This window comes from Lineus longissimus, chromosome 13, assembly GCF_910592395.1.
Source record: "Lineus longissimus chromosome 13, tnLinLong1.2, whole genome shotgun sequence".
Taxonomy (NCBI): Eukaryota; Metazoa; Nemertea; class Pilidiophora; order Heteronemertea; family Lineidae; genus Lineus; species Lineus longissimus.
In genome coordinates, this window is record NC_088320.1 from 12,508,689 (window position 1) to 12,652,867 (window position 144,179).

General features: G+C 40.8%; 2 protein-coding genes and 4 long non-coding RNA genes across 6 annotated transcripts; 3 read left to right on the forward strand and 3 right to left on the reverse strand.

Annotated features, from left to right (window-relative positions):
* Positions 1-6,241: 6,241 nt before the first annotated feature.
* On the reverse strand, positions 6,242-12,579 carry LOC135498453 (uncharacterized). Its single transcript, XR_010449061.1, has 4 exons — positions 12,491-12,579; positions 10,587-10,680; positions 9,830-9,887; positions 6,242-6,480 (listed from the first exon to the last, which is right to left on the reverse strand). It is a non-coding gene; the product is annotated as an uncharacterized LOC135498453 (long non-coding RNA).
* Positions 12,580-21,493: 8,914 nt separating this feature from the next.
* Positions 21,494-27,674, forward strand: LOC135498451 (uncharacterized). Its single transcript, XR_010449059.1, has 4 exons — positions 21,494-21,573; positions 23,276-23,369; positions 24,069-24,126; positions 27,436-27,674. It is a non-coding gene; the product is annotated as an uncharacterized LOC135498451 (long non-coding RNA).
* A 14,386-nt stretch (positions 27,675-42,060) lies between these two features.
* LOC135498480 (uncharacterized) lies at positions 42,061-43,499 on the forward strand. The gene is made up of 3 exons (XR_010449066.1): positions 42,061-42,160; positions 42,503-42,791; positions 43,130-43,499. It is a non-coding gene; the product is annotated as an uncharacterized LOC135498480 (long non-coding RNA).
* A 4,819-nt stretch (positions 43,500-48,318) lies between these two features.
* LOC135498312 (uncharacterized) lies at positions 48,319-51,416 on the reverse strand. The gene is made up of 3 exons (XM_064788565.1): positions 51,285-51,416; positions 50,156-50,491; positions 48,319-49,554 (listed from the first exon to the last, which is right to left on the reverse strand). The coding sequence occupies exons 1-3, from the start codon at positions 51,414-51,416 to the stop codon at positions 49,318-49,320; spliced, it is 705 nt and encodes a 234-aa protein (XP_064644635.1). The 3' UTR covers positions 48,319-49,317.
* Positions 51,417-87,650: 36,234 nt separating this feature from the next.
* Positions 87,651-92,663, forward strand: LOC135498110 (uncharacterized). Its single transcript, XR_010449003.1, has 5 exons — positions 87,651-87,675; positions 90,610-90,683; positions 91,480-91,554; positions 91,696-91,776; positions 92,315-92,663. It is a non-coding gene; the product is annotated as an uncharacterized LOC135498110 (long non-coding RNA).
* Positions 92,664-123,813: 31,150 nt separating this feature from the next.
* LOC135497885 (macrophage-expressed gene 1 protein-like) lies at positions 123,814-130,693 on the reverse strand. The gene is made up of 2 exons (XM_064787874.1): positions 129,118-130,693; positions 123,814-125,918 (listed from the first exon to the last, which is right to left on the reverse strand). The coding sequence occupies exons 1-2, from the start codon at positions 130,573-130,575 to the stop codon at positions 125,313-125,315; spliced, it is 2,064 nt and encodes a 687-aa protein (XP_064643944.1). The 5' UTR covers positions 130,576-130,693; the 3' UTR covers positions 123,814-125,312.
* Positions 130,694-144,179: the final 13,486 nt, after the last annotated feature.

Genomic DNA, 144,179 nt, shown 5'->3' on the forward strand with positions numbered 1-144,179 from the left:
GTATTTACGTTTTTACAGCTAGCGTTAGTTCATTTTTGAAGATATATACTAATTCTCTCTCACGAAAGAAACTGATCAGTCGCTTGGCATCTTGATCTCCGTGCTTAAAGGGTTAAATGTCCACGTAACGAAAGGAAAATAATACAATTTGTCAAAAAACACCTCAAATATTTTCTAAGATGGGGTATGAGGAAATATTATTGGGAGGGCCGTAAGTGTAGGTTATCTGGACACGCTGTTCGTTTTAACATCGTTTGTTCATTTTGATTATCTCTCACAAAAGAAACTGATCATTCGCTTGGCGGCTAGATCTCCGGCTTAAAGTGTTATTATGTCAATGTTCGAAAGATAAATCCAATGTATATCTGTCAAAAACACTACAAAGATTTTCTAAGATGAGGCATCAGTGGCCACTCTACCCTACGCTCACTTGCACAAGGGCCACGGAGAGACTGTCATTGTGTGGAATGATTTTTATATCCAAGTGGTAGCGATATTTATTTGTGAACCAAGAAATTTGTTTTGCTCTCTTCCCAATCACTGCGTATGACGACGGGCACTCTATCGATTCCTTTCTTGAATTCAAAGTATAGTACATCAAAATCGTATTCTCTATCTACACTAGCAGACAAAAATTATCTAAACATTTCACAAAGTTCGTTGTTGTGCCTTTGCCTGCTCTGAAACCTAATTAGTTTTTGGATAAAAGGTTTTTAGATGCTGAAGAGCTCATAACGTGGTCTCGGATGACTGACCCCATGACTTTACATAAAATACATGTTAAGCTCACCGGTCTGTAGTTCTGGGGCTGGTCCTTGTCCCCTTTCTTAAATATGGGGCAGACGTATGCCATTTTCCAATCCTCGGGGATTTTACCGGTATCCTATGACTTTTTGAATAGCATAGAGCACGCCTCGGGAATTTTATACTTAATGGCTGGGTTGTTCAAAGCCCCGCTAACTCTTAGCGACTGGCTAGGTACATGATAAACCCATGCTAACTTTAGGGAGTCGCTAATTGGGTTGTTCAATTTTTTTTTGCTTAGCGGGTCATTATCTCCCTGCTAAATCTGGTCATATTTAGCGGGCCCAGGGGGCACCGATATCTCCTTGCTAAGCCATCGCTAGCATTTGTCGTCTGCTCTATCATCCAAGATGGCTGCGCACAGGATGCTGCTCCTGGACTTTCCAGCTCAAAATCGCAGATTTCAGCGTAATTTCCGCCACAGACCATTGCCGTTGGAGGAATTCAGTGAGATAAAATTGCAGAAAAAGTACAGATTCAATTCTGAAGGCATATATTTCATCTGTGACTTGGTGAGGGATGATTTGATGAGGGACACGGACAGAAATCACAGCCTGAATGTGGAAACACAGGTGTTGGTCGCCCTCAAATTGTATTGTTTATTCAAGTTCATAAGTCTTGCTTACTTCCTCTACCTTGAAAACTATATCATTAATTTCCCCCAGGTTGTGCGGTTTGGACATTGGCGTGCTGGACAATTCTTCCTTCGTGAAAACACTAATTGTTCATTATTGTAATTCCATTAAATTTTAGCACCGGATTTTAGGACGTAGCCTGGTTTTTCTTTTAACATGTACCAATAATTTCGTTTGGCTCCTCCTAGCGTCGAAGGAGAATTGGCATTCTTGCAGTCTTCTAGCACTTCTAACCTCTCTCCTCGTAAAACAGGCCTGATCTCAGGATGAATTTCATGCGGTATCAAAATCAAAGTTGATTGGTTTAAAAGTTTGTAATGTCCGAAGAAAAAGTGTAATACAAATGATTCGATTATGCGTTTTTAATCTCTTAGATCCAGAGGAGATTAACCAAAATCTTAACAGGAATGAGGGATCTTACGTACTCAGTGAAAGGCTAGAGTCACTAGATCTCTTCAGCCACAGACATAGGAGAGAGGTGATTTGATAAGCTTGTTCCAAATATTACACGAAACGGATTTGGCGAACCATCTGTGTGGCGGCGACGCATTACTCTCCGTATATAGGATCATGAATTTAAAAACAGACGACGTATCTGAACTCTGATATTTCCTTTAATTAATAATGCATTGCGTGAAAGATATTGTAAAACATCAGCAGCTTCAGGGTAGGGTTCATATCATTCAGCGGTTTCACAACGAAGCTAGACTCCCTGACCGGGGCAATCCATTGCGTCATCATAATTTGGTCTGCTTGTGGACTGCCACAAATAGCGGGAATTCGTGCAACTGGACGATTAGCCAATGGACATTGCTTTAACGAAACTGTAAGGGCACTTTCTGTCACCGAATCAGAATATTCGACGTATACCGCTCTGGCATTAATAGCGTAGCTGATATTTATACACTTCTTTCCAATACTGCATATCTCCCATGGTTTAGATGGTACACGCACGCACAGCGCTGTATTGTTAGTTGACGTACAATGTACCTGTGAATAAACATCAAACAACACGATTAAATGCAAACATCTTTGTACTATAAAATCTCAGGTTACATAAGCTGACTTGGAATAAGACTACTTTAAACTTTATTTGTGCTAATTAGCGAAAATTGATCACAAAATGTTATTCCTACTACAGCGCTCCTTACAGCCAATTGATAAACTATCAGCACCTCATTCACTCGCCAATTCGTTGTGGTCGTCGGTGCAAAACTTGCAGAAAGCTCAGCACTTGTCGCAGTGGTTAGGTGAGGAACAAGGCCGGTGTAGAAGTTTAAAATGTCCTAGGATAGAATGCCCGGGAAACAAAGGATTATATCATGCGCTTCGATCTCTGAGCTATTGACGGTCAGGGTCTCTATAGAACAATATTGCAGAATACAATAGGGCCGGACACTTTTTCCAGGGGGGCATTTGTTACTGTTACACCGGCCAACAGCGTCCGCAGTGTACCAAATTCCTGCATGAGTCATTACTATGGAATTCTACTGTTCATGTTCAAACTCTGGGCACAAGTTGATCAGTGAGTGATGAATGGATCGATCACATTGAGCAGAAATGATGCATGTCGACTAACACTGCGCTTTTGAGGCAGAATATATACAATGAAATAGCTTGATTGATTCCCGATCAACCCAAAGTGTATCGGCACTTCCTGTTGCCATAATATTGTGAGAGAACAGGTCAAGTCCTATTTACACTGTGTACAAATATTCCATGTCTCGTGAATGAACGTAGTTAGCTAGAAATGCATTCAACGTATACGAAGGCCCAGAATGCTTATTCAAAATTCAAAATTTGAAACTCCCACCAAATTTATCTAGTCTCTACAATATATGACCACGGCGTGCATTAGCTGCGTATTGTGTACACAATTCAGGGGCGGTGGTGTCAGCGGAAAGATAGTCCATCGAATCATAGAGACCTTCCCAAATACCTGTGAGGAATTCTAGTCCTAAATCCATGCCAGTTATTCCAGATTACAAATCCTGGCTTCTCAAATCCGGGCCCTGTCACCGTGAGTGTATACCTATCCTTACAATTTGAAAGATGTCAAGTGAGTAGGAGTAACAGGTTGAAGTTGAAGACGAGTGTCATTAGAATTTTGCAGATATTGCAGTGACGAAGCAGAATTCCCAAGCATTCACGACAGCTTTGTGCTAAACAACCCGACGCACATCCAGAATAAGCCCTGCCGGGCATGGCTACAAATACTAAACCTTGCCCGAACCAACACCCATTTCAGTGTTTGGACTCCAAGCGTAGTGCGGTAGCATCTTTTCAAAAGGTAAGTGTATTCTGCCAAAAATTCTCTCATTGCCATCAGCAGAGGGTAACAACGTAGGAAGGAGGTTCTCCCTGACCAAGGTGTCACCATAAAGCTATTTTTCCATACTGGTCCTTTTTTTTATTCTTCATTCGACATGTTATTTTGTACGTCAAAAAGAGGTGGTTTTGTCCTTTTTTCATCTTATCCATGCTCTATGCTTTATACCACGCTCTACGATGCATGAAAAGCCAATCACCAGGGCAAGCAGAGAAGGCATGACTGCTTTGGAGAATGGTTGAGGTATGATAGCCGGTTTGACAAAACATTAGAGAGCAGTTAGAAACACGAGCCATCATTTGGGAGGACTATAGAACTGCATGTTCGCGCATTCGAAGTTCTTCAGCTTCTCGGAATTCATCATGTGACTTTATATTGGTTGATCAGGCGTAAACACACCACAGACTGCTAAGGATCCCCTGTTTATTGTGGCGATGAAAGCAAACTGGTTTAGTATACGTGTGAATTTCAACGTTTTGAGATTTTGGATTTGTTTTAGAGCAGTACAGTGTGGCGTAAATTGAAAAAGCATTGCATGCGTTGTCGTTTTCTGTCCGTTCGGTTTGTTTAAGGGGGCGCAAAAAGACGATGCCAAGAGTCATTTGCATTCATTGAGGTTTCCACTACATGAAATTACGATTGCGGCAACGCACGCAATTCATACGGCTTTGTTATTTTACGCTCCACTGCTCGCCCAAACACCCAGACAAACGATTCAAGCAAATTCGCGTTCGGCGACAATATATATATATCTAACTCCTACACCTTTATATGGTAGGTAACCACTGAATGAAATTGCGAGAACGCACGTGCCCGCCTTTGCTCTATCATGCTTCAGTTCACCGAAACCGAACCATCAAAAGCTTTTGCTTTGCGCCATTGGAAGTGGATAAATGCGATTCCGACATCGCAAGTGGCAGTGCACCATATACAGTGCAGAAATAGTTATTGTATTGGCATTTTTCGCAACATCGCGTATGTTGGCATTCTTTCAGTTAAAACCCACCTCATCCCTGGACTTCGACAGATACATGAAAATAAAAACTCCTTTGCTCTATTATGCTTCACTTCACCCAAACCGAACCAGCACTTCAGATTATATTGGATGGAGAAATAATAGAAATTGCCAAGTGATGCACGCGGCATAGAAGTTAAGATAAAACCTTTCAGTTAATGCATGTATGTTCATTGGAAAATTGTATATAAATTGTATAAAAAATGTATTTTAGGGAGATATTCTATAAATCGAGTATTTTAAATCGGAAGAATAGTCGAAATATGATTATGGAAGTTTTTTAAGTAACTTACCTTGAAATGACAAGATCGGTAAATTGAAATAAGATTGGAAATTGGTAGTCTTCGTTGTGATCTTGTCGGCTGAAAGTTCCCTGGGTATCTGCATGCTCTCGGGAGAACTGGTTTTATAACACGAATATCAGGTAGCAGGGCGGCAGAAGATTTATGACGGTTCCTTCCATTGACAGGTCACCTGAGCTAGTACAATTTAAAAACCAGAGTCAGGCTACTAGACATGACTCCTTTCGTGAGCATGTCAGCCCTGGCTTATTTTTTGAGGAACTTTCGTGTTTTGTAGCCGAGCCCGAGTAGGAAATAGTTCAAAATACTCAATAGTAAATAAACTGAATACAATACTTCTTCTTCATCATCATCATCATGTCCCGCAGCCATGCGGCCATTGGGGCGACAATAAGCTGTTAAAGATGCGACACCACGCGGTTCTGTCCTCGGCGAGGGGTCTTTCATTCCAGTGCGTCACGTTATCCACCCGCTCTTTGGAAGGCCGCGATGGCGGCTATCTCTACTGAGCCCTGCAAGATGGCATATGCTAGTGTTCCCTTGGCTCTCGTGGCATATGGACGAACCGCCTCAGCTTACATACTTATACAGGCGAAAATGACAATAATTTAAGACAACTCTCGTTCGGGAACGAATGCAATTCTTCTGTATTGGGATATGCCGACTGTTCTAGTCAGGCCTAAGCCAAGTGGAGCTCAGGCATGAAACATCTCTGTGTTTCCCGTATTTCAGTGTTAACCTTTTTGTTCCCCTATTCACGACAACCATTCGATGTCTGATATATCATAGGGGAAATTTTCACTCACAGAAACACAGAAATTATACCGAGTTTGGTCTCGAGAAGTAGGAAACAAGAAATAATGACCTGAGAATCTTCTTTTGAATAAAACCAGTTACTGCGTCTCCAGTATCCCTTGCCACTCCACGTCAAGAGAACAAAATTAGGACGAGATCATAAAATGTGGACTGAACAGTCGAACTTCGGTTCTATTGGACTGAAGAACGTTTTCGCAGCCTGGTAAAACACGAGCCTCCTTGCGAGATCTCATGACGAGGCAACAATCCAACCTTCTATGAGGAATTGGCGCAGGCGCATATAATGACCTGGGACGAGGCTGTATATTGTTAACCATGATAAAAAGAAGAAGAGGACATGACCATGGACTAACACACAGAACACTTTATTGCTCCAAAGATGTCTTCATTCGTACAGACAAATGATATCAATAGTTTGATAATATATGGAACCCTGTACGCAGATGGATTGGAGAACACAACTACTTTCCCGGTGCACAGGTCCAAAAAACACAATCTCCTCCGGGTCCACCATTTGACTTATCGCAGTCGCTATGTTTACTGCAGGCATAACGCTTGCGGACTTTCAGGAACTCTTTGCTGAAAAAGGTAAAATCAACGTTTTAGTCACAGGCTTCCCCAAGCGGTAGTATGTAAATGTTAAAACGAGCCAAATGAAACAAGCCAATCTTGACTAAACGAACCACATACACATTCTAAATATAAAATTAAAGATTACGTTTCGATGTAATATGATTGCAAAGCGTTAGGTTGATAATTGCATGAAATGAAACTTAGATCCTCGAAAGTTCATAGTTTGCTAAAAGAAAAAGTGGAAAAGTAAGTTGTATGTAGCCCTTTCAAGTTTATTGTTGGTTAGATAAAAAAGAAAACCTGTAGGGGCGATTGTATTTTTAGCTCCAAAGGAACATTTCTATAGACACACATTAAAGGCATTACACGCATTACCTGACATCAGGGAGTTGTGGTCATTCAGTGTTGTTCGTATAAGTCTTATTATGTTGAATGATCCAAAAAAGAAATGAGTAGTTTGGTGTGATAATCCGATGTGGTATTTGCGAGATAATCACCGACGAATTAGGGTCTTTGACAGTAATAGCTAAATGATAATGTGATTGACAGCTATTTTGCCGTTTTGTTGCCTAATGCACCACCCGAGCAACAAATATCATGAACCATTTGTTGATACTGCGGTTTTATTTCACATGTGTATAAAAAGGTCGTGGCATTCGGTGGTTTTAAGATGTTGTCTGTTCAGAGGCTGCAGTAGTGACAGACTGACGTTTTTACTGGTAATTTCTGCAGCACAGCGCTACTAATACAAAACGCTATGTCGACGCGCCAGTCTATCACCGCCTTGCCAACGTGAAGCGCGGAAAAAAGTGTACAATATACTGACGCGAGGAATCGGTCTCCCATCGCCTGTCCTACATATGAACTTTGCTAAACTCGAATCACACTGAATAGCGACCGTCAACGGTGTGATATGGACCCACTCATGCCATGCATTGCGACCAAATATCAATTTTTGTTTTTCAATAACACTCTTTATCAGGTTAATGTTTATTTCTTAATGTTTATTTGGAATCATCAAAGGCCAACACGTTAAGTAACCGCATCGATTGTCATCAACATAATTATGAACAACATATGAGAAGAGCCCGCCCAGGAAGGACACTCAATAAATGAATTGCTTATAATATTATACTATTAGAGGATTTATATAGCGCTCGGCTATGCAAGGTATATTATCGAGCGCCCCCCCCCCCCCTAAAAATGACGCTTAAGGAGTGATTTGAACTGGCCGATGTTTCCTGCCAACCTAATACTCCTGGGAAGATTGTTCCAAAGCTTGGGGGCAGCCGAGCAAAAAGCCCGGTCCCCAAAAGTTACGCAACGCGTAACCGGCACCACAAGCAAAAGCTCAGAGTCAGCACGCAATCTATGATGAGACAATGGTTGCCTGACCTTGAGACAAAAAGCCCGGTCCCCAAAAGTTACGCAACGCGTAACCGGCACCACAAGCAATAGCTCAGAGTCACCACGCAATCAATGATGAGACAATGGTTGCCTGACCTTGACTATATCAACCAGGTACTGAGGAGCATTACCCTGGAGGGCCTTAAACATTAGAAGTTAGACCTTGAAAATTATCCTGTACTTAACAGGTAGCCAGTGTAGATGTACAAGTACCGGAGTGATATGGTCAAAGTGAGGCACAAGACATACAACCCATGCAGCAGAATTCAAAACCTTCTGCATCCGACTACACTGCTTGTCAGTAATGCCATATAGAACAGCATTACAGTAGTCGAGATGGGCAGTTGCGAAAGCATGAACAAGAATATTGGTGGTGTCCTCAGTAAGAAATTTCCGAATTTGTCTGATGTTATAAAATCCGCGAAAGGCCTTTGAGCACACTTTGCGTACGTGGGGTTCCATATTCATATTAGAATCAAACCATACGCCGAGATTTCTCACACATTTGACAGGGCTCACATCAGTCACACCAACTTTAATTGAGTCAATGTTTACTTTGAGCAATTGTTGGCAACCAATTGTGGGAACCAATGATGATAAATTCAGTTTTCACATCGTTAATCAACAGCTGGTTGGTGATAAGCCAAGCCCTTACATCACGAACGCAGTTCTCAGCCTCCTTCACCGCATCGCATTCAACAGAAGTCGGAAGTGGGCGAAAAGACAGATATAACTGATTATCATCAGAATATCCATGAGCGTCAGGTAGATGTCGGGATATCACGTGATAGAGGCGCGAAACGTAGAACAAGAATGAAATTGGCCCTAGGCAGCTGCCCTGAGGAACACCACATTTGAGGACAAATTTAGTTGAGACTGAGTCATTAATAACAATCCGCTGATTCCGACTGTTGAGATACGACTCCAGCCATTTGAGGCAAGATCCAGATATTCCGAAATCCATGTTCATGGTTTCAAGGAGAACAGTGGTATCAACAGTATCAAAAGCCACACTAAGGTCAAGCATCACAAGCAAACACACTTCTTGCTTATTCATCCTCATCAGAATGTCACTCTGCACTTTAACTAACGCTGTCTCAGTTGCTTGTGGTGCACGTAGATATTTTTTTTTACAAAATATAGGCAACGGCAAAACTTATCCGCCACCTATGTTTCATTGTGGATCTGACAACTATCATAAATATTGAGCCCGCTGATCATAATGGTCGGACTTATCCCGCCCCCTGCAAACCAACATGACAATAACCGTTTAATAAATTATACTGTCGAAAGGTATCGAAAAACTTACGAAAGGTCACGGAATTCAAGAACTCGAGACTCTACGAGAGGGATCGCCACTGGGCGTGTAATCCTATTAAGCGTCCCTGCACTTTACGAGTGTTTTACGAGAGATTTCGTGACCGATGCAGATTTCGAGAGTTTTCCGAGAGAATAACGAGAGTTGGTGTTCGTAGTAATAGTTCCCGATCTCGAAATAGCGGCCGAGATACAGCGCTTTTTTCACGGAGACCGACTCGAGATCGGGGAATATTTCACGAAAACTGATGACGTCATAGGCAGGAATGGGTTCTTTTTTTGGTGATTTTTTCGGCGGTACCGGATAGCGAAAATTCCTTATTAGCGTGGATAAGAGGAGGCGAGGTCCATATATACGCATATATACATATATAATACGCACTTGCGTATATATATATATATATCAAGGATGCATTGATCAAGCTGTAACAGTCATGACTACCGTAGTTTGATTGGTAGCAGGGGGGGGGGGGCAAATAGCTAATACTGGTTCAAGGTAGGAGGAACCTTCGTGGACAGATTACGGAGGATGCTGTTTGAAATCTCTTTGTGTATGACCAAAAGCCATTTTCACTCTGACGCCACCAATAGAACAAGCGAGAGAGAGGAACCCAAAGGCTGTGTAACCTACCCTTTTTCCAGATCCATTTCTTCATTCAATCCTTCCTCGACATTATCTCCTGCATGTGCTAGATAGACGGGATATGATAATTCAGGTGTTCGGTAAGGGATGTAAATTTGGGGTAAGGTAATTGCGATTGCGACCGGGCATACACTGCTTTGTCATTTTGCGCCGCACTGCACCGAGGCAATGCGAAAAATCGAATGAGTTGTGAAATACATGGGAGCTGAATCGCGTCACCAAATGTATTTAGACTTGGTCCCATGAATTTCAACACGCATGCGGTTTTTGCATTGTTTGAATACAGTGTCAGCTGAAAAAGCCCTGTGAAATAACAAATGCACTGTCGCATGCCTTGTCACAATCGCATGCCAAGTAATTTATCAAACCTATACCCCGCCCAAAAGCACTGTCTCTCGCCTCCCGGTAAATAAAGTCAGCGCGCAATTTCGGTCCACCTTTCGACGAGCCTGAGCCGATATTGGAGGAAGAATTCGCCCCGAGCAGGCTAGGGGGCATTATTAGAAAAACCCCTGATCTCCGCAGGATAAGGCAGTTATGATGTTGGGCTCTAAGATCACAAAGATTAAAATATGTACTCTTTCATGAAATTGATATCATGATGAAGAAAATTATCTCAAACCCAGCGATTCAGTAGCCGTTTTACCCGCAGGCGTGAGATCTTTTTGTCGCACATATAGCAGCGATTATAATCATAGGTACAACGATTAAATCGCTCATTGCGGGGCGTTCTATGTATACCTACCAAGGACCAAGGAGAAGATTACCACCAGAACGAACAGGACACAAATGGTCTTCATCTTTTCAGTCAGAAATCTTTGCTAGAGAGACGTAACTTCCTGGAATGTAGCAAAAAGAGGAAACTGAGATTTTTGAGCTTCTTGCAGGCCAACACTCGACACTAACAACCGAATGTGTGCGAGGGTAGGATGATACGAATGAGTCTGGTTTTTCGTTGATGTCTATAACAAGGTATCTCCCTTCTTTAACTGTCGACACAATGTACCAGTATACACCATAGGCACGTAATTATAAGAGCTCAATAACTCCCCCGCCCCTCGACTGAAAAACACACCCTCAATGACAGCACACATAAAACTGTACGAGTGTTGACACTGTTGTCAGTTGGGCTGGAGCCTTTATCGTCATATACCTGTCGATGTCCAGAGATAAGGTAGGTGTTACAAAATATACCAATGAAATAACTATTTCTGAATTGTATATGGTGCATTGCCACTTGCGATGTCGCAAAGCAAAAGCTTTTGCTGGTCTCGGTTTGGGTGCATAGAAGCATGATAGAGCAAAGGCGTGAACGTGCGTTCTCGCAATCGTATTCAGTGGTAAACTACCATATCAGGGTGTAGGTTAAGGTCGGTCCCCGCCGAACGCGAGTTTGCTTGAATCGCAGAACAAACTCGTTTGTCTGGGTGTATTGGCGAGCGGTGGGGTGTAAAATAGCATGAATTGCGTGCGTTATTGCAATCGTAATAACATGTGGTGGAAATCTCAATGAATGCAAATGCCTCTGGGCTTGGTCATTCTACGCCCCCTGCAAAAAAAACGAACGAACAAAAGCTCTTGCGCGGATTACGACAAAGAATGGAACGCTTTTTCATTTCACGCCATACTGCACTGCCCTAAAACAAATCCAAAATCTCAATACGTAAAAATTAATACATGTATACTAGACCAGTTTGCTTCAATCGCCGTAGCAAACAGGAGATCTTAAGCAGTATGTGGTGTGTTTACGAGCGATCAACGAATATAGAGTCACATGAAGAATTCCGCAAAGCTGAAGAACTTCGAGTGCGCGAACATGAAACTCTATAGTCCTCCCAAAGGATGGATGGTGTTTCGAGCTATTCTCGAAGGTTTGGTTAAACCAGCGATCATACCTCAACCATTCTCCAAAACAGACATACCTTCTCTCCTTGCCTTTGTGATTGACTTTTCACGCATCGTAGAGTGTGGCAAAAAAGTGACCAAAAAATAGGAAGAACAAAGACACCTCTTTTCGACGTATAAAACAACATGTCGAATGAGGAATGGAAAGAGCACACATATGGAAAAGAAGATGTCTGTGGCGTCCATAGTAACAGTAGGTTAACACTGATTGGACAAGGCGTGAGGCGGTGGGTTTTTTTGCTTTTACGCTGCACCCCAATGACTTGCACGAAAACAACCCTAAAATCGCATGCGTTGTGAATTTCATCTGAAACAGCGTCAAATATCATTCACCGATGTCAGGAGGCAATAACTGAGGATTAAGATTATTTTGATATATATAGGGCCCCGGTATATAGAGCCTATATGTAGGTAGTATTAGCAAGGTCGCAATCAGTAACCTCTCCAAAGGTAACGGGTATGAACTCAAATGGAGGCGGTTAAATGCTGATTTTGTGCCTAACATAATCGCATTCTTGACTGTTTGCGCCACAATCACGGCATTGTGGATGTGATGATTTTTAAACCAATTCAGCAATGTAAACCGATTTTGAAGTGGGCGGCCAACCACACCACGACGTACACGTTTGTTAACTTTTTAAGAGAAATGGCTTTATGGCGACAACTTGGTCAGGGAGAACCACCCTCCTACGTTGTTACCCTCTGCTGATGTCAATGAGATAATATTTGGCAGAATTCACTTACCTTTTGAAAAAATGCTACTGCACTACGCTTGGAGTCCAACGACTGAAATGGTTGTTGGTTCGGGCAAGGTTTACTATTTGTAGCCAGGTCTATTAGGGCTTATTCTGGATGTGCGTCGGGTTATTGAGCACAAAGCTCTCATGAATGCTTGGAAATTCTGCTTCGTCACTGCACTAGTTTCAAAATTCCATTGACACTCGACTTCAACTTTAACCTGTCACTCCTACTCACTTGATATTTTTCAAGTGGTAAGGATGGTATGCACTCTAGATGACAGGGCCCGGATTTGAGAAGCCAGGATTTGTATTCTGGATGAACTAGGACTAGAATTCCTCACATGCATTTGTGATGGACTCTATGATTTAGAATAGCATAGTGCACGCCTCTGGAATTTTAGGGATCCTAGGGTTCATTTCGTCAACCGGGATTCTTGTCTGGTTTATTCAAGTTCGTAAGTCTTGCTTACTTCCTCTACCTTGAAAACTGTATCATTAATTTCCCCCAGGTTGTGCGGTTTGGACATTGGCATGTTGGACAATTCTTCCTTCGTGAAAACACGATTATGCGTTTTTAATCTCTTAGGTCCAGAGGAGATTCACCAAATTAATAACAGGAATGAGGGATCTTACGTATACAGTGAAAGGCTAGAGGCACTAGATCTCTTCAGCCTCAGGCATAGGTGAGAGGTGATTTGATAAGCTTGTTCGAAATATTACATGAAACGGATTTGGCGAACCATCTGTGTGGCGGCGACGCATTACTCTCCGTATATAGGATCATGAATTTAAAGACAGACGACGCGTATCTGTACTCTGATATTTCCTTTAATTAATCATGCATTGCGTGAAAGATATTGTAAAATATCAGCAGCTTCAGGGTAGGGTTCATATCATTCAGCGGTTTCACAACGCAGCTAGACTCCCTGACCGGGGCAATCCATTGCGTCATCATATTTTGGTCTCCTTATGGACTGCCACAAATAGCGGGAATTCGTGCAACTGGACGATTAGCCAATGGACAATGCGGCATCTCTCCCATGGTTTAGATGGTACACGCACGCACTGCGCTGTATCGTTAGTTGACGTACAATGTGAATAAACATCAAACAACACGATTAAATGCACAAATATTTGTACTATAAAATCTCGGGTTACATCAGCTAACTGGGAATAAGACTACTTTATTTGTGCTAATGTAAAGCCATAGAATTTAATTGACTCGTGGGTATCATCATCCTTTTTAATAGTAGCAGGAGTAACAACATCAGTAATAGATCTACTGGCAGTACTAGTATTAACATCATTCGGTCTAAAAGCTCCAGTCGCACTTTGTCCTGAGAGCGTAGCCGCAGTAGGGCTTTGTCCTGAGGGCGTAGCTCGAGTAGGAGTTTCAACAGGAGCAGGCCACGAGTCACAATCTGGTAACTCTTTGTCTCACATATAAAGTTTGGCAGTGGTCATGGGTCGGGGTCCCATCATTCCCAGCCGCAAGTCACAATCACGTACTTTTTGTCTCACATATAAAGTTTGGCAGTAATCAGGGGTCGGGGTTCTATCATTCACAGCCACGAGTCACAATCTGGTAACTTTTTGTCTCACGTATGAAGTTTGGCAGTGATCATGGGTCGGGGTCCCATCAATCCCAGCCGTAAGTCACAATCAGGTAACTTTTTGTCTCACATATAAAGTTTGGCAGTGACCAGGGGTCGGGGTCCTATCATTCCCAGCCGTAAGTCACAATCTGATAACTTTTTGTCTCGTATGGCAATGACTCATAGGTAGTGAAAGTCAGGTTATGTCATGTTTAGAACCGGTTTGAGATTTTGTGCGGAAGTACCATTAACTGGGACAATTCTTCCTAATAACAATTACAGAACTGAACAGCCCATGACGGGCGGCAACTCAGGGGTCAATCAAGTGAGAAAATTTCAATATAGGCTAGGCAACGTATAATGAAGCTTGATCATTAATCCAACAAGTCTGACGTAACGCGCGGAAGCACACTTCTCAGGTTGTTGTCGGCGACACTTCCCAGGTGTCTGGTCGTGACGCTTTTTATTAGACTATACCATTTAAATTTTGCAGAGTGACTTTATAGGTGGCCTCAGTTACCTATTTTGACGCTTGGGGAATGGGTAGGCGATGCCGCGAAAGAGTGGAGACGAGGTCAATATTTCACAGTAATACGGGAAATCAACGTCTAAAATTTAAAAAAAAACAACAACGGGGGAAAAACATAAATTGTTGATAACCAAAAAAACAAACTAATGGAAATTAGTGGAGTAGAGTTTGTTAAAACTGTTTGACGTTTAATGAATAATCTGTGAGCGTGTGTGTGTGTGCGCCACCGAACTAAATTGTTCTTAGTAGTCAATATCATACTGGAAAATCAACACATCGAAGTTTAATTTTATTGCGATAATTCTTTTCCAAATTGCCCAAGAAAAATGCGTTGGCAGCTTTAAAAGCTTTAATAATTACTGGTGGCTAAAATGGCAAGACCACTCATTGTTAGTTCAGCAAGCGGATAATAGACGGCGAATGCATCTGGCCAACTGTGAACTGTCTACTGTGTAAGAAAATGGAGACAGTGAAGAGTTCACTGTTTTGTGCGGAGCATGCTCTGAAAGTATAGCCTGGTTCCTTGGCCAATTCAATGCGCAGAATACAACTGCGCAACTATACGTCATAACCCGGGCTTTTGAATCGTCAAAAAAGCAGTCAAATGTGCCTGTAGCGCCAACTGGCGGTGAAAACTAAACTAATTCCATTACAAGTCAAAATGAAAAATTATCAAAAAATATTCGGCCAGATTTGAAAACAATATTTCCTCTGTGGACCGAGGTATAAAGGAAAGAAGTTAAAACTTCCCGATGACCTCATTCGCCGAGTGTAGGTCGAATCGCGCTGATTTTTGGTTTATGAGTTCCCCTTGGGCTACTCCTAATTTAACAGCGCCAACAAAGCGCCTAGGTCTTACGGTTACAAAATGCCCAAAAGTGACACGGACGGAAGGAAGGAAGGACAGACACCATTCCCTTAGTAATATTGCTAGCTTCGCTGACTTTGTCAGCTGAGCTAAAATGAAGCCTGTATGTGCCATAGTATTAGAGACATTTAAAAAAAAACGTAATTATGGCGGCCATCTTGAAATCCAAGATGGCGAACATTTTAAGGGATTTTCAGTGGGTCCACTGGATTCGTCACACCCAAAAACCTAGGGTATGCCACAAAAAGCAAGTCCGTATCACCCATAGTATTTGAGATAGTCAAGAAAAACGCAAATCATGGCGGCCATCTTGGCGGAAATCCAATATGGTGGCCATTTTATGAAATTTTTCGTTGGTTCCATTCAATTCGTCATACCTGAAAACCTAGGGTAAGGCATGAAATTATACCTGCAATAGTGTCAGAGATATTCAGGGAGAAAGCCCAAAATATGGTGGCCATTTTGAAATTCAAGATGGCTGCCACTAATGGGCGTTTCACGTTGGGGTTTTAATCGATCAGTGATCCTTAGGGGTCCAGTCACCTATATGCCAAATTTCATGTCTCCATCGATAACCAGTATGTATATAATATGGGGTGACAAATAATAATATTATAGGCCCTCACGGTGGCGGCCATCTTGGAATCCAGTATGGCGGCCATATTACGGCATTTCCACTGGTTCCGTTGAATTCGCCATACCTGAAAACGTAGGGTGAGCCGTCAAAATTATACCCGTACGTGCAATAGATTCCGAGATATTGCAGGAAACTGGCCAAAAATAGCGGCCATATTGGATTTTAAGATGGCGACCGGCAGATGGCGTAAAAATTTGGGTCTTAATCGATAAAGGGGCTGTTCTACCACCACAGAATTAATGTTGTTCCCTTTCCCTTTCCAATGTCTCAACCTCAAGCCTACGAAAGCCCAGAAGGCTCATTCCAAATTCCAAATTCCAAATGCGAAATTCCAAATCTGATCCGACCAATTTGATCAGGTTTTGCTTTTGACTAATCAGATAGAGTATAATAACAATATTCCAGTTCCGGTTTGCTTCGGCAGATGTGAACAGTTTGGTGATCGGTTGCATATCAGCGTTGGTTAAAGCGGATGGGGCAAAATTCCTCTGTTGCAGTGAGCTACTCTGCTACTCGGTATCCTAGGACTGGCGTTGTCTATTGCTACAGCAGTTGCTAAAAATGACAGGTTAGTGTACTTACGCTGCTAAATGGGTGAATGTCGTCAACGTGGAGGTTACTCTCACTGGTGGCTGTCCCAGATTCCTTGCGGCTGGTGTCTTATGAAAGTTGAGGATCGAATTTAACTCTATGCGCGTTTTGTGACTTGAAATCATGTATATAAATATGACCAGTGTCATTTTGGTTCGTAAAAACATCAACTGCCTATCCGTGGCCTGAATCTGAGTCAGCATTGACAATCATTGAACATAATTTATTCATAGGCCTGAATTTTTTAATTCGTTTTTCTTGCGTTCTTTTTTCAGCAATATGGTGCAGGTTGTTGACATTTGTCATCAGCAGGGCTGGGGTGTATGGCGGAAGGACCATATTGCTGAAAAAAGAACGCAAGAAAAACGAATTAAAAAATTTAGGCCTATAAATAAATTATGTTCAATGATTGTCAATGCTGACTCAGATTCAGACCACGGATAGGCAGTTGATGTTTTTACGAACCAAAATGACACTGGTCATATTTATATACATGATTTCAAGTCACAAAAAGCGCATAGAGTTAAATTCGATCCTCAACTTTCATAAGACACCAGCCGCAAGGAATCTGGGACAGCCACCAGTGAGCGTAACCTCCACGTTGACGACGTTCACCCATTTAGCAGCGTAAGTACACTAACCTGTCATTTTTAGCAACTGCTGTAGCAATAAACAACGCCAGTCCTAGGATACCGAGTAGCAGAGTAGCTCACTGCAACAGAGGAATTTTGCCCCATCCGCTTTAACCAACGCTGATATGCAACCGATCACCAAACTGTTCACATCTGCCGAAGCAAACCGGAACTGGAATATTGTTATTATACTCTATCTGATTAGTCAAAAGCAAAACCTGATCAAATTGGTCGGATCAGATTTGGAATTTCGCATTTGGAATTTGGAATTTGGAATGAGCCTTCTGGGCTTTCGTAGGCTTGAGGTTGAGACATTGGAAAGGGAAAGGGAACAACATTAATTCTGTGGTGGTAGAACAGCCCCTAGGGGTCATTTATCGATTAAGCACCTAATTTTTTACGCCATCTGGCGGTCGCCATCTTAAAATCCAATATGGCCGCCATTTTTGGCCAGTTTCCTGCAATATCTCGGAATCTATTGCACGTACGGGTATAATTTTGACGGCTCACCCTACGTTTTCAGGTATGGCGAATTCAACGGAACCAGTGGAAATGCCGTAGTATGGCCGCCATACTGGATTCCAAGATGGCCGCCACCGTGAGGGCCTATAATATTATTATTTGTCACCCCATATATACATACTGGTTATCGATGGAGACATGAAATTTGGCATATAGGTGACTGGACCCCTAAGGATCACTAATCGATTAAGACCCCAACGTGAAACGCCCCCTAGTGGCAGCCATCTTGAATTTCAAAATGGCCGCCATATTTTGGGCTTTCTCCCTGAATATCTCTGACACTATTGCAGGTATAATTTCATGCCTTACCCTAGGTTTTCAGGTATGACGAATTGAATGGAACCAACGAAAAATTTCATAAAATGGCCACCATATTGGATTTCCGCCAAGATGGCCGCCATGATTTGCGTTTTTCTTGAATATCTCAAATACTATGGGTGATACGGACTTGCTTTTTGTGGCATACCCTAGGTTTTTGGGTGTGACGAATCCAGTGGACCCACTGAAAATTCCGTAAAATGTTCGCCATCTTGGATTTCAAGATGGCCGCCATAATTACGTTTTTTTTTAAATGTCTCTAATACTATGGCACATACAGGCTTCATTTTTAGCTCAGCTGACAAAGTCAGCGAAGCTAGCAATATTACTAAGGGAATGGTGTCTGTCCTTCCTTCCTTCCGTCCGTGTCACTTTTGGGCATTTTGTAACCGTAAAACCTAGGCGCTTTGTTGACGCTGTTAAATTAGGAGTAGCCCAAGGGGAACTCAGAAACCAAAAATCAGCGCGATCCGACCTACACTCGGCGAATGAGGTCATCGGTAAGTTTTAACTTCTTTCCTTTATACCTCGGTCCACAGAGGAAATATTGTTTTCAAATCTGGCCGAATATTTTTTAATAATTTTTCATTTTGACTTGTAATGGAATTAGTTTAGTTTTCACCGCCAGTTGGCGCTACAGGCACATTTGACTGCTTTTTTGACGATTCAAAAGCCCGGGTTATGACGTATAGTTGCGCAGTTGTATTCTACGCATTGAATTGGCCAAGGAACCAGGCTATACTTTCAGAGCATGCTCTGCACAAAACAGTGAACTCTTCAATGTCTCCATTTTCTAGCACTGTAGACAGTTCACAGTTGGCCAGATGCATTCGCCGTCTATTATCTGCTTCCTGAACTAACAATGAGTGGTCTTGCCCTTTTTAGCCACCAGTAATTACTAAAGCTTTTAAAGCTGCCAACGCATTTTTCTTGGGCAATTTGGAAAAGAATTATCGCAATAAAATTAAACTTCGATGTGTTGATTTTCCAGAATGATATTGACTACTAAGAACAATTTAGTTCGGTGGCGCACACACACACACGCTCACAGAGTATTCATTAAACGTCAAACAGTTTTAACAAACTCTACTCCACTAATTTCCATTAGTTTGTTTTTTTTGGTTATCAACAATTTATGTTTTTCCCCCGTTGTTGTTTTTTTTAAATTTTAGACGTTGATTTCCTGTATTACTGTGAAATATTGACCTCGTCTCCACTCTTTCGCGGCATCGCCTACCCATTCCCCAAGCATCAAAATAGGTAACTGAGGTCACCTATAAAATCACTCTGCAAAATTTAAATGGTATAGTCTAATAAAAAGCGTCACGACCAGACACCTGGGAAGTGTCGCCGACAACAACCTGAGAAGTGTGCTTCCGCGCGTTACGTCAGACTTGTTGGATTAATGATCAAGCTTCATAATACGTTGCCTAGCCTATATTGAAATTTTCTCACTTGATTGACCCCTGAGTTGCCGCCCGTCATGGGCTGTTCAGTTCTGTAGTTGTTATTTGGAGGAATTGTCCCAGTTAATGGTACTTCCGCACAAAATCTCAAACCGGTTCTAAACATGAAATAACCTGACTTTCACTGCCTATGAGTCATTGCCATGCGAGACAAAAAGTTACCAGATTGTGACTTACGGCTGGGAATGATAGGACCCCGACCCCTGATCACTGCCAAACTTTATATGTGAGACAAAAAGTTACCTGATTGTGACTTACGGCTGGGAATGATGGGACCCCGACCCATGATCACTGCCAAACTTCATACGTGAGACAAAAAGTTACCAGATTGTGACTCGTGGCTGTGAATGATAGGACCCCGACCCCTGATTACTGCCAAACTTTATATGTGAGACAAAAAGTACCTGATTGTGACTTGCGGCTGGGAATGATGGGACCCCGACCCATGACCACTGCCAAACTTTATATGTGAGACAAAGAGTTACCAGATTGTGACTCGTGGCCTGCTCCTGTTGAAACTCCTACTCGAGCTACGCCCTCAGGACAAAGCCCTACTGCGGCTACGCTCTCAGGACAAAGTGCGACTGGAGCTTTTAGACCGAATGATGTTAATACTAGTACTGCCAGTAGATCTATTACTGATGTTGTTACTCCTGCTACTATTAAAAAGGATGATGATACCAACGAGTCAATTAAATTCTATGGCTTTGCATAAGCACAAATAAAGTAGTCTTATTCCCAGTTAGCTGATGTAACCCGAGATTTTATAGTACAAATATTTGTGCATTTAATCGTGTTGTTTGATGTTTATTCACATTGTACGTCAACTAACGATACAGCGCAGTGCGTGCGTGTACCATCTAAACCATGGGAGATATGCAGCATTGTCCATTGGCTAATCGTCCAGTTGCACGAATTCCCGCTATTTGTGGCAGTCCATAAGGAGACCAAATTATGATGACGCAATGGATTGCCCCGGTCAGGGAGTCTAGCTGCGTTGTGAAACCGCTGAATGATATGAACCCTACCCTGAAGCTGCTGATATTTTACAATATCTTTCACGCAATGCATGATTAATTAAAGGAAATATCAGAGTACAGATACGTCGTCTGTCTTTAAATTCATGATCCTATATACGGAGAGTAATGCGTCGCCGCCACACAGATGGTTCGCCAAATCCGTTTCATGTAATATTTGGAACAAGCTTATCAAATCACCTCTCACCTATGTCTGAGGCTGAAGAGATCTAGTGCCTCTAGCCTTTCACTGTATACGTAAGATCCCTCATTCCTGTTATTAATTTGGTGAATCTCCTCTGGACCTAAGAGATTAAAAACGCATAATCGTGTTTTCACGAAGGAAGTATTGTCCAACATGCCAATGTCCAAACCGCACAACCTGGGGGAAATTAATGATATAGTTTTCAAGGTAGAGGAAGTAAGCAAGACTTACGAACTTGAATAAACCAGACAAGAATCCCGGTTGACGAAATGAACGCTAGGATCCTTAAAGAGATTAAGGATAAAATTCCAGAGGCGTGCACTATGCTATTCTAAATCATAGAGTCCATCACAAATGCATGTGAGGAATTCTAGTCCTAAATCCATGCCAGTTCATCCAGAATACAAATCCTGGCTTCTCAAATCCGGGCCCTGTCATCTAGAGTGCATACCATCCTTACCACTTGAAAAATATCAAGTGAGTAGGAGTGACAGGTTGAAGTTGAAGTCTGGTGTCAATGGAATTTTGAAACTAGTGCAGTGACGAAGCAGAATTTCCAAGCATTCATGAGAGCTTTGTGCTCAATAACCCGACGCACATCCAGAATAAGCCCTAATAGACCTGGCTACAAATAGTAAACCTTGCCCGAACCAACAACCATTTCAGTCGTTGGACTCCAAGCGTAGTGCAGTAGCATTTTTTCAAAAGGTAAGTGAATTCTGCCAAATATTATCTCATTGACATCAGCAGAGGGTAACAACGTAGGAGGGTGGTTCTCCCTGACCAAGTTGTCGCCATAAAGCCATTTCTCTTAAAAAGTTAATAAACGTGTACGTCGTGGTGTGGTTGGCCGCCCAAATCAAAATCGGTTTACATTGCTGAATTGGTTTAAAAATCATCACATCCACAATGCCGTGATTGTGGCGCAAACAGTCAAGAATGCGATTATGTTAGGCACAAAATCAGCATTTAACCGCCTCCATTTGAGTTCATACCCGTTACCTTTGGAGAGGTTACTGATTGCGACCTTGCTAATGCTACCTACATGTAGGCTCTATATACCGGGCCCTATATATATCAAAATAATCTTAATCCTCAGTTATTGCCTCCTGACATCGGTGAATGATATTTGACGCTGTTTCAGATGAAATTCACAACGCATGCGATTTTAGGGTTGTTTTCGTGCAAGTCATTGGGGTGCAGCGTAAAAGCAAACAAAACCCACCGCCTCACGCCTTGTCCAATCAGTGTTAACCTACTGTTACTATGGACGCCACAAACATCTTCTTTTCCATATGTGTGCTCTTTCCATTCCTCATTCGACATGTTGTTTGATACGTCGAAAAGAGGTGTCTTTGTTCTTCCTATTTTTTGGTCACTTTTTGGCCACGCTCTACGATGCGTGAAAAGTCAATCACAAAGGCAAGGAGAGAAGGTATGTCTGTTTTGGAGAATGGTTGAGGTATGATCGCTGGTTTAACCAAACCTTCGAGAATAGCTCGAAACACCATCCATCCTTTGGGAGGACTATAGAGTTTCATGTTCGCGCACTCGAAGTTCTTCAGCTTTGCGGAATTCTTCATGTGACTCTATATTCGTTGATCGCTCGTAAACACACCACATACTGCTTAAGATCTCCTGTTTGCTACGGCGATTGAAGCAAACTGGTCTAGTATACATGTATTAATTTTTACGTATTGAGATTTTGGATTTGTTTAAGGGCAGTGCAGTATGGCGTGAAATGAAAAAGCGTTCCATGCTTTGTCGTAATCCGCGCAAGAGCTTTTGTTCGTTCGTTTTTTTGCAGGGGGCGTAGAATGACCAAGCCCAGAGGCATTTGCATTCATTGAGATTTCCACCACATGTTATTACAATTGCAATAACGCACGCAATTCATGCGACTTTGCTATTTTACACCCCACCGCTCGCCAATACACCAAGACAAACGAGTTTGTTCTGCGATTCAAGCAAACTCGCGTTCGGCGGGGACCAACCTTAACCTACACCCTGATATGGTAATAGTACACCCTGATATCAGAAATAGTTATTGCATTGGTATATTTTGTAACACCTACCTTATCTCTGGACATCGACAGGTATATGACGATAAAGGCTCCAGCCCAACTGACAACAGTGTCAACACTCGTACAGTTTTATGTGTGCTGTCATTGAGGGTGTGTTTTTCAGTCGAGGGGCGGGGGAGTTATTGAGCTCTTATAATTACGTGCCTATGGTGTATACTGGTACATTGTGTCGACAGTTAAAGCAGGGAGATACCTTGTTATAGACATCAACGAAAAACCAGACTCATTCGTATCCTCCTACCCTCGCACACATTCGGTTGTTAGTGTCGAGTGTTGGCCTGCAAGAAGCTCAAAAATCTCAGTTTCCTCTTTTTGCTACATTCCAGGAAGTTACGTCTCTCTAGCAAATATTTCTGACTGAAAAGATGAAGACCATTTGTGTCCTGTTCGTTCTGGTGGTGATCTTCTCCTTGGTCCTTGGTAGGTATACATAGAACGCCCCGCAATGAGCGATTTAATCGTTGTACCTATGATTATAATCGCTGCTATATGTGCGACAAAAAGATCTCACGCCTGCGGGTAAAACGGCTACTGAATCGCTGGGTTTGGGATAATTTTCTTCATCATGATATCAATTTCATGAAAGAGTACATATTTTAATCTTTGTGATCTTAGAGCCCAACATCATAACTGCCTTATCCTGCGGAAATCAGGGGTTTTTCTAATAATGCCCCCTAGCCTGATCGGGGCGAATTCTTCCTCCAATATCGGCTCAGGCTCGTCGAAAGGTGGACCGAAAGTGCGCGCTGACTTTATTTACCGGGAGGCGAGAGACAGTGCTTTTGGGCGGGGTATAGGTTTGATTAATTACTTGGCATGCGATTGTGACAAGGCATGCGACAGTGCATTTGTTATTTCACAGGGCTTTTTCAGCTGACACTGTATTCAAACAATGCAAAAACCGCATGCGTGTTGAAATTCATGGGACCAAGTCTAAATGCATTTGGTGACGCGATTCAGCTCCCATGTATTTCACAACTCATTCGATTTTTCGCATTGCCTCGGTGCAGTGCGGCGCAAAATGACAAAGCAGTGTATGCCCGGTCGCAATCGCAATTACCTTACCCCAAATTTACATCCCTTACCGAACACCTGAATTATCATATCCCGTCTATCTAGCACATGCAGGAGATAATGTCGAGGAAGGATTGAATGAAGAAATGGATCTGGAAAAAGGGTAGGTTACACAGCCTTTGGGTTCCTCTCTCTCGCTTGTTCTATTGGTGGCGTCAGAGTGAAAATGGCTTTTGGTCATACACAAAGAGATTTCAAACAGCATCCTCCGTAATCTGTCCACGAAGGTTCCTCCTACCTTGAACCAGAATTAGCTATTTGCCCCCCCCCCCCCGCTACCAATCAAACTACGGTAGTCATGACTGTTACAGCTTGATCAATGCATCCTTGATATATATATATATATATGCGTATATATGGACCTCGCCTCCTCTTATCCACGCTAATAAGGAATTTTCGCTATCCGGTACCGCCGAAAAAATCACCGAAAAAGAACTCATTCCTGCCTATGACGTCATCAGTTTTCGTGAAATATTCCCCGATCTCGAGTCGGTCTCCGTGAAAAAAGCGCTGTATCTCGGCCGCTATTTCGGGATCGGGAACTATTACTACGAACACCAACTCTCGTTATTCTCTCGGAAAACTCTCGAAATCTGCATCGGTCACGAAATCTCTCGTAAAACACTCGTAAAGTGCAGGGACGCTTAATCAGATTACACGCCCAGTGGCGATCCCTCTCGTAGAGTCTCGAGTTCTTGAATTCCGTGACCTTTCGTAAGTTTTTCGATACCTTTCGACAGTATAATCTATTAAACGGTTACTGTCATGTTGGTTTGCAGGGGGCGCGATAAGTCCGACCATTATGATCAGCGGGCTCGATATTTATGATAGTTGTCAGATCCACAATGAAACATAGGTGGCGGATAAGTTTTGCCGTTGCCTATATTTTGTAAAAAAAAATATCTACGCGCACCTCAAGCAACTGAGGCAGCGTTAGATAAAGTGCAGAGTGACATTCTGATGAGGATGGATAAGCAAGAAGTGTGTTTGCTTGTGATGCTTGACCTTAGTGTGGCTTTTGATACTGTTGATACCACTGTTCTCCTTGAAACCATGAACATGGATTTCGGAATATTTGGATCTTGCCTCAAATGGCTGGAGTCGTATCTCAACAGTCGGAATCAGCGTATTGTTATCAATGACTCAGTCTCAACTAAATTTGTCCTCAAAGGTGGTGTTCCTCAGGGCAGCTGCCTAGGGCCAATTTCATTCTTGTTCTACGTTTCGCGCCTCTATCACGTGATATCCCGACATCTACCTGACGCTCATGGATATTCTGATGATAATCAGTTATATCTGTCTTTTCGCCCACTTCCGACTTCTGTTGAATGCGATGCGGTGAAGGAGGCTGAGAACTGCGTTCGTGATGTAAGGGCTTGGCTTATCACCAACCAGCTGTTGATTAACGATGTGAAAACTGAATTTATCATCATTGGTTCCCGCCAACAATTGCTCAAAGTAAACATTGACTCAATTAAAGTTGGTGTGACTGATGTGAGCCCTGTCAAATGTGCGAGAAATCTCGGCGTATGGTTTGATTCTAATATGAATATGGAAACCCACGTACGCAAAGTGTGCTCAAAGGCCTTTCGCGGATTTTATAACATCAGACAAATTCAGAAATTTCTTACTGAGGACACCTCCAAGATTCTTGTTCATGCTTTCGCAACTGCCCATCTCGACTACTGTAATGCTGTTCTATATGGCATCACTGACAAGCAGTGTAGTCGGATGCAGAAGGTTTTGAATGCTGCTGCATGGGTTGTATGTCTTGTGCCTCGCTTTGACCATATCACTCCGGTACTTGTACATCTACACTGGCTACCTGTTAAGTACAGGATAATTTTCAAGGTCTAACTTCTAATGTTTAAGGCCCTCCAGGGTAATGCTCCTCAGTACCTGGTTGATATAGTCAAGGTCAGGCAACCATTGTCTCATCATTGATTGCGTGGTGACTCTGAGCTATTGCTTGTGGTGCCGGTTACGCGTTGCGTAACTTTTGAGGACCGGGCTTTTTGTCTCAAGGTCAGGCAACCATTGTCTCATCATAGATTGCGTGCTGACTCTGAGCTTTAGCTTGTGGTGCCGGTTACGCGTTGCGTAACTTTTGGGGACCGGGCTTTTTGCTCGGCTGCCCCCAAGCTTTGGAACAATCTCCCCAGGAGTATTAGGTTGGCAGGAAACATCGGCCAGTTCAAATCACTCCTTAAGCGTCATTTTTAGGGGGGGGGGTGCGCTCGAGAATATGCCTTGCATAGCCGAGCGCTATATAAATCCTCTAATAGTATAATATTATAAGCAATTCATTTATTGAGTGTCCTTCCTGGGCGGGCTCTTCTCATATGTTGTTCATAATTATGTTGATGACAATCGATGCGGTTACTTAACGTGTTGGCCTTTGATGATTCCAAATAAACATTAAGAAATAAACATTAACCTGATTAAGAGTGTTATTGAAAAACAAAAATCGATATTTGGTCGCAATGCATGGCATGAGTGGGTCCATATCACACCGTTGACGGTCGCTATTCAGTGTGATTCGAGTTTAGCAAAGTTCATATGTAGGACGGGCGATGGGAGACCGATTCCTCGCGTCAGTATATTGTACACTTTTTTCCGCGCTTCACGTTGGCAAGGCGGTGATAGACTGGCGCGTCGACATAGCGTTTTGTATTAGTAGCGCTGTGCTGCAGAAATTACCAGTAAAAACGTCAGTCTGTCACTACTGCAGCCTCTGAACAGACAACATCTTAAAACCACCGAATGCCACGACCTTTTTATACACATGTGAAATAAAACCGCAGTATCAACAAATGGTTCATGATATTTGTTGCTCGGGTGGTGCATTAGGCAACAAAACGGCAAAATAGCTGTCAATCACATTATCATTTAGCTATTACTGTCAAAGACCCTAATTCGTCGGTGATTATCTCGCAAATACTACATCGGATTATCACACCAAACTACTCATTTCTTTTTTGGATCATTCAACATAATAAGACTTATACGAACAACACTGAATGACCACAACTCCCTGATGTCAGGTAATGCGTGTAATGCCTTTAATGTGTGTCTATAGAAATGTTCCTTTGGAGCTAAAAATACAATCGCCCCTACAGGTTTTCTTTTTCTCTAACCAACAATAAACTTGAAAGGGCTACATACACCTTACTTTTCCACTTTTTCTTTTAGCAAACTATGAACTTTCGAGGATCTAAGTTTCATTTCATGCAATTATCAACCTAACGCTTTGCAATCATATTACATCGAAACGTAATCTTTAATTTTATATTTAGAATGTGTATGTGGTTCGTTTAGTCAAGATTGGCTTGTTTCATTTGGCTCGTTTTAACATTTACATACTACCGCTTGGGGAAGCCTGTGACTAAAACGTTGATTTTACCTTTTTCAGCAAAGAGTTCCTGAAAGTCCGCAAGCGTTATGCCTGCAGTAAACATAGCGACTGCGATAAGTCAAATGGTGGACCCGGAGGAGATTGTGTTTTTTGGACCTGTGCACCGGGAAAGTAGTTGTGTTCTCCAATCCATCTGCGTACAGGGTTCCATATATTATCAAACTATTGATATCATTTGTCTGTACGAATGAAGACATCTTTGGAGCAATAAAGTGTTCTGTGTGTTAGTCCATGGTCATGTCCTCTTCTTCTTTTTATCATGGTTAACAATATACAGCCTCGTCCCAGGTCATTATATGCGCCTGCGCCAATTCCTCATAGAAGGTTGGATTGTTGCCTCGTCATGAGATCTCGCAAGGAGGCTCGTGTTTTACCAGGCTGCGAAAACGTTCTTCAGTCCAATAGAACCGAAGTTCGACTGTTCAGTCCACATTTTATGATCTCGTCCTAATTTTGTTCTCTTGACGTGGAGTGGCAAGGGATACTGGAGACGCAGTAACTGGTTTTATTCAAAAGAAGATTCTCAGGTCATTATTTCTTGTTTCCTACTTCTCGAGACCAAACTCGGTATAATTTCTGTGTTTCTGTGAGTGAAAATTTCCCCTATGATATATCAGACATCGAATGGTTGTCGTGAATAGGGGAACAAAAAGGTTAACACTGAAATACGGGAAACACAGAGATGTTTCATGCCTGAGCTCCACTTGGCTTAGGCCTGACTAGAACAGTCGGCATATCCCAATACAGAAGAATTGCATTCGTTCCCGAACGAGAGTTGTCTTAAATTATTGTCATTTTCGCCTGTATAAGTATGTAAGCTGAGGCGGTTCGTCCATATGCCACGAGAGCCAAGGGAACACTAGCATATGCCATCTTGCAGGGCTCAGTAGAGATAGCCGCCATCGCGGCCTTCCAAAGAGCGGGTGGATAACGTGACGCACTGGAATGAAAGACCCCTCGCCGAGGACAGAACCGCGTGGTGTCGCATCTTTAACAGCTTATTGTCGCCCCAATGGCCGCATGGCTGCGGGACATGATGATGATGATGAAGAAGAAGTATTGTATTCAGTTTATTTACTATTGAGTATTTTGAACTATTTCCTACTCGGGCTCGGCTACAAAACACGAAAGTTCCTCAAAAAATAAGCCAGGGCTGACATGCTCACGAAAGGAGTCATGTCTAGTAGCCTGACTCTGGTTTTTAAATTGTACTAGCTCAGTCGACCTTGTCAATGGAAGGAACCGTCATAAATCTTCTGCCGCCCTGCTACCTGATATTCGTGTTATAAAACCAGTTCTCCCGAGAGCATGCAGATACCCAGGGAACTTTCAGCCGACAAGATCACAACGAAGACTACCAATTTCCAATCTTATTTCAATTTACCGATCTTGTCATTTCAAGGTAAGTTACTTAAAAAACTTCCATAATCATATTTCGACTATTCTTCCGATTTAAAATACTCGATTTATAGAATATCTCCCTAAAATACATTTTTTATACAATTTATATACAATTTTCCAATGAACATACATGCATTAACTGAAAGGTTTTATCTTAACTTCTATGCCGCGTGCATCACTTGGCAATTTCTATTATTTCTCCATCCAATATAATCTGAAGTGCTGGTTCGGTTTGGGTGAAGTGAAGCATAATAGAGCAAAGGAGTTTTTATTTTCATGTATCTGTCGAAGTCCAGGAATGAGGTGGGTTTTAACGGAAAGAATGCCAACATACGCGATGTTGCGAAAAATGCCAATACAATAACTATTTCTGCACTGTATATGGTGCACTGCCACTTGCGATGTCGGAATCGCATTTATCCACTTCCAATGGCGCAAAGCAAAAGCTTTTGATGGTTCGGTTTCGGTGAACTGAGCAAAGGCGGGCACGTGAGTTCTCGCAATTTCATTCAGTGGTAACCTACCATATAAAGGTGTAGGAGTTAGATATATATATTGTCGCCGAACGCGAATTTGCTTGAATCGTTTGTCTGGGTGTTTGGGCGAGCAGTGGAGCGTAAAATAACAAAGCCGTATGAATTGCGTGCGTTGCCGCAATCGTAATTTCATGTAGTGGAAACCTCAATGAATGCAAATGACTCTTGGCATCGTCTTTTTGCGCCCCCTTAAACAAACCGAACGGACAGAAAACGACAACGCATGCAATGCTTTTTCAATTTACGCCACATTGTACTGCCCTAAAACAAATCCAAAATATCAATACGTTGAAATTCACACGTATACTAAACCAGTTTGCTTTCATCGCCACAATAAACAGGGGATCCTTAGCAGTCTGTGGTGTGTTTACGCCTGATCAACCAATATAAAGTCACATGAAGAATTCCGAGAAGCTGAAGAACTTCGAATGCGCGAACATGCAGCTCTATAGTCCCAAATGATGGCTCGTGTTTCTAACTGCTCTCTAAGGTTTTGTCAAAGCAGCCATCATACCTCAACCATTCTCCAAAGCAGTCATGCCTTCTCTCCTTGCCCTGGTGATTGGCTTTTCATGCATCGTAGAGCGTGGTATAAAGCATAGAGCATGGATAAGATGAAAAAAGAACAAAACCACCTCTTTTTGACGTACAGAATAACATGTCGAATGAAGAATAAAAAAAAGGACCAGTATGGAAAAATAGCTTTGTGGTGAAACATTGGTCAGGGAGAACCTCCTTCCTACGTTGTTACCCTCTGCTGATGGCAATGAGAGAATTTTTGGCAGAATACACTTACCTTTTGAAAAGATGCTACCGCACTACGCTTGGAGTCCAACGACTGAAATGGGTGTTGGTTCGGGCAAGGTTTAGTATTTGTAGCCAGGCCCGGCAGGGCTTATTCTGGATGTCCGTCGGGTTGTTTAGCACAAAGCTCTCGTGAATACTTGGTAATTCTGCTTCGTCACCGCAATATCTGCAAAATTCTAATGACACTCGTCTTCAACTTCAACCTGTTACTCCTACTCACTTGACATCTTTCAAATTGTAAGGATAGGTATACACTCACGGTGACAGGGCCCGGATTTGAGAAGCCAGGATTTGTAATCTGGAATAACTGGCATGGATTTAGGACTAGAATTCCTCACAGGTATTTGGGAAGGTCTCTATGATTCGAGGGACTATCTTTCCGCTGACACCACCGCCCCTGAATTATGTACACAATACGCAGCTAATGCACGCCGTGGTCATATATTGTAGAGACTAGATAAATTTGGTGGGAGTTTCTAATTTTGAATTTTGAATGAGCATTCTGGGCCTTCGTATACGTTGAATGCATTTCGAGCTGACTACGTTCATTCACGAGACATGGAATATTTGTACACAGTGTAAATAGGACTTGACCTGTTCTCTCACAATATTATGGCAACAGGAAGTGCCGATACACTTTGGGTTGATCGGGAATCAATCAAGCTATTTCATTGTATATATTCTGCCTCAAAAGCGCAGTGTTAGTCGACATGCATCATTTCTGCTCATTCATCACTCACTGATCAACTTGTGCCCAGAGTTTGAACATGAACAGTAGAATTCCATAGTAATGACTCATGCAGGAATTTGGTACACTGCGGACGCTGTTGGCCGGTGTAACAGTAACAAATGCCCCCCTGGAAAAAGTGTCCGGCCCTATTTTATTCTGCAATATTGTTCTATAGAGACCCTGACCGTCAACAGCTCAGAGATCGAAGCGCATAATATAATCCTTTGTTTCCCGGGCATTCTATCCTAGGACATTTTAAACTCCTACACCGGCCTTGTTCCTCACCTAACCACTGCGACAAGTGCTGAGCTTTCTGGAAATTTTGCACCGACGACCACAACGAATTGGCGAGGGAATGAGGTGCTGATAGTTTATCAACTGGCTGTAAGGAGCGCTGTAGTCGGAATAACATTTTGTGATCAATTTTCGCTAATTAGCACAAATAAAGTTTAAAGTAGTCTTATTCCAAGTCAGCTTATGTAACCTGAGATTTTATAGTACAAAGATGTTCGCATTTAATCGTGTTGTTTGATGTTTATTCACAGGTACATTGTACGTCAACTAACAATACAGCGCTGTGCGTGCGTGTACCATCTAAACCATGGGAGATATGCAGTATGGGAAAGAAGTGTATAAATACTGTAGTTTCATGAAAATAACACCACTTCATTAACAGCCGGTGTCGCCGCCCCTGACTCATAGGGTGGCGAACAGAGCTGTTGAGAAGGCCGATCATTGGCTGGGATTCCTGAGAGGGTTGTCCAGGCCTCATATCCAATATACTTCAGTTTCGAGTCCAATCCTTATTGTTTGGGTTGTTGAAACCGATTCGTAGGTCTCCTTTGAATAGGATAATGGGATCGGGCCTTCGGCCATTGTACTGAGTGTCCAAGAACATTTTCAACTAATCGTCATTGGTAGTGTAAAGGGTGTCCCAGTGCTCATGGCTGATAGTGTACAGGGTGTCCATGAAAAAAGTCAAACTGACATATTGGCTTCTGCTGGTTTTAGGGACTGACCTGCCCTTTCAAAGTGAGGCACTGCTCAGGGAGGTAATGGAGCATGTCTTCGGGTCTTATCATCCCTTACCAGCTTCGGGCTTTCAAAGATACTTTTCAGTGCGAAATTGGTAAGAATGAGAAGTTGTCCGTCACATATCGGGAGAAAAAACCGAACATCCCTCTGAATATACAGTCTTGTCCGAAGTGATCAGTGAAGGAAAAAAAAAGAACGATGCGAATCCCGATTAAATTTTTTTTCAAAGCTAAAGATACACATTATTAGATTGTCCAGCTTTCAGAATCGTACCCACAATCATTCACAACACCCACAGTCAATTCAATTCCATCACAATGTCCTCCTCGACTACATTCACGAACTCTGGTCCATCCACGGCAGTCTCCTCTTCTTCCTCCAAGATAGCATGTGGTCCAGCTTCGATTTGCCTTGGTCGAAACGATGCTTTAAATCAGCTGACGATAACGACCTCATTAACACCATCCCAGGCATATCTGATGATGTTGGTCACGTCTCTCAGGCCGATTTGAGGGCAGTCTCCTCGTTCGTCCGTGTGGTCCATCTTCCACGATTTCCATTGTCGCCGTACGTGACATTTGAAGGACTTCATGACTGCAACGTCTAACGGTTGTACGAGGGATGTGCAACCAGCAGGTACGTAATCCAGGCTGCCCCTCATGTCGCGGACTCTCGCCCGGAAGTTCTCTGCCCGGTGGACCCGATAATGATCAACGATTAACAGGAACTGGTCGATCTCGTTGTCGGTGACGTAGGGTGATAGGACTTCATCTAACCAGTGGTGCGCCGTTTCCTCCCTCATCCAACCAGTTTCCGATTGGGTAATCTTTACATCTGCTGGTGGGTTGTATTGGAGGGCTGCAAACACCCGGACGAAACCTCTTCTGGGGAAAGTGATGTGCGCCGGCAACTTTGCTCCAGCGGCTGCGATGCAGAGGGTGACGGTGTATCCCAGCTTCGTATTGGACCTGGATGATCGGACGTCTATGGCCTTCTCCCCCGTGGTTTTGGCCGTGTACATGGTTCTCATATCAACAGGACAAAGGTTTGGTCCATGTTAAAGAAGAAGAACTGCATCTGTATATCAAGACGATCGATGCTCCCAGTAACCGCATCTCGGAAGGTCTGGATCCCTGCAGCAGCATCAGCGGGGACGGTCGTAGTATTCTTGGTCACCTTCCGTAGGGACACGTGGCGTCTCTTCATCAAGCACTCCACCCAGCCTATGGATGCGTTGAAATATCATAGCTGAGGGCGACAATGCTGAATCCCTTCTCTGACATCTTGGGCTAACTCATTCCACCAGCTTTGCCACACTACCAACGCCTTATCTTGAATATCGAGAACGGAGACTGCGAGGCGACGCTCTCTCATCTGCTGCAGCCATTGGTAAAGCTCGTCCTCAACCTGTGGCCATAACATATCACGGGGCTCCATCACCGTTTTCTTCCAGCCATGCCCTTGTTCTTGCTTCTGCTCGAGGTCCTCGATATTACACCTTCTAAACGTCTCCCGGGGATGTTATAGTGGTGTATAGTGCTGCGCACTGTACCAGTATTTATGGAACAATCTCTTCACGTTGATCATGAACTGCTGTAAATATATTCCTTTCGTTTAAATATTGTTTCATGTCGCGAACGAGTGAGGGCTCCCAATAAGGACTTCCAGTTAAAAGACCTTCGACCTTAGTTGATGATATGGTGTTTGTACGATATGAAAGTTGTTATTGATGTTTGCTTAGAGTCCTTCTCAGACCCCTCGCTTGTTTGCGTGTCATGAAGCAGTATCATGTTGCAATGCTACCATTTAGGCCTTTCGCTTTTCGGGCTTCATTTCATCCAAGTCAAAACATTACTCACCTTAGCAGGTGCATCATTACATAATCAACACATTTCTATTAAAAGAACAAAATCATCGTCACAGCATATTTCTCATCATGCTAAGGAATGTATTCCTAGAAACCATGACTAATTCGTTGAGTAATATCTATGCAAGTTTTTAATTGAGCAATATTTAGAAATACTGATATATGTCAAAAGCAAAATAAAGCTTCGAGAAACAGTTTTATTAAGTGAGATACGTTTAGTAGCATCAACTAGTACTGTATCCAATACCGCTGTATAACTTGTCATAATTTGCCGTTAAGATCGAAATATTTATCTGTTAAGAAATACCATAAATTATGTGGTCAAATTATGTACCAATCATTGTGAAAGACAATGAGTCATGTGATGCAATCCCAGGGAGATCACCTCAAAAAGCCAGTTTAAACCAGAAATAGGTATACATCTGATGAGTAAAAGTGACTAAAATTACACATATAAATTCCTGGAAAAACAGGTAAATTCCTGAACAAAAACGGGTATATAAGGGGCAACAAGTGGCTTAAAAAAAGAGAGTTAAGCTAGTAGGGAGACTACTTTAAGTCAGGAAGAGGCTGACACTTGGACGGATACTCAGAGTTAAACGGACACTGAGATCCGAAACCCCCGATTTCCCGTATTTCTCATATTTCGGATAACTAAAAATCATTCCATTTCACTTGGAGGAAATACACGTAAGTCTGCCGATTTCACCTATTTTTCTACACCATAATTATCATTCTTATGTTGATACCTACCCAATTAGCCACCATCTTGATTACTATTACGCTTTGGCTTTGAAGTGATCTCCCACGGAAAATTACTTATGATAAGAAATAATTACTATTACGTGTACGTATAATTTATACCTGCTGCTTCAACAACTAATAGCGGTATTCAGCCCAGTTGATCTTTAGGCCTTTTTGTTTCATTCCCCACCTACTATTGTAAATTCTCCTCAATAAAATTATAAAACATATTTGAATCTTAGCTTGATAATATCGTGTGCTATACAAACAACCTTTTACATAAATTGATTCCTAGCGAAGAGGTACGATTCTTGAAGGCGCCCCTTTCTGCTACTGTAGAGCTTGTGCTTTACCTTTGAGTTAAGTCCACCCCCCATTTTGAGTACGTTTAGCAGAGCCTCATACCAAGAATTACCTCGTGTTTAGGACTCAGTTTGTCTGTGTCTTCATTAATCTCAAAACAACACCACTGGTACTCTTTGGAAATATTGACTTGTCTCAATACGACCTCCTGCTGTGAATAGATTACTAATCTATCACAGGTACCAATTACACGTGTTGCTGTGTACACAGCTTCCAGTAAGCCACCAGAGCACGCTTACATCTGCTGAACTCAGGACATTGTGTGACTCCTTGAGCAAAACCCTTCTTACCATATCACAAAAGTAAGAATTATTCCCCGATCATTGTCCCTGACTTCTTGCCATTTCACAAGAGTAAGAATATCCCCACGGATCACGGTCCCCACTGCTGGAGCAAATACTTACCATTTCACAAGCGTAATAATTACACACGCCCCAACCATCCAACTGATAAAAGGGACCAAGTCCGCCCCCACTTCCACCCATCTTTTAACCTTCCTTAAAACCCCTCTATCTTTTAACCTTTCTTTTAAACCCCTCTACAGTGGGAGGCGAACTCTCTCATACTGCGCACCGTACCGTTCACCAGTGCCTTCTTCTGGTCTCTCAGGTAGGCAAGTTTTTCTGTCGCGGTGTAGCGCGGGCGTCGTTTTCTCAGCAGCTCTACAGCATCCATTGTCGCACAGGTTGTCTGCAATGTGGGTACCCTCAGTTGGGCTTCATTTATAGGCCTAAGAGGCCCTAGAATTACACAATAAAAACACAAATCCTAGAAACTTCGTTTCTGTTTCCACGTAGGCCTAGGGAGTCTAAATCAAAAAAAGAGAGTTGTAGAAAAACTCGTTTTTCTTCGGAATTTCGCGACTACTATCATTGCCTGAATCTCACTTTGCTTACTAATGCAAGCATTCGTAGATTTTCCTTCAGAGTTTCAATAAGGACTTTTTTTGTTTTGGGGGGTTTGGATCAATCTAAAAGGTGCTTCATTTTATGAGACAACCTGTATAAACGGTCGGCGAGTGGTCTTACCATTGACGTCATTCCACATGCGCACTCATCGACCAGTAGGAAACTAACAACACGACCACGAGTATGAAACTGTGAGGGACTCAGAAACGGAACCTGCAGTGACATCGCCAAGGTGTTGAACGGCATAATCCAACTGTAGGATGCATGTTCTATTCCCAATCTATATGGAATGGCGTACAGGCAGGTAAAAATGCCAGCAGAGCCATCCACAACTGCGAAGTCGAACTTCTCTTTTATCAACTTTTCAATGAGGTCGGGTTGTCAACCATGTTTTCACTATCTGTCTGGAAGATATTGAATATATTTTGCAATTTTGTGGAAGTCCCTTCTTTAGCCAAGCCCTTTTGGAACTCAACAGTGTCCAGTTTTAATTCTTCTTCACTAGTTTTGTATCGTATGATTTTCACGCCCGACTTTAGGATATTACTGGGGACCTTCAGACCTGAGTGGACCACTATGGGGACTTCGTGGCCATTCTTCAGAAGCCCGTCTCCGATTGAACTCAACTGCAAAACGTGGCTCTTGATCATTAGCGGCAGGAAGAGGATTTTCTTACCAAGGGAGGAGGAAGTCACCAACAGAAGGACTAGGACAAAATTCCCTTCATCTTGCAACTGGTGAACCTGCAAAGAACTAAGCAATAATTTTGATGCTATACAATTTTATATCATGTTTTTCAGCACCTCGCACACAAGTTACTGTCAGGTCGTCACTGCATGTTGGTAACGCATTTAAAGGGACAACTTGGTCATGGCATTTAGTATTGGAATAATGTTAAATTTTATCATGATATTGGTAAAGGGTTCTTCTTAACACATATAAAATTTTGTGAGGATTGATCGGCTCTAGGGGTACTTTTTTACAAAAACCAATGAACAGCCATGTACATGTAATGTACACAGTGTTTAATGCAGGGCTCTCGGTGATCAGTGGCAAAGTGGTTAGAGCGCCGGGCTTATAACCAGGAGGTCGTAGGTTCGATACTAAGTCGAATCAACACTGTTTCATCTGTGTGTCCTTGGGTAAGACACTTCACCCTACTTGCTTCTCTCCACCCATTAGTATAAGGGTACCAGGCTGACTTTAACTTTTTAACTTAGCTGGCCATCACGCAGGTAAGGGGAGGAGGGCATTTGTAAATTTGCGCTCAGCTGTGTGATGGGGGGGGGGGGGGGGGGGGGAGTAGAACATTTAATACGTCGTAAGTACCGGTATGAAAAAGAGGCGACGTTCAGGTTAGAATTTATAGGAAGGTATAAATATGAATTATTGCAGGGCATAATTCTAGCTCGGGTGGAGCTCAAATGTTGGTCAAAATCTCGGCTCTGCCTCGGTTTTAGTCTACAATTTAGTGTTATATATAGTTTAGACCCTTCCATGAGGAGCCTCAGCGTTAGGACCCTCCGTCACGTGACCACGTGGAAGGAGGCTGATCTCCAGGTATAAACTGGGTCAAGCGATCAGAAGTGCGCGGACCTCCGTCTCTATAGGTCACGCGTTGCCCTGTCTATTGTCTATTGCTGGTCATCCGACTCTTGCCCTGATGTGGCTTCTTGTCTAGGACATTATAGTGAATAAACTTATAACATGATAAGAGGATATTCTTAGTCTATTCGAATTCTGTTGACGATCCCAACATGACATTGGCTCCACCCTCAAGGTTTTGGTGAGGCAACCAATACCTCCAGTTCGGTATCAATTCCTTAAACTATAAACCGGCGAGAAAATGCGAGTACGTGTACCACATGAACAAAAGACTAACAGACAATATATGTTTAATAAGCGCGCAGCAGAAGGCTTTTCTGCAAAGCGCTACTATGGTTAACGTGCATACGACGTATCCAATGTAAACAATGTTTCTCAAGTCCATGGATTCGATTCAAATGGCTTAAATTTGACTTAAAATGGTAGCCTGGTACCACTGGCCACCGTCAGACGACGCTGTTGTGTTTGACCTATTTTGACTTTTGTATTGACGGGACGGACGGAGGCCAGGTTCCAGCCAATCTTTGCACGACTCGGAATTCTGAGTCACGAAAGTCGTTGATTTCCAACGTCTTTTTATATTATATTGAAATCGTGTTTAATAAACATGAGTAAGTAGTGCTTGCTTGAAATACTCAAATATTGTGTATTAAGTGTAATCATGTTCACAAAAGTTTTTTTTGTAGAATACTTTGTGAGATTACGGGTTGGACGTATAATTGTGAACCGACGGCTCATTATCAATAGACGTATGACAGCTAATACACACGTGTTCGCACTTACCTCGCTTTCCGATTTGTTGACAGGCTTCCCCGCAATGACGTCATTATCTATTTATAGACGGTGGCTGGAACCTGGCCTCCGTCCGTCCCGTCAATACAAAAGTCAAAATAGGTCAAACACAACAGCGTCGTCTGACGGTGGCCAGTGGTACCAGGCTATTAAAATGGCCGCCAAAAGAGATAAACGTGCGAATGAAGCAACTCGACTATTCTGAGCTCCGAGAGAGAACCACACGATTATTCTCACTGTTTTTTTAATCAAACTTCAATTGATGGGGGGTTCGGGGGGGGGTCCCCCCCCCGACATATATTGTTGATTTTTGAGACTTTAGTAATAATATCCAAAAGACACTTAAAATGGATATAATCCCGAATAATCAAGCAAAAACCGGGCAGGCGTTTCGAGAAAAGTTTTTTTTTGAGATTTCAATAAACCTTTTCGAAGGAATTCCTCATGGGCCGTGGTGGGATCCGAAGACACCTTAATGAGGAATAACTGTATGTTTTTATGGGGTACTATTGGTTTTGCAGATCTTCTGTTTTTTTCTAACGAATAATCAATATTTGCTAGCAGGCTTTTTATGCTCCCAGGTATGAAGAGGATTCTATGTTCCTCAGGTTCTTTGTTCATCAGTCTGGTGTTCCTCAAGAGTCAAGTGTCTTCCAGTCTCTTGGCCTGCAAAAACCCTTTCCAACCAATTTTTTATGCATTAACCATTCGGCAACATGTTGGTGCGGGAAAAACCTGATTCCAGACACCTTGAATTGGTTGCTCAGGTACGACCACAAGAAATTGACTCAAGGAAGCCACCAGTACGACCTCTTGGCAGTCTTGCCAATATCATGCCAGTGAAAAGGAAGGGTAATGATGGTTGAGGGTTGGGGTTAGGGTACCATCAAAGGAGTACCTCTTCCTCGCTCTGGGCTAAACGTGTCAAAGGACTGCACCATCATGAAGGTTTGGGGGTTCCACTCGAGCGCCCTGAGGTAAGCAGCTCGGAAGGACTTATTGAGAGGCCAATAGGGGGTTTGAGGGGCCTTCCCCCAATGCACTGGCTAAAACATGTAAGAAGGACGGGGGTTGGGGGGGGGGGGCTCTCCATGTCGACAGTTGCGCGAGTTCAATAGAGCTTGCACTTTACATTAGAATCTGCCAGAGTACCAGACTACGATAGCCCGGACACCTTTCGGGGGGGGGGGAATTTTCCATTTCTTTGCCGGCTGTTATGATGATGGAGTTGAGCTACTGCTAAAGAGATACACGGAGAAAACTGTTTATCAAAACAAAAAATTGGCGGAAGGAACTATAGCAGGTTCCCAACCAGGGGGTTTGGGGGGTTTCCCCCCAACCTAAAGGCGCTGCGCGCTTACTAGGGCACTGCACTGATAATATTATGCGGTATGCAAACGAGCGCGCCGCAATTGTGACAAGGTCGCGCAGGTGGCAAAGTGATTTGCAGAAATAGTTCCAAGTAATCGTAAACTATAAACCGGCGAGAAAATGCGAGTACGTGTACTACATGAACAAAAGACTAACAGACAATATCTGTTTAATTCGCCCTATTAAATTGTTGTCATACCTTGTTTCAGCAGCTCTCTTTCCACTGGTGAAGGTCTGTTCCTATGCGGTTAAGAACAACTTGACTTTTGCGCCGAGAACCAAACATAATACATGCTTTATTCACTCACACAACGTAGTGAGTGTAATGGTTACGTGTGTATAAAGTGTAAACAAAATTCATATATCCATCATGTCCATCGAATCTGAAGAAAAAAAGTGCAGACCCATGACAATTCCGGTTCCGGTACAGTTTGTTGCATTCCATACGGGCCGCGCTTGCCGATCCTGCTTTCACGACGCACCGCAACCACAGTTACCATGATTTCCATTGTTGACGCAATTATTTCATGACGTCATGAGCCATTGACCATTCTCGCAAGTAGATGTATTCACACCGGTGCCACTGTCCTGAAGTGTATCTAAAAATCGTCTGCTAGAACATACATGACAACAACGTCGGCGGAGACAGTTGTGACATTTCATTGCAGACGAAGTAAACGTCCTCTTCTTCTCGATTTACGTACTTTACTTCAAAAAGTCAGTTTTAACACTACTGCACAAATATAGAGTGGTATTAAAGTTCCATTTGGATAGAGATTTGACGGACTGCTTTGGAAATTCATTCCAACCATGCAACTGTTTCAGAAATGTTTCAGAAATGAGAAAAAGCTCCTGGGTGTCATGACATGCATGGTGTGTCTTGCCTCTGCATTTTTGTACTCAGGCATGTCAGAGGGTTTTCAATTTTCATATCATTGAAGAAATAATTCATTCCAATCTACAAGTATATCAATCAAATCATTTATTTAAAAATCGTCTGCTAGGACATACAGGACAACGTCGGTGGAGACAGTTGTGACATTTCAATTTTCATTGCATATAGATTTGACGGACTGATTTGGAAATTCATTCCAACCATGCAACTGTTTCAGAAATGAGAAAAAGCTCCTGGGTGTCATGACATGCATTCAATTATTATTTCACCACAAAGAGCTGCTTCTTCCAGCAGATATGAGACTCTATGGGGCCTTTTTATTGTTCAGCGTCTCCAAGGAATTCTATTTTTAGAGTCCAATGGGGGGGGGGGGGGGTTGGGGGGGGGGCTTCCCCCCAATGTACTGACTAAAACCTGTCACTTTCAGAGAACGGGGAGGGGGTTTGGGGGACTCATCCCCCAATGTACTGGCTATATATGTCAGAAGGACAGTTGTGTGAGTTCACTAGAGATTGCTCTTTACATATTAACTCACACAACGTAGTGATTGTAATGGTTACGTATGTATAAAGTGTAAACAAAATTCATATATCTATCATGTCCATCGAATCTGAAAAAATTTGTGCAGACCCATGACAATTCTGGTTCCGGTACAGTTTGTCGCATTCCATACGGACCGCCCGTTGGCCGATCCTGCATTCACGACGCACCGCACCCACATTTACCACGTCGGACGTGCATCCCATTGTTTCCTTCCTCGTGATGCAATTATTTCATGACGTCATGAGCCATTGACCATTCACTCAAGTAGATTTATTCACACCGGCGCCACTCAAGTCCGGGTGTGGGACATCATGTATTTAAAAATCGTCTGCTAGGGTCTCGTTAGGGAGTTTTTCCCAAATGTACGCGATGATGATGTGTCCCATTAACAGGACGTAACATCTATTTTAAAATGCGTTTCCAAAGTGAATGCATGAGGACAATCCTTTTGTGTCGTATATCACTGGAAACGCCCGATTCCCCTTATTCTGCAGGATGTTAAATCGGGCATCCTAAGCGTCGCATTTGCTCCTAGCTCCCCAGCTAGCAAAACATATGGGAACCACATGGGTTTTACCTGGGCAAGTAGGGTCCCATCTGGCCCACATGTAACCCATGTGGGACCAATATGGTTTATCTCACATGGGATTTCACCATGTGGGGCCCATATGGGAAAGCCCATATGGGTTTTGAGTTATGGGCCCCATGTGGGTTTGCGATGGTTGATATGGGGATCTATTGAGAATTGTAAGCCCAATGTATCCCATATGAACCCCATATCAATCCCACATCCGAGAATTTCCAATTATATGTTTTAAAAATAAAGGGTTTACATGAGGCCCATTCAAGATTATGATAATGAAATATGTTTTATAAAATTTATGAGTAAAGCTGGCATTTTACAAAATTTGTTTGGCGCCAAAGCAAATCAAAATCGTCCCCATTGGCCTCCGAGTGCATCGTGCGTCTCCAATGGAGCTGAAAGAGCTGATGAGGACGAGTATTGTCGCCTCCTTGCACGCCATTGTCAGCCGCCATATTTGATTTTGTTCTTCACGCCAGTACTCAAAAAGCAGAGAAACTTTCCCATAATTTCATTGATTAGAATAGTTTTTTGTTTGCCAGGTTAGTTGTGACCTTGTCTAAAGCACCAATCTTGATGTTTGTGTGCTTTGTATACATTCTTTCAATACAATCCTGCAGATTCTTTGATGTTTTTGTTGTGATATCCCGTTCGTTGTAGGCTCCTATCCTAGTGTACTGTAACTGTACATGCTACACTGTTACTGTACATTTAACTGTGTACATTTATGTACGTGAAAATACACTGTGCAGTGTGTCTTGCCTACCTGTTTTGCTGTTTTATCATGATCATGTATTGTAGGCCTGTGTAGTGGTACTCGTAGCCTTGTCAGAAAACTATTGTGATGTACATAATACTGTTACACTATACGTCTTTGGTTTCAGGAAGTGTTCGCAAACATGCCTATCAGAAGCAGTCAACAGACAAGGCCATCGCAGAGAAAATGTCAACATGGTTCACGAATGCGCGTGATCGAGGACTAGGAGGAAAACGTGCGGCGAGAGGAGTTGAAGTCGTCAATGAACAACAATTGCCAGGTGGAAATGACCCTGCCATGCCAGAGCCACAAAACACTGATAGTGACAATTAAGAATATTATATAACCATAGTGATGAACAGTGACTTGCCAAAACATGGAAATGCAGGACAAAATCTCAGGTTTTTGTTTGCCAGGTTAGTTGTGACCTTGTCTACTAAAGCACCAATCTTGATGTTTGTGTGCTTTATATACATTCTTTCAATACAATCCTGCAGATTCTTTGATGTTTTTGTTGTGATATCCCGTTCGTTGTAGGCGGGCTGCTAGTGTACTGTAACTGTACATGCTACACTGTACATTTAACTGTGTACATTTATGTACGTAAAAATACACTGTGCAGTGTGTCTTGCCTACCTGTTTTGCTGTTTTATCATGATCATGTATTGTAGACCTGTGTGGTGGTACTCGTAGCCTTGTCAGAAAACTATTGTGATGTACATAATACTGTTACACTATACGTCTTTGGTTTCAGGAAGTGTTCGCAAACATGCCTATCAGAAGCAGTCAACAGACAAGGCCATCGCAGAGAAAATGTCAACATGGTTCACGAATGCGCGTGATCGAGGACTAGGAGGAAAACGTGCGGCGAGAGGAGTTGAAGTCGTCAATGAACAACAATTGCCAGGTGGAAATGACCCTGCCCTGCCAGAGCCACAAAATACTGATAGTGACAATTAAGAATATTATATAACCATAGTGATGAACAGTGACTTGCCAAAACATGGAAATGCAGGACAAAATCTCAGGTTTATTCAATGACATTGGTGCTTTGACATTGTTGATACTCAGTATCAACTGCAATTCATTATAGAAATCAAATAAATATTTTCATTTTTTTATCATACATTTTGTTTCGTTTTTCCATTCTCAATGAACTCAACTCAGTGTCCCCATGCAATCCCTTTTTGAGACAACGTGTCTGGGGATGACATAGACTATTCAAAGAAGTGTAGAACACATCAGACCAGGTGGGCACTTACTGGGATTTACAGGGGTTTAAGGTGGTGCTTGCCCATGCAACCCCCACGTCATACCCAGTTACCCCACTTTGCCCAGATGGTACCCACATGGGCGTCCACGGTGCAAAACACATATGGGCCCCACATGGTTGAAGTGGGCCCCATGTTTCCCATCTGGGCCCCATATGGTTTGTTTAGATGGGGCCCATATTGGCAACCCAGATTGCCCATTTGGCACCCATATGGGTCCCATGTAATTTGCTAGCTCTGTTCACCATCCCAAATAGCAATATTGCCAATTGGGCCGGACAATCACGAAAAACCCCAAATATTATACATTTCGTCCTGAATAATTCTTAGACAAAGAAAACGTGCTCTTCTTCTCGATTTACGTACTTTACTTCAAAAAAGTCAGTTTTAACACTACTGCACAAATATAGAGTGGTCTTAAAGTTCCATTTGGATAGAGATTTGACGGACTGACTTGGAAATTCATTCCAACCGTGCAACTGTTTCAGAAATGAGAAAAAGCTCCTGGGTGTCATGACATGCATGATGTGTCTTGCCTCTGCATTTTTGTACTCAGACATGTCAGAGGGTTTTCAACTTTCATATCATTGAAGAAATAATTCATTCCAATCTACAAGTATATCAATCACATCATTTATTTAAAAATCGTCTGCTAGGACATACAGGACAACGTCGGTGGAGACAGTTGTGACATTTCAATTTTCATTGCATAGAGATTTGACGGACTGATTTGGAAATTCATTCCAACCATCCTGGGTGTCATGACATGCATTCAATTATTATTTCACCACAAAGAGCTGCTTCTGTCAGCAGATATGAGACAGCTACCGGGGCGGGGACTATTTCTTTATTGGGCCTTATTGTTGAACGTATCCAAGGAATTCTATTTTTAGAGTCCAATGGGGGGGGGGGGGGCGTCCCCCAATGTACTGTCACTTTCAGAGAACGGGGAGGGGGTTTGGGGGACTCATCCCCCAATGTACTGGCTAAATATGTCAGAAGGACGGGGGTTTGGGGGGCTCCCCCATGTCAAACAGTTGTGTGAGTTCACTAGAGCTTGGTATCACGAAGTTCGTCGTCCAAGACTCGCAGAAGAGTAGCTTTGACGAGATTTGAATCGTATCTTGAACTGTTGAAGCCGAGGATAGGAAACTCCGAACAATAGTCCCTCGATCAGCTCACAGCCGAGAGCGACGACAGTCTTGTGCATGGTGACTTCTAGATCGAAATCTTTCTTTTCAGAGTCATTTTGGCCGATTCTGAGATCGCCCTCGGGGCAGCTGACGCTGCTCCAAACTGTTCAACACCCAGCCATGGGTACCCAGCAAGATAAGTTGGACTCCTTAGAGATGTTTTGCAGGTGACCCACCATCGATTTCACCAACTCTTGTACATGAACATTAACGAAGCAGCACGCATCTGTAAAACCTCGCACGTTTAATTGGAACATATACAAACGCTGATGGGTTTATGTTTCGTAGTCCAGCTGGTTTTCGCCGATGCCTCTATCTGCTTCCGTTAATGGTCGATCACACGGAATCAACGTGGACTCGAAATCAAATGTTGTAAAAAAACGGGTAAAAACGATTCTCATCGGTGATTCCGATGTGATCGAGCTCCTCAAATCTTCCATTTCCCTGGTAATTTCAACTTGATAGCATTACTCCACGTCCCCTGATGCCTCAATAAGTTATGTATACACGTAAACATCTTGTCGCAATTGCGACATCTCAAACGTTTTGAATAATTGCCTAAGTCGGTTATCAAACTGACGTGATCGCGAAAAACATTCAAATCCAATACGCTAGGATATCGGCCTAATTTCTACGACGATTTTTATATTATGATGACACTGGCATCTGGCCCCTGCTATTGAACCCATGCTCCATAGCCTCAACAACCCCCTGCTCCGTAGCTACACCATCCCCTCGATCCCGTTATCCCCAACCACACCCTCCAATTGGTCATCGTTGTCGTCAGTCTGTAGGTCATTGTCCTGAGTCATCGAGTACATATTAATAGCCGTTTGAAAACCTTCCTCGGCTTTAGGAATGTCAATAATGTCAATGCCCCCGTATTGATTAATTTGTTCGTGTCGACGACCAGAGAAATCTATCCATGTTTGTAAAAGTACCTTTGCCTCTTTGGTAAACGGCTTCTTCTTATCTTCGGGCCTTTTGCCGTGTGCTGCACGATGTCGCGAGATACCAAAAGCCTGGAAAAAGCAAAGGTTATGTGAAAAGGATATACCAGTTTTCGGATGATTATCAAGACTAATTATCGAACGGTGATGTTTGATAAACTTTGGAAGCTGGACATTTGAACCGAGAGGGAAGGATGTCCCAACCAAGCCAATATATACACTTATGCACAAGCAATCCGACATGCATACCCTATACTGGGATCAAACACCCAATGGAACCCATCACCCAAAAGTATTAACGTCTGGATCCTACACCAGAATTAACCAATGCTTCCAAACCCAGCACAATCCCACATGTTTTAATTTAAATACAACATCAAGAAATAGGGGGATAAACGATATTAAATTCGAAAAACCGTACCAAACTTGAAGAGCTCAAACACGGGCGCCATCAATCAAATTCTATGCGGTGACGTCACTCATCACGAGGATTGTCACTTGGGGTGCGACAAAATCCAGAATCTGGGGGTGACTTAGTGTGTTTGACCTCTGACCCGTCTAGTTGGCCGTTACGTGTCGCCCCTGTCAGGCCATGGGACGAGTGTGAAAAATGTGAAGTTCCGTTTGACAAATTAGTGGGAAATTGAAAACAGTCGTTTTTGGGTAATATGGGGGTGCTGATTTAAAAAATCAATTTTTCTCCCGCGTCAAGTTGCACATTAAGTCAGAAATGAGACCCTTAATAGGGCCTAATGGTCCCAAAGTAGGGGTCAAAAAGTTGATGTCATCGAAACATGTCAACATGGGTATCAAAATGAAGGTCTATGGGGGTACTTTAACATTGCATAGTTTTTGGCCCCCTTAACGAGCCGTGGGACCCCCAGGGAGGGTCAAAAAGGGCAAAAGTGGAAACTTTGACCGCCTCCCATGAGTTTCATGGGCACCGCATGTGGATAAAAACGTTTTTATTCGACAGTACTCACATAGACCTTTTCATAGATACCCATGACGACACCCTTGGGCAAAAGGTTTTCGAGATCTTAAATTTGGAGCCTAAAAAGGGGTCAAAATTACTATCTCGGCAACCCTTACCCCGAGAGTGTTGTCATGGGTATCATTTTGAAGGTCTATACGATTACTGTCAAATAAAACAGTTTTTATCCATTTATAGTCCCTGAAGATCGTGGGACAGGGTCAAAGTTACCACTTTTGCCCTTTTTGACCCTCCCTGGGGGTCCCACGGCTCGTTAAGGGGGCCAAAAACTATGCAATGTTAAAGTACCCCCATAGACCTTCATTTTGATACCCATGTTGACATGTTTCGATGACATCAACTTTTTGACCCCTACTTTGGGACCATTAGGCCCTATTAAGGGTCTCATTTCTGACTTAATGTGCAACTTTACGGCGGAGAAAAATTGATTTTTGAAATCAGCACCCCCATATTACCCAAAAACGACTGTTTTCAATTTGCCCGCTAATTTGTCAAACGGAATCCTTTTTCTAGACACATTTTTGCCACTCGTCCCATGGCCTATGTTTCTACATGACAACAACATGTTTGTGGCCCACCAGATAAGTTTTGATTTGAGAACACGTCTCATGGTCGTCATAAATAAAGATACCCGACAGGAACATAAGAAAAAACCCTTTGTCGCTAATTGTAATAATAATATTTTGCCACTTGCTTAAAAGTACCACCATATTGTTATGTATAGTTTAGACCCCTCCATGAGGAGCCTCAGCATTAGGACCCTCCGTCACGTGACCACGTGGAAGGATGCTAGGCAAGGTATAAACTGGGTCAAGCCATCAGAAGTGCGCGGACCTCCGTCTGTATAGGCCATGCTTGAGTTTCCCTTGAGTTTCGGAGTTATCTTGCTGGTCATCCAACCTTGCCGTGAAGTGCACCGCTGTTAGGATTCTTGTGGTGAATAAACTATATAAAAGAATGTGATTCGTCAGCTCCATTTATGATGTACGATCCCAACATGACATGGTGGAGAACCGGCTTTTCGACACGGATAGATAATAACTTTTCTTCGATCGGGACTTTCCTCTCGCACGTGCTATTTTCCGACTTTCGGATATTCCATCATTCTAGATGCCTTAGAATTACCCTCTAATGGCAAATATATTCAAGTTGAACATCATAACGGCCTATATATATATATATGAAACCTATCGTAGATATATAATTTTGCGTTATATATTTTTGTTTTATTCATGTACATAAAAATAGGCAGCTTTCTCTATAATACATAGCAATATATAAGGAGATCAGATCATTTTTAAGCCATACATTTGCTGCACATGATCAAACATCATAAAGTGAAAATCCTTAGTGCCCGTGGAATGACAATATGAATGAACAATTTGTGAATACTTACTATACACGAACATGTACGAAAGTACCCAGAGGCTGAACCATCATGGGACTTTAAAGCCGTGTTCACACTAAAGCCGTTTTCCATTAAATCATTCAAAATGCTCCCTCACCAAACGGTAAAAACGCTCCTATGCTATTCACACTGCCCTGTATCATTTTAAAACTCGGGGATAACCATTCATACCGGCATTGTTATATCAATAGGGCAGTTATGAGCGATACATCCTGGCACCAGTGATTTTCAATAAACATAACAGTACTCAAGTTGCCAATGCCATGAAAGGGATGTACGATCAGTTGCGTAAGCCTGGCGGTTAGGGTTCTACCCGTATTGCAGTGCTACACTGTTGGGACTTACATCAATTAAACCAGAACTGTGGGAGGAAAACGCTTAAATTGGCGATTTAGCCCCGAGTATTTTCAATCGTTGTAGGCCTTGTGTATCAATAGCTACATATCGTTATAACTCGCTGGAACGTTCCTATATCGTTTTAAAGCTCTAGTGTGAACACAGCTTAAGACTTGTTTCATTGATGGAACGATGCACTAAAATGTTAACCAGCATAATTTACCTCCGCTCTAGCCAGAAATGAAAGGTCATAACCGGCCCTTTCCTAACATCCTGCTACAAAACTTTGTGTATGTCTGACAAATGGTTCTCGAATTACTGAACATCTTGCCCCACTAATGTATCCAATCACTCAACCAGGCTCTTTCCTCCCCTGCAATAAGTAGATCAAGGTCCTAATCCCCGAAGGGGAAATTCAGAAGGCTCCACTCTATACACTGTGACACTAAATTTCTGCCTTTTCTATTGTGTGTTCATGTGTTCAGCCTTCCACCTCCAAAGTAGGATTTCCATAACTTTCTAAAAGTTAAGAGGCAGAAGCCTTTCAAATTGACTTCAGTGGTGATGGTGTGAAATCATGAAACTGGTTATTCGAACAAGTTTCATATCCAACATATCTGGAATCCCTAATCTAAATGTAAAGGGTGAAGGGAGCACAGTTAAAAGAGCGTAGTGACCTTAGGAAGGATCATTGTGAAGAAAGCAAAAATCAAAAAAGATGATTGCCTGGCCCGCCAAATGGATTTTACACAGAGCAAAAACCAATTTGGTACCTCCCTTAAAATGCTCCCTAATCCCTTAAAAATCCATGCAAAAGCTTGGGCAAGTGGGACTCAGCAGTGTCATTTGATAGGAACAGCAAGTACCGCATGATATATATCAACACACTACGATCACTTCTTGCAAGCATATCATATGCTCTGGTATAATAGAGAGTGGCAATATGAGGAGCATCTTCTCGTGGAGGCTTTTTCTGCACCTCTCTGAAGGCAGCAACATCATTCAACTCCATACAGGTCAATCTCACCTGAAAAAAACGAGAAATGCAAATTGGCAATTTTCTAAATGCGGGACACATACTAAGTAATCAAGGGCAAAGTCGAAATGACCCACCTTCAGTTTACAGTTCAGGTCAGAAATGACCCACCATCAGTTATCTGCAGCCAGTTCAGTTATTTCGCAGCAGGAGTTGCAGAACCAGTGTGCAGTCAGAGCATAATTCCTGCATAAGTCGAACAAATATCTATGCAAAAGCAACCTGAAGGATGAATTATCCGATAAAAGAAATACTTTTTATGCTCATTCAACTTAGCAATTACTCAGATATGGTAGTATTTCATCCCAATCCCTCACCAACACCATAATCTGTCAGAACATGAAATAGTAAGATACTTTTCCCACACTTTTTTGGCATGAACGGACGGACATTCACGGCACGTGATGTAGATTAGATATCATGATACCTCAATATTCAAGGCCCTGCAAACAATGGCAAGGCCTTTTTTCAAACCTTGGTGTAATAACCTTGACAGGAGGAACAACTAAGTCGCTTCAAAGGTATCAGCATCGCCACCGCTGTTGCCCTGCTCTCGCGTTCAGCTGTCTTATGAAAATAGGATGAAACCTACCCACGTTGCCTCAACGGTCAGGCCAAGGATCATGCGCTTGTTGTTAACCTCTTTTAAACAGGAACGATCAATGTCTGCTAGAAGTTCGATTCCGAGCTGTCCACGTAGTCTGCTGCTGAACTCAACCCTATCGTCATCAATAATATCTGAGGGGTTTCTGTCGCCAGTATCACCATCCTCATCATTATCAATATCATCATCATACTCATCATCATCAGCAGCAGCAGCAGCATTAGCTCCTCCAACATTATCTCTTCCTTCGGTTCTTTGTACCTTTGAAATGCGTTGCTTTCTCTTTCGACAGTGAAGTTTCTTCCTTTTTGCTCCTTTTTTCACCTGAAAAATGACTTTATAACCTAAGATGCTTTTACTTTAAAAAACATATCTGACTAAAAGAGTAGTCAGATAAGAAACAGGGAGGGTAGGTGCCTTCCCTATTCAAACATGTCTGAAGGAAGGGAAATTGTCCTTTTGGACCATATGCTCACCTGTAGAGCCAAGACAATAACAGAGCTTGCGTTACTTCATGACACACTTTATTTCGACCTCCATGACTATGAAAAGTAGGACTAATGAACAACAAAGAATCTCAGATTAGACGTCACATTCTTAGTTTGCACCATAAAAATCTCAGCTAATTATGCCACTAAAGCTAAGCGCACACGGGCGACAAAATGATGTTGCCCGTCTGCGGGCAACAAAAACAAATGCTTTTCGAAAACTGTTTCAAAAACAAATGTTTTCTCAAACATGCAATTCATTTTTGACCTAGTCAAAATGTTTTTCATCAAAACGTCGCCCCCCGTTTTGGGGTGACTGCAACATTTTTGCGTCATCGTCGTTGACATCAGCTAATCATGAAGCAATCAGCGTCATGTGATACCATTACCAAGCCAGGTCAATGCGCGGGTGTGACGGATCACGCGCAACCAATGGTTACCCCTTGTTTTTGATGTGACCTGTGACGTGACCATGACATTTTGTCTCCCGTGTGCGGGTGATCGAAACAAACACTACAAAAATGCAAAACAAACAACTGAAAACAAATGCTCTCAGTTTTGCTGTCAGTGTCATTTTGTCGCCTGTGTGCACTTAGCTTTGTGATCATGGATGATAAATGTTCACATACCTCCGCAACTGTGACAACTATTGTTGGGGCATCCTCACACCTGTCATAAGATTCATGATCTTCATAATCATAGCGGAGATCATTAATGGATGTTACCTCCATTCCATCCATCATCAAACTCCGCTTTACCATGGCTGGACTGCAGTGGATTTAAAAGAAAAGGAAGAGGGGATGGTCACTCAGAAAGCCTTTTACAATCATTAGACACATTATAAGAACTTTACATACACCGTCATTCAATATTCTACCGAATAAATAATAGTTATACTGCAAAACCATATAGACAGACTGGAATAAAATGCCAACACAGGCATGACTTCATCACAACAATTTCTCTAATCTTCTGAGCACAAAATATGTCTTTCCATTAACCACATGTTGTAATTTACAGAAGGTATGCACTACTGTAAAACGGGAAATTTTTGCGGCTGGTTATTTTCGCGGATTTGCAAAAATTCATTGAAATAATTAAATTTTACGCTTCTTATTTTTGCGGATCAGACAACATCTTTCAATAATCTCTATCTAAAATTCCTATTTTGCGGTTTTTATTTTTGCGGATCACAGACACCCGCAAATATAGCAAAATGAACAAGCACAGACACTGCACTAACCCACAGCGCCATGGGCAAAGGTGAAGTGCGGGCTGTGAGGGTATTTGTTCTTTGTGATTGGGGATTACGAGAACTTAGGATGGTTCGTAGATTACACTCAAACAAAGCCCTGCTGAAATTGGCCTAACACCACTTTTAGGTAGGAAAATGAAGAAATCCAACATATCATCATGTATTATCATCAATAAAGGCTACAATGAAAATTTGGTGAGGAACCGACCTTAACTGAGAGAGTAATGGCAGATTTTGTTCCATCACAATGCCTCCTGGAGGCTGAACCATGCATTGGGGCGGGGGAATTTCGGAAGGTAACTTTGTAACTTACACCAACACAGACTGTTGACAGAGCACTTAAAACTACAATATGAAAAGGAAATATTGAGGCGTTCTTAAATTATCAGTCGGATTGTGGTCAATAAATGTTTTTCATGTCATACCACCTATTGGACAGAAAAATTGATAAAATCAAGACAATGTACGGTATATCATGTGGTATCACCAGTAATGCCTACCATAAAAATTTGGTGAAACACCGACCTTTACCTAGGGACTTATGGCAAAATTTGTTTTTTCAGAAAGTGCCCCTTAGTGGCTAAACTATGAATCGGATAGCGTTGGATTTCGTTCTTGAGTTATTGATTGGACGTCGCCCAATACAAGTTTTTCATGACACGCCACCTATAGGACAGAAAAATCAATAAAATCAGAAAATCGTACGACATTTAGTGTGGTATCAACAGTAAAGCCTACCATAAAAATTTGGGGGAAAACCGACATTACCTAGGAACCTGTGGCAAATATTGTTTTTACGCAAAGCGCCCCCTGGCTGCTAAACCATGAACCGGATCGGGTCAGATTTCGAAAGGAAACCACGTCTACTGACATAGCATACATGCACAAAAGATGAATCGAAAATATTCAGTCGTTCTTAAGTTATCGATCGGACGTCGCCCAAGACGAGTTTTTCATGACACGCCACCTATGGGGGGCAGAAAAATCAATAAAATCAGAAAATCGTACGTCATACAGTGTGGTATCACCAGTAGAGCCTACCATAAAAATTTGGTGAAAAACCGACATTTACCTAGGGACCTATGGCAAATTTTGTTTTTACACAAAGCGCCCCCTGGCTGCTAAACCATGAACCGGATCGGGTCGGATTTCAAAAGGAAACCACGTCTACTGACACAGCATACATGCACAAAAGATGACTCGAAAATATTCAGTCGTTCTTAAGTTATCGATCGGACTTCGCCCGATACGAGTTTTTCATGACACGCCACCTTTAGGGCAGAAAAATCAATAAAATCAGAAAATTGTACGTCACACAGTGTGGTATCACCAGTAAAGCCTACCATAAAAATTTGGTGAAAAATCGACCTTTACCTAGGGACCTATGGCAAATTTTGTTTTTACACAAAGCGCCCCCTGGCTGCTAAACCATGAACCGGATCGGGTCGGATTTCAAAAGGAAACCACGTCTACTGACATAGCATACATGCACAAAAGATGAATCGAAAATATTCAGTCGTTCTTAAGTTATCGATCGGACAAGCGAAATGTCCCATGATCAAGTGATCAAGTGATCAAGTGATCCAATGACTCCTATACACTGTCACGTCAAGCCCACACCTGCGCTGTAGGAAAAATACCGCGAAAATTTCCAGTTTTACAGTATGCACCTGTATCATTCTTCCACATGACTACACTCTGGGGAAGCGATAGTGCAGTAGAAGCAAGTCATTCTCATGTTCAAGAGGTCTCCCGACTCAGTCACTGATTGGTTCGTCTACTTAGCATTTTCAAGTTAGCGCATTCTGGTTGGCCCCAGTACTGTTTTAAAAACAGATACTATTTTTGCGTGCAGGATATTTTCGCGAATTACGCAGTTGCAAAATCTCTTGCTTTTCATGTTTTTTTTACTAGAATTCCATGTCAATTGTCATTGTTGCCACATTTACACAGAGGCAAACACTGTATCATCCAGCTAGGTTCAGATGCCAGTATCTGTCTCATGCTGTTCATTCTGGCATGTCTGGATCCGAATTGGAAAGGTTTTCCAGAGAGTGCTCTCCCGAATACCACTAAAAATGGGTATGTACACTTTTCAAAACGGCTGCACCACACTTGGCCCAATGCGCATTCGATTCGATTTGAAATTTTCGTACTTAGGACACGCAAGATAGATTTACCCGCCCTCACACAACAGTTTTACTAGCTTTCGTCCAGTCTTAGACTTTTTTTTATACAGAAATGATAAACTAAAAATGGTGTCCGACATTCAAATGAGGACTGCCTAAGAATTTAGATTTGTCAAAACAAGTGCGAATAGCCAATATATCATGTGTAGTCGTTTTTCAGGACTTTATGCAGACAAATGCCCCCGCCCTTTCAAGAAGATCATCAAGACAGAAACTACCTTTTGCGAATTTGCACTGAAAATTGTGAGGGGCTCTGGCAAAACCAGGCGCTTCTCGCTTTTAGAGAAAAGGGAGAAAAAGGGGAAAAGTAAAAAAAAAAAAAAAATTATTTTTTTTTTTCTTTTTGGAAAATATTTGTATGAGTCCTGTGAACCCTCTGAAAGCATGTGTACCATGTCTAGACACCACCTAAAGTGATTTAAACAATGTATAAGGTGTAGCTTCTAATGCTTATCCTACTGAATGAGTTCCCTATAAATGAAGTTTTCTCAAAATAATTGTAACTAAAAACCTTGAACAACAGTGAACTCAATCATTCATATCTCAGTTATTTGTCAACCGATAGTCAAGTATGATACCTTAATTTAAACATGATTTCCTGCAGAAACAGCTCATACCAATAACTCATTTTCAAAATCTGGAGAGAAGTGCCTGGTTTAACCAGAGTGCCTCACAATTGACTGCTCTAATACGTATTAACGCGACACTACAAGTACAAGTATCCATGAAAATCTTTTAATGCAAATTCGTTAAAGTGATCCTTGCACACTAACTAGATTGAGAAATCTGCTTAACAGCAAATTAAATGGGCCCCTGAGTATTGGATGGAGGGAGCATTGGTTTTCCTAGCGATAGTAAACTGTTGTATGGATTACATTATCCTAGCCAGAGAATGAGGGTGGAGACAGTTCTTGGTAAGTATAGTTCAGAGTGCATCACTCACTGGGTGAGGTAAAGTCTTGAGTTTGAAAGTGTTGGGGAAAGTGTTTGAGGCTTGTTTCTGTTAAAAACATTGTTGACACCATTCTCAGTTGCTGCTTTGCTGATCTTGGACAGTGTTTTATCAGTTCAGCTACTGAGGTAGGCCTAAAACACTTTCTCCAACACTTTGAAAACAGAAGACTTGATGTTACCCATTGTCTGTGTAAGGGGTGGGTCTGTAAAAAGACATGTTTGAGATGAAATTGAAATAGCATTGAGAATGATAACATGAACTAAAATTTAAAAAATGTAACGTTTATTGTTGATATAAAATTAGCGTCCTGTCCAGCAGGTGATTAGAATTAAGAGTGTAAACTGTACATAGTTTTGATTTTTCATAAATTACATAGTAGATCACATGAAATTACTAATGAACAAAAACAAAGAAATTATCAACCCTGTAAGTAGGAGTAGGGTGAGCAGCAGGTGATGAATGAAAACAAACAAAATTATTCCCCCTGTAAGTAGGAGTAGGGTGAGCAGCAGGTGATCAATGGATACAGAGAAATTATTCACCCTGTAAGTAGGAGTAGGGTGAGCAGCAGGTGATCAATGGAAACAAAGAACTGGGGTGAACAAATGTGAGGTGCTCCCACAAAATGAGACACTTGTTGGAAATTTTGAAAATTGAGATAATGCCATATTTGATTAGGTTACAACACATGCTTTCTTTTGCTGTAAACGAAATAAAAATCGGAGGATGAATAAAAATGGCGTGGCAGATTTGGCCACTCGATTTTAACAGAAATATCATTAATTTGTGTTCCTAAAAGTTGCTTTTTCTCAAAACCTTTTTTGGTAGAAGTGTCTGATTTCGTGGAAGCACCTATTTACATGTTTTGATTTGCTAGAATACAAAAATATGGCTGTTTGCCAGAACGGATTATTGAAGGCTTAAAGGCCATTGCCGAAACTGAGGAATTTACCACCGCCGAGGTGATATGGGGAGACGGAGTTACAGTGGCCTAGTTGGAGGGACCGGTTATCTCCACATCACTGAGGTGTGACACTATAACAAACAATTAGCCAGAGAAATACTCAGTTCATGTCAAGATCAATTATAACAGCTTTGTGCAGCACTAGAAAATTAACCCTTATATCATAAATCAGGGAGGTTTTCAGGGGTATGTATCTCTAAGATAAAATAAGGTCCCCTGCACATTAGCAGAGGAGAGGTGTTTTCAGGCTCCCTGAAAAAGCAGGGGGTTTTCAGGTGACAAAATATGCAAATTGAGCCTTGCATCCCCCCTCCGAATAAGCAGGTATGAAGTAGGGTAGTTTTAAGGGGACCCAGTAGTTAACCCTTCATAATAGAGCCGTGGAAAGACTAAATTCATAATTCAAGATATTCATCAAATTGGCCTATCATTATTTTCTAGTCAAGACCTTATTTCAGCAGCAATTTGAAACTTACCACCACATTTGGTGACAAGTTTATGAAGTTGCTTGGCACATGTTCTGGTCTCAAATAAGAATTCTACAATTCCCCCAGCAAAACTTATTTGCCATTTATTCTTTTCACCGGGGTAACACAGCTAGGCCTCACTAATTGATCTTGACAATAACAAGTAGTGTTGTAAATTCCTTTCTAGGCCAAGACACCGGATATCTGACAGCTGATTGAAGTACAAATTCCTCTGCACCATCGGCAGGGCTAAATATGGCAAAAGAGGAGGAGCTTTAAATTTGTAATTTTGTCAGTTGAGACATAGAAATTGTCTCAAAAGTCATGATTGGCTTATAATTACAAGATTATCATCACACATGACATGGAGGGTGGGTTCATAAACATGAGTGACAATTCTTGGATCTAGATTCCTGGAATTGACAGAGAAACAAGAGAAAAACACTTTCAATCTGTCACAGCTCTGGGGTCAACCGTTACCGTGACGTCACTGGGTAGCATCCATATTGATTGGCCTTTTGTAGTCAGGCTCTGGCCTTTAAAGCTGTGACAACAGAAATATCATTACTTTGTCTTGCTGAAAGTTGCTTTTTTCGTAGAAGTGTCCGATTTCGTGGAAGCACCTATTTACAAGTTTTGATTTGCAAGAATACAAAAATATGGCTGTTTGCCAGAACGGATTATTGAAGGCTTAAAGCTGTGACGTTGTTGTTCTTTGTAGTGACCTGTGCGACGGCTGGGAGGTGGTCATGGGCTTCGTCGATGGTTGCGCAATGTAGAGTGTTGAGGAAGAGTTCCTTAGGTACCATCATGCTTGTTATTTCTTCATTTTGCTGTGGGGGTGAAAACGAGGCTGCTTCAAAATGTTGGCTCGAAAAATTTCGCACGTTTAAATCCACAAAACCACACCTGAGGGCTTGATTTCCTCGGCAAACCAATGTCGAAGTGATGAATAAGTAACCCAAGATCTATGAAATCCACCATTCTTCCCGTTAATTGTACGTATTGTGTGTTTTTTCTGGGATGAATTGGAGTCGTTGAAGAGCCGTAACTCAAACGAGCGAAACGTAAACAAAGATGGCGTCACTGTGGAACACGTTTTTGGGAAGCAGCCCTGCTGCTCGTGGTAAATCGCCCAGTGTTGACTGTACAAATGACAATTCACCCTCTGAAGTTGTTAGTATGAACATTGATATGGACTTAAATGTCTCCGCTCATACATACGTTGATAATGCCCACTCAGTCTCAAGGGCAGACGCCCGGCCGTCGCATGCTGTTGATGAGGAGGCGGATCTGTCTAGGGCTAGGCCTCCGCACCAGGTCCAGGTCCAGGAGCCTGCTGAGGAAAAGCCCAACGGCCTTGATGATGATGTCAAGGACACTATCGACCAAATCGAGAGTGTGAAAAAGGCGGAGTTGATTGCTGATGAACCCGGTATAGCCAGGTCGTACATGGAGGTTGATGTTGATGGTGCTTGTGCAAAGAATGGTGACGACGATGCAAGAGGAGGCTGCGGTATGTTCTGGGGCCCTGCTCACCCTTGGAATGCTGCCACCGTTCTCCCAACTACCGATTTGCAGAAAGCGACAAACCAGCGTGCTGAACTGTTTGCTGCTATTGTTGCCCTTAAACACGCTCTTACATTCCCTATCATTAGACAATTAAAGATACATTCCGATTCTGAGTATCTCAAGAATGGTATGACGAAGCTCATGTCGAACTGGAAAGCGAAGGGTTGGAAAGGGAGCCGGAAAACTCCAATCGCGAACCCAGACCTCTGGATGTCACTTGATTCACTGGTGTCTAAAGATATCAAAGTTCTCTGGGCATGGAAAAAAGGTCACGCAGGAGATTCTGGAAACGAGGGAGCTGATCGTCTTGCTCGCTGTGCAACTGCAGTCAACTTCAATAAGGACAATGATGCTCAGTCGAACGTTGATTCTGTTACCAGTAGTTCCTCTCTTGGTAATCTTGGTGCTCACGTCACTTCCTGTACCCTTACTACTACTAGTGTTAGCACAGATTCATGTAGATCGTGTGGTCGTAACGATATTTCCAATCCGATGATTCGCTGCGCTGAATGTAAACAGTGGACCCATTACTCGTGCTCTGAACTACCTCGATATATGCTCTTCTCTCTGCAGTCATCGCGCCGACAATTCATATGCTTGTCCTGTTCAAAAATGCCGCCTGAATTTGGTGTTGAGTTTATCACCAAGCATATTTCATCAGTCCAAACTGCTGAATGTCAGACAGACACCATCACCAATTCACTCAACCCGAACCTTTCGGGGATCCGCGACATATTTAAAGACGAGCTACATAAACTAGAATCTGCAATTGTGGCCTCGCTAGACAAACTCTGTACCTCTGCTTCAGGTGGTAATGTTGACAATACATGTACTAGCGTCCATGTCAAAACTTTGGAGACAGCCTGCTCAAATTGCCCCATTGTTTCGAAAAAATGCGACCAGTTACAATGTGAACTAGAAAAATGCAAAGCAGAAGTTTCAAATGCTAAGAAAAAGCTGGCAGAATCCAATTTCCATTCTGAAATGGAATTAGCAAAAGCAAAGGAATCGATCTTCGTCAAACTCAAAGCTGTGCAAAATACCAATGCTAATCTTATGGATACGCATAGACATCTGCAGATGGAGGTGACCACCTTAGGCGAACGAGTCGCAGAAAAAGACAAGCTGATTGATGCTCAAAATCAGAACATTGCGCAAAGTTCCGCTGAGATTGCCGTCGCCAAAGCCGAGATCTTCTCATTCAAACAACACAACCAGAGAGCTGACGAATCCTTACAGCAGTTGGATATGTTGCAGACCCAGTTGAAAACTGTCCAAGATGACACTTCTGAACTGCTTGCCTGCTGGGGCGATTATGGTAGCCCCAGGGTGATCGAAACCCTTCAAGACCAGTTGAAAAGTTCTCAAGACGCTAATTCGCAGCTACTGACCAGCCTGAGGGAGAAGGACAAACTGATTGAATCTCTAAGTGTGTCAATAAACGAGATAAAATCAAGCGCAGTTTCTCACCCTCCAACCCCTGCAAAGAAAAAAACTGTCCTGTTACTTGGCTCTTCTCAAACGAAGAGTATCAACCCGGATTGGATATCGAAGGACTTTCTAACAAAAAAGCCCGAACCCGCTTACACCATTGAGGATGCCACTCGTATCCTAAATGAAACCGAATCTGCACCAGACGCTCTGTTATTACACATAATCACAAATGATGTGAAAAAGAAATCCGGTAGCGATGTGGCAAATGATGTGAAAACTTTTGTTAACGCAGTCCGCACAAAATTTCCCCCCGCCAAAGTCATCATTTCACTGGCTCCCCCTCGTTCAGACAACTCAACCCATGAGTTACGAGGACAGGTGACAAATGCAATTCTAGCTGAACATTACGAAACGGATACAAATGTCATCACGAGTTGCAATAAGAACCTGGGTGATTCAGAAGGCCCAATTGAGCATTTCTACGCCAGTGATCATCTTCACCTCTCTGAGGAGGGCACCAAAGTGTTGGTGTCCAACATGAAAAAATCGATCATGAAAGCACTCAATATTCGGTCTGCACCTCCGTCCTCCCCCAAGCAAACTGAGCAATCGAAGGGCAAGAGCAAGTCAGCCGAAAAATTTCTAGGCTCTCCAAAACGGCAGGAGAAACGGGAAAAGCGTAGGAAATCTGTGGTGGCAATGGTCAAGCTTGACCAAAACAAGAACACGAATGGTTCAAATAGCAGGAACTATCCCAATGAAAATGCGAACAGTTCTAGTGGTAAGAACTATGCTTATGACAATCCATACTATCCCACCACAAGTGCCAATCATTACCGCTATAATAGTGACAGTGACAATAACAATCGTTCCCAATCGCAGTATAGCCAGTATGCCAATCAATCTGTCAGTTTCAAGCAAAACAGGAACCGTGATCACATGTACAACTACGGTCGCAATGGTAACTGGTAGTGCAGTATGACTCGCTTTTACCTGATACTACATGTATTTGGTGGTAGACTTCAGTATATCTAAACCAAGTAGTGGGTTTTGTATGCAAGCTACTCGATTGATGCATTTTATTATTAATACTTGGTATTACTTTTATGTACACATTTATTAGTAGTTTTATCAAATTTTTACCCTGTCAATTTGTAGTATACAGGCCTCCTCTCCTGACTTAGCTGATAGCATAGTTGTAGAACTATACATCAATCAACCCCACAGAGTTCATAAACTACATGTATGTAGCAGTTCAACTATCAAGGCCTTACTGTTGATGTCACCTTGGTGCCCTGTATACTACCATGTTCATGTACTTAAAATATTTTTAGGCATGTGTTTATTTGTATTTCATAACTCGGGGATCATATTATATATGTGAGTGTTTTTATTCAAGCCCTCGGGCGGTGTGTTTAGAAAAACAACAGCACAAAATTGGTGCTCAAGCCCTCAGGCGGTGTGGTTTTCTTTTAAAAATTTTAATTGGTATTTTAAGTAGTGCTTCTTGTGTTTATATTCGGATACCTTGAAATACATGTAACTTATGGTTTTAAACCAGAAATCGATCTCTAAAGTCTCTACTAAACGGGGTCTTTCCATTGGATGCTGGAATGTCAATGGCCTACAATCTAAGAATTATGATAAATTGAAGGACCCCTCATTCTTAAAAACCTTTACTAGCGTTGACATCTGTGGTCTTCTCGAGACTCACACAAACTCTGAATCAGCTGTTGACTTGCCTGGCTATATTCACCAGCATGTCTTTAGGAAAAGGGCTGCAAAAGCCACCAGAGATCATGGTGGAATAATTGTTTATGTTAGGAATGGATGTCAAAACGGTGTCACCTTTTTGAAAAACACGAATCCAAACTTTCAATGGGTCCTCCTTGACAAAAGGTTTTTCAATTTGGGAGAGGACACTTTTGTCTGCTTCATTCATAACCCTCCTGCATCAACTTCATACTCACTTGGGTTAAATTACGATATATTACAGCTCATTCAAAACGATTGCTGTAGTTTTTCCAAAAGAGGACACATTCTGTTGAAAGGTGATATCAATGCACGAACAAATATTGAACTTGATTTTATATTGGATGATGATCTGGCTCATGTCCCAGTTGATGATCTAAATTATGTGGCTGACAATGCTGATTTACCAAAACGGTGGTCAGAGGACTTACACAAGTCCTGTAGTAGGGGTAAACTTCTATTGGACTTCTGTATTTCCTCGCAACTTAGGATTCTTAATGGCCGAACTCTTGGAGACTATCAGGGTAAATTCACCTATCATGGCCCCTTGGGCAGTAGTGTTATTGATTATGCCATTTGTTCTGAGGAGTTGCTGCAGTCTGTTCTATATTTTTCAGTAATGGACTTTTCAAGTGTCAATTCTGATCATTGTATGATTGTTTCAAGAATCGTTGCTAACTGGTCAGTGGAGCTCCCTGTAGACTCTGTGAAAACTTATAAATCTGCAAAACCCGGGTTCAAGTTTAGTAATGCTTGTATTGCAAATTACGCATCGCATTTCAATCACCCCTTAATAAAAGACAAAATTCAAAACTTTTTGAGCTCTGATCAGAGTTCTGATTGCTCTGCTGACCAGGTGGAGTCCCTCGCTTCGCAAACTAGTGATATCTTGATAAAAACAGCCGACCTGTGTTTGAAAAGGAAAGGGTCTTCATCTGGTAAAAAGCAAGGTAAATCTTGGTACAATGCTTCTTTAATGGTGCAGAGGGAACGTATTGACGAGCTAAGCTCCGCGTTTGCCCTCTCTCCAAAAAACCATAGGTTGCGCTGCTTATTGTTTAAATCTATGAGAGACTACAAAACAGCTATCAAAAAACAAAAACGGTCTCACTACAATAAACTTATGTCGCAACTTGATAACCTATTTGAAAATAACCCTTCTCAGTATTGGGGTCTTCTTAATAAACTGAAGGGCGAAAGTGAGAATGGCGGGGAAGGCAAAAATAAAATGTCAAAAATTCCTCTAAATGAATGGGAAGATTATCTCCGTAAATTGAATGAAGTACCAGCTGACCTTATTAATCTAAATAAGTCCTTAGCTGACAAACTATCACTTCTCAAGTCGAATCCTGATACTGGAAGTGATATTCTGGACAAGGAAATCGGCACTGATGAAATTCTGTCCTGCCTAAAGTCTCTCAAAAACAATAAAGCTCACGGTCTGGACTGTATCTCCAACGAAATGCTAAAGCATAGCGCGACAAACATGTTACCTTGCTATCAGAAAATCTTTAACTTAGTTTTCTCTAGCTCTCACTACCCAAAACAATGGGGTGAAGGATATATTACTGCAATTCATAAGAGTGGAAGTGTAGTAGACCCCTCTAATTTTAGAGGGATTACTGTTATGAATACCTTAGGAAAAATGTATAACACCATATTAAATAATAGGCTAACAGAATTCTTGTCTGTAAATAGAATTATAAACCCAGCTCAAATTGGCTTCTCCAAGAAGTCGCGTACTTCTGACCATATGTTTGTGTTAAAAACCCTGATTGAGAAGTATACTAATTCTAACAAGGGTAAACTATACACCTGTTTCGTCGATTTTAAACAAGCTTTTGACTCTGTTCTCCATCCGGCACTTTTCTTAAAACTAAAGCAAAGTGGGGTAAATGGTAAATTTTATGATAGCATAAAATCAATGTATAAAAAAGTCAATCTGTGTGCCAAATCCTCAAACAAGTTATCTAACTCTTTCCCTTCTGCTATAGGGGTACACCAAGGAGATGTCCTTAGTCCAAATCTTTTTAAGATTTTCATAAATGACCTAGAAAGTCTACTTGATGACTCTAGTGATCCTGTCTCCTTAAAAGATCTCAAGCTGCACTGCCTTATGTATGCTGACGATATTGTTATACTCTCAGAAACTGCCAGCGGTCTCCAAAAAGCTTTGAATGGCTTGAATAATTTCTGCTCCTCTTGGGGTATGACTATAAATGTTAAGAAGACAAAAGTTCTCATATTTAATAAGGCAGGAAGAATTGATAAATCTGTCTTCATGATTGGTCAACACCAGCTGGAAAATGTTGGTAAATACAAATATCTTGGTATTACTTTTCAAGCCTCCGGCGTTTTTGCTGAGGCAAAGCGTGATCTTCATAACAAAGCCCTTAAAGCTTTTTTTAAATTAAGGCGTATCTTTAGCTCTCAGCTTCCAAATGTCTCAACCTTACTCCATATATTTGACCACACTATACAGCCAATACTTTTATATGGCAGTGATATTTGGGGATGTTTTAACCCTATGTCCTCAAAAGTTAAAAGAGAGAGAGAATTTAAGATTGATAAGGGATTCGAAAATCTCCCCTGTGAGAACCTTCACATGAAGTTCTGTAAATATGTACTGGGTGTTAACACAAATGCCACAAATCTGGCCGTGTATGGCGAGTTGGGCAGACATCCACTGTATTTAATGATAGCCAAATCTATGTTCTCTTTCTGGCTAAGGCTTGAATCCTTGTCTCTCAACACAGTGGATGGGGAAATTAGTTCGAAGTCTATTTTAACCAGTGCCTTACAAGTTAGTAAGGATCTAGACAACAAAGGAAAACAGTCTTGGTTTTCTTGTATAAAATTTATCTGTGGTTGTCTGAATCTGGATGCAAACAATGCTGAAAGTGTTTCAACCTCCAGTCTTGTTCATAAATTAGGTGAAGAATTTTACAGAAAGTGGAAGCTAGAAATTTGGGATGATTCTCGGAATCCAAATGCTAAAAACAAATTACGCACTTATAGGTCCTTCAAAACGCAACTCTGCTGTGAGAAATATCTGACTTCAATTTCAAGTTTTTCTTTAAGAAGATCCCTTTGTTGTTTCCGCATTAGCTGTCACGATCTAGCCATTGAAAGAGGTAGATACAAAAAACTTAAAGTTGAAGAGAGGGTGTGTTCTTGTGATGGGACTTCAATAGAAGACGAGGTTCACTTTCTAACTGCCTGCCCAAAATATGATGCTTCAAGGAACGATTTTTTCTCAGTTATCAATGAGAACAACATCAACTTTTCAGGTCTCTCACCAGGAAATAAGTTTATCTGGCTTCTTTCAAATGAGGACCCTGGAATTTGTCAGAAGCTATCATCATTTTTACAGAAATGCTTTTCTGATCGCATAAAATAAGGACCTCCTCTCTCCCACCTACTAGTATCTACTCCAGGTTTGACCCCGGTAGTAGACTTTATATTGTTACTTTTGTCATGTATCCTTTGTATGTCTTATGTACTTTCAATCAAAATCATTGTATTTCTATTGTACCATGTGTACCTTTGCCCTCCGGGCCTTTTGATTAATAAACTAATTTGAATTTGATTTGAATTTGTACCAGCATCGAAAGTTCATGTTCTAGTTCTGCATTGTCTATTGCAATAATTTCTATTTCCAAGTTTACTGGAGGCTCTTCAATGTGCTGAAAGATCAAAAGGGGTACGGTTTATAAGGTTTATTCAAAAGAGAAGTGGTGCACAAGTCAAAATACAAAACTGGGGTTATAATGGCCATCCTGTAAAGATGGATTAGATGTGTTGTTTTCTGCACAATGCTGGAGTACATTGTTGATTGGGCATCATGGCAGCAGTGAAGGTATTTGGATGGTGATGATGTTCTATGATTTCATTTCCTTGCATTTGAACTGGTTGATGTAGTAGATAGTATTACAATCATGTGTTGCTAAACTGATTTCTATGAAACTGGAGGAGTCAGTCATCTAACTTACCTTGATGGCAGTAGCATCAGTCGAATTCAAGTTTGCCTGAGATTGGAACGAGTTTACATACATGTTGCTAATTTGTATGTAATCACCAGCCTTGAGGTCATTTTCAGCACAATCTCGCCAGAGCGAGCATTTGATCTGTCCTGTACTGTCACGGAGTTGCAAATCTTGGATCTTCACTTTATGTGGTGAATTCTTTAAAGTTACGTTTCTGGAGGCATCAAGCTGAAAGTTGGAATGTATAATGGGTTAGTATGGGGAATAACAGTGCCTGTACATGTATGGGGGTTGAACAGGGAATATTTGACAGGACAGAATTTGTAGATACATGTATGTTGCATGTAATTCCATATGATTCTATAGGATTCCATATCATGGCAATATGGAATGTTGAAGTGAAACTGAGGAGTACAGATACAGAGTGAGCAGTGGGCGACATTCTGATTCAGTGCTGACATTCAGTGCTGTTTATGTAATGTGCATGCGTTGTAACTGATTAGCCAATATCTTGTATAATATTGAGATAGACAGGGTTGTCTTTGCTAGGGCAAGGCAATTAACAATCTCTTTGGTCATTCTCGGCATGCATGGGTTCCAAGCTTCCTCTGAATTATATGGTTATTTTTGAAAAGAAGGGTAATGGCTCCCGTTTCAAAATGTAACAATTTAGAGAGGATTCCTCATTCCATGGTGTTGTAACATACCTGAATGATGGTCCCTGAAACAGTCACCCTAGATTTGATTGGCGAAGATGCTGCATTTGAAATGGACGTAGTAGGAACCGGTTTCGGATCCACAAGTTCCCTGGCTTCCTCCTGGAGGGGTGCTGGTACGAAGAAATCCGCCGTTGGAAAGATCTTAGTGGTACTATTCGTTGTGATATGCGTGGTATGTTTAGGCGTATAAGACGTCATTAGATAGTGATGAGCAGGTTTAAGTTTGGCCAAGAGATGCTTGTCGTAAATGTACAGTTTAGTACAGGCTTCCCTGTCCACAATGGCGACTGGCCACATTTCTGTGTTGTTGCCTTGTTTGTTTTCGAACGTTTTCTTGTTGCCAATGGTTACTAGCTTAAATCTGAGGGGAGCCTTTACGATGGTGCCATGGCCGCCGGCTTTCATAAGTTTTTTGATGTCCATTTTCAATCTGAAAGTATAGAGGTAGGAGATTTTATTAGGTTGGTAGATTTGTGTCTTTTTGCAGGCTATTGTCGCATACAATCTTATACAAATGGGATATAATCTATAAAGTGGAAGGGACTCAACTGCTGTAGGTGTATGTTCTGGAATGGAAAGAAGATGATTTAGTCATTAGTAATCTGAAATCACACAATAGATGGGGTCATGGTAACTGTAGTATGTTGACAGGACACCAAATTGTAGAGGTTTGCTATTTCTTTGAGTTTTGATGTACATGTGGTCGATCAATGTACCTTCTGTGGTGGTGGGATCATCGATGAGTTGTATGAATCCTTTTGACTGTAGGAGGGATTTCACTGGAGTGGATGTGTTGACTTGGAGGTGGTCTTCATTGAAATCTCCAGTGATGACTACATGATCTGTAGAGATCGAGTCAGTTGCCTGTAGCATTCTTTGCAAGACTTGGCAGAATGGAGCAGATTGATATGAAGGTGGGCGGTAAATAACTATCACAAGGAAGGTAGTCTGTTCTTTACATATCTGAAGAGCAAGATATTCAAGATTAGTGACTCCAAGATCAAGTTGCTGTGACAGGAGATTCTCCTTGACATAAACTGCTACGCCACCACGCTGCTTTTGGTAAAATGGTGAGTTTTCTGCATATGATGTTGACCTATTATTGTAGTACAGGATGAGATTTGGCAAGTGCAAGGCATCTGGTGGTTCAGTCTGTAACCATGTTTCAGTCAGGCATAGTACATCTGAATATGGAACGTCATGGTTATATTGCAGGTCATGAAAATGAGGGTTGAGTCCTTCAATGTTATGGTGAATTATTTGGACAGCAGTAGGATAGCTGACACGTAGTGGATGCTGAGAACAGTCTGGTAACCTGGTCATTTCAGCTAGGCCTTCTTTTACGGCAGGGAAGCAATATATAGTTGAGGAATCATAATCAAGGAGGTGGAGGCCAGAAATTGAAGTGACTCTGCTAAGTGCAACATATGCTTGGCCAGCAGTGAAGATGGTTTTTAGAGAGACTACTATTTCTTTCATAGTTCTGCCCTGTGTCTTATGAATGGTGCATGCCCATGCTAATGTTAATGGATACTGAGTTCTGGTGATGTTAGTATTTTCAAGTTTAACCTGAATTGGTTCGATGGGAACTGAGCCAGCAGGGATGGAGCTCTTGTATTTGTTATTGTTCATAGCTTTCTTGCCAACTTTTGGGTCATCAAACTGAATTGCTATTGCTGGCGGGAGTTTGTTGTTATTTGATGATGGTAAAATCGAGGTGACTACTCCAATAGCACCATTTACAAGACCGTCACTGACATCCAAATTTCTTAGCAGCATGACCTTTGCATTGAGGGCAATTTCTATTGACTTGGGAATGTCATCCCCTTTGGCTGATTGACTGGATGCAGTGCCTCTTTCATTTCCTGTCAGTTTATTGTGTCTTGAATCCTCAGCCCGCAGTGTAACAACGGTGGTGTCTTGTAGTTGGTACAGCTTGCTCACATTGTAAGCTTGAACTTCCTTTTTTGTCGAATATACATGTAGTGCTTCTGAAGGATAATCTGGATCTGAAGGTGTACATTGAATCACGCGGGATTTGACAATGGCTTCATCTGTATCTTGAAGTGGGGTTGTCTTTTCTCTGGTTCTTATACGATTGAGGAGATGGGCAAAGTTGGCTTCTTCTCGTTGTCTCATTATTTCAGTAAGTTCAATCAACTGAAAATTTGATGTCCAGATGTTGCGCGTATCTTTTTTATTCATAGTGACGAGACGCGTTGCCCTGACAGGTGGAAGCTGGTAGAAATCACCAAGTGCAAGTACTGAGATTCCCCCAAATAGTTCTTTGTTGCCTGTGATTTGTTTCAGTCGGGAATCCACATAGTACAACATGGTCCAGTCAACCATTGAAATTTCATCAATGATGAGTACTTGTAAGTTGTAGAGGGATGCTCGGAGGGTGTTCATCGTAGTTTCTGCAATACCTCTAACAGGTATCGGGCGTTTGTTTGGTATCGAGAGGGCACTGTTCAATGTTTGTCCATTGATGTTGTACGCAGCAGGACCAGTTGATGCAGTTAGAAGTATGGTAGTGTTGCCAGGGTTGTCAGCAACAGACTGCAGCAGTTTTTTGGCTTCGTAATAAATTGCTTTGATGAGATGACTTTTGCCAACGCCTGCTGATCCAGAGATGAAGCACTGTAGACTAGGAGGATTTGCACCTTGTTTCTTAAGCAGACACCAGCGTCGTACAGTGTTGAAGACTGTAGTTTGCTTTTCATTCAGTGATTGGAGTATGCTTCTGATCTGCTCAGCCGAGTGCTCTTCTGAAGTAGATTCTATACCAACTGCACCAAGGCTACCAGCATCACGTGTAGAATTAGACAGTTCTTGTATATTCTCATTTTCTAGTACTTCATCCTGAGACACATCTTCCTTTTCAGCGTTGGTTTCTGAACGTTCAGTTTCTGTTGATGGTGCAAGCTGTGCCCATGCATCCTCCAGGACTGGATTTTCCCGAAGCTGTTCCATGGCTATGTCTATTGAAGCTGTCGCTAACTCAAACTCTCGTCTGTTTGTTTCCACAATGACCTTGACCCTTTCTGGCACATCAGATCCGGGTAGTTTAACTGCAGCATTGTCATAGAAATCCTCGAATGTTTCAAATGGTTTTGGACCAAGCTGTTTATCTGTAGAGAATGGCAAGTACAATGACAGGAGGTTGTGGATGTATTTCTCAGGATATTTCAGGCGTGGATAGCGAGCTGTCTTTACAATAGCAGGATTGCTCCTGGACCTCTTCTGTATGAACCCTTTTCCATTTTGCAGCGGAATGATTGGTGAGGAATCATGTTGCTGGTGTTCATTGTCAGGAACTTCATTGTCAGCATTCTGTTGAGCGTTTTCTGACTGCTTGGCAGTGAGTGATGTAAGAACTCTATAGTAGGAAACGAAGTATGCAAGACACATATTTGGAAAAGGGGGTTGATCTGGTTTTGCCTTGTATCGGTCGACGACAGAAGTCATCCAGATATCATCTGAGTCGGCCTTAGACTTTGCCTGGATAGTTTTCAAAGGGAGACTCATTTTGGTTGGATTTGGGTCAGTGGGTACAAAGATGACTTGTCTAGAGCAATCTTTCAGTTTCATTCCAGTTACTCGATACACAGCTTCTTGGGCACTGACCTCTCTATTCTGGAGATACACATTGCCGATGTGTCGCATTTCTTTGACAATATCACAATCTCCTGTTTTGGCATCTTCTTGAGCCTGTTTCAGAAGAGCACTCATCTCATGTTCTGCTTTGCTGATGTAACTCAGGATGTACATAACACAGGCCCATGCATCAGTAACATACTGGATGTCCATGTTAGCGCTCCATGCTTTGAGCAAGTCAGGGTTATAATTGTTAACCCATGCATCGTTTGGTTGCCTCTTCGGTTGTATTGAAATTTTTCTGGACAACACAGTTATGCTTTCTGTATATTCCTCCATGCTCAAATCTGCATCAGCAAGAAGTTCTTGAATGGTGGGTACCTCTGTTGCATCAAAAGCAATTTTTTCAAGAAGGTCGCGCACTTTTTGCAGGTTAGCCTTTGCTTTCTTTTCATTTATGCGATTTGTGGCAGAATCAACACTGTCCTCTTGTGAAGGTACATCAGGTGAATGTAATGGAGATGGACTGGAGGACTCATCTGTTACCATAGAATTCTCTGTCTGTTCATGTGGGACATCTGGCTCTTCATGTGTGACATCTGGTTCTTTGGGATTAGGTCTGAAAATGGTTGTATGCAGCATGGGTGGCCTCGGAAAGAGGAATCTGCAAATACGACACTGCCTTGATCCACTACCTTTGAAACATGACTTGGAATGGTTTCTGCTGTGAGTTTGTACTTGTTTGATGATGTGGTGAAGTACTGGATCAGTCTCTTCATCAGGCAGTTCAGTTGAAATGTACCTATCTATGAATGCGCACACTAATTCATCACTATCTTCATCCAACTTTGGGGCATTTTCAATCCAGAGGAGACAGTGTATGTGGGGGGATCCTCGACACTGAAATTCAGTTCTCCAGAAGTAGTCAACTACCTTACCAAGTGGTTCAGCCTTACTCAAGAGCAACTGGTGAAAGAGTACATGCACACGGTGGTCAAACATTCTTGCAGCAAGAACTGGATTCTCTTGAAGGAGTTTGCTTTTCTCTTGGAATGAGAGGTCTTCAATGTTTCGTTTTGGGTCTGACGAGTTCAACATGAGAGCATGGAGCACCTCAGGCCATCTGAGATCTGCTGCAGAAAAGGTAACAAACCATGTTGGTATACCAATTTGTTTGATCATGGCAAACAAATCCTTCAGGGTGCGTTCCCAATATGGAGGTGTTCCTCGAACTGGTTGGAGAAATCGGAAACCCTTGTCAGATTTGAGAATTTCTCGTACAGCATCTTTGTTAGTCAACATCTTGGCAGTTATTTTCGTGCCAGTGCGAGTGTGAGGTGAGCCCTTTCGCATTGCGATGGAAATATTGGAGAGAATTTGGGTCAGTTCACTGATATACTGTGCAAAGAAAATGTATGCACTGTCAGATGAAAACCTTGGGTCAACATTGAAAAGCCTGGCATTAAAGTAAGGGTTAAGGCCAATTTTGACCATTCTCTCTGTGTTGTAGTGATATCTTCCACGTGGGAATTGTTGTGGAAATGAAAGTGCTTCAACATCCTTTACATTCAATATTGAAACAGGACGATTTCCCTCAGCAGGTGCAACACAGTAAATGGTTTGTTGGTCCAAAACCTCCTGTGCTATGTCGACAGGTTGAAGGCATGTGTCCAGAGGCATCATGTACTGAGGATTGCTTTCATTTGGATCTGGGACTTGGTTTGGTACTCCATCAGGTTTTTCTTCACTGGATGAAGGTTTTTTAGTACAGGAGGCAGCAGCATAACTTGTACCGGCATGATTTTCTTCATCATTTGTATTTTCTGTAATGAGATGATCACCGTGATCTGCAGAGTCTTCTGAAATTCCTTGGATATTTGGAGATGCACTGGTATTTGGTGATAAGTCAGAATGAGTTTCAGTATTGCGAGTCATTTCAGAGTCATATGTAGTTTGAATTTCTGACTCTTCATCTGGCAGACATTCCGTTCTCTGAACAAGATTTTCATTTGATGGATAATTGTCTTGCTCCCAGGTGGTATTCAAATGCACATTATGGTAAAGGCTATTGTTGACTACAAGGTATTGCAGTGCCATTTTCAGTTTATTTGGACGAATCAACTGGTATGATACATATCCTCTGTACTCTAATTTCCTTTTCAATTTGACTTGGATGAATGCAGACTGATTCATTTGCCTAGGGAGGGTTTCAATGGTGTTGCTGACATTGGAAGGGACACAAATCACTGGACCAGTGACACCTTTTTGACCACCTCTAGGAAGAGAATACATTTTTGCAAATGGAATATGGAGTGCAAGAAGTTGCCGTTCCAAGAAGTTGAGATCCTGCAACTCATTGGGGATTTCATCAATCTGCAATCCATTCACTGCTGCTAATGTGGGGATTTTATCATTTTTCAATGAGTTGTGACAAGCATGACAAATCCATTCTTTCATACATCTTTTGCAGGGGCTGTTTGAATGTTCTTGATTGGCAGGTTCTGATACTGGAGGACACTGACAGGATTCATGTACGTATTTGCCGGTTAGGCACATGTTAGCATTTGTCTCTTTTTCAGGTGTAGATGAGTAAGTAGTTCTATTACAAGGGACGACTTGGTTCAAGAAAAGTAGTCGATGACACACAGTGCAGACATACTCGGGACCATTTTTCACTGCATCAAGGAACATTTTGATAGCACCATCAATTGTCAATGTCTTTGTCGTATCTTTGTTAGCTTTGGTCTGCTTAGCCTGCTTTTCTTCACGATATGTAGCGTCATTTTGATACAGTCTTTTCTTTGCTACCCTATTCTTTTCTTTGTACTTATCATCTTGACATCTAGTTTTCATTTGCTCCTTCTTCTTTTCCTTGTATTCAAAATTCCCTTGACATCTTGCCCTTATGTACTCTTTCATCTGCTCTTTCTTCCTTTCTTTATATTCAAGATTTCCCTGATATTTTGCCTTCATTTGACGCTTGTTTCTTTCCTTGTATTCAGTGCTGTCACGGTATGACCTCTTCATTTCTGGCTCTTTTTCTTGCGAAAAACTGGTATACTTTCCTGTTGGGTTTGATTTCCTGATTTCACAATGAAGTTTTGAAGAACAAGTATTCAGTCTTTTGGGCAATTTAGCCTCTTTTTTTTGATCCATGAGGTAAGCCTGCATGAGACGATCACTTTGATTTCCAGATGGTAATGATCTATGTGATGTACTGGGGGCAGATTCTGTTGAACTTGACTGTTGAGGTTTATGTATTGGTAGGTAGGATACAATGGCAACAGGGACAACATTAAATTCTGTAGACAAATTTGGAGAGTACAAGCAATGAATATGATGTACAATGTCCTGAATGCTTGGGAACGAAAGCATAACAGCAGTACCATTGTCAGTAACATGACCATCAATATCTCGACTATGTGAGTCAAACAAGATGTACTGATCCAAGTGACGAATCACAGATACTGTGAACCCAGCTGCTATCAACAGACACCCAGCATAAACAGAACTCAGAGCTTTTGACAGAGCAGACTGAAGACAATGAGAGACCATGTCTTGATCAATATCATGAGTATGATTCAGTATGCCATAGAAGATTGGACCAAATTTAGCTTTAATTGACCTATTCAGAGCAGGAATTGAGACCGCCAAGGGAAGTTCAGAATATTCAAGGTAGTCGTGCTGGTGTGGAATTGCCTTATACATGTCATCTCCAAGAGAAAGTATGCTATCAATATCACTTTCTGACAGTGTGGCTGTACCTTTGGCATTGGAGTAGAGTATTGCAACATAGGCCATAGCTGTGCACTGTTTTCCAGCTGAGTCTTCTGAAAAGAACTGAGAACCTTGGTGATGAGATGCCTGAAGCTGAAGTCGAGGTGTGACCGTTGTTTCAAATGCTGATTGTACAGTCTCTCTTGAAGTGGAAGGGCCAGGAAGATCAGCATTTTTGACATTATGAAAATTAGAATGTTGACTTTTCTGCGCTGCACTTTTTGACATTCTGTTTCTATAAGTAATCTGCTTCTCTTTACGAATTTTTTTTTCATTAAACCTTTTTCTTTTCGCCATATTAACTGGATGGTGAAATAGTACAGAGAGAAGTAATCAATGGATTAGATCCTGAAAGGAGATAATGAACTAATGAGATGCGACAATTTCATCACATGAGATCCTGTAGTGAGAAAATGCAATCAGTTCATATAAATGAGGTGAGGTTTGGTCTGATGAGACTGAGGTGTGATATGGTCAGGTGAGAAAGAGGTGAGATTATTTTGGTCTGGTCTGGTGAGATTGAGATGAGATGCAGGTTGATATGATGGAGATTGATGATGTGGTGATGATATGATGGAGATTGATGATGTGGTGATGATATGATAGAGATTGATGATGTGGTGATGATATGATGGAGATTGCTGATGTGGTGATGATATGATAGAGATTGATGATGTGGTGATGATATGATGGAGATTGATGATGTGGTGATGATATGATGGAGATTGCTGATGTGGTGATGATATGATGGAGATTGCTGATGTGGTGATGATATGATAGAGATTGATGATGTGGTGATGATATGATGGAGATTGATGATGTGGTGATGATATGATGGAGATTGCTGATGTGGTGATGATATGATGGAGATTGATGATGTGGTGATGATATGATGGAGATTGCTGATGTGGTGATGATATGATGGAGATTGATGATGTGGTGATGATATGATGGAGATTGCTGATGATATGATGGAGATTGATGATGTGGTGATGATATGATGGAGATTGATGATGTGGTGATGATATGATGGAGATTGCTGATGTGGTGATGATATGATGGAGATTGATGATGTGGTGATGATATGATGGAGATTGCTGATGATATGATGGAGATTGATGATGTGGTGATGATATGATGGAGATTGATTGACTGATGATATTATGGTGATGATATGATGGAGATTGATGATAGTGATATAAGATAGTAATAACCTTTTTGGTTATTACTATATCTCTGATTACTGACAGAATGACAATCAGTAATCTTGTACCTGAAAGGAGAAAGAGGAAAAGTTAAATACATTTGTACATGGAACATATCATTGTCATATGGACATCATGATGTGTACGTATGGAAAAGGTCAATAAAAAGACAATGCATCATGAGATTCTATCATTTAGGATGACCGTCCTAGTTTCATAGTAGTTTTACAATTACAATGTAAATGTACCGAAAAGGCTTGTACTGTAGCAACGTTTTGCTGAAAATGTGCAACTGGGTGGTGGGGGGGGGGGGATGTGCAAGCGCCACAGGCACAAAGTGACAATGATGAGGTGTGGTCCGGGCTTGTGTGGACTGATCAATATTCATTGATAATAGTGTACGCTCTCTCACTTTAGCCGAGATCACTTTGAGTGGTCTGTTATGTAGTCATATAGGCCTACTGGTAGATGATGGCATACTAGGCTGGATGCAATTCTAGTAGAACATGAAAAAGGGTCAACTGCATAGGCCAGGCATGCTAAGAGGCAGCTCAAACTGCAGTCACTGTAACAATGGCAGGCCATGAACTTAGTTATAATACATACCTCTTCCTGAAGAAATATTGTGCACCGATGTTGAAACTTGACTAATGTCAATGGACGTGAGAGTTGCACGACGTCAATGAACTAAATGAAGAAGAAAACATGATTACAGGTTATATTCAATGAAGAATGAAGAGATGTATGGTATTCTATTCATAACTCACAAACTGAAAATGATAGCTGAATTTGAAATAGAATATAATGAAATCAATAACATAATAATAGTCCCTTGATTACTTCCAGAACCTTGCATGCTAGTTGCTACCTTCCACAATCTTGAAACACTGCCAACACACAGTCAATGCATGGGCAGGCACAAAGTGACAATGATGAGGTGTGGTCCGGGCTTGTGTGGACTGATCAATATTCATTGATAATAGTGTACGCTCTCTCACTTTAGCCGAGATCACTTTGAGAGGTCTGTTATGTAGACATATAGGCCTACTGGTAGATGATGGCATACTAGGCTGGATGCAATTCTAGTAGAACATGAAAAAGGGTCAACTGCATAGGCCAGGCATGCTAAGAGGCAGCTCAAACTGCAGTCACTGTAACAATGGCAGGCCATGAACTTAGTTATAATACATACCTCTTCCTGAAGAAATATTGTGCACCGATGTTGAAACTTGACTATTGTCAATGGACGTGGGAGTTGCACGACGTCAATGAACTAAATGAAGAAGAAAACATGATTACAGGTTATATTCAATGAAGAATGAAGAGATGTATGGTATTCTATTCATAACTCACAAACTGAAAATGATAGCTGAATTTGAAATAGAATATAATGAAATCAATAACATAATAATAGTCCCTTGATTACTTCCAGAACCTTGCATGCTAGTTGCTACCTTCCACAATCTTGAAACACTGCCAACACACAGTCAATGCATGGGCAGGCACAAAGTGACAATGATGAGGTGTGGTCCGGGCTTGTGTGGACTGATCAATATTCATTGATAATAGTGTACGCTCTCTCACTTTAGCCGAGATCACTTTGAGAGGTCTGTTATGTAGACATATAGGCCTACTGGTAGATGATGGCATACTAGGCTGGATGCAATTCTAGTAGAACATGAAAAAGGGTCAACTGCATAGGCCAGGCATGCTAAGAGGCAGCTCAAACTGCAGTCACTGTAACAATGGCAGGCCATGAACTTAGTTATAATACATACCTCTTCCTGAAGAAATATTGTGCACCGATGTTGAAACTTGACTATTATCAATGGATGTGGGAGTTGCACGAAGTCAATGAACTAAATGAAGAAGAAAACATGATTACAGGTTATATTCAATGAAGAATGAAGAGATGTATGGTATTCTATTCATAACTCACAAACTGAAAATGATAGCTGAATTTGAAATAGAATATAATGAAATCAATAACATAATAATAGTCCCTTGATTACTTCCAGAACCTTGCATGCTAGTTGCTACCTTCCACAATCTTGAAACACTGCCAACACACAGTCAATGCATGGGCTTTATGCCTCTGGTTGGTCCTTGCTAAAAATTAACTCTTTCTGTCTTCATGTACTTAGTACTACACAAGCTGTATTATTGAAGACCTGGTCAGACTCATTTAATAGTGTGGGAGACCAAAATGAACAGAGTCCTACGCAAATACATTGTATGGCGGCGACGGTGTACACTGTGCATTGTCTTGCGGCATACTCTATCAGTCTACTCAGTGCTTGCTTTTACAAGTTGTAATCTGTCGATCGGCCGAATATGCGCAGCCAATCACATTTTTAATCCATTTCCGTAACATGGCACATTGCCAATTTTTGAACACCACAGGTGTACACAAAATGTGATATCAATCAAAAGTTAGTTTAAAACAAGTTTCACTACAAAATCTTCATTGCCCATGCTTAAATACAGCAGGTACTGATGTACAAAATAATGTTGTACCTTACTTTTGAGAGGATTTAGGTTGTCCAGAAATAGATTAACAGTGCATCCGACAATCGAGTGCATTCTGCCATCGATTTTCAGGCATCTGTATTTGCTTCAAAAGTCACCAAATTTTGCGACACAAATTATTTCTCGGCCCTCTATCGCTTCATACACATTCAGAGACATGATTCAGGGCTAACTGCACAGATATCTCCTCAAAATTTGTAAATCCATGAACGTTTTATCGGCATCATCATGATCATCGGTCCGGAATGTGATGCATATCATGCAATGCATGTGTGTATGTACACATGGATGTACAGCACGACAAAAATGCATGAAAATTAGGCTGGTGAAAAAAAGGTTGTTTTTCAAGCATCAGGCGACCAAATACATTGCCCGATGGCCAGTTGCACAAAATAGCATTCATAAGATTGAATCCATGAAATACGAATCCAGAAGTGAATTAGAAGGCGTATTATTCTGTGATTTTGGTTGGTGGAAAATACTTACTGCCAGTGTTTGTAATCCACGTGGTTCGAACTGGGCATGCGCTATCCTCACCGCTGGAGGAGTACCTCCCTCTAGCGTACCTCCATCCTGGTGCGGCTCTGACTTTTTATAAACAGGACATCGAAAGGATGAATAAAATGAGGAACACACGCTATTACATGTTATAAAATACATTTATTTTCATAATTCATCTTAACATACGATTATACAGCTTTATTTACCCAAAGAAATAAGACCTCGCCAGATCTCGGAAAGAAACGTGATCGCTTTGGACCTCACAAGGAGGGTCAAGCTCCAGGCTGGAGAACTCTTCTCTGGGACGAACAATTTTCACCCAATCAGCGACCGCGAGTGATTAGCATAATAATAAGCATTGACGTCATCTTCGTAGGTCATCGGTAATTCTCGGAGACACTCGGCCGTTTGTAAGGAAAAGCATTTTGTTTGGATAGTGAGAATGGCTGGGGAGAATCGGCACCAAAACAGCACATAAAAGCGTCAATAACATCAAAATGAGCCGAAATTTTGAAAAGTCTTTAGTGACGTCCCTTGGATGGGGGTATGCTTGGTGGGTTTGGGGTGAAAGATTTTTGGTTTGTTCAGCTGTTTCAGAGAACACTCACACTAAAGTTTGGTAACAGATAGAATGCAGAATTCCAGCAATATCAATATGGTCCCCAGACTGTGTGGTCTGGGGCCCATAATGATAAGCCACATCAGGTATCAAAGCATCACTGAGTCATACGCAAGTTATTGAATGGAACCAAATGGTCCACACGTTAAGCAGGCCTAATCTGTTAACTACCTAATCTGCGCGAGACTTGTGAATAGGAAGTGAGACGGGTCATTTTCACCGCCCGAGAAAATGCTAAGAATAGGCTGAATCATTAGCGGTTTAAGGCCACTTTAAGCGGTTGCAATTGAATACTACTTTCGTAGTCAGTGGTAGATGGGAAGACCCCCCTGTTCTTTCCAGGTGTCGTCTGCAAATTCATTGTGACATCCTTATTACTGCTTGTTTGATGATATTTTTGTCTGTAAAACTGGAAATTTTCGCTGTATTTTTAATTTTGCTATTTTTGCGGGTGTCTGTAATCCGCCAAAATAAAAACCGCAAAATAAGAATTTTAAATAGAGTTTATTGACAGATGCTGTCTGATCAGCAAAAATAATCGGCGTAAAATTAAATTATTTCAAGGAATTAATGCAAATCCGCGAAAATAACCAGCCGCAAAAATTTCCCGTTTTAGAGTACCTACCACAGAAGTTTTATCGAAAACAAGTCATTGATGAGTGAGATATAACACTTTTCTGATATCCACATTTGGCCCCCTGGTGGCCAAGTTGAGAAGCAGATCGGACCGAAATTCAGCACCAGAGGTTATCTGATACAGACGGTTATATGTACCAAGTTTCAAATTCATAGCTTTGGCGGAGAAACGTGCCATAGTTACACTCAAATGGCCAATTTACGCCACTCTGTCCTCTGCGACCTTGAAAAGTGGGTCAAATTAAAAACTCATCAGACAGTGGAAGAGAAGTTTCAAAATTAGAAACGTTTGCAATTTTGTAAACTGGTTGTCAAAATTGCAAACTCTCCTGAGAGCCATCTATTGGTGCTAGCTCATCTAGCAGTCAGTGCAAATGCCAAAAATCAGCACTCATCTTTTGGCCAAAAAATGAAATTTATAACATGACTAGGTAAATCATTTATGATCAAAATAGAAAGAAATGGGGAGTACATAGTTTATAACATTGATTTGGAATAAATAACATACATATTAGAACACGGAAGGCAATATTATGAAGTGGCTGGATGCCAAAAAAGTACCCCTCTCCCAGGAAGATTGCTGGGGGAGGCTGGATTGTGTTTAAGGAGGTTGGGTGACTATTGGAAACCAAACTAGAATACTATCAGAAACTTTTCGCCGCGTGAATTTTTTTTCTACCGTGGCGATTTTTTTTGATAGAGCATTCAATGGCTTTCGCTTGTGGAAAGAGGTTGGATTTGAATCTTCAATTTTTCTCATTAACTCTTTGGATGCCTGATCCAGATGGTGAATTCATCGTGTTCTTTAAGGACCCATCTTGCCATTTAGTTAGTAACCATGGGAGTAAAATCTGTGTGTGTGAAATTACTTATTTTTGAAGAATCACCTTTTGAATCTTAATATCTTATTATTTTTGAGGAGTTGTCAAATTTTGAAACGTTTTCAAATTTGACAACTATGGAGTTTACAAATTTAACAACTCTCAGAATGGCAAAACTAGCACCAATAGGTGGCCCTGGCAACAGTTTCAAAATTTTAACATGGGTTGTCAATTTTTGAAACGTTTTCAATTTTGAAACCTCTCTCCTACTGTCAGATATATGATGTATCCTTGCTTTGAGTACCTACCACAAAAGTTTTATCGAAAACAAGTCATTAATATGCGAGATATCACACTTTTTAGATATCCACATTCGGCCCCCTGGCAGTGCCTGGTGGCCAATATCTCATTGCGCATGGGCACAGGGTACTTCGTCTTAAGTTATTTTTGCGAGCCAAACTTGTTATTCTTGTTCCCAGGGTATTTTCTTGCTCGATGAGGTTGATGATACCCTGGATTCGATGTTGGGGTTATAATGTGTGATTCGCCGCCAAAAAATTACTCCTAAACTACCTAACACAGTTCAACAAGTAATGTCTTCTCAAGAAAACATTTTTCATCATGAAGATATGTCATTTTTGTCGTTTTTACTTTACCAAAGACATAATAGATCTTCTGAATGTCACTCTAAACGGTTTTAAAACGTACATTGGTGGTTCACTGAATTACTGTACGGTTGAGTGTTGCGCATTTTAAACCGATCTGAATGCGTATTCGGCCCAGTGTGACGCAACCATTCTGAAAGCGGTTTAACCAATTCGTATTCCCGAGAGCACACTACGGAATTCAGTTTCAATTCGCATTCAGTGTGAACACAGAAAATATGACTTAGGACGTTCGATTATTTACACGTACTTACATGAATTCAACTAGAAAGATTCTAGCAAAATGCTGGAAAAGATCTACGAATGTCCCCTCATTCACTTCTAAGTTACTGGGTGATGCCTTTCTCAGGACTTTATTCACTTTGGTCAGGAAGGTGTCAATCATAACAAAGGTGGGATCCCTGAAAAGATTGAAAAAGAAGAGTCACAACTAAACTGCTGAGGATTCATTCCACTATGGCACTATTAAAACAATAACCATCAGACTATGACTAATGTTCGCCTAGTCTGGTTCACTCTGGTTGGAGGTGCTGATTATCAATACGGATTTGCGAGAAGGTGCCAATTGATACGATGCAGTTGTGGTTGATTACAGCAATTAATTAGGCCTCGTGGTTGCGTTAGACTAGAGGGGTTACTTTGCAGTTTGGGACCGACAAAGCTGGTGGTCGCGGTCTGGGTACCGGGGTGGTCGTGTTAGCGAGGGCCAGTTAGGGAATTAGAGAGCTGAAAAACATTCGGGACCGGTGAATTTTGGTCGTGTTCGCAGGGTGGTCGCGTTACTGAGGACAGTGAGGTGGTCGCCGACTGGGGTTCCACTGTATTAAATATATTAAGGCATGAAAGGCTAAAAATGACTTACCAAGACTTACTGACAGCTTTTAATCTTGCGGTCAGAAGTTGTGACTTCCCCCCAGCAATATTCAGCCTAACTTTTTTGTGTATCTCTTTCCATTTTGCTTCTATTTCGCTCGCAGCATATTTGGTCTTCAGATCTCCAGAGCCACGACATGTACCACGCATCTCATTACACATGTTACAAGCATCAATCATTTCAATGAGTTCAATCGAGTTGACATCCAATACGAAAGCATCATTGAAATTCTCCTGAAGCATAGTAGTGTACTCCGTCAGCTTTTGGACAGCAAGGTCATTTAGTGAGATCCGGGTGCCGATTGTGTATGGTTTGATCTTCTCGAAAATGCCGGAAGGCTCTGTGACTGTTATATGATACTGAATTCCAAATTTGTTTAAGTCTTGATCTGTCCAGTTGCTTCCAGATTCTAAGCCCTCATTCAGGCCTGCCATGGTCACAGTGCTGAGGCAACACAAATCCCTGTCGACACCTAAATTGTGAGATAAAAAAAGCCTGTCCTGAGTAAAAAGAATTAATTATCATAATTCCTAACTTATTTCATTCTTCAAGCACAATTTCAAAAGTCTCATTTTATGTCTGTGGATTCTTGACCTACAATGACCTATACTATTACTACATGTACAATGCTAAGGATCTGAAAGCTATGGATGGATACATCATGTACATGTACCATTGTTTATAAAATAAATTATTTTGACGTCATGCATTAAACTAAGATAGCTCGTTTTGTTCCTAACAGACTACAGAGGATGGCGTAATGTCGAAAGTTCGTTGTTGGCTTCAGTTGCCTATCTTGAATCGACTTTTAGAATAAAACCTGAATACAGCTTTGGTACAAAATCATGTACTATTGGCATGATTGGTAAAGCATCAATGCAACATAAGACTTGTTAGGGAAATACATTATCAACACAAGACCGGTTTCTCACAACTTTTCTCAATGAAACCATATTGAAAAGATATTGGATGCGTGCAAGATCGTGAAAAATTTTCATGACGTCGTCAGATATCCATCTTTACATTGTGTCATTGTACATGTAGTTTCCGGGCATGCCGGGCAAAAAAATATGGAAGAAAGAAATTATTGGCAAGAATGTAGCCAAAATGTGCCAAATTTCAAGATAACTTCTTGGTTGGTTGACTAAAGAAGCACGACAAATTTTCAATGCATTTATCATGTTTATAGTTGAATGCAAACGGCGGTAGTAGGGTACACACAAAAAATATGGACTCTCTGGGGAAGGTGTAAACTGCTAATGAATTTGCTGATGAGAAAATGCTGATGGCTACTCTATCGCCTTTAGCCGCCATCTTGGATCAGCAAAATCTAAATATTTGGGCCTGAGCGCGGTCCAGTTATTTTGGCCTGAAACTTGATGATATTGTCATTGTCATTCCAATAAAAAGTTATTTTGCAGAAGAATATGACTTTGACTTGTTAGAAATATCAAATTTGGAACAAATATGTTGATAATCTGCGAGATATGCGACCTAAAGGAAGAGTCTAAAAGCTGATCGGCGCACTTCGAAAACTTCAAAAAAATGCCGTCTACTCTTTGATCAAAAACACCCTTTCATACATATTTTTTTCTCTTTTCCTATTTACCACCTCATTAAATGGTTACAAAGTAGAATATACTAGAATTTGATTGCATAGTATTAAAAAAGAAAGAAATGTCAAGCCACCAAACTTTGAGTTAGCCATCAGCATTTTCATCAGCAATTTCATCAGCAGTTTACACCTTCCCGACTCTGTAGGCATTTATCCGAAAAATCGGGACGCGATCTGTAACTTTCAAAATGTCACTCCATAATGTAGAATGAGGTTTTCCCCAAGATTATTCGGAGGGAAGAAGAAATATTTTGTCGGAGATCTGTGTGGCATACTGATGCTTTGTGTTCATAGATCGTGTAGAGTAGTATGATATATGTGCGAGAAAGTTTGATATTGTGTCCGAAATGGGGTGTTTTTGTGAGGTCGTGTTTTGCGAAAATCTGCTTCGTATACTGTTGTGCATTTTCAAAATGTCCGAAAAAGTGTTGCCATCCTTAGGGCCTCCGGCCTAGGACTTGACTTCACTTGACCTAAAAGAAATGCCAGTCATGTCTTTTCAATGGACCCCTTACAGGCATACCCTTGTTTACACCCACAACCTGGTCTTCAGGTAAAAGTGTAACAACATGTACAATGCGTGGTATGGTGGAATTTCACTTCCTACCTGGACACAAGGCCTGTTTGAAATTGACCAGCAGGTTACATGACCAAGGACATCCAGGACATATGTGGGACACCGAGTCCATAGCAAGGACTCTACTTTAAACTGAATGTTTACCTGGAGACAAGAATTTGTTTATCAACAAGGGGGTCCAACCTCGTATGCAGGGTAATGTGGCTTTCTCATTCGTCGAACGTTAATTTTGTCCACAGCCTTATAAGGCACTTGAGCGCAACGCAGTATTTCTCTGAAGGAGAAAAGCTTGATGGGTTATATCCGGTACGCGCGAGACTACCGCAAAGACTTATGGGTACGTACAGCCAGCTCCCCCGGTCTGTACATCTTGATTGTAGTATAGTACATACCTGTGATAATTTATTTATAAATCAACTGCAGGATGCCCCGATCAAGCGCCCCGATCAATGCCACAAAATGTGCCCTACAGACTAATATGTAATCTCCAAAAGCAGAGTTGATATTCAAATATTATCTCTCTGCCCGAATTGGCTTCCATTACACGTCTATAGCAAAAGTAATAGCATGCATGAATGTACACAATGTACGAGGCAAGATTGCCCGAACAAAATGCGGCAAATGTTGCGATTTACTAAAGATTTTCGAGTCTACTGTAATGTGACCATGTTGAATAACACTTAAGTGAATATTCATTCCCATTTTGAGTCGATAACAACTTTTCAAGGGCCAAAACTCACCTCGCTTCAAATCATCGTCTGCACCAGCCAACGCAGTAAACCTGATCACACAACAGTTTCTCAATACGCTACCGAAATAGTGCGCTAAAACCCCCTCGAAATTACTTTGTTGTAGGAAGAATTTCTTCAAACAAAGACTTGAAATGCAATACGACATATTGTTTTGAATTTGGAATAAAAATATCGACAAACTGTCTTGTGGTTACACATTACTGTCACTGCGGAGGCGCATGTGTTAATACCTGACCATGACACGCGTATAGCATGTGCACCTCCATTGTCCTGAGAAATATCGATTAGGGAAATTACGCCGATCAGGAAGCAATCTCCAAAGCAGCGATCGATTCATTTCCAATCCCATTGCATTGCATGAAAAATGTACAATGAACGTGTCAATATTATTATCCACCAAAATGCAGCAGATTTGGCGAATTACTAAAGATCTTCTAGTCTGCTGTATATACCCTGCTGTTTGATGAAACGATGCTAAGTGTCTACTGATTACCCGGGCTATTACCTTGTCCAGGTCCAAACACGTTCCAAGCTCCAACCATGGAGGTACCTCCATGCTCCTAATAATTCAGCCGACAAAAGGGAATATAGGCCTAGGGTAGGACTAGGAGCAGGGGGTTAATTGAGAGGTGTCCTGATTACTGAGGTGAAATTGAAAGGAAATGCCAAATTGGGAGCAAATGCAGTGTCCTTAATAGAGAGGGTTCCTGCTTAGTAGGAGAGAGTATTAACTGTAAGGCCTTCATGGCTACGTTCATGGACCACCCTGTATATCCCTGGCTTCTGTTTACTTACAGTCTTCGACCAGGTTGTGAATCAAAGGCAGTCAACACTCTTACAGCCAGTGGCTCTTATTCACCTACTCGTCCTTACAACTAGATTGTGACACCAAAACAATATACAACCAACTCGACAAGAAGGTTACAAATTCGAGCACCAAGCTAACAGTCGGGATGTGACTGCCCCCGTTTTCAATATTGTCTTTGCGACGAAGCTGTCACTCGAAAACAATAACTGACGGCCAGGTGTGAGTTAGTATTTATCGATGTCCGAAAATTTATATGCTATGAATTGAAGACGACAGTCACCGTTCTGACAGCCATGCAGGTTGACTGCCTGTTCAACTTATTGTCATTGCAACATGGCTGTGATCGAAGATTCCAGAAAAATCACCTGACTGCCAGGTTTGTGGCTGCCTGTTCATCTTATTGTCATTGCGACAAGACTGTGAATTCAAGACAGCCTGGCAGTCAGGTTGTGACTTCGTATTTACCTGACTGTCCACAAGACAAGCTGTGAATCCACAACAATCACCTAACAGTCAGATTGTGACTTTGTATTCATCTCATTGTCCACACGTCAAGGCTGTCTGCTGAGACCGGTACAGTCACCCCGCAGCCTGGTTGTGACTCCGTATTCACCTTACTGTCCACTCGACAAAGCTGCGAATCATAGGCAATCCAGTGGGCAGTCACCTTGCAGCGATGTTCGTACCCATCTAGTCTAGCGACAAGTCTGTAAATTCAAGACAATTGCCTGACCGCCTGGTTGTGACTTCGTTCATTATGATCGATTTTGAAGGATCCGACAACTTATTCTTACACAATTATGCTGGGCCTTTATTAGTTGGATTTATCTATCAGCCGAATAGGCAGACGAATAGGCAGACGTTACATTTCACTCCTCACGCGTGTCAGTCGCCTCACGCCTCATCTTCACTCCTCACCCCTCACTTTCCCAACGTCACATAGGGTTCATGTTTACTCGTTCACTAGGTGTTGCACGGGTGTGGTCATGAGGTCACGTTGTTGTTGTCATCATGAGCAACGGACGCGCAGGCACTGGCCAAGGTCGGTGTCTGTGCCGGTATGGTAAAGCCTCCACCCAATGGATGACCCCTCCCTCTGTATTGCGTGTCATGAATATAAAGTTATTGGTCTCCAAGTGTCCAGTTAAATAGTGCTGCTTAATCACCCTGTTGTTGGGGCGCATGCTATATCGGGGGGGGGGGGGGGGATACAGCAACCCCTTTGATAACCTATACGAAGAACTGTTTTTAATTGCATAAGGATGTCCTATGCAAGTTCCAATGTACTGAAAATGTTAGCGCTCCCTATGAGATCTAACCCATGGGGGTAATTGGAGGCAACATATTTCAGGGGCTCTGTGTTGGTTTTTAACTTGTTCATCCCCTCATTTTCATGGAAGCACTATCGGATTAATACGGCAAATGGTTGTGTGATGTAGTAGGGTCAAAAAAAAACTCCCACTGTTGCACAAAATACACGCCGATGTTGGAGGAAATTTTCCCTTGAAAGTGCGACTATTCCAAATAAAGTTTAATGATCGCCGTCGTGATAATCAAACTATGGGCGAGACGGACGGATCCTTGGTTGTGACGCTGTCTTTGTCTGTTTTATTGGGATCATTAGTTGGATAAGATTAGTGACAAATCTGCGATGCAAATCTGTGATGATTTGTCTGGCGACATTGCCCTTGACGAGGTAGCGGATGTCGTCAACATATAGTATTTGGATCGGAGTCGCTCCTTGGTTGTGACTTTGTCTTTGTGTTTTATTGGTTACGCCTTACGCTCGACCAGGTTTAAATATGCAAATTTTCCCTTGAAAGTGCGCGACTATTCCAAATAAAGTTTGATGATCGCCGACGTGATAATCAAACTATGGGCGAGACGGACGGAGTCGCTCCTTGGTTGTGACGCTGTCTTTGTCTGTTTTATTGGGATCATTAGTTGGATAAGATTAGTGACAAATCTGCGATGCAAATCTGTGGTGATTTGTCTGGTGACATTGCCCTTGACGAGGTAGCTGATGTCGTCAACATATAGTATTTGGATCGGAGTCGCTCCTTGGTTGTGACATTGTCTTTGTCTGTTTTATTGGTTACGCCTTACGCTCGACCAGGTTTAAATATGCAACTCAGTGTACTTTATCACTGTCATCCTATCAGAAGGAAATTGTGTGTGGCACGACACGGTGACCCACATATTGTGTATGACTGGCTCTTTCACGTCTGTTAGGGCACTAACATTGGAATGGCCAAGACGGGGTCAGTCGTTCTCCCCGAGAGGGCGTACTTTACAAATTAACGACGATTTCCCTTGCGTTTGGACACTGTCTTGTCGCTGCTTTTCGTGCTTTTGCCGCGGTTATACTAGCATGAGTAGTTTGTTCCGAAATACTAGCGTTAGGATTGCTGTTCGCCATCATGTAATCGGTAAATATTATTGCTTTACGGTCTGGATGATTTAGGGAAAAGTATTGTAGAAGACGAACAAGTTTTTTTCGTTGATTCTGTGAGAAAAAGACGCTTACTCGTAGGCCTACCGCCCGGTACCACAGAGTACAGACCATCATTCATGCAATCGATGCATGGCTCGTGCATCCTCGGCACCCAGTGGTTTTCCATATGCTCCAGCTCTCGCTCGTAGGAGTATCAAAAACCTCAGGATGGGCGTGTGTGTCATTGACACTGTCGAGTGTGTGCAGACTTAAGACTGCAGTCTAGGTGTTCAGGCTACAGGCTTCATCATGTCTGTGTATGTGTAAGCCTAGTGTCACTCTCAGCTCAGTCTTACTCTCTGTGGAGTGTGCGTCCATCGAGTGTTGCTAATATGCAAGTTGCAAGTTGCAAGTAGGAAATGCAAGTTGCAAGTAGGAAATGCAAGTTGCAAGTAGGAAATGCAAGTTGCAAGTTGGAAATGCAAGTTGCAAGTTCGAAATGCAAGTTGCAAGTAGGAAATGCAAGTTGCAAGTTGCGCAAGTTACAAATATATTTTCATCAAAATTACAAAGATCCCTTCACAAAGTTCAACCAGCTAAAGCCCACAACAAATAAAGGTTTGTTTTTTTATGTAAACAGTTTCTCAACCAAGTGATGAAGAACCTTGTCAATGAACAACATTCTAATTGTTTATATCGGCCAGTGGGTTATTTTGATCTTGGCAATTAAATGCTTACATTATGTAACCATACTGTGGTATCCATTCTAGAATTAAACCCTTGTATAAACAGATCTGAATTTCTTAGTACCTTGGGGATGGGGGTCAAATGGATATTTGGGTCATTTCTCTGAGAATATATTTGTAACTTGCGCAACTTGCAACTTGCATTTTCAACTTGCAACTTGCATTTTCAACTTGCAACTTGCATTTTCAACTTGCAACTTGCATTTTCAACTTGCAACTTGCATTTTCAACTTGCGACTTGCATTTTTAACTTGCAACTTGCAACTTGCAGAAAAGAAACCCTCGCGTCCATCATGATATTGTATTGCCAACACGTCATGGAGTGCATACTATATATCGGTACTATCCATGCACTTCATTGGGACCAACGTTTACGAAAACGTCGCGTCTCGTCACGTTACAGTAATGTAAAATGCATGGTGACGTGACGACAGCCAACACTACGTCATGTAAACGTTGTTCCCAATCTAGTGCATGAATCTATAGGCCTAGGTCTATATTATATATAACCACTTAGGAAATAGACGAATTCGAAGAAGACGGAATCGGTGCCAAAACAAATCGAATGCGCACACTCGGAATACGTCAGAAGGCCTAGTGAGCCGACTTCGGACAGTGCCTAGAGAGACACGGCGATCCTTTGTTCAAGGGTCAGTGCAAACTTCTTCGAATTCGTCTATCAACGTAATGACGTAACTGGTGAAATAACGAGGCGTAGGCCTAGTGGTGAAACAATATTGCGCAATGTTATTTTGGTAGAAGGTTGTGGTAGTGAAGGGACTGTGTGCATGCACTTGAGGGAGTGTGTTCATCCAGATAGGCCTGTTTGAAGAAGAGGAATCGGCTCCAAAACAATTTAAACAATGAGTGCGCACACCCAGAACATGTCACTCGTCAGAAGGCCTTAGCTGACTTTGGACAATGCCTAGGTCAGCACCAAAACAAACTTCTTCGAATTCGTCTATTTATAGGACCTTTGCAGGATTGCCAGATACGCCGGCACCACCTAGGGTCGCCAAAACAAACCATGTTTACAATAGATCTTCACAGAAAAGGATGCACATTGGCTCGAGACGACATTCGAAAGTCGGTCAGCGGGTAGCACGTGTGCACAGCATGATGCACTGTCAAGATTTTTTACAATTTGTAATACAATTTTTTAAAGGATATTTGATTGACGGGGTGCAATAGCATCGGCCAGCATCACCATGGCAATGACGGCATGAAAGAGGCTTGGCATCTCCAGCACATATCGTTTAAGATATGTTTCAAATCAGTTGCAAAAAATTTTTTCTACCACTTACATGTATTTCTTTTTGTTTTGTAAATATGATTGCATCGAGATACCAAATCTTGGTAACTCATGTTTTTAGCTCACCTCTTAGCAGAGGTGAGCTTATCCCATACCGTGGCGTCCGTCGTCCGTCGTCGTCGTCGTCGTCGTCGTCCGTCGTCCGTTAGCAGGGCACGTTTCGTAACTGTTAGAGCTATTGAATTGAAACTTGGTACACATGTACCCTTATGTAATGACACCTTGGAGACCAAGTTTCGGTCCGATTCGTTTCATGGTTTGGCCACCAGGGGGCCAAACGTTAAAAGTGAAAATATGCAATATCTCCCTTAATAGTAGTCGGGAAATTTTGAAAAAAATATGGTAGGTACTTCTAGCAAAGGTGCATCATATATCCTCCGGGTTTTTGATTTGACCTCCTTTTCAAGGTCACAGAGGTCAAATGGTGTAAATTGGCCGTTAGGATGTAACGATGGCACGTTTCTAAACTGCAATGACTATTGATACCAAATTTGGTACACATTTACCCCTTAGTCAGGTGATCTCAGGGACCGAAGTTTGGTCCAATATGATTCACCACTTGACCACCAGGGAGCAAAATCCAAAAACCTTAAAAATGTGATTATTCCTTAACTTCTTGCCCGATTGCCACCAATTTGATATCATGGGTACATCTAACCACCATACAGTATATGTCACACAGGTTTTTAATTTGACCTTCTTGTCAAGGTCACAGAGGTCAAATGGCGTAAATTCGCCGTCAGGCCGTAACTATGGCACGTTTCTTAACTGCAATGACTATTGATCACAAATTAAGTACACATGTACCCCTTGGTCAGGTGATCTCAGGTACCGAAGTTTGGTGCAATCTGATTTGCCGTTTGGCCTCCAGGGAGGGGGCCAAATCCTAAATTCTTCAAAATGCCATTATTCCTAGTAATGACTTGCCCTATTGGCACCAATTTTATATCATAGGTACATCTAATTCTAACAACCATTCAATGTGTCACCTGGGTCTTCTTTGATTTGACCTACTTTTCAAGGTCACAGAGGTCGAATGTACTGTAAATTGGCCATTTTGGGGAAATTGTAATTGCTTGGACCTACTTCAAACCTAACACTACATGACACAATACCATGCTCTTTATCCATCTTTCCTCCACATGAGGTGAGCACAATGGCCCTAGCCATTTCATTTAAATGTGGCATTGCAGGCCCTCCGTGCCACCCCTGGGGTTTTTAATGCCACTCGTGCCCACACTCAAGTGTTTTGAAGAATGTAAAATCCGTAAGTATTTACTAAAATTTTAATACAGCCTTTTATTTTACAATAAAATACTGTTACTACTGTTGTCCATTCATGATAAATTATTTGTCCGCATCGTTTTTGGGCTATGGATGATGGAGTGTAAACGCGTGGACTGGATGGTCAAACTTTTTCAATACAAATTTTTGATTTAATTGATCTGTCATCGCTTGGAATTGAAAGTCATAGCATCGGTCGTTTTTTTAAAAAAACTGCTTGTCATTTTTTGGCATGTGATATTTGACCCTTTATGTCCTAACTGGCCGATATCCGGCCACTGATTTTCGTCTAGTTTCCTAGCCTAGCTGCCTGCCAGTACGTACCTAATCTCAAGCAACACCATCGCCATCATGAAACTTAGGCTGGTTTTCGGGCGGTTTAGGGATATGCAATATACTTGTTTTCATCCGTTTGATGAAATAATACTAGTGAAATTAATTAGCTGTCTTGTACATGGGGGGGGGGGGGGGGGGGGGCATTTGGAGGTCGTTTGGGGTGAAAATTGCTGAAATACTGGGAAACACTAAAAAAATTCAAGGATTTAAAGAGTTAAAACAGAATAAAAATCTTTTTTTCATCTGACTCATACACAAGCTCAGCTCCTGCATCATTCAATCCATAAAGCTTTTTACTTCTCGTGCTACAGGTATGTAAAGGCAAAAAAGGTTTGACTGTCATTGTCTGCACTTAGACAGCCGCAGAAACGTTTCTTATGTCTTTATGATGAATATGATTGTCGAAATGTTGTCAAAGGATTCAAATTGTTATTTTTTTGCAGAGTGTGTGATAAACATGTGTAAAGAAACCTTTCGTAAGAAGCCAGAAGAGCTTTACAACAATCTTGGACTGGGAGGTAAGAAACATGCAATTTTTAAATTGCCTTTTAACCATTCATGTCTTCTCCATCAGTTCATCTTCCGACTTCGTCATGGACAATTTGCACAGCACACAGCAATTTGATACCTTTCATTTGACAAATGTTATGTTATTTCAGATGGAGGCCATCATAAACTTCTTGTAGGATGAGTTGCCGCAGACAGAGATGAAAACCATGATGAATGTCCGTGAGCCAGAGGTGGGTCTGAAATTTGACAAATGGTCAGCCTTATTGATGGTATCTCTCCATGAAAGTACAGCACATGACAGGCGAGAAACTTGAAGCGAATTGGGTTAAACTGACCGGCTGCAACCAAATACAGTGCCTAGAGATGATTTTGAATCACTTCATGCATTATCCTGTGGATAGTCATGAAACAATAAAAGACCTACGTACAGAGATGGGTACATTTTCAGGCATATGGAATAATTTGTGCTCAGAGGAACGCAGTGGCACAACGTTTGAGCATCAACATTGTGATCGGGAGGTCCTGGCTTCGATACCCGGCATGTGCCACGTTGTAACTCTTACCTTCTGGATAGGCTGGGTAATGAAAGCTCTTTTAAAGCGCCATATAAAACTCCTTGTTATTATCGTTATTTGGGCTGATTTTGTTGGGAAACACGAAAATATGGCACTTGATTGTCCACTGCATTCTTATTATACACTTAATTTGTTATCAAAGTAAAGCATTATCATCACATCATAGATGAAATTTTATAATTTGATTTTCCAGGCTATGATTTGTTTAGTACAACAATGCGAGGGACTTAACAAAATTGAGGCGGAAATATTCTTGAGGCAGTGTCGGTGCATGGAAGAAACGGAAACATTGGATTAAGGATTTATTTCATAGTGAATTACACAGTCACAAATGGATTACACACGTTCTGGATTAGACTAGTTTCTGCTGCAACTGACATTTTTGCAGGTGCCCACTCGTAGGCGATTCCTTGATGTCTTCCTTGGATTTTACATGATATTATGTCATTTTCGCCAACATCGGGTTTTGGCGCCAAGACGTTTGTTCCTAGAACAGTTGATTTAAATGCCGAATGTGGTCAGTTTGAATTTATATCGCAGGTGTCTACCCAAACAATTTTAGATGCTTTCTGCTGAATCTTCTATTACTACTGTTTTTACTGGGGTTTCATCGATGTTTTTTGGGTGGAGTGTGACTCTAAAGTAATAGGCAGCTTGTTATACCCCCGCCAATGCGTAAAGCATTGCGGAGGCATTATGTTTTACCAATGTCCGTCAGCCGGTAGGCGTCAGGCGTCTGTAAACTTTTCGTTTCCTCTCATTTTAACAAGAACGCTTTGAGTAATAACCTTGTAACTTTTTATGTGGGTAGAAAAAGATAACGTGTACAGCGGGCATTACAGACCAATAACTCTTTCACGATGTCAACTAAACCTAGTCAGCTATTACACCAGCTGCCCGGGGTTGTCTGAAAAACACTTCACTTTCCTAATACACCAACTCAATGTGCTCACCGGGGCATATGCTACGCCCTGCGTTGCTCTTGTTATTGCAGTATTTTTGTTCTTCCTCTGGTTCACCTATAAACTATTTTTCCAATCTCCAATCATGTTTGATGCTTTAGCCATTTTGTTTCAGCTCTAAGATAGTAGAAAAACGTGTTATTCATTATTTCTGGTAGCACAAGTCCTGGCACGAAATACCTTTCCCGTCATAATATCAGTACCAAGACGTCACAGGGTAGGTCCTAACTCCAGGAAACGCCTTACTAGTGCACTGTTCCACGTGAAAAGGGTCACTGCTTGGAGAGCTAAATGGGTCAACATCAGAAAAGCGCGATAATTCAGTCTTTGGAATTTTTCCTTTTTTTGTGCAATTTGTTGATGGAAACAGAACAGGAGGTGACTGGGCAGCGGACAGCTGGGTAATATTGCCCTTAACCCCTCGCCTCCCTAGAGGGGACGATATATCGTCCCTGTATTTTGTCTCGCGTAGGCGGTACGATATATCGTCCCTATACTAATGATTTAGTTTAGAACTCTCGACGCAAGGGCCCAACGCGCCGCGTAGCGGCAAAAAAGCGATGCTGGCGAAACATTTATAACGGGTCACCGTCACTTATTATTGGACTTATAGCGCATTTACGGGGTTGCAACTATTTTGCTTTATAGTGTCACCAGGAAAGAAAAGCATGCGACCTAACGCCGATCTATTTGTATAAAGTGATAATTGGAAGGTATATAGTAGGAAATATCAATAAAATAATCATTCCATGTCGTCTTTTGAGGGCATTTTTGATTGTAAAAAATATATGTGTACGTCACCGTAGTCTCTGCAATGATAATTTTATCAGAGCAGTCTCGCGCAAGTAGAAGTTCTTTACCTATCAGTTCTTCACTTATTAGTCTCAACGTCTGGCGCAAAGTCAGACGTTTTCCATTACGATTTCACTACGATGTTTGACAAGAAGGAGCAGTGCGCGAGATATGCTAATGAGCAGACTTCCCTCGCTTGAGTTTCTGAAGAATGTTCCATATCGCGCTAAGCTCATCACTACTGATTATGACAGGCGTGCAACGGTAGGTATCTGCTCCCCAACTTCCACCCTAATACGGTACAATAAGTTACCATTTGATGGGAATGGGACAATGCCCTCACTGTGTATGGAGTCATAGGGATAAGAAGACATTATTCATTAGTGTTGGTACAAGTGATTTTGCCCAAAAAGCATGTGCATTCAAAAAACAAAATATGCAAGGTTTAAGGAATTAATACCGAGCTGGCGGTCATTGGTTGTATAATCAAGACCGCTCGGGTAGACCGAAAATGCAGTCCAAAACCCGAGGCGCTTCGCCGAGGGTTTTGGACGTAATTTGAGGTCTACCCGAGCGGTCTTGATTATACAACCAATGACCGACAGCGAGGTATTAATTTCTATTCTAAAAGGTTTCAAAATTAAAACAAATTAAATACGATTTGAAAGGTATATATGTTCCGTTTTCGTCAAAGAATGATCCAGCCTGGTGTCCGGAACTCCGCCATATTGTTGCTTGTGAAGATGACGTCACGCAGCAAGGGAATTCCCAGTCTGCTTGCTCGATTTCTACCATTTCCTCGTCTTTGACCTCTTCTGAATCCTGACTGACGACCTCGAAAGAGTCCTCGGGTATCCTCCCTACTTCACAAATCCCAATATATCGGGGAATACTTCAAAATCTCGTGTTCTTGACATTGTTTTGTGGGGCTGAGTCGTTGCTTCTTGGTGAAAATAATTCGTCTGCTAAAATTCAGAATTTTATACCTACCCAGGCGGTCATTGGTTACGATACCAAGACCGCTCCGATCAAAACGAGGCGTAATGTATTTTGTATTAGAAACAATGATATACTGTGACTAAGGCCTTTTAGAATTAAGGAATTAATACCCAGCTGGCGGTCATTGGTTGTATAATCAAGACCGCTCGGGTAGACCGAAAATGCATTCCAAAACCCGAGGCGCTTCGCCGAGGGTTTTGGACGTAATTTGAGGTCTACCCGAGCGGTCTTGATTATACAACCAATGACCGACAGCGAGGTATTAATTTCTATTCTAAAAGGTTTCAAAATTAAACAAATTAAATACGATTTGAAAGGTATATATGTTCCGTTTTCGTCAAAGAATGATCCAACCTGGTATCCGGAACTCCGCCATATTGTTGCTTGTGAAGATGACGTCACGCAGCAAGGGAATTCCCAGTCTGCTAGCTCGATTTCTACCATTTCCTCGTCTTTGACCTCTTCTGAATCCTGACTGACGACCTCGAAAGAGTCCTCGGGTATCCTCCCTACTTCACAAATCCCAATATATCGGGGAATACTTCAAAATCTCGTGTTCTTGACATTGTTTTGTGGGGCTGAGTCGTTGCTTCTTGGTGAAAATAATTCGTCTGCTAAAATTCAGAATTTTATACCTACCCAGGCGGTCATTGGTTACGATACCAAGACCGCTCCGATCAAAACGAGGCGTAATGTATTTTGTATTAGAAACAATGATATACTGTGACTAAGGCCTTTTAGAATACGGTATCACGTACATGACCATGACGACGTGCAGAAAGTGCACTGGCCAGTGCATACCCTATGGCTATGTACTAGTAAACATGGTAAACATGAACAACATCATTATTCATCGGCAGTTCATTTTACTCCGAGCTTTTCCTGAAACATATAGCCATGATGATTAGGCCTACCATGTACCATGACCAATAATTAAAACAGCACTAGATCATGTAGATGTCAACAAGTTCACATGAACCGTATAATCCCGCATGGCGCATGTGGGGCATGCGTCTAAACCAAAGCCCCAAAATCACTTGTTTTGGTCTATTTCACTTGTGTTTCCCCCGTCTCCCAGTCCATAATACATTTACAGTTTACAATCCCCGATCATGGCCCAACAAAAGGTCATCGGTTGACTAAAGGAACACAACTGTTCAATGGATTTATAGTTGAATGCGATCAAACTACGTCTTTTCAATCGTGGATTGTAAATTTAACCCCATGGGCCTAGGGAAGGCCCTATAACAATACTTTCGACACAGTTATTATCTCCGCTGCCTCCACCATGTTACACACAGTGCTCACTGCTGATTCTAAAATGCGCCACCTAGTCAAAACAGGACATAATATGTTCTTCTAGGAATAGATCTCTTTCCAATATTTCGTCATTCCACTATCGTCATCACCTCATCATACTTTCATTGACATTACAGGCACACATCCACAGAGCACTCTTCAAATCATCTACACAGTGGTTATCCAACTAGGATTATAAAGGTAATTTCTTAGCCCCACACAGTGGGTTTCAGTCTTGATAAAGGGGCACTATTGCTAGCAGCTAGGTAGGCAAGATAAAGTTAGACGAAGTAGCCGATAGGGGTCTCTCACCCCTCAAAGTCCTTCACAACTATTCAAGCTTGTACAAGGAATACATGCAGCGCTGACTCTAACAAGACCCAATGGGAATGTCGCACAGTCATCTGTCAAAAACAAGACCTATGTTGCAGTATGATCTCTTGCCAATATTTAATAATTGCACTATCGTCATCACCTCATCATACTTCATTGACATTACAGGTACACATTGACATAGACCACTGTTGCAGTCAACGACACAGTCGCTATCCAAGTACATGTAGCATTATAGAGGTAATTATCATTATCATACCTCATTAGCATGTGAACCAATCACGTCGCGTCCTTTGCGATCACGGCAAAGCCTCATGGAATAATGTCTTTCACCGTTGAATAATTTTTCATATTCCATGCCTACAACTTCAATTTCTTCATATTCCATGGCTAGAAGTTCAATACTAATATAATATCCAAGATAAAGTTACAAGAAGTAGTCAATAGGGGTCTCTCACCTCTCACTGTATGTCCACACTATTCACGCTTGTACGAGGAATACATTCAATGCTGAATCTAACAACACCCAGGGCCCTTACTCTGTATATTAGTCACTGGAAGATGGCCCATTTCACTCCTTGCTTCTACTTCACCTATAGTCTCATTGCAAACGCCTCAGTTCTATGATATCACATTCACTTTCAGCTGTCATGCAACGCAACAACTGTGCTATCTGCCATCGCACATCAACGAAGAAGTGCAGCCGCCCACATTCCACCTCACGTCTGTTCGACCAGCTGCAATCCTCGAGGACGCCCCACTGTACCACGATTTCACTACGATGTTTGACAAGAAGGAGCAGTGCGCGAGATAGGCAAATGAGCAGACTTCCCTCGCTTGAGTTTCGGAAGAATGTTCCATATCGCGCTAAGCTGACCACTGCTGGCCATGACAGGCGTGCATTGGACTGGTACAGGTTGGAACTGAACATTGAATATGCTGGTGGTGACGCTTTCTGATGAGAAGTTGGTCGTGACTGATGCAGTATCCTTGGACTTGTCCACAGCATCGTTCAATCATTGCTCTCTGAGCTGCCTTGATTCTGTACTTACCCAAATACTAAGACCAAGTGCCTGTTGACTGTGCTTTAAGAGAGACTGGCGCCATGCCTAGAGATATGACTGACCCCTATTGGCAAATTTGTATGACTTTATCTTGCCTACCTAGCTGCTGCCTATAGTCTCCCTTTAACTGCGGAGCACTTCAAAGTCGATAAAATGCCATGTTCCACCTTTTAATGTGTTCAGACCGCCATTTTCAAAATAATCAAGTCAGGACACTGCCTTCTAGTCTCATAATAAATTTTGCTTTCCTCAATAATAACATTTCTTCTTCTTCAATGCTTTCATCATTCCAAACTTCTCCTCCTCTGACTTTTACAGGGGTACAGTCATGGCAATCAAAACCCAAATACTGAGACCAAATGCCTGTTGACTGTGCTTTAAGAGAGACTGGCGCCATGCCTAGTCTCTCTTAAAGCACAGTCAACAGACACCAACCCCCTCAGACTCAGAAACCACAAACGCCCAACCCTTCCTGCTACCTTAATACTTCTGGGTACACGTTAGACGCTATTCAGTATTGTACAGTGTATTCGTGTCCCTAGTGATCTGCAGAAGACTAGATTTAGTTTCATTCATAGTTTACAGAGGGCGATGCAGTTTGATTGGCGCTTGTGCAGCGTCACAGTACAAGAACTGATTAGCATATAAATTAATATTATGTTGTATTATTCGATCAATCAGTAATAGACAATAGTCAATCAAAGGTTATCAATCAAGTTACGTTGATCATTAACAGGTTGTAACTGCATCAATTACAGTTCCATATACTTTGTTCAAATCAGAAAAATCAATCAATTAGAGCAAAATCAATCAAAAAATATTGATTATTACTGATTATTGATTACCTCTTACCTAATTGATACCCAGAAACAACGCCAATTGATAGCCAAGGTAATCAGCTTTACGAAAATGTATGGTTTTATTAGTCGTACTTCCACCTATCAAATCCCCGTGTCTTTTGCGCTTACACCTATGAATTGTCGTGTCTAAATAGACCCGTGTGTCAAACCCCCGTGTCTATTAGCCCCATCGAGCTTGATGCGGCCAATCGGGGGCTAATTTAGACCCGTGTTCAACACAGGTTTTTGATAGGTGGAATCTGAATAGACACAGCAATTGCAAGTTCTAAGATCCGGCGACAGATGGCGCGGTGTAGTTGCCTCGGTATTGCGCATGCGAAGTTCCCCTCCAACGGGAAAGAAACACAGGAGAGCTCCCTACCTACAGCGCACCTGTCGCCGGGGCTATTAATCATTATCTAACACAACTGATAGGTATAAGTGCGCCGCGGGTTTTTTGACACACGGCGAAGACACGGGTCTTGAAAAAACACGGGGTTTTATCATAGGTGTTCTGTAGGGACTGTATATTGATATAACTCCTCAACCTCTTAAACAAAACAACGTTTATTTCTCCTTGCTTGCTACAAAATCAATCAAACTTTACAAATGTTCATCGCACGTGCTCTCATGGGTGGGCGCAGACATCTTAAACTCCTCGCCATTACTCGTTGTTGTCGTCGTTACAACCGTCTCAACCAAATACACAGCAATAGGTGGAACTATGACTATAAATCAAGGATGCATAATGAAGGAGGTACAATATTTAAAAGTATTTTTACGTTATTTTGCATAAAACTGGTAAAAAATCTCGGTACATCGCGTCACATAGGCCTCGGGAGCCAAAGGGTTAATAATGCCTAAGGTCCTTTAATAATTTTGGTACCAAACCAAGTGCTTGAAGTGGTTGGAATACCATAACCTATGCAGACACGTGAGGGCCATTTACACGGAACCAGTGATCTTGACCGATCTTGACCGATCCAGATCATTCTAGATTGGTTTGCTGCGTTTACCCTCTTGACTCCCAAAACTTGAAAATCACGGGATCCCAGGGTGGTCACGTGGTTGCGAAATTGGGTCTGACGTTCACGATGTATGGCGCCCGCATACAACCACCAAAGTCCGGTGACGAGGCACCATCTACCCAGGCATGCTCTAACTGTCCCTACTGTACATCAAACACGCTAAAACCAGCAATAAAATAGCGTCCCAGCTCAAGGGAATAAAAATATTACTGAGATCGACCTGTCGGTCGTTGGGAAAAAACATTATTTCAAAATGACTGACTGGTCGGTCACCGGGATTCAAGAGGTTGACTGCGCACCATTTGTCATTCGCAAGAAACACAATGTTTAAGTTTTGAATATAAAGTTAAAATAAACGATTGAGGTGTGTCGTGTAATCAAGCCATGTGCGTATTCATTTACGCGACACTCGTTAATCATCTTCTGTAATAATTTGTTTGAGTAATCTGGGAAAGTTTTGAAAAATGGCGTCCATAAGTACATTTACATTCTTCGCTCGTGCCTCATCTCAACTAGAGCCCTTTGACGAGAGATAATGGCTTTTTCTGGCATTTGTCTTGACTTTCCTGAGAAACGTGACAGTGCCAAAGTTGTAGAGTAATTGCACATTTCTTCAAGTCCCAAGATACAATTCATTGAGTTAATTTGACATCAGCGTGACAGTGAACTGAATGGCTGCAAGAACTTCCAGCAAGTACTTGTACCGGTGTAACATCTGTGGTTGTTTCCCATGTGTCAGTGTTTCCAAACAATAGGCAGCTAGAGAGACCATGACTTTTCAATAGGGGGAAACACAGAAAAAATTGTCAATCTATCTTTTAGCGTTCCCAAACAATGAGGGGAAACACTCAAAAATAGAAACACTCAAAAACATTACACCGGTAATACCGTCTTTTCATCGATGTAAGACCGGTTCATTAGGCTTAATGCATACGCCTACCGCGAGCACAGGGCACAATACCATTTCACTCATTGGTCGAAAGTTGAATGAAGTAGGTGTGTTACTAGTAGAAGGACAGATTGGCCTAACGAGACACATAGGATATGCAAAGCGCTCTCGTTTATTGTGGTTTGCGGTCTGAGTTTGCGGTTTCAGTGCGGTTTTGCGGTTTGGGTCTGTTTGATAGATCAACGTTAACCCTTTCTCACATAAAACGCGTTGGAGTGGGCATCACAGGCCTTTTGGGGGCTCTACCAGCATCTCTTCAAGACAGCGACGCTTCATGCATTCAGGTTTATTCAGATTGGCTTTCAGCCAATCTTTATTCATCTTTTTTTGCCTTTATTCATTGTTTTTATTTTTTATTTCTCATTTCTGTTTTTTAAATTTTTTTATTCATTATTTTTGATTTTTATTCTGGTCCGGTTGCCGATTGTCTCTGTTGACTCGATTGCTTACTGCCCTCCTATCTCAGGCTCCAACTCATCAGGCAGATTGAGGAATTCTACCTCCTGTTCGTCGTCATCGTCGTCATCTGGAACTGGGTGTGGACCTGCGTCTATGTTCTGTGGGCGTAACGCTTTCTCAAATCCATGCTCGACGACCTCTGGGCTGATCGCTTCCAAGGCAAGGCTGACGATGTTGACAACATCTCTGAGTCCAATTGGATCACACTGGCCTGCTTCGTTGGTGTTTTCGGTCTTCCATGACTTCCATGCTTGTCTGGCGTGACATTTGAAGGATCTCATGACAGCCACATCCAGGGGTTGTGCCAAAGATGTGCATCCGGCCGGTACAAAGTTGAGTCTGCCCCCTTCTGCAGTGAAACGATTCCTGAAGTTCTCCGTTCGATGTACTCTGAACTGATCAACCAGGTATGAACTGTTCAGCATGGGCCTCATGGACGTATGGTATGAAGATTTCGTCAAGCCAATGGTGAATCGTCTCCTGTCTGACCCATCCCGTGGCGGACGATGTGACCACAACGTTTTCGGGCAACTCGGCCCCTTCCAGAGCTCGAAGCGCGCGAACAAATCCTCTTCTCGGAAAGGTGATGTGGGCTCGCATCTTATCGCCATTCGCCGCCACGCAAAGTGTAACAGAACATCCCAGCTTTGGATTCTTCCTGAAGGTTCGTACATCAACAGCCTTGCCGCCTTTCTCATTGAGGGTGTACATTAGACGGAGGTCAAAAAGGAGGAAAGTCTGGTCCATGTTGAAAAACAGGCGCATTGGTATACCAAAATTTTCGATGGCGTTGGTTATTTCATCGCAAAAGTTTCGAACCAGGACAACGGCGTTTTCTGGAATGATGGTAGTGTTCTTCGTGACTTTTCGCAGGCTGATGTCCTTCCTCTTCATAAAAAGTTCCACCCAGCCGTTGGATGCATGGAAATCATGCATTAGTGGTTTTGCTTCTGTGGCGAGTTGTCGGCGCTATTCTGGGAGGGCATCCCACCAGGTGTGGAATAGTTGCACGGCCTTCTCCTGGACATCCTGGATCACAACAGGTAGACGTCTTCGCCGAACATCCCGGAACCAAATTTCTAGTTGGTCTTCGACCTCAGGCGTCCTTGAATTCCAGGTCATGACGGTTCCACCTGCGAAACGTCTCAAAAGGTATGTTGTGGTGGTTGGCAAATTCTTTCATCGTTCGCACAGTGCCATTTCCAATGGCAATCTCAAAGTCTTGCAGGTATCGCAGCTTCTCCGACACGGAATAACTACGCTTTCTTTTAGGCAGTGGAGTAGTGTAATAATGGGCATTCTAACTCAAGCTCAAATCCCAGTCAAAATCTCCAAGTCAAATCCCAGTCAACACGTTTCAAAACTTATCTCAGTCAAATCCTAGTCTAAATAGTTTCCAGTCATTTCTCAGTCAAGTCACAAAATCGTCCAAATCGTCCAAAATTACAAAAATTACAAAAATGACAAAAATTTAAAATTTAAAAAAATTACAAATATTACAAAATTATCAAAATTACAAAAATTACAAAAATTAAAAATTATCAAAATTACAAAATTTATAAAATTTACCAAAATTACAAAAATTACCAAAATTACCAAAATTACCAAAATTACCAAAACGTTTACTTAATAGAAATTATTTTCTTGTAAATAAAATGAACTTTCCGTCAAACGAAGAACTTGAATCAAGAGTCACAGAGTCAACAGATTATCTAAAATTTAAAGATCTTCCAGTGAACAAATGGTACAAAATCAACTCATTCAGAAGTATAAGCACAAAAATAGGAGAATCAACACTTCTTGAACTTGAAGACTCAGAAGCTAAAGAGTGGACAGTGTGGGCGACGAGTGTCATCAAACAAAAGGTAAATCGTGATCACAATTATATAAGATTCACAGGAGTCAAGGAAACCAAACAGGGAAAAAAGTTTTATGGATTTAATCTTTTAGAATAATTTTCTACTAAACCTATATCTAAAGAAAATAAAAACATAATAAAATGAACAAAACTGCGAAAGCTCTCATTGGTGTACTATGCTTGTCAATGACTGGAAATGTCATTTTGACAGGAATTAATTTTGTACCTAGAAATACTCTCGCTCCGCTCGTGAACGTCACAGACTTTCCAATGAATTACACTTGTCTAATGGAGCACAAAAGAAAGTTGATTACAAATCACATTTATGGACATGTTTGTTATAATCCATGGCTAGATGTTTCTATAATAGACTTAAGTTATTACAAAGATGGATTTGTAAATCTGAATGTGCCATTTTTGGCACATTCACGATTGATGTAATTTTATAAGCTTACTCGCTATGCTCGTAAGCCTATAAATTTACTCACCCCACACTACTTTTTTCTGACTCGCTTTACAGCCCAAACTGATTATCTCAGATGAAAGTCATGTCATTTCGGATTCTAGGATGAGCTCAAATTCACTCGCAGAAATAGTGCCATTATCCATGAATCTGGAAAGTAAATTATCGACACTCCGTAAGCATGCTTTTTTCTTAATTAAAATATCTAAATGTTTTTTCTCCTTTTTCCTTAATTTAGGAACTACAATTTTTCCAACCAATCCTAGGAGTGTACAGATAGCGGAAATTGGAATACTGATGACATTTCCAATCACTGTCGCAGCTCCAATTGATGCGACTGTGACACACGTAATATACATACCAATTTCACAACCGTGTAAGATTTGACTAGCTTTTTTATAATTTTTATTTAATTTTTTTCTTTTTTCAATATTCAGCTCTAATTCTGTAATTTTTTCTTTAATTTTTTCAAGTCTAAATTGTTCAGCATCAACATTCACACCATCTATATCATCCATTTATTCTAATCGTAAATCAATTGAAACTGGAGTTAAAAATTCAATAGTCTCATCATTCTGATCTTTGACCTGTAGTTCAATACTAGTATGATCGTGCTTTGCGATCTTTACTTTTTGAAGGGAGGTATATTCATGTATATCTCCATAATATTTACCTTTGGGAACAAATGAAGTAATAAGATCACTACGCTTTCCATTCACTAAATTTTTATGTGTATCAACAATACTACAAGAAATTCTATACTCATGATATGGTAGAAGTTTACAAGGTTTATTACCAGTAATTCCTGATCTTATAAAGGTATTGTCTTCAAAAGTCATTCCAAATATTTCACCTAGTTCTTTATGGAGAACTACAGCAAATGGTGGCTCGACTTTAATTTTAATTTTACCTTCACTGGGTAAATAAGTTAACTCAAATTTATCAGCATGTCCTTTTTCACTCAACGCTTCCTGTACTGCTTTATTGTAGGTAACTGGCGTATAAAATCCGTTGGGAATAGTGATCAAGTCTTGATTTGTATAGGCCCCATCAACAACAGTCGCAAATCGTAAATAGTGATTATGTAATTCCCTTGAAAAATTATAGTAAGTCATAGGAATAATAGCCTTTTCAACCTGCACGGTTTCATATGACTGAATACTCACTGGAAGTAGAATCCTTAATACATCATGAAATCTAACGTTTATTTATTTTAGAAGAAATTTTATGTGCTTTTTGTTTAATGCTTCCTATATTGGTTGATAATACTTGAACAATAACTAAAATAGTGACAGCGATCATAATAATCAAATGCTCTGCTAAAAATCCTACAACACCAGCAGCTGCTTTTAAGATAGTAGACACAATGGTCCCTAAAATTCCAGGCAAAGCGACTAAAGCTTTTTTACCTAAAGAAAGTAACCAATCTTTAAATTTGATCAAACCTTGTGTAATTTTACTTGGAGGTTTGCTAGGTCCTATAGGTTTACTAGGTCTATCAGGTCTTCCCGGTGTATCAGGTTTAACTGACTTAGAAGGTTTACTTGGTTTTACTAAAGAACCTATAGTTCCACCAATGGCAGACAACGCTATAATAACTGCACTAACAATAGTAGCAAGTTTAAAACCTTTCAATTTGAATAAAGCGTCAAGTCTGTCTCCTAAGGATTTACTTGTATCATTGACTTGATCTTTAAAATTGTAAGCTGTTTGTTTAGCTATATTCCTAGTGTCTTTTTTAAGTTGTTCAACAATTTCAACTTCTTCTTCATTAGCCTTGTACAAAACATTGTACTCTGTCTCAATTAATGGTTCCATTTCAATATCATCACTTTGTTTCAATGTGTTTATTTTATTCATTATTCGCTTACGTATCAGTCTATATTTTTCCCTAATGCCACGTAACTTACGTCTGATGTAGTCAATAGCATCATCTAACTTAGAATTATTTGTTTTCATAGGCTTGCCTGTTTCATCAAAAATATGTGTTTGAACATTGGATATATCTGTCTCAGGTTCAACTTCAATAAAATTTGTTTCATCAGTATCAATATTTGTGTCTTGGAAGAGGTTGTAGTCAGTTTCAGTAACAGTAACTTCAGGTTCCAGTGCAACCTGTACAACATTTGATTCTTGTTCACCTAAGCCTAAATCACCAGCTGGATCCAGATCATCAGCTGCTTGATTCAATCTTTCTTGAAAATTTCCTGACTTAGGAACACCTCCAGTTATTTTAGGTGTTCCTTCAGGAAGTGATATTGTTTCTTTTCCTTCAAAATGTTTGAGAAATTTAATTGCTAAAGCTTTTTGTTTACCTTTTTCCAATGCCTCTTTTGGTCTAAAATCACCACTTTTACTACCATTATAATCAATTTTGTAAGTTAATTGTAATTTTTTATCTCCTTCTACATAGTAATATACACCATTTTCAGACTTAATATGTGGTTTTAGTAAATCTCTTTCAATATAACTTATAAATTTACCATATTGTTTTTCTAATTTTGGTTCAAGAATTTGCATTCTTCTTTCGGGTGTATCAATGCGTACATCATCTTCATTAGAAGGTGGAACATCTCCAGTCAATTCATTCCTAAGAATATCATTTGCCTCTTGTTGATCATTTAAATCATCTTCCACATCCTCCAATTCTATCCTTTCACCATCTGCTAAGTCACCTTCTTCAACGAAGTCAGCCATTTATTTTAAATAAATTTTGACAAAACAGCTGATCCAATAACACTTCCTGCAATATAGGCTTGTTCATAATTTTTCTGACTCTGACTAGGTTTATAATAGTGGGTTAAATTTGGCTTAGGATGGATGCTGTCATAATAGCGGATAGAGTCTTTCATGTCTAACATGTCTGATTGTGCTTGCTGTTTTTTCTGTCGTTGTTCTGCAAGGAAGTCAAGATGTTTAATTCTATTGTGCGACCATGTTGCTGATTCCTTTTGTAATTTTTCGCTTGCTAAATCATGTCTTTTACGCTCTTCTGCAGCATTCTGCGCATCAAATGCATGGAACATGGCATTCCCCCCAACGAAAGCAGTCGCATTAGCTACTGCTCCAAAAATTGTTGTTAAAATCATTCCAGCCATTTATTTTATAAAAATTGTCTTCTTGTTCAATATGTGAATGTGCCATTTTTGGCACATTGATTTTTTAAAAAAAAATTTTCTTGAACAGGGCTAGCAAATTGCTAGCCCTGAGTAGACCTGTTTAATTAGTGATGTTCTTCGGCAATCCTTGCTTCTCCAGATATCCTTTTGTAATAATAGCTAGTGACACAGCACCAGTTAGCTTCAATGCTTCCATCAAGTCAGGTTTACTAGGATCTCCAATATTTGACTTTAATAGCTTTTTAGCAGCCATTCCATAGCCAACAACAAGTGCTGCTAAAACTGCAGAATGGTAAATTGTGTTTCCAATATTTTTCGTGTCGATCATTGTGCTCATTTATTTATAGTAAATTTTTTTTAAAATTTATAAGATCAGATTGTCAGATTTTTGTTTAGGTTTAAGTTTTTTATTTAATTTTTCAATAGGTGACTCCTCAATAGGTGAGAGTGAATTTTTGGAATAGAACCAAACAAAACCTGCTAAGGTGATTCCACTTATCAATATTAAAGGATAGTAGTTTGTAGACAAATAATAACTTTGCTTAATGTCATCATCTGTTTTAACTTTTTTCTTTCCTTTATTCAACTGACCTAATTTTTTACCCCATTCAACTCTTTTATGATTCTTTGGCTTTTCTGTTGTTGTAATTTCAGTTGTTGTGTTTTCTCCGTCCATATCTGTTTATTTTATGAAAAAATATTAGCGACTATTAAAGTCATTATTAACGACTATTAAAGTCATTATTAAAGTCATTATTAGCGACTATTAAAGTCATTATTAAAGTCATTATTAGCGACTATTAAAGTCATTATTAAAGTTATTATTAGCGACTATTAAAGTTATTATTAGCGACTATTAAAGTTATTATTAGCGACTATTAAAGTCATTATTAAAGTCATTATTAACGACTATTAAAGTCTGATGATTTATGACTAGGTTTTGATGGTTTATGACTAGGTTTTGATGTATAATAAAAATTATGTCTTCATAAATAAAATGAAGACAGATGTTAGATTTGACAACTTTGAAGAAATATATGAAAAAGTTGTTGAAGTATTAGAAAATGACGCAAGACAATATCAATATGAAATGTCACTTGTTTTAGACATGCGAGAGCAGCTTAAAATAGCTGGAAAATATGTAAATTTATATTGTAATCATTGGATTTGTCAAGATTGTTATTCAACAGATTGTACTATACTAGAGATTGAAGTCGTTTGTAATGATTGTGGAACTGTAGACAATGCTTTTGATCCATACTCTCATACTTCAGATTTGTGGACAAATTCTATTCAAAAAACGTATATTTGTGGATCACACTATGGCATGGAAAAAACTCATAAGTATGTTATGTCTAAATTTTCAAAATTTAAAGAACAATATAAAGATGAACTATTGTTCAAGAGAGTTGACTATAATTCAATTGCCAAGGATGTGAAAAGGTTAGAAGACCTGTTTGAAAAGAATAAGGATAAACTAAACAGAAAGTCCTTCTTTTTTAATAAACATATATTACAAAAATTAAATGAACACTATCTTTTAGCACCAGCAAGTATTAGCGTAGCGATGAGAAAAAAATTGAAAAAATTGGACGCAAAAGCGGCTGCATCAGCGAGTGTATTAACATCTTCTTTAGAAAAGGTGTATGAAGATTTTAAAAAATTAAATTGGCCATAATCTTAGATTTTATAAAGTCAGTGAGGACTCTATAAAATTTAGGAATCCTCGCATGTGTCCTCTGCTTCACGCGTCATTGCAGTTTCAGCCGTATTGACTACAATTGTACCTGCAGCTAAAAGTGTTGGGTTCATATATTGACCCAGTTGTTTTTTTATTTCATGGTTTACTATGATATTGTCATTTAATTTTTCATGTAATTTTTTTTGATCCAAATTTGGAAATACCATTTTTACTGCTTGAGTATAACCAAATAGTAAATTAGAGACTAAATCATCAGCAATCTGAGTATTATATTTGATGTTATACTCATTATGTAATTTTTCAATATTTTTTTGTGAAGCTTTTTTAATCGTAGCCTCAGATGATTTTATTCCTAGTTTATGTAGTAATCCTGATTGATAGTGTGAAAGTAATTCACTTCGCATGTCACACTCGTTTTGTTCTTCTTCAACAATAGTTTCCACATTCACGCCGTTCATGGTGTGTTTATTTATGATAAAAAATAATCAAAAGGCATCTTTCTGCGCAGTATAAGCTTCTTTCCTGCATCAATCTGCACAAGAACTGTGTCTTTTTCGCTTTGTGGAATACAGCGATTTTCTTTGAAAATTTGATCCATAGATAATTGATCATTCATTGTATGAATCACCATGTGTTTACAATTTTCTCTAAAATCTTTTACAACTGCATTATATTTTTGGGTCAAAAGCCACACAGAAATGCCATAATGTCTTCCTGAGAAAGCTAGTTCAGTCAATTTTGTACACTTATTCTTTGATTCCCCACAAATTAGCACAATCATCAATGATAAATAATGTTTGATGATCTTGACTTTTTAAATTTTCAATCGCATCTTCTAAGCATATATTTAAATCTGTAAGTACTAATTTTGGAGGATAAATGTGTATATTTTTATCTTGTGTAATCCATGCTCTATCTTGGTAAGTTTTATTCATGTCAATGGTTGGACAAAATATCACAATGTCATCAAATTTTTTACGAAATTCTTTTTCAAGTAAATCTAGTATAAAGTAGGTCTTGCCACAATCAGTCATTCCGACAATTAACATATTGAAAGGTGGATCACAATAAAATTCATTGTTCATACTCATTTATTTTTAACAACTCGGTTGTCAAATTTGACAACTGTGGTTAGTGTACAATACCCTTCACTTTTTTATTCTCAAGTCCTACTAATCCATCAGCTACAATATAGACTAGCATGTCATATTCTGTTTCAGTACTTCTAGTAAGTTCAAGTTGTAAACCATGTTTAATATTAGACATTGCAGTTCCAGATCCATGTAAATAGTTGTCCTCTGTACTTCTCAGATCAATCCACAGAGCATATTTATGATTTTCATAGAATTTTTCGACATCCATCATGCAGTCTTCAGTTTGCTTAAGATCTTCTGACATATAAAGTCGTTTTACTTCATCAAATTGATTATAGGCTTTCATTCCTGACTTGAATATACAGTGAGAAATTCCTTCTGAAGTAATGGTCACATTAGTGATGTCTGGATTTTGAAAACTTGTATTTTCGGCATCATACTCAGCGTAATTTTTCTGGAAAAATATCAGAATACCCTTTGTAGAAGCGCGATTGACATCTACATTGATATTCATTCGTTTATTCTTTCCAATTGAATCTGTTCTCAAAAGATGCATGTCTTCATATCTAAATCTAGTATCAGCATATATTGCTTCGATTTCCTCACTAAGTTCTGTGGAAAAGACTGTTTCATACTCAAGTTGAATATCTTTCACAGCATATGTTTTTGACGTTGCAGTTCCTGTCACAACATATTTTGCATCATTGAATTTGATGTTATATTCAATGGATTCTAAAATAGCTGATGGGTAAAAAGGTAGATGATCATCAAATATTTCTGACTCAATAGGAATACAATATCTGTCACCAAATGCTGTTTTAATAGCATCTTTTCGTTGCTCCTTGTCAATACCTTGCTGAACACGATTTTTCCTCTGCTTGTCGGTCAACCAAAAGTCCTTGAACGTATTATAGATATAGGCTTTGTCCACTTCACTTATTGTTTTTCCACCCAATTTAGTAGTAATTCTTTCAACAATATTTCGACCTACATTAGCCACAAATCCAGCTGCTGCAGCATTGGCTGCATTACTTGCTTTTGATGAGGTAGAAAGTTTAAATGTAAGTTTCAAACTTTTAGGAACAATCACTTGTCCTTTTTCAAGCTGAGGAATTTTCACATAAAGTGTTTCTCCAGGATTCACAGAATTAGGATTATGGGTAATGACTTCATAATTTCTTTTAGCTTTGAGCCCCTTGGCTATTTTGTTTGATCTATAAGGATCAAGATATTTACCAAACGATGTGTCCATTTATTTATAGTAAATTTTTAAAAAAAAAAATCAATGTGCCAAAAATGGCATATTGAAATTAATCTTACTCAATCAATATGCCAAAAATGGCACATTCAAAGAAAATGTTTAAATAAATGCCTAACATGTGTGGGATTAAATACTTTTACCCAGCAGCTATTGAGGAACTAAAACAGGAAATTCGAAAAATAAAAAACAGTCAGTTAAATCCTGACGTATAACAGCGAGTAAAGTCAATACTAAAGTGGATCAACTTGAGATATCAGTGAATGACTCCTTCATCAAATTAGAAACATGGTGGGCTATCGTTGGAACTTATTTAGACTATATGTTGACCCGTAGAAGATGGAAAAATGTGCCAAAAGAAATGAAAGAACTTCCTTCATTGCAAATTGAGTAAGCTTACGAGCTTAGCGAGTAACATGTTTATAATATGATTTTACATTATAAATATCTTACTTCTTTCTCAACCGTGAGTCAACACTTTTTTCAGGATCTAAGCCTTCTTTGTGTTTAATTGTTGACTCAATTTTAGCTTCTTTATCTGCTTTCTCAACCTCTGAAGAATCAGCTTCTTCATCAATTGTAGCTAGCACTTGTGTCACTTGCTGCAAAGCATCAAGTCTAACTCTTTCGTCATTATTTAAGATAGCATGAACACCTTCAATATTTTTGATAGTGTAAGTTCTATTGCTCCAAATCTGTTTGTAACCTTTGGTAAATATAGGTCTCTTTAATTTTTTTCTAACTAATTCTCCAATGTTAAACTTATGTACAACGGGCATAGATTTTTCTACATTTAATTCAACTAATTCAGTAGCATGAAGGTTAGCTTCATTTGGACTATAGTCTAAAATGCCAGAATGAGGTCTTTCATTGTATGCACTAATGTAATCTTGCAAATGATCAACCCATTTGACTGTATTTTTCTCTGTGAAATCTTTGAAGACCATTTCTTTAATAGTTCTAGATAGTCTATCAATTAAGCCTAATGCATGATGATCACCAATATCCACTGTTCCATGTCTAATGTTTAACTCTTTGAATAAATCTTGTAGTGGTTTGTTTAAAAATTCATTGCCTGAATCTGTAATAATAAGTGTAATACTTCCAGTATCATTATAAATTTTTTCAAAGCCATTTTTCACTTCAAATTTTGTCTTATTTTTTAAAGCTTCAGCATAAGCTTTTCTTGTAAATGTATCAATAGCAAGTAAAATCCATTTATACCCTTTATTTTGCCTTGAGTAATTACTCATGTCCAACAAATCCATGAACCAAAGAGCATTTTCACGATAAGCTATAATGTGACCTTGGATTTTATTGGACTGCTTTTTGTGAAGCTGATAGCTTTTCTGAGATTTTACAAATTGATCAATGTCATCAAATTTTATACTAGGATCCTTCTTTTTCATGATTTTATAAAATTTTAAAGCAGAAGGATATTTGTAACTTGCATATGCTTCTTGCATTTATTTTAAAGAATATTTTGAACTAAAAGACCTACAATAATTAATCCCATTGTAAAAGGTAAATGTGACTCTCGCTGACTCTTGTCTACTTTTATTGCCATTTCAGGTTTCTCTGAAATACTCGCCACTCGCTCCGCTCGTGAAAGTACGCTCGTAGAAGTAGGTTCTAAAGGTGACTTACTGCTGCGCTTTTTTCTGACATTGATACGTGAATTGATGCCAAAAGTTGTATTTTCTGTAGCGGTTAACAGAGAGTTATTATACCCTTCAATTGTACCAATATGCAAGCGCATATGACTTGGAACAAGTTGTAATCCTAAGCCTACAGCAAAATCTAATCGTGAACCTGCTTTTTCTAAAGCGTATGCAAGCGCTTGTTTTGAGTGAATGAGTACACTCGCTGACTGAAATGTTTTGATGGAATCGACTAACGTTTGACCTTGAATAGAATCTTCCACTAAAATTCCAAATTGTTTCTGTGTGTCCAATGAATCAAGAATATCCTGTCGAATCATGGTTTGTGAACCTAGAATACAATAAACATAAGTTCGAATGGATTCATTGATTCTACTCATGCCCGCTTTAGTCAATCCTTGACTGTCTAAGGTGATAAAATTTGTCCAATCGTCTGAGTAAATGAACGATAAATTATCAATATAAAGTCTATGATGGTCTGCATAGACATATCCTTTTTTGTCTGCATTAAACGGGAACTTACTAGGATCATTCAAATAATAGTTGCCATTGTCCATGACGATGTCTAGCGCTTGTATTTTCCCTTTGTGAAAATAGTTGAAGTCAACAGAACCAAATTCAAGTTTCAAATTTTCATGAGCTTGTTTATTGTAAGGATTTTTTGATGGATTAAAGTCAGGATTTCCTGGTAAAGGAATTTTTAGCTGGTGTAATATCTTTCTGATGGTAAAATAGACATGGAATCTAAAAATACTCTGTACTAAAGGATCAGCATGATTAATATGATTATGCCAGCTTACACCTGAACCTGATGAAGCGCAGTATAGTGCAAATTTAAATTGGTTTTTCCAGTTATCCATGCTTGCATTTTTAATATAATCTTGTACTTGAGAATAAGTGGTAAATTTTCGTGGATTCACCTTATTTGGGAAAATATCAATTGTACTGTAGTTGAAACTTTCATTTGGTGTTACATGAATTTTTTGATGAATGAAAGGATTCTTGGTTAAAGAATTATTCTTGTAAGTGACAGGATAGTTTACATTAGCATTATATTTTAAATAGTTTGGAAAGTCCATTTATTTTTATTTTTATTTCTTTATTTTTTATTTTTTTTAATCAGGGCTACCAATTTGGTAGCCCTGTTGCCATTAACAGGGTTAGCATTTTGCTAACCCTTGTTTCATTTATTTATTGCCAAATCAAGGTCTATTTAGCCCTGTTTTATTTTTTAAATCCAAGAGCTTTAGTTGAGATTCCATCTTCCAATATTGTACCTTTATCATCATTCGCATTCAACGCTTCTTTGGACACTTGCTCAGTGTAAATTTGATGATTTCTTGACCTAAAGACATTCATCTGTTTTTCAATTGGAATTTTTTCCAAGAGCACAGACTTGTAATCTTCAAAAGTGATTTCATTTTTGACTACGTTCTTCTTGACACCTTTGCATTTCTTAACCTCTTCATCTTTATCAGTTGTATAGGCATATAATTTAGAACGTAAAGCTATAAATTCAGTGATGACATGACCAGCTTCTTCGTCTTTAAATTTTCCAATGACTTTCTTGTTCGTTTCATCAAACAATGGAGTGTCTTTTGGAAAATTTGAAAAGTCAAATAATTCAGCATCTTGTTTCATATCCTTATAAATATCAGGTGTTTCTATATGATAGACTAATGAGTCAGTATCAGTGTACAACAGTTGTGCTTTGTCACCATACTTTTTCATCATATGATTATAATGGAAATCATACATGTGTATTTTTGACAGGTCTAGAATCGCTTGACCCATAAATATTGGTTTATTGAGACAAACTTCTGCTTTTTGACTCTCAACCATGACTAGATCTTCGCCAAAAATTTTGTGATCTTTATAGTTGACTAATTGACTAATTTTCGAAGCTGAGGGACATTTGTAGTCAATTTTATATTTTTCCTATCTCTGACTGATTCCATTGTCTTTCCAAAGCATGAATTGTTCATCAATTTGAAGAAGTCCTTTTCAAAGTCATTTTTCGCTTTGGCACGTTGACTTGTGTTTAAGTCAATGTACTCTTTCAAAAAGTATGATTCTGTATAGGAAATTCCTCTATGAATCTTAGTCAATTTTAAACCTTGACTCAAATAGAACTTCAAGGCCTTGTGATGCACAATATAATTTTTCTTGTCCCTAAGATTAGGAATAAGCTTGTTATTCAAATGCTCAGGGGCAAGAAGATAGGCATTGTGCAAGTCATGTAATTCTTGAGGATATTCTAAGTCAACTTCTAAAGTGCATGGAATGCTTTGCCAATTTCTTAATTGTGAGCTGGACATCCATTTAAAATTAGAATGAGGTAATTTTTCACTCATCGATAATCCATACAAATTATTCGCATCGAGATAAGAGATATAACTTGTAGGTTGATTAGGATCGTGGTCTTTCAAATAGGGATTATTTGCTTTTGCATATCTATGACTTGCTCGACAGATTCCTCCTCTAATGCCACATTCAAAGAAGTTGTACATGTCTACATCTGTTAAAAGTTCAATTTCAACATCAGTCTTTTTCAACATGGCTTGCCAAGACAATCCTGAGGCGAATAAGCCCAGACTGGATCTAAATTATAAATCTCCATACAAGTCTGTCTGAAATTTTCTAAAATGTCTGCTAAAAGTAGAACATCAGTTCGCAAATAAATTTCATGGTAATCTCTGAATGTTTTGCATCCAAATTTTTCCCATACATTCTTTGCATGGGAATAGTCTTCAACTGAAATTTTTGTATCATTAAATTTTGAGTCAAATGCTTCAATGGGAGGTAATTCTTTTTCTTCAAATTTTTCGTGTGAGTCAACCCATTCATAAGGGTATATTCCTTTTCTAGTTAGAAGATCAAATTGTTCGTCTTTGTAAAAGTTTGACAGATTCTGTTTCTCTGTGTTAGGTAAATTATTTGCAAGATTTGCTAGAGATGACTGCATGAGTCTATATGAGTCAAGAAATCTGATTGATAGAGTCTTATGCTCGTCAACCTGTAACGTCTTGCTGAATGAAATATAGTTTTCACTATTTTTCGCGATGACATTCAGTCTACCTTTTAAATTTTTCACAAACAGATGAGCATCATAGCCTGAAAGATTATGAAAATAAACAGGTATGAAATCAGGAGCTTGTAATTGAAGGTTACAATTATTACAGGCTGCTCCTCTGTATTTTCCATTAAAATGGTTGTGATCACGAACTTTATAATTTTTTTCTGTAAATTCCTTGTCACAGAGATAACATTTTTCAGCTGTCTTGTGCTTAACCTGTTGTACTTGTGTTAAGGCTAACATAGCTTTAGGTTTGGTGAAATGATTGTCATGAATGTTATAGACAGCTTTTTCAATCTCTTCACAGAATCTTTCTCCTATATCTTCATTAGGATCGTTGACACTATATTCTACTAAGAGATTTTCAGCCTTGATTTGATTCTTGTCAAAACAAGTATAGAAGCTGAATGAGTTAGGAATATGTTCTTGAATTTGAACAGTTTTTTCACCTAATTGTTTGTCGATAGTCTTCAAAGATGATTCAAAATCAGCGACGATAAAGACAGGATGTTTTTGTTCCATTTTTTTATTTTTAAATTCCAGGATTTTTTCATGATCCTTAGGCATGCTAACTCTGACACATTCAAACTGCCTGCAGTTCTCAAAATGTTGTCTATGTCTTCTTTCACATTCCTCTTTCGTTGGTGCTGAAGTAATTTTCATACATCTGAAACATACTTTGATCTGTCCATGATGTTTAGAATGTGAGGAAGAAAACAGCCTAGAAAAGTTCTTGATCCAAGCATAGTGATAATTTGCATCATCTTTGACATTTTCAACCTTTTCACCTTCTGGAAAATCGTTCTCATCTTTGTAGTGCAGAAGATTAATATACTTGTCTTCTGCTAGAATTCTCTCAGATATTCTAACTGGGGAAATTGGGTAAACTGTAGTTTCATTTCCAAAGAACACTTTCTGTGTAGGAATAAATGTAAATACATTGACTGCTAAGTCAGGATTATTCTTCTAAAATTTCTTAATATCCTTGATTTTGACAGGATATTCTAAATCTTTAAACATGTAATCAAATTCAGATTTGTTGTAATTTGACACTCGCTCTGTGTTTTTCTCTAAGTTTAAAAGATAAGCTTCAACAGAATATCTGAAGCATTTTTGATCAGAATTTTGTACATTAATCACTGCTTTTTTCTTCTGAATCTTGTCTGGTAAAGGAATATAAGAAGATCCTGAAAGTGGAGTGTAATTTACAGTATGTAACTCAATCTTGATTACTTCTAAAAATTTCCAACCAGAACCTTCCTGAACTAAATTTTCCAGTTCTTTAAGGAAGTCTTCGATGAGAGTGTCATAATTAAGTTCTTGATTCATATAAAGGATGTGTCTAGAACGAAGTTGAAACTCTTTAACTTCATTCTTCCTTTGCATTAGAATATGTAGAATGATTGAAATTTTTAATCCTTCTTTATTTTCCTCATTAATTTTATCTTGTAAAACTGACTTAATTTTATTGAGATAGTTTTCAATGTCAATTTGAGGCAAACCTTCCATTTGGAAATGATTAACATATCCTCTTAAAGCGGAGTCGAATTTTTTGAATGTTTTTAACTCTGTATGTTTTTCAATCAACTCCTGGATGAATTTTTTTGTCATGGAACTTTTGACATTGATGTCAAGTTCCTTCGCTTGTTTGAAAAGATCTGATTTTAATAGTCTTTTCACTGGTTCCTTGGTCAAGAGTTCTTTCAATTTCTCAATATTGAGATTCTGAAAATTTTTATGGTCAAGAGCCTTGACTTTTTCTAAAAGAGGTTTTCTAATAGAAATTTTTGGCTTTACAGGTTTAGCTTTAATGTCAACCACATTTTCCTGTGAAATTTTTTCTTCAATGATATTTTCTAGCTGTCCTTTTTTGAATTTTCTAGGATTTATGCCTAGTCTTTGAGCCAGAACTCTTTTTTCAAGTTGAGTGAGTTGTGACATATTTTTTTCAATTTTCACTTCAACATCATTGAAACTGTTTGGAATGTGTTGAAGTTTCTCTAGTAATGTCTCTCTTGAAAGTGAACCATAATTCTTTACCTTGTTTCTGTAGGCGAGAATTTTTAATTCATCGGTTGAAAGTCCCTCAGCTGGAAAAGCCAGGCCTGTTGGGAAATTTGTAGTTGGATTTGTTGTTGGATTCATCTCTTTATTTATATAAAAAAGTTTTTTATTTTTCGATGCCGTTGTCATATCTTTATTTACAAGAAAATAATTTGTATTAGATATAGGTTTAGGGGATTCCCCTTTTTTAGTTTCAGTTTCGATTAGTGAGTTTATAGTCAAATGACTGACTATAAAATGACTACAACAAATATAAATAAAAACTATATCAACCGATGAATTAAAAGTACTAGCCTTTAGAAATAAGGTAAAGAGATATGGATCTCTTTGAAGTGAAATTTAAAATTCTAGTTAATCCTCACTTGAGCGAAAATCTAGAACTTAGGGGTCACAAAAACCCATAAGAATTAAAGAATTGTTATGGGTTCATTTATTTATACAAAAATATTTTTTGTAAAAGTTGAAAGTAAAATAAAGTCTGAGCTGAAATGAACTGTTTCAGATCGACTTGAAGAATATTTAATTGAAGTCTGTACACATACTTTTTTTAATTTATTTACAAGAAAATAATTTGTGTTAGATATAGGATTAGTAGAAAATTATTCTAAAAGATTAAATCCATAAAACTTTTTACCCTGTTTGGTTTCTTTCATACCTGTGAATCTTATATAATTGTGATCACGATTTATCTTTTGTTTGATGACACTCGTCGCCCACACTGTCAACTCTTTAGATTCTGAGTCTTCAAGTTCAAGAAGTGTTGATTCTCCTATTTTTGTGCTTATACTTCTGAATGAGTTGATTTTGTACCATTTGTTCACTGGAAGATCTTTAAATTTTAGATAATCTGTTGACTCTGTGACTCTTGATTCAAGTTCTTCGTTTGACGGAAAGTTCATTTTATTTACAAGAAAATAATTTTCTTTAGATATAGGTTTTGATAATTTTGGTAATTTTGGTAATTTTTGTCATTTTTGTAATTTTGGTAAATTTTATAAATTTTGTAATTTTGATAATTTTAAATTTTTGTAATTTTTGTAATTTTGATAATTTAGTAATATTTGTAATTTTTTTAAATTTTAAATTTTTGTCATTTTTGTAATTTTTGTAATTTTGGACGATTTGGACGATTTTGTGACTTGACTGAGAAATGACTGGAAACTATTTAGACTAGGATTTGACTGAGATAAGTTTTGAAACGTGTTGACTGGGATTTGACTTGGAGATTTTGACTGGGATTTGAGCTTGAGTTAGAATGCCCATTATTACACTACTCAGTGGCTCATCCATATTTCTACAAGTTGTAGGCAAGGCAAGAAGAGATTTCCGACAGTACCCAAACTTTATATACGCCTGAAACCTCACTGATTACTCAATAGTTTTTGCCCTTTTAAGCCTACGTGGTGTCCCAACTAAAATGCTAAGGTAATTCTCCCGGATTCCAAACTATGGACCAGACATTGTTGTTCGAAGTTCCTTTCTTTCAATCATCCATTACACTTAGCAAACAAGCCTTGCTATGCCTTTTTTACGCTTTTTAAGGTACTCAAATTTTGAAATTAAACACCCCGTTAAAACCGGTGGAGTATTTTGTGGGACTCCCCGTATTATTCCGCCTCGGCACTCGTCCGTACAAATGACGCAACCCTATTAGGTCACCTGTGAAACATACAGCAGCCCCTCTAAAACCCAGGCCTGCCTTCCAAGTTGACAGTCTACTGCTATTGGTCGTTACCATGCGTGTATTGTGATCCTCTACTACGTACCATCATAAGGTGGGTTTGGCCTGAATATCAGGAACCGGTGGTTTATCGATGAAAAGACAGTATTTTTGTCTGACAACAACCGTTTTTGGGCCTTTTGAGCTTATTTGACCTTATCATAAATGAGAGTAGTAGACAGATCAAGTTGTTTGAAATGACTGACATAATTTTAAAAGCCCTTGTCCTGCAATTGCCACCGTGATAATGTATCTCAAATGCCCCAGCCACATATGTACAAATGATAATCATGTTGGGCAAAATTAAATGTGTTGTGAATATTGAAAGTTCAAGTGTGAACACATTATGTAAAAGTGTGGAATTACACAGCGAGAACTGTACAATCCCAGTAAATGGTATTTATACATATTGAAGTGATGAAGACTGTGAGTGTGAATTTTATCCTGATACTTAAAGGCAGAAAGGGATTTGAAGATAGTGACAAAAATGGTATTTTTCCTAATGTTTAGTCGGGATCGTGGGGTTATTGATTTTTTGCCCGTTTCTAGTATTGTGAGGATGTATTTGGTCATTTGTTTTGATGCATGAATGAAGTAATCCTGATCGCAATTATTGAAAAATTTGTGTAGAAACTTCATTTGTAGTAGAGTGTGTATATCGGTCACTTCTAATGATTTTAAAGTCTTGAATAAGGGTTTGGTGTGGGCAATGAGCAGAGCAGATAATAATAATGAAATGACCTGAAATCTATCGCCTTGTCTTTTATCTTTTTCACTAGGCTAAAGTTCATTTCTGCGACTCTTCTTTGTATCACAGAGACATCTCTGTGAGACCACCTTGTTGTCTGTTAAAGACTGCACACCAAGACATGGCTCCATAAGCAATGTCTCTTTGAGAACATCTTGGTGTCTGATTTGGACTGCACACCGAAGACTTCCCTCCATAAGGAACGCTCTAGACTCTACGAGAAAATATTGTTGACCGATTGGGACTCCACACTGAAGACATGCCTACATACCTTGGAGACCACACCGAACACGTGTCTCAATAAGGGACATCCATTTGAGACCCCCTTTTTGTCTGATCAGGACAGCACACCATAGCCTCCATAAGTGACATCTCAATGAGACCACCTTGTTGTCTGTTCGGTGCAGCACGCACACTGAAGATATGCGTCCATAAAGGACATCTCTATGAGACCATCTTGTTGTCTGATTGGACGAGACATGTCTCCATAAGTGACATATGTATGAGGACACCTTGTTGGCTGATTGTGACAGCACATTGAAGACCTGTCTCCATAAGAGACATCCATTCGAGAGCACACTGAAGACTTGCCTCAAAAAGGGACATGTCTTTGAGACCATCTAGTTGTCTGATTGAGACAAGACATGTCTTCATAAGTGACGTATGTATGAGGACACCTTGTTGGCTGATTGTGACAGCAGATTGAAGACCTGTCTCTATAAGTGGAATCCCTTCGACAGCTCACTAAAGACTTGGCTCAAAAAGGGACACGTCTTTGAGACCATCTAGTTGTCTGATTGAGACAAGACATGTCTCCATATAAAGTGACATAATGTACGGGGACACCTTGTTGGCTGATTGAGACAGCACATTGAAGACTTGTCTCCATAAAAGACATCCATTCGAGAGCACACTGAAGACTTGCCTCAAAAAGGGACATGTCTTTGAGACCATCTAGTTGTCTGATTGAGACAAGACATGTATCCATAAGTGACATATGTACGAGGACACCTTATTGGCTGATTGTGACAGCACATTGAATACCTGTCTCTAGTGGCATCCCTTGGAGAGCACACTGAAAACTTGCCTCCAAAAGGGACATCCTGTTGATACCATCTTGTATTCTGATTGAGGACTATGTTTCCATAAGTGACATCTATATGAGGACACCTTGCTGATTGGGACAGCACATCGAAGACTTGCCTCCAAAAGGGAATCTCTTTATGACAATATTGTTGTCTGATTGAGACAAGACAGTCATGTGTCCATAAGTGACACCTCCATGCGACATTTTGTTGACTTATTGGGAGGGCAAACTGAATGCGTGTCTCTATAAATATCATCTCTATGAGACTATCTTGTTGATTGATTGGGACAGCACACTGAAGACTTGTCTCCATCAGGAATATAACAGAAAAGAGGCGGCGGAAGGGGCTCTTTAGATAATGGTTGAAATTACAGCTAAAATCATCACGAATGTTTCCATTTCATCATATTTTGTTGGTAGGGCATGGATCTCAACATTATTTAGCATTCGGTGCAAATCGACTACGTTTGGAGGGTTCAAATGGACCCTTTCAATATTGGGCGGGGTACTTTTTGGGGCTATTTTCCAAAAAATTCAATTAAAAAACAAATTTACCGTGCGATGGACATATATACCAGTTTTATATGAATAAATGATTGTTCCAGATCATTTCCACCAAAAAAAGTATATTTGCCGTATTCGACTGATAAATCAGGTACTAAGGGTTGGGGTCTATAAGGATTTTCAGTTAAAGTTAACCGAAAAACCTAAAATTATGAATTATAGTTTTTTTAATCTGTTTTTGGTATGAGGGGATTACAAATGATGAAACGCACTAAAACTAAGATGTTCAGTGTGAATTACAGAAAATATAAGGGTTAGATCGGTCAAAAAGGGCCAAAATAAGACCTAATGCAATACGCCTAAGAATTGCCTAAAATCACCTCATCCACTGGGACAATTTCCTGATATATTCCCAATTCTGAACAGATCTAATTCAAGACCAACGGTCTTTTACATTTTTCTCGGTTGTTGGTGGTGCCGAACGAGTTGAAAATGCCATTTTCTGAAGGACAGTCACAATTTTGTCTTCCACATCATTTGTTTTTGTTAAAAAAATAACTCAAGTGTGGTTTTTGCATTCAAACCAGTTTTCCATGCATAAAGGAACACTACATATCTCCTTTGTAACAGAAAAACAATAGACCTTGGGATAAATCACAAATGAAATCAGAGAAAGTGTTAAAACAGACAAGGAGGAAGGATGTGACAAAGTTAAAGTGTCCTTAGCTTAAGTGACTTTATATCATATGAACAAACTTTTATATCAATATAAAGCCATGTTTAATGTAATATTATTATATTTCCTACCTTTACCGAACCATCAATGCAGTTTTTGAGCAACTGGTGAGGTTATCAGGGTTAGGGTTAGTGTTGGAACACACAAAATTCACAATACACAGAAAAGTCAGAAGTGGGCGTGATCAGGGCAGCACCGTAATTCTAACATTTTCTGCTCGTTAAATCAGATATTCTCGGATTTCTACTAGCTAGCCCAAGACATTGCGGTGATGTAGGCTCTGGTCAAGGTTTATTATCGACTGATGCAAATTTTATGTTATGTTTTGTCTTGTTTTCATGTTCAATCTCCCTCGTTTGAAAAAGCCGGCTGACATGTCATGTCTGTGTTTATACACGTGCATTTATTTACACCTAAAATACACAGTCTCAGGGCAGCTAGTGCGCGCGCAGCTAACACGCGCACATGAGCCTGCGGCGCCTAACGGCCAACCCTAAAACCAACTACTGCTTTTAGCGTTATTCCAATGTTAGTGCCCTCACAGACGGTTGCTCGGGAGAAATGGTGTCTTTCCTGATTCATGCATGGATGTTCCTTACTCGATATACCCGAATATTGTTCGGTAATGGTGTAAATAAAAATTAAAGTTTAGTAGACCAATGCATGAATTAGATCTGTTACGATAGGTATGCTTCACCTCATTTCGGTAATTTTAATAAATTTTGGTCCGAGGTAATTATATATCCGTTGTTTTTGCTTCAGGTTTGGCCTGGAGCCGAGAAGTATGTTTCATCGAGGCTGGTCTAGGTCGCTGGTAGGATCCACGCTTTTCCTTTCTTCAATGATTGACAACACAGTCAGCTCAACCTAACTCAATATCTAATACGGTGGCAGAATATTCTCATACTTCAACAAGCTAATTATATTCCATAACCTTATATCTGACAGTGTCTCGCATGCAATACTCGTGCATGATTACTGGCAGAAAGAATATGCTTCAATCAAAACATTATTACCGAGCTGTAGGTCCTTGGTTGTATACTAAGTAATCAAAACCGCTCGGGTAGATCGAAAATGAAGACCATTATCCGAGGCGGAACCGAGAGTTTTGGACGTAATTTGAGGTCCCGGATTTGGAATTCCGAAATCTTAGAGTAACCAGCCTAACTAGGCTGGTAGGCATTATTTAAGGAGCTCTAGAGGCATGTTCCTTATGACGTCAGTCTATGCATATTAATGAGGTTGTGACGTATGTAACACACATATTAAATGAGAAAATGTGACCAATGTGATTGGTTGTAATCATTTCTGTCAACAATAACACGTGGGGCATTGTGTTCACAACGTTAGATGGTCACATCAGTGTATAGTCAGTAGGCCTACAGTACAGTACAATTCCAATGTCGATCATTCATATGGGTATTCTATTGCATGCCATATTACAATATTGCATGTCATGCATGTATGATGTTGGCATTACGTGTGGTATACATGTATACATCTGATCTGTCATTTCGGCCATTATTAACTTTCCCGCCAGCACATCACTGCGCATGCGTGTTATTTAGGTCACAACTTCATTAATATGCATGAACTGACGTCACAATGCATATTTTAGAAGCATGCCTATACAGCTCCTTAAATAATGCCTACCAACTAGGCTGCATTACTCAAAGCTAAAATCGCAAAGTGCTGCTACAATCGAACATGTCACATGTTGCATATACGAATACCAAAGACGAAAATAGAAATAGAAATACGGCACGCCTGGCTCCTCGCGCCGATCCTTGCGGTCAGTGATAAGAACAGATTGTACACGTGTTCTCTTTAACCCGCAGTGAGTAGGAAACTATTCTTTATTCTCGAATATATTGAATTCTGTACATAAAGTGCAAGGCCTAACTGATAATTGACTCTAACTTAGGATTTACTTGAATGTTTATATATTTTTAAAGCTGAATGTATACACATTTTTTAAGTAGCTGTAGTACTGTGACCTCGTCCCGAGCCGTACAAACGCACGTGTTGATAGCCAAATTGACCTCTCTCTGCATCTCGAAGAGTGCGTCGACCTCACAGGACTGCTGCGAAAAGGGGGGGGGGGGATTGGGGGGGGGGATTCACTATAAAGCCACCCCCGAGCCGATCCGATGACCAGTCAGACATGACATTGAGTGATGCCGTCCTACGGTACCGTGAGGACCCGTTGCCGAATTCACAGCAGTTTACCAGTATTTCAGTTGCGATACTGTTCTCAGAAGGAGGAATTTAGTACCGTCCTCCTGTTTATCTAAAGATTTATAATTATGACCATGATGACCACACTCGTGAATATTCAAGCAATTTGATATTCACATGGGCTATAAACTTTTACTGCAATTATGTATCTCGTCATGACTAAGAACACATTCTTGAACTACTTAATCGATGTTTATCAATTTTTTACTGCCGCCCTACGGCTTGAATTTGAAAGAAAAGGGAAGATTGTACGTTGGTTGTTGAGAAGCAAGTCACTGTCCTGGGTTACTGGGACTCACATTCATTATCAGTGCCGAGTTTATAACTTCTGATCTTCACTGTCCAGTGTCTCTGGTTATCAATTCATTGATTGTAGTTATTTCAAATTGAAGCCTACGAAATTTTAAACGGCTGTTAATATTAAACCAGCGAAACAAGTCTTGTTGTTTCGTAAACTTTTATGAAATTGGTATTTGTTTTGTGGCGTGACTTAGCACTTTGCCAGGGTAACTGTGGTTAATACACCAAAATAAAAAAGAACTTACACATTAAAGGAAGTTCAGTCAAACATCCTAAACACCAGTGTCTGTTATACAGTTCACCAGTCATTGCAGTATATTTTGATAAAATTCAATAACCTGGCTGGTCAAGATGGCAAAATATCGGTGAGATAACATTACTATTCTCGCGTACCTTAAAAGCTTGGGGAAACATTGTCTTACGTAATCTACCATTGGTCTTGAAGTGAGAGACTTTGCCAGCAGCTCTGCTGGCACTGCAAAGATCTGCCTCAGTCATCAGACCACATGCATGACATGCTGTACATGGGCCTCACGGAATATAGTGGAAAGGTGTGGGATATCGGACGATAGTAATTTTTAGCTCTCTTGCGTAGACAATGTAGGTTTTCGGTTTCGGACTCGACCATTGGTCACGTCGCAAGGCGACTGCCATACTTGATTTCAAGATGGCTGCCATCAGTTCCTCTCCAAATTGTATTTTGCCCACATCATTGTTTATAGCACAGATGCAAACAACTTTTGAAAGACTCTACCCATGTTTTTGGGTACGGCCAATTCAACATCATCACTTGGCCACCTTATCAATTTGGCCCACGTTCCCATTGGACTTGTATTTAACTAAACCTGAGCAGTCTGCACACCATCTGCGTTCAAAGATGTGCTCGGATCATCTTCAAATGTGCCGTAAGGAACATTGCTGCTTCCCGACTCAAGACCACCATCTTTTTTACGGTAAACAGACACATGCCTACCGTGGCGCCGCCAAGCGACAATCGCTATCACCACTACAAGTCCTACGAAAGCAGTGACCCCTATCGTGATCCCAGCGACTTGGCCTCCATTGGTAGTCTCGTCCATCGCGTCCATAAAACTTTCTCGCTGCTCGAACATGAACTGCTTTTTGAGTTCAGCGGTCGTTGACCTGACCCAGAGTTGGGTCGTGTCATTCTTTATCCAAACCCGCCTCGATTGACCAATCAAGAAGAGCACCTCAGTCTGGTTCGGTTCTAACCCGGGTTGTGGATTGAACGGTGGTCTCCGGATATGGGGAAGGCCCTGGTCGACTAGTGCGTTCGCTTTGACGCAATAGTCGATCTCGCAGTTTTCATCCACTGTTGCTAGGTGCTGGCTGTATCCAGAGGGGCAGCGACGGGGCCAGGCATGGGATCCACTTGCGTGAACGAACCTGCTAAGTGACAGCTCGCCATTGCCCTTCGGTTCGCTCTGTAGAGAGAGAGAATGATAACATTAAATGAAAGCCACATGTTGTTAGAATTTTAGGTGAATGTTATTAACAGCGAAAATGTTTGCCCTAGGTTTCTATGAGCTGATTTTTGGGAGACACCCTGATCGAGATTCGATTAATGTCGTCCAAAATGTTCGAATTTAGGAAGCATTTATTCTGGCTTCCTATTAAAAATCAATCGTCATCGTGAATTATGTCGACCCCGTGAAATGTTTTGGAGTGTGTCCGTTTCTTCAGCGATAATCGCGAATTTCTTAAACCAGTAGGTAAGAGCTCGTTCCGCGGTTATAACGCTAACTATAACGCTAACACTATCTTTGACCTTATCATATCAAATGACGTATATCGAGTGAAGTAAACTTTGTTCCCGCGCAAGCATACACACTAACCAAGGGGTCTTCTTTGCGAGGATACAATGCGGGTTGGATAATACGGAGTTTTCACAAAGACCCCGAAACACCAACGCCCTCACCTATCATTTTGTTCGGCGTCTTTATCAGAAGATCGAACAAAGGTTAGGCGTTTGCGTAGGCGTGCCGGAGGCTTTGAGAAAACTCTGTATACCTCTTTCCGACACTGCGATCAGTGGGGTCCCACTTTCGCCTCACTGAAATACGGTTCGTATTTGGAACAGTAGTAAGCGAGCCGATTCAGCGTAAAAAAATGCGGTTCAACTGTATTGTGCCTGGTCAATGACGACCCAATCTCAGACCGGCATGATGTGACTCGTAATGGCACTCTAAGAAATTATCAAAATCACTGTTACCAAAAATGTGGTTGTTAATGTTTTAACGAAGTCGTCATAAGAAATACGCAAGAGGCCAAAGAAAAACGTTATAGGCGTATACAGGGGTTGGGGGTGGGGGGGGGGGGGGGGGGGGGTAAGGGACCGAAAATCCCACGAAAACGAGACATTTTCAGTCGAAGCGAGGCATTTTCCTTCGTCTGCTAACGGAAACAAAAAAAATGTGAAGTTTTATCCCCTTCGAACAGCAAAGAGCTCAGGACTGGGACCGCACATCCTAGAATGGGACAATACATCCCGGAATGCGACCAAACATCCAAGCAATGGCGGACGAAAATCATTTTGATAAGGTTTTTTGCTTGCATTTGTCCTTCATACTCGTCTTAGAGAACGTTATTCGCAACACTGGCTCCATCAAGCAGAGCATTTCTTATTGAGCTAAATGATAACGGCAATTATGTTACGTATATACATCCAAGAAATCGGGAATTTCAATAGTATTGTCGGCCTCAAAAATTTATATCGAGGGTATTCAAGTGTGACGAACAGCGAAATTAAGTCATGTAATGCTGTTTAATGGCGATTTGTTATGCCGTCTGAAGAAGGTACTCGCTGACCTTGATGGTAATAACATTCTCTGAGACGAGTATGAAGGACAAATGCAAGCAAAAAACCTTATCAAAATTATTTTCGTCCACCATTGCTTGGATATTTGGTCCCATTCCGGGATGTATTGTCCCATTCTAGGGATGTGCGGTCTCATTCCTGAGCTCTTTGCTGTTCGAAGGGGATAAAACTTCACATTATTTTTGTTTCTTTTAGCAGACGAAAGAAAATGCCTCGCTTCGACTGAAAATGCCTCGTTTTTGTGGGATGTTTGGTCCCATACCCCCCCCCCCCCCCACACCTCCCCTCCTATAGAGAAATTGAAAATACATATGCTACATTATAAGCCTGAATTTATATATCGTCAAAAGAAATACTTGAAATAATGCTAAGTTAACTCAGAGTGGTATCGTAAAGTGTGCTGCGAGGTTCGTTGAAATTACATATAAAATCAGAAACGGAGTCTAGAACGACAATGAGAGTGGCAACCGCCGACTAGGGCAAGCTTTATTTTTAATATACTATAGTACTCAACATAACATGGCCTACATATAGGCCATTACTCATTTCTGTCCAGTATAACGATATATAAAGCACGTCGGTGTAACTCGATGTAAATTGTGTCTCATAAGTCTTTACAGGCTGGCTATTCTGTATAGGTGTCACAGAAAACAAATATAACATGTATCTGAAACTCACAACTACAGATCATACTGGACATAGTTCCTATGTGCATCGAAAAGTACGAGGGCGGATGAATAAGCCTTGTCACTTTTTAGTGCCGAGGCAAAATCGGAAGGGTCGCATCATGCCGAAATCTCAGTGCTTTATTGATATAAATCCTTGGTAGCCTTTGCGTAAATTTCGGGGTTTTATCATTATCCATTGACCCTTGAATGTCAATTCAATTATAACCAATAAGCAGGTTGTGAATTTTCGTCAGAATTTTGGCAACATGCTTTTTATACAAATTTTCAGGATTCTAAAATAACTACCACATTTTCCTTTCAGCAACAATGGATAATCAACATACATGTGCACACTTCTTCTGAAAATTACAGACATATTGCAGTATTTAAAGGGTTGGCCATACGCACCACGATTTTGGTTAGAACTCGAAATCGTAAAGCAATTAGGAGTTATTCAAAATGAAGTGAATGCCAATTCAAAATATGGGAGGCCGTTCTCTGAAAGACAAAGAACAGTCTCCCACCCTTGGAATTGGCATTTGCTTCATATGAAGGAGTTTTAACTTCATTGGGATTTCAAGTTATAGCCAAAATGGTTGTTCCTATTGCCAACCATTAAAGCGGTCTGATTATCGTTCCAACAACGATAAGTGGTTCGGACAAGCCTCCCTTTCGTGACCGAAGACATTTTAGGAAAATGTTACCAAGTTTACAACTTGAAACATGAGAGTTTTAGAACAACTGGGAATCAATCGCCAGTTTTCGATACTATAAATTGTGTCTGCATTTTTGTATCACCTAACCCCGCATTCATCCTAATTGAGGCTAAAATGTATAGACTGACATTGCCGTCTTTTGACGAGCTCATGAAAGTTGCATCTTTGGAGTAAACGTGCTGTCAAAAGTCAGTGATAACCCCATTTGAAATGAAAGCCCTGTTGCCAAAACTTTTTGCATATGTCTAAATTGATAAGATTTTGGACCGATGTTTTCGGTAATAGCTCAACAAATAGCCTACCAATGCCATCAGGCTCAGGATCCAGTCAAAAATACCATTGGTGCATAGTGTTAGCGTAAACGAACGATCTCTTACTTGTTTACTCTCTTTAATATCGCTCAAAGCGACTTTTGACTTACCTTCAAACGTGCGTTAAAGACCAGTGGATTCCCCGACTTACAGCTAAAGAAACCAGCGAACGGCACGGAGTATCTGTAGCCGAGTTCGTAGTCGTCACTCACGCAGACTTTCATGTGCTCTCCCAGTCGAAGGGGGTAGTAGTACACTGGGCAGCCTTGGCTTTTGGTCAGCGGGTTCGAACTAGTCGCTGTGAAAACCCCACCGAAGAGGAACCCGGAGTCATGTTGGACTTCGCCTGTCGCTGCGCACCAATAAGCCTTATGTGTGGCGACACTTCGATGGTACTTCCACCACCACGGCCAGCAGAACCAAATAAGCCACACGTCGCATTTTTTATGTGTTTCATATTTTGACACTGTTCCCTCGTTCAGCAAGATCGCTTCGTAGTTGTTCGGACAACGGTAATCATCAGTCAGTGGGTTCTTTTGCAGTAAATCTCCACAGATATATCCCGCACTCGATTCCGGGTCCATGTCGCATGTTTGATACACGCCGCCAAATGTAAAGTTATTACTCGGCGCTTTGCATGAACCGTCGTCCAAGTTTGCCTGGAAGTTAAAGTTCTTACTATCAACGCTAGTACATCCATGAATCGTGTTGAACTTGTAGTATCGATTTATTATCTTCTCCAAGCCTGCTGTCACCTTGATCAGTGTCGGGAGTGGCACCTCCGGCATATTCTGTGGCGTGATGATGAAGTGTAGTGGGTCACCTGAGCGGTCGATTGCAACCAAGCCATTATTAAGTCCATCCTCCCAGTTGTTGATGGTGAAGTTCACCCGGAAAGGTGGACCCCCATAGGTCAGTATCTGAGAGTATGTCCGATTGTTTAAATATTCCTTTGAGAACGTCTCACTTGACGAATGACTGAAACCTGCACTAAAACCAATCTTTCCAAAAAAGTTCGCACTAGCAGATGCCTTGAGCTCGCTTTTCTGGTTCTCGTAATTGGAGGAAAAGGTGCTCTTGACTTGATCGACTTGTGCAAGAGTTGCCCCGGCGTCAATTGCTGTTACAACATGGGTTCCGAAGTCCCTGACGATAAGCTGTAGAAGATAGTCCGCCATCTTGGTGTTGTTGTTCGCAACGTAAGCGGCTATGTCCATCATCCTCGCCTTGAAATTCGGATGCAATTGGACGTCTGGGTTCATGCGAATCGTGTACATGTGGTATCGCAGCATAACTCTCGTAGTGATGGATTTGTCGTTGACCTGGTGCTTTTTAATGCTCTGGTGTTCTTCCGAGAAAGACCCGCTCACCACAGAGTAGAACGATGCATCCGCGTTGATCGATGATGACGTAATGCTAGTATAGTTACTCCAATGTTCGATCAATTCACCAAACGTCTCGACTTTGCTTTTCTTCAGAGGCAAGACGTACGTGGAATCCGGGATCAAAGATACATCATCTTCTGTCATCAGGCACCTGCTGTAGTTCATCAAGGCGACTTGCCCCATGTCAACATTACGAAGATTGTCCCAGCCTCCGCCCGGAAGCGCTTCGAATCTAATCAGGCCCTTCCTTGCAGGACAATTCCTAAAGTCTCCCGAATATATTGGCTTGTCTGCACCCGAACTATATGTACCTTTATCATCTGCGAGTAAGGCCGAGCTATGGGTGACTACACATACAAGTAGCGCGCAAGGGACGCCTCTCGCCATGTCTGTTGCGAATCAACCACAAGCTACCGCTGCTACCGAATGAGTTGGAAACAATATTGCTTCGATCATTTGATACGTCCTATCATTTCTGCGCGATACAACCCTGGACAAAGAGCCTGTGGGATTAGGCCAACTTTGTCACGCGACTTCCGAAAACTTTTTTTTTCCATCACGGGACATGTCCGATCAGTAGTATGACATTTGGGATTTCCTGTATTCAATAGGTTGTGGACACGATCACTGGAATAATTATCTACAGGCTGTTTCAGAAGATTTTTTGTCGTTTTAGGCCATTGCTGTACGTGGGACGTGGACCCAATAGAATTTTCAGAAAAGGGCTTTCCCAGTCTCAAGGAACTACTGAAGGGAAACCCATTGCATAGTCATTTCACTATCAAAATCACCTGATGTTGTTGTCAGCAATAATTATATACATGTACATGGCTTTATTTAAAATTTCATTCTGCATGGCAATCAATAGCTTTGGTAGCTAGGTACAAAAAATATTCTGGCATGTCTGGTGCATCTTAATAGTTGTTGATTATACAACTAAGAACCTAAGGAATATCTTCTGAATTTTCGACCTTTGAAGCAGCCTCCAGTTAGTATTGAAACCATGTGCTTATGCAAAACATGAATGGATGAAGTAAGCCTGCTTATCTCAAAGTAAGCGCAATCTATTTCATGACATCTAGCATGTCGAACTAGTTGCACGAAGTTGTCAGGTCCATCTATTAAAACAAGGACAGAAGTGGATCTAAACTGATGAAAACAAGTGAACGAAGAGGGATAGGCCAACACATTTTGAAATTGCAGAAACATCCTCTCCTTTTTAAAAAAACGGAGATTATGTTTTCAACTTTTAAATCAAAATACTTTTTTACTCTTCTACGGTGAAAGATATGTGGACCGTTTTAACGGGAGAGCATGAACACAATTACATGTACCTTTAAATTAGAACAGCCTTTTCATGTAAAAAGCGAGTTTGAAAAAATTAAACACTTCTAAATTTTTCTCAATAAATTACCGAAAAATAGATTTTTGCTTCAAAAACGCAGCATCCAGAAATCGATGATGATGAGGACGATGATGATCATCATCATCTAATTTGTGCCGTCATCGTCGTTAATTATTTCTAAGATCTAAATACAATGTTTTGCCCTCATAAAGATTAATCCAAATTTTGCCCTCAGAGGCCCGAAACAATGTGGACGTGTTGATGCTTTTGCAGCAGACTGTAGCAGTGCAATGTAACTTTAGCATATAATAGTTGAACTTCCTGATTGACAATGGCTTAATCAGTTCTCTACAAATACCATCAGGACATGTATAACCGTAATGTAGTGGGATATTCAACAGTTTTGTGATTCTTGGTTTTTAAGAATAGAAAATGGTTTATTTTCCGAGTAATGAGCATGTTTTGGCCTGCGCTTTAGCGCTGAGTGGTGTGAGATATACCTGATCGTATAAACACTGTTGGGAAGGCACCGTCATGCTTAAAACTTATAGAATGTTTTATGATATGTACATTGGTTTTGAGCCATCTCATCAGACACGAACTAAAGCATGTGCCTGTCACAAGTTTGCCATTATTTAGAACTTAATTATTCGGGTAACAATTACACTGTACATAGCGCATGTGCAGAGGACATTTTTCGTCGAATTATTGGTCGTTCATCGATAAATTACTGTTTTGCACCTATGCTTAGTTTGTAGACTGATTAAAGTGAGCTTTATCATGACTTACAGTAAATTGCCCGAAAGTGCTGCGTGGGATCAAATGACTCTGGCGAAACAGGCGCCCTGAAACCCGCTTAATAGCGCCTATACAGTATAATAATAATAATATTATTATTATTATTATTTTCATTATTATTATCATCAAAACCTCCAAGTAGGAGAACATATACAAAAAGTACAGGTACAGGAACAACATGAAAATACAAACAAATACAGAGCTTAAAAAGCACGCACCAGTAATCTGACCAGACTCTTCTCAGCTGAGCCGGGGGCGCCGTATCTGTCGTCGAGGAGGAGAGACCTAAGCGAGTCAACTACGCCATCCTTGCCTACAGAGACGCCACTACCTCGGCAAAGCGAGTGGGGCCAGTCAGAAAAAGCAAGGACAACAGATGACACAATACGAGACACAGAGTATAAAAGGGTGCTGACAGTACAGTCGCGCCCGGCTATAAAATCGGTTGAGAGTGCAACATTAATGTCGCGTGCCGGTGTGCAAGGGATAGTAGTCCTAGGGCTAATAGTCCGTGTAACAATAGCCCGCATTGCTAAATGTTTTGGTTAGGGTTAGCGGTACAATATATCATGCTGCTTAATTGATCAAATACAATGCTACCGGACTATGACTCCAGGGGGACTATATCCGCTGTCACACCGGGGATCGCTGCTTAAAAGTCCTATTGTAAAGTAAAAGTATACTAGTCTGTTAAGAATAATAGAAGACCCTGATTCAATAGAAATGGCCATAAGGAGTTTGCTGTGGTGTGACCGCTAAGGCAAACCGAGCACCCGTTTGATATTATTACTCGATCTGGAAGCTATTTTACAAATTCAGATCATGATTATTCTCGGTAACACTAAAACACCCAGATGTAGCAATCGGTAGAGTGGCAGTTTTCTAGGCTTTCCCTGGCATCGTTTGGATTATAATTTCCTCGATCCATTAAAAGTGTGCTAACATATATTGAGATGTAATTTTCCAATCCTTCTCATACTTGATGAAGGAACAGTTTGTGCCGTAAGCTTGTATCGGGTCCTCGGACCAAATAACAGTTGATCATGAAAAATGTGTTATCTTCTCTATTTTCCTGTTGTGTAGCAGATCGAGTAACTCCTTGGTACCAAAGAGAGACTTATCCTTTCTTGTTCGATGGTTCACTGACCAAAGATCGCCTGAGTGACCTTTAAACCTTTTTGTAGATGGTTATTTCTGATAAGCTATAGTACCTTATATTATTAGTTAGGCGAATTTGGCAATACTGCATAATGTCATCATGCAGTGTTTCTCTTTTGGCATCGGCGAGAGCGACACCTGCATATGCAACCACGAGCCCATGACTGCTGAGCACATACTAGGAAGATGCTCAAGTTTTGCAGACCTGAGGAAGGAGACCTGGCCAGAGGGAGCACGAATCCATGACCAGTTATATGGAGATCTCCAGCAGCTACGCAGGACCACCGACTTTATAATAAAATCCGGACTGACTGTCTAAAACGTGGTGAACGAAAGAAGAAGAAGAAGTGTTTCTCTCATTGTTTAGTGAAGGCTTAAACACAGACGCGACAATAATTTTCGCGAAGTTCTAAAATATGGAAAAGCATTTAACAAATGTGAATGATATTGGGCTATCGATACAGGTCTTCCTGTGACCATGCTGTGACAGAGGCCGACCATATATTTCAGCCAATGAATGCCCCCTAACAGAACATTGTATTACAGTGTATATACAGACAGTGTAGACTTCACCATTTGTGTGCTTGAGTCAGTACGTCCTGTCTTGTTCTGCATGTCCGTGTTGCATGGGCTGAACTTTTTATGTGTCCCCACCAAAACGAATGTGCATCACAACTACCAATATTACAGTCCTTGACATCTGTATCGGGAGGCATTTTATAATCAGACTCATCATCATCATCATCATCGATCGACTGCGCAGCAGGCGGCCACAAGCTTCCTCCAACCAACCCTATCCTGGGCCAATTCCTCAATTTGTTTTGGTTCCAGCGGTCCTATGAGAGATTTGATATACGTCAGATAAGGCATTCGCTGGCGGCCAGGGCGTCTCCTGCCGTGCGTCGGTTGGTATAGTGCATACAATCTAGCTGGCTCATTGCTTGGCATCCGTAAAATATGTCCCAGGAACGTCAATTGGCGGAGGTGCACACAATGTATTAGGGGGGTGCACTTCACCAGTGAGTACACTGTTGTATTTGATACATGGTCGGTCCGCTTGATATTTAACATGATCCTGTAGCATGATGTTGCAAACGCGTTGATGTTGTTTTCCATGTGTGTGGTAATCACCCAGGACTCACATCCGTATAACAGTACGGTGAGGCAGGTGGTAGTGAAGAGGCGCACTTTTGTACTGATCGATATGGTTTGACTTCTCCAGAGTTTCTCGAGCTTCCAGAAGGCAGACCAGGCGAGGGCTTTTCTTCTCTTCAGGTCAGCTGCACTTGAGTCCATCATGGAGCCCAGATACTTGAAGTCAGTCACATGCTGTATGGGTTCTCCATATACTTTTAGTGGTGTACTTGTATCGCAGTGGCGTGTCATATACTCTGTTTTTGGGACGTTTATCATCAATCCGATGTCTTTGGCACTGTCCGTCGTTCTGTCGATCTGATGCTTTGCGTGTGGTGCTATAGACTCCAAGAGTGCGATATCATCTGCGAAGTCCAGATCATTGAGCCGCCTTGCAGGATATCGCCTAGAAGCGCGGGGATGAGTTACAACTCCACTGTCACCACCTAAGGTGGCCTTTTGCAGCAGGAAGTCTACCAAGATGATGAATAGGAATGGAGCAAGAACATCACCCTGGAGCACTCCGGTCGTGACACCAAAGGTTTCCGAGATGCCACCATTGACTGTTACAGCGCTTTGGGAGTCTGTGTACAGGACCTTTATGGCGTCCACTAACTTCTTCGGGATTCCATAGCTGCGCAGGATGGCAAACATAGCAGTCCTGTTGATGGAGTCAAAGGCCTTCCTAAAGTCAATTAAAGTGACATTCAGTGGGAGTTGTTGGTCCTGGAAGCCCCCCATAATCCTTCGTAGGGTATGTGTCTGCTGGATACAGCTTCTTCCCCTCCGGAAGCCAGCCTGGTTATTTCTCAGGAGTGGATCGACTTGATCACGGATTCTATTGAAAAGAATCTTGTTGTAGACCTTGGCAGCGATGGACATGAGACTGATTCCCCTGTATTTGGTCATCATGAATAGGTTTCTCTTCTTTGGCAGAGGAACGATGATGTTTGTAGTCCACTGTTTGGGGGGCTGCAGAGTTGTGTACACCTCGACACAGAACTTGTGGATGATTTCAGCCATTGGGGCTCCACCTCCTTGGAGAACTTCTGCGGTTATGGCACAATCCAGACCTGCGGCGCGGTTCTTTTTCATCGCGGCAATGGCTTTCTCTGTCTCCCTCCGTGTTGGTGGGTCGGTGCATATTGGTAGGTCTTCATCCGCTGGGGGTGGGAGATTGTCTGATGTGTGTCCTGTGCTGTTGTTAAGCAAGGAGCTGAAGTACTTTCCCCATTCTTCAAGGAGCTCATGGTCGTTTGATGGCTGTGTTCCATCGAGTTTCTTGACCTTGGTGGCCGAGTTCTGATTTTTCCCAGAAAGGGCATGGATCAACTTCCATGTCATACTATACTGGCCTCTCTTGTTTGCCTCCTCCAGCTCCTCTAGCTGCTTGTCCAGACTAATAACCTTTAACAATGCATCTTATGATTGAGAGTCGGCCTCCCCATATTGTTTTTCTGGTGAACAGAGAAATGAAGCGTAGGAACACTCTTTGAAATATTTGTAATATGTTTGATCTTTTGAAAAACCTTGGTTTTTCGGCCAGCACAAATATGCACTCCTGTGTGGAGGTGCAGCGACGCGACAAAGCAGAGTAAGAAGGTTTCCACAGTCTCAAAAACCTCTACGGGGTGTGTATTTTGTTTCCGAAAGATTTCCTAAGATTTTTTCAGAACCTCACCAACATTTATTTCTAATACTAAGAGTACGTGTGCCCTACATTAACAATAGTTTAGATGGTGCAACCATTTTCAACCATTCCACTGCTGCATCGAACACACAAGTTTATCTTTATCAAAAAATCTTTTTTTCTTATTTCAGGTAGGGGTGTTTTCACTGAAGTCCCTTTTGAAAAAAGTGACTTCCTCTTGATTTACAAGGGGGAGATAATAAAAACAGCTGAAGCTGAAATTAGAGAAGAACGTTACAAAGAGGCTGGTTTAGGAAGCTTCATGTATTTTTTCAAATTCGGAAGTGAAACGATGTGGTAAGTTTTAATGTGTTTGCATTTAAAAATTATGCGGTTAAAGGGAATTTCGCACGACAATCGATTCAGCCTACTTTTAACATTTTCCTGGGCGGTGAAAATGAACCGTCTCATTTCCTGTTTGAAAACTGGCGCAGATCAGTGAGCTAGATTAGACATAATAAACATTAAGACAATAAGGCCCGCAAGCAATAGGGTGCCATTCAGGAACTTGCCTACGACTTGATGAAGCATCAATTGCTTTGATACCGACTGACACGCGGGAGGGACAATGCATTGCTCATACGAATTCGAATGTTGGAGATGAGTAAAGAGTATCTGTATTGTTTTAGATCAGAACGTCACACGCCTTCCAGACAGCTTCGAACATTGTCATCCAGTTGCTCCTTCCTGACATAGCCATATATTATGAGTTAAACAATTATTTGTGAATATGCACTGAGATTTTGTCAGGGAGCAGGTACAATCTGGACTACCAACATATGTCGTGAATATTTGCCTTCTACAACTTTCAGACAATATATTATTAATTATATAGGAGAGTTTGTTCCACCCGAACTTTATTGAACTTTCCATTACTGTATATTGTAATGCATTTTTTTATACGAGGTTTGATTGCTGAGGGTAATTACCTTGCATGGCTAATTTATTTGTTTGAATTTCAGTGTCGATGCAACACGAGACGATGGAAGTCGTGGGCGCTTAGTGAATGATGGCGTGAACGGGTCGGACAATTGTTCAATGAGAATGGTTGCGAAGGAAGGGAAGCCATATTTGGCTTTATTTGCCAGCAGGAACATTGGCATTGGCGAGGAATTACGATACGATTATGGTGTTACAGATCTACCATGGCGAACATCTGACAAGCCAGTAAGCTTTGTTTTTTATCAATAATTAGACCCTGTCGTAGTGTGGCATGACACCAAGGGAAACTCAGTTTTTCTTGGATGATAATATTGACCTCTGACAAATTCATTGGCACTCTAAACTCACAAATAGAAACGAAGACTCAAGTTCTTTTAAACAGACTACTCGTGCATTTTAGCACACATAGAACTGGTGATATTATTGATGCATAAAAATCCAAGAATATGAGAGGTCTCCCCTTTTTGTGTATGAACTTTCTGAACGTTGAACTAATTACGTTTAAGTGGACACGAAGTGCGATCGGCTATGCTGAAGGCCGGTCCACTTAAAAAAGGTCCAGTTCGACATAAGGTTGAAAATGCCTCTTTCTGAAATAATTTCCCCATAACTATGGCATTTTCGATATAAAGAAGGACCAAGTGATTTTAAAACTACCAGTCTAATGTTTTTATTTTTTCATGCAAGTGCCCCCACCGGTAGAACAGGTCGCGACGCCATGATCATGGAGCGAGACAGACAAATGTGTATGTTTTCATTATCAATGATAGTATCATGACACCAAGCATTACACTTGTTGCATTTCATATTTCCCGCGTTTGACGTCATGATTCAGCCATATGCTGTCAAATCTTCTCAGTTAAACTCTTATCCTAAATTAAAGAATTGTTTTGTACTAATCGCATGCAATTATTTATAAAAGCAAGTACAATTGTGGCATATGTGTATTTTATCGAATGTTATTTTTAGATTTTGCAACAATCGTCATTCGTTCGCAGCGCCATCCGTCATCATGCCGCCATTTGCAGTGCATCGATATTCCCTGCGTCCTCGCCCATGTCGCCCCGGTCCTTATCGCACAAGAAGGACGTGTTCTGGATGTTACGATACGAGGTTGCGTAGCAGTAAGAAGAAGACAACGCCGACCTTTTGGCCTGTAGAAGTCGATGAATACGACTTCGATACCAATAAGTAACAGATGCTTGATTGTACATTACCTGTTACATTAATCTTCAATATGATGAAGGAAGTTAACTTAACGGAAGAAGAAGAGAAGAAGAAGTAAGACCTCGAAACATTCAATGCTCCCATGTATTCACATGTGTTACATGTATCATGTGCATGCTGAGTGCATTCTCCTGTACATTCTGACATTTGCATTGTGTGCATCATTGTCATAGAGCACGTGTCATTCACATTTGTGCACAAGTTCTGTAGGTCTACTCATTGGTAGTCCCCAGTCTACTTTTGGATAGGGCCTTAGACTTAGTGGGAGCTACCTCATCGATCAGTATAGCCTACCTTACCATTCTTTTACATGTCGGAAGAGCATGAATAATGAAGCGGCCGAAGGAAGGGTGACCTGCCGATCGAGTGAGTATAAAGTCCTGACTGTTCCAGGTGGTATGTATTGTGTGGAGGGGGGGGGGGGGAATCAATGCAACATCAAATATTTCAATATCGACATACAGCATACATGTATCTTTTATCTTTCCAGGTATTGTGTCCACTATATCGGCTACAGTACCAAATGGGACAGTGGGTTGATCATGGAAATGTCAAGTCGCAATACTTCAACAGAACAGATGCTTGATTGTATCTCACTTTAGTTTGGCATATCTTGGAACCTCATCCTTATTTCCATTAGGCCCTGAATGGGTCTCAGTTTCTGAGGTATAGTGCCACTTCACAGGGGGAAACTTTGCACTTTTGGAATCGGCACCCCTAAATTTCCCTAAAACACCAATTTTGTCCTGGTTCCCAGATATGTCAAACTGAACTGTACGTGTACTTGGCCCATGGCACCCTGAATTCAGAGTTTTGGATTCTATGTAAATTTCTTTATGTTTTAAATGTTGAATGGGTGGCATTTTTTGTGTTCACCCTGAATATGTTCTTTTATTTATGTCCAATCATTCAAGATCTGAAGTGTAATTTTTAAGTTTTGAATAAAAATAATTGATTTGTATTGTTTTTAAATGGTTGCTCATATTGTCTTTTCTCAGGTTGACTCATCTGCAGAATAATGATGTCACATTGTCATCTCCAAGTGCCTTGACCCAAGTCATGGAATGAGGACATTCCTTGGCCTGGTTGTTTAAAACAAGTTTGACAACAATGCCACTTTTTCTGAAAAAACAACCCTGCCCCTGCCCCTGCTCCTGCTCCCCCCTACCTCCCTCCAGGACAACCATCCAACCCCTTGGAGATGTTCTTCTAGTGTCCACAGTAAGAGCTTTTGGAGGGCAGATGCCCATAAGGAAGAATCTTAGGTGCAATTGGAAAATTTCTCCCTCGCCCCCCCCCCTTCGCCCTTCAGGCACAGCCTATAGGACAATCCCAGTCACTTGGGACTATAGATTAGGAAGCTCACACATTGATCAATGAGAGTAAAATCCCATGTAAAATAGGTAACGTCTGCTGTTACAAGCACAAAAGAGCCTGTGTTGAAGTAGAAAATTAGACAAAATGCAGTGAATTTTCTGAAGAAAAACATCAAAAGATCCGGTTCTAAATTTCCATAGAATGCCATGAATTTTTTACTGGATGTCCCCAAAATACAAAGCAATTCAGTTCCACTACTACTCGTGAGATGGCGTGGGTGAGGCATTTTCTAAAAATCAACTTCACATTCGACTTCGCTATTTTAAGCCGCTTTTCCATTAAAAATATGACGATCTCGTAAATATCTGAATACAGGTCCGGTAGGGATAGGCCATAAAAATTAAAGCTAATGCCTTTCTGACATGTAAAAGATGTTGAAATTTCATTTGGGACTGCTACACCTGTGAATTTATTGGCCCCATCGTAGCGACGAGACGAAATCTTCATTTTCCACTGTTTCCCAACGTCGGTCGGAACTAAAATTGTAGATGGCGCTCGCAACAAATGCAACCCGGTGTAACGATATGAAACGAACCTAATGTACCTTGCGTCAATTTGAGTGACGTTATTAGAGAGGTTGCGAACCGTCCCGACTTCCACTCCCACTCCGAGTTAAACTCGAGTCGTTCTCGGAACCCGTGACGTCGAAAAGTAGGTTGCGCGCACCAACGGGAACCGAGTTGGGAGACGTCATTCGGCCAGCCTGCGAGTCACACGGCCAAACTGGAAATCAACCAAATTAACGACGTACGAGAAAAAAAGTAAATAAAGCAGACGAAATATTCTACAATCTTGGTGATTTACAGCCAGTAAAAAGCCGTTTCCTCTGTACCATGTGCGTATTTCTATTGTAAAACTACGAATTACTTCAGTCCTAAGATAACTTGATCCAAAAAGTACAGAGGGGAACAGAGTTTCATTCATGAAACTATATTTTGGGGCGACAGGCCTACGAAGTGCGAGTCTTCCTGTCCTCCAATATCGTAGTGATGCCTATGCCCACCTGGCATCGCCATCAGATCATGCCGAGGCCTAGATTATCTTGACTGGAGGTAGCCGTGTATTTTCTCTTTGGACCAGTGCAATGGTTAATTGAAAACGTGCAGCCTATCTCCGCTATCTGGCCATGTTTTTAAGCCCTTAGGCTAGCTCCTCCCAAGTCAGTCAGTACACGGCCGTTCTACACAATTTTGAACACTTCAAAAACAACAAGTTTTCTACGTCTTTTACACAAAAAATCTTGTTACAACTTAGGTGACGTGCTAGAACAGTGTGTAAGGGATATTGCTTCTTAATTGTCACTTGATTTAAATGTCTAAAAGCTGAGATAATGCAAGTGGGAGAACACTTACGAGTTCGCGGCCTCCAACTCGTAAAATCGTCCGAGTTCATGAAGCAAGACGGGGAAATCCCTCGTGAAGTGATGACGTAATACGCCAAAACGGAATCACCTCGGAGTGGGAGTGGGAGTGGGGACGGTCCGCAACCTCTCTAATATCATCGCCGACTCCGTAAGCGAGTTGATTTCCATTTTTGTGCGTTTTATTACTAGTTTCAACGTGATTTCCCGTTCCGAACCGCGGCATGGCGGACAGAATAACGACGTGGGCGTCCTCAAGTCACAATCGCTTCAGGTTCTGACTTCGATGTACTCGGGATGACTTCTCGTCCTCGTCGAAACCGTAAAAGCGTGTAGCGGCCGAGTCCGCGATCACCCGGAACTTGTTTTCTTCGGGACTGGGGTCAATCTTAAACTCCCTTTCAAACAACTCGCTGCAACAATATATAAATCGAGGAGATGCAAGCCATTAGACCCACATAGCAGAGAGTCGGTATGGCGTTTCCCTGCGGGAAAACTACGTTAACCCCGTGGCCAGCTGGTTATCTTCGATTGTGAAGTCAGTTACGCTGGGGCGGGCAATTGGTGTTTTTTTGGGACGTTTCCGTCCTCTGCTTACCATCAGCACCTGATACCTGCTGCGGCCGTATGGGTTCAGGATGCCGCTACGATCTAACTGAATATCGAGCATACATTAGACATCGCAGGGACCATTGTCAAAAGGAAACGACGACGATCGTGTTTGTGCGAATGGGGCGTGGCATGTGTCTCGAGCATGCCCGTTCGTTTCAAAATAAACGAATGGTCTTTGATTGGACAGTTGGTGATACACAACTCGATGAGCCAATTAACCATGGTCGAGTTTGTCTGGGAGCCGAGGGCAGAGTAGTAGTGTCACGTGGTATTACGTCATGCTTGAATGAATATCCTAATTTTCTCCGAAATTGTTACAGGAAGCACTACGGTCGTACATTGTATCGATTGGACACCGTCAGTATACTAAAACCTGCTCAAATATGCTGCTACTCCAAATAGCTACAGAATGGGCCATCTGCAGGGAAGGTAAATACTCATGACATTTATTTATTGAGTAATGAGAATGCAACATAAATTAGTGTAAACAGATGTCAGATGTTTGTGTTATAATTATTATTGGCTCAGATAATAATTCCCTTGCGGACGGGGTATTTGGGCTTATCACAAACAGCAGAATGCGAAACGCAAATTAGCGATATGCCGACATCATGATCATCAGTGGAAGTCCTGTCCGAGACAAGACCACTAATGAATATTCATAGGTCGAGGCCTATCAATTAGACGAGTGCATGTTTTTAACTCTCTATTCTAAAATACCTTGGTACCGTAAAGCCAACTTTTAAATGGAAAATGCATAAGCCTCGTTCTGAGAGCGGAGTGTTTTGGACACGCAACCAAGATGATCTACCAAAGTTCCCTCGGGTTGCACTAAAATGTGGAAACCATGCACACGTCACGTCAATGGAATTTCAGCTCACTTCAGAAGTTTGAGGCTCTCAAAACACTGCTTCAAACACAAATCAGTCAAGGAAGCATCAACCACCCTAAGTTTTTTAATGAGCACTACACATATTTGCCGAGAAAAACGCTCCAAATAGCCCATTTGCGCGGATTTTAGCATCACTTTGAGCGAGCCGATGCAGACTTCCTATGCGCGCTGTACAAACTGTACATGTCTCATTTTCTGCAACGTTGCCGTAACATAGTGTAAACAACGGCGCTACCGGCGCTCCGGCCGGCCGGCGATGGATGGAATTTGCCAAATTCGCACATATTCAAGTTATTTTCGTGGCCTATCTTTTTAAGTTTGAGGTATTTTAGAATAGAAATTGAACCCGAGGCGGAGGACCTTGGTTGAGTTACCAAGACACTCTCGGGTGGAGCTAAAATTTCGTCCAAACCCTCGCCTGTCGGCTCGGGTTTGGACTGTATTTTAGCTCCACCCGAGAGTGTCTTGGTAACTCAACCAAGGTCCTCCGCCTCGGGTTCAATTCCTTAAGTACATATTTGGAGAGGTATTGACAAATTATTTGCTGTGGCAAGTCTACAGATATAAAGAAATAATTTGATGAAAACATTAATTTCGAATTTTGCTAATTGGGTAATAGGGGGCGTGTTTTGAGTTTTTTCTGCCAGTTGGCTGAAAAGAGTGGAAATATCAAAGTCTGTCTAATTTGTCGATTATCAAAAAATTTCCGTGGTCAACTACCAGTTTATTTTTCACCATTTACTTGCCCGACTGTCCGGAATAACATAATCTAAATTTCAGATTCGCAACCCCACGCAGTATTTGATGCGTCGCGGTCAAACATTGACAATTTAACTGCTAAAAGGCTTAAAAAATCAATTGTGGTCTTGTCTCGTCCGCCACAGATATATAGAACATGTATGAAGAGGCAAATATTTATGAGATTTATAATGAGCCGGATATTTGCCTTCGCGATATGAAATGACGAATTGCTTTTTTAGCCTGGTATGCAGAAAGGTGGATATGATATCATAAAAACAAAGTGTAATTGTTCCCGAGATATTGCCATGGAAAATGTTTGCATAACACGAGCAAAGTGTGCTCATTGGTATCTTTACTTAAAAGAAACTGTGTCCAATGCGTGCGATGTGCATCGTCGTCAAGCAACCTCCTCGTAATGTCAACGACAAATATATCATCATATTGGAACTAGTCTGAGCGATCCTTGTCCCAGTGCTCTGTTTAGAATACGATATCGCCACTGCGGCTTGTT

Bases quoted from the DNA above. Each gene is read 5' to 3' on its own strand.
- LOC135497885 (XM_064787874.1), bottom strand. From the start codon at position 130,575: ATGGGGCAAGTCGCCTTGATGAACTACAGCAGGTGCCTGATGACAGAA. The intron at 125,919-129,117 runs GTAAGTCAAAAG...CTCTCTCTACAG, and splicing joins TCTTTAACGCACGTTTGAAG to AGCGAACCGAAGGGCAATGG.
- LOC135498312 (XM_064788565.1), bottom strand. From the start codon at position 51,416: ATGGTAAAGCGGAGTTTGATGATGGATGGAATGGAGGTAACATCCATT. The intron at 50,492-51,284 runs GTATGTGAACAT...GTCATTTTTCAG, and splicing joins TAGTTGTCACAGTTGCGGAG to GTGAAAAAAGGAGCAAAAAG. The intron at 49,555-50,155 runs GTAGGTTTCATC...CGTTTTTTTCAG, and splicing joins TGACCGTTGAGGCAACGTGG to GTGAGATTGACCTGTATGGA.